The following is a 116,334-nucleotide window of genomic DNA, read 5'->3' as shown; positions in this document are numbered from 1 at the left end:
AAAGCCAGTATTTGCACGTGAGACCTCAGGGTTGCAGAGTCTGAAACAGGTTTAAATTTGAGTGAGTATCCAGAGAAATTTGCACTGATGCGTAGTTTCATCCACTGTGGTTTACATGCAGTAACAACAGAGCAGCATGACTCAGCACTACATGTGATTAAATGTTTTCTGTGCTACGAGTGAATTTATGTCGTTTTACAGCCATTTTTAAGCTACGAGGAGCTGCAGCTGCTTCCACCTGCTCGTTAAATAGATGCTGCATGTTCAGATGTGCCGAGATATATTATGCTTTTTATTTTTTAACATAGAAATGAATTTATTACCTGCATTTGTGTCTGGTTGGATTTGACTTTTGTGTTTTTGATACTTCACCTGTGTTTTGTTGTTTTTGCTTTAAAAGAATAAATTTGTGATTTAAAAAAAAAAAATGATGAGTCGTTTTAATTCGTCAGCCGGAAATGATAAGTGTGGAAATAGTTTTATTTTTCTCATAAGTTTTATGTCATAAAACACTTTTACTGTATTTTATTCTCCAATCCAAAAGGGAGGGAGTGTGTAGTCAGTATCTTAGCACTCTAGCATCCACAGTTTTCAAGATCTCATTTTCAGATTTTGTGTGATGGTAAACACCGATAATGGCTCAAGCTGCTTCCAGTTTGGTGAAAATCTGGTCTAGATCAAACGAAATGTTAAAAAAATTAGTAAAAATATATTTTTATTATATTACCAACAAATTTTGAATGGATCATCTTCAAACTGGCTTCAGCTTGTTCAGCAGCAGCGGCGTCTTTAAACATTGGAAGACAGTGAGGCAGTGAGGGGCTCAATGCTCTGGTACCTCTTGACAGAAGTGTGTGTGTGAGGGCTGCATGGGGTCCTCCACAATGCCAGTGGCTTTGCAGATGCAGCGGGTGCGATAGGTGTCCGTGATGGAGAGAAGAGAGGCTCCGATGATCTCAGCTGTTCTCACTATCCTTTGTAGGGTATTGCAATCTGATATGGTGCAGTGATGGTGTACCAGACAGTAATGTAGCTGCTTAGGAAGCTCTCTTTAGTCCCACTGTAGGAGGTGGTGAGAATGGATGATGGGAGATGGGCTTTTCTCAGCTTCTACAGGAACTAGAGATGCTGTTGGGCTTTCTTAGTTATGGAGCTGGTGTTGAGGGCCCAGAAGAGGTTCTTTAACAGAAAGCAAATATGAAGTTATATGATATATGATATGATAATATGTATAATATATTTATTAATATATGAACCAGTTCATTCTAAATTCTATAATTTCGTTTGATTACAGTTTTTTCTGAATGCTTAAACCCTAACTGTGATTCCTGTAGCACAATCTCTAAAACTATTCAGACTTATAGCAAAACCACTCACTGAGTTTGCAAAACTAAAAGCACAAAAACTGCTTTGCACTCAGTTTGCAATTTTGTAACACACACTTTGCAAAACTGTAGGCACAATTCACTGCACAACACTCAATTACCAAATTTCCAACACACTCCTAGCAAAAGTATACACATGTATGGCTATCATTAACACTAATTTGCCAACTGTCTGGCACACTTTCACATGTGAAAACTTTTTTAGATAATTAGTTCACTTTGCAATCAGCCTAAGCACTATAATACAGGTAAGCTGTGTGTGCGGAGTACAATGGAGGGAGCAGGAAGAGTGAGAAGTAGAGGAGGCCGAGGAAGAGGACGTGGAGGTGAAGAAGTAGGATGAAGAGGACGACAAGGACAAGGAGGAGCAAGAGGAAGACGAGGAGGGGGAGAGGAAGATGAGGAGGGGGGAGAGGAAGGGTAGGAAGAGTAAGAAATAGAATTGCTGATGACATCAGAGCTACAATAGTGGACCATGTAATCAACCGTGGAATGACCCTGAGGGTAGCTGGCCAACGGGTCCAGCCTAACTCGAGCCGCTACACTGTAGCAAGTACCATAAGGACATCTTGAAATGAGAATCGGTGAGTACAGTCACTTCGCACAAAGATTTGTAGCACTGCCATATGCCAATGAGAAACACACCAATACCATTGATGTAAAAATACTGAAATTGTTACTTTACAGAATTGCTAGATGACCAGATGCTGGGGGCAGAGGCAGCATGTTCACTGCAGACCAAGTAACCCATATAGTCATTATGGCGATTGCAAATAATCCTATACTTGGAAATAAACACTTGTGTTTGTTTTGATGTGTTTGAATAAACACCAGTGCTTGAAGTTTGGATCCCTCTATGCTTATGGATCTATGACAGAAGTATGAGCTCAAACTGACATAGCCTACCTTGTGCACAGAGAAAGCAAAAGCCAGATGTGTTTTGTATTCATACCATCAGTGTGCAGTTGGCGCATTGTGTGCTTAGTAGATGATGGCTTGTGTGTACTGTTTGATACGGAAACACCATTTTTACGAAGGTGTGAAGAGTTAATCTAGCTGTGTTTGCTTTTGCAAGAGAACTACAATGTTTTGATTATTGGGTGACAGGTTTTCTTATTTGTGTGAAGAGTTTTGCAAAATTAGCCAATAGTTACAAAAAATGTGCTTAGGCATTCAGAAAAAACTGTAAATCTGCTCTCATGCTTGACTGTGGGTACCTGACGCTCATGTAGGGGGCAGCAGCGCGCAGCATGAGCACAGTTAATGATAGCGAAGAAGATTTCAGTGGAAACGGAAGTAAAGGTTTCCTGTGCCCTTGTGACAGACAGCGGACTGTAGACGGACGATGAGCATGTACAGACAATTTTATGTAAGTTTATTTTCTATTTACAAGTTTCTCTTGGGTGTTGTTTTTTAAACTAGTGAGCTGGATAAATGCGATGGATGAGCCACCGGGGTAAAAACAGTCGGCTATATTTAGCTTAGAACGGTTAGCAGGGGTCAACACCGGGAAGAGTTTGCATTAGCTTTGCAGAGGAGTTGTATTTAGCGGTGGTGTCCGGCCTCTCGGTGTTTGTTTTCTGTGTATTCAAGACTGGGTTCTTATATTTTCATTAAATGAGTGTTTCTCCGTGTCCTTGCGCTGCTGTTTTCCAGGCGCTTCAGCAGGTGGCGCGGCGGAGCATCTCCAGCTCCGTCCGGCGGCAGGTTGAGAACAAAGTCCCCCAGAAACAGAAGGTGTTCCAGGTAAAGGTCACACAGACAGACCGCTGCACTTCCAACTGTTCCATAAAACCCTGTCATCATCGAAGGCCTCCTTTGTGTTTCTGTTGTCGGCCTTAAATTCAGAATACGACCGTTTCCTACTTCCTGTATACCTATAATATTAATTATTATTTGAACTGAGGCTCTGTCCTATGATCCAAACCTCATATCTTTGTATTGGGAGTGCGCTGGGAAATTTTAAAGGATACAGGAGCATTGAAAACATTCTAATATGTCAAAATAATAATTCCTGTGTGTGTGTGTGTGTGTGTGTGTGTGTGTGTGTGTGTCTGTCTGTCTGTCTCTATGTAGAAAGCTGAATTAATGATGATGGAATTGTTAATGTGTTCATTCTGTGTGATTAGTTCAAGGGATCCACACTGAATAATATAAGTTGGAGGTCCTTTAAGTTTTTAATGTAATTTTTTTTGGTGGCTATCTAAGGTCACTATGGTGTCACATCTGTTCATATTTGTAGATATTTATCACAGTTAAGCATATTTTCTTCACCTTGCTGACAACAGATCTGCTCTGTTCATTTTAAATTTAGCAACCAAAGGAAGGAGTCAGAGGACACCAAAGCCCCTCAACAATCACCCACCTAACTTGTGTCATTGACTTAAAACAACAAAAACCCAAAGTTCTGTTATCTCCCTTCAGTAGGTGTTTATTTTAAAGGAAATATGTTCTCATGGTCTCTTGTTTTGGTGTGTACTCAGTTATCTGAACGTCAACCTTCAGGCGCTCCTAACGTGATCTGGGATCAATCATTTTTAAAGCTTGGGGAAGCTAAGGTCCCCTCAGAGCTGCAGTCAATTATCTGGATCTTTTATTTTTGTTTTAACTTTGCATTCAGACCATGAAAACATGATTTGAACAGTATAACTGTTTCTTTTTAACCAATATCAGATTTGCTTTAGAGCCAGAAGTACAGTGAATAAGAAATAAATAAAACAAAAACCTTTAATATCTAAGTTTTCAGTCATGGTCTGAATTTAAGTTTAAATGGGCTCTTAAAAAAATAGCAATGACTTGATCCAGTGTTAAATGCAAGCTTGAATGGTGACCTCTGCTGGCCAAAATCTGGAGCTGCAATTGAATCAAGTTGAGACCTCTTAAGATGAGATTCTATAGCTTTTTTTTTCTTAAAAAAAATTAGCTAAACATACCACTTTAAAAACCTGTGACACCTCTCAGTGCTTACAAATCCTTAAGATGTTCTTAAAACGTCTTATTTTGGCTTAAATTAAAAAGTATTTAATATGAAGGCAATGCCTTTAATTACTTGTGGTTTGCTAATTTTTATTAGATTTGTTTTATATAAATATCATAGATATAAATGCCATAAATAAGGAGTAAGTTTAACTTTAAACATTATCGTAGAGTAAATTCTGCATGTCCAGTCAGCCTGCAGCAATGTTTTAAAGAAAGAACAAGCAGTTTTACTATAAACTAAAAGTTTTCCTACCAGCTTATTTATTCTTTAGCTATAAAATGAGACAGTGGAGGAAACCCTGAAGAAGTAGATGAGAAGAACAGGGAAAAATGCAGTTGCTGGAAATGTTTATGTCAGAACTGTTTTTAGTTGGTTGGTTTTGCTTTCACTTTTGGATGGCGTCCTTAAACTCAGTAAATACTTCAGTTTGAGCTTCAGAAATCCTCAGTGAATAAAATGTTCATTTAAGATTTGTGTAATTGCAAAAAACGTAGACGATAATTTTTTTTAAATTGCAGAGATCAGACATTAAAACCGTATTTGTAGTCTCTGAGCAGTGTGGAGACGAGCGTCCATCCGAGTTTCTTGGTTTTCTTTGTGTTTAATTTTGAAAGAGTTAGATTTTGGTGTCCGGTCTGTCTACACAAAGATGGATTATTATTTATGTGTTCCTCTTGCAGTTTTGTGGTCAATGGTGCTTTTTTTTTTTTTTTTCTTTCTTTAGCAGCGGTTCTTCTAATGAGGACACCTCAGTCAGTTTAGCTCCACAGATAAGTCTCCGAACTGAGTGGAGTACTAATTCTGCATGTTTAACCTGCAGTAAATCAGCCGCTAACAGCAGCACTAGCTGGGCTTCAGTAGTTTTTTAGCTTTCAGGAAAAGGACGAGCTGGTGCTGAAGCAGATCATCGGTGTGAAAATGAAGAACATGTAGATGATTTGAACAGCTTCCAGTGTGTGCTGCAGACTAAACTAGTTTCCAGCTGGTTTGTTCTCCTGCACTGCTGTTGGCTGCTCCAGTCTGCTACTTATGTGTTGTATGATTAAACAGCTGCAAACATAATTGCATACTTTAATACAAGAGGACAAAATTAGACCTGAACTTTCAAAAGGTCCGTTTTCAATCTGTAACTCAGACCAGTGATAAAAATGAATATCCTAAAACGTCCTCCTGTGTCTTAAGAATATATTTTTATTGCAGCACTTTTCGGATAGTAGATATATTTAATATTTTTTTAACACATCTTAAAGATTTACTGTAAAGAAAGTGGATCTATTTTTAAATGTTAGCTTTGATCTGAGTAACAGATTTTTTTTATTTATTTATTTTTTTTAAGCGTCAGGTAATTTTGTTGGCTTCATAACTTTTTTAAAAAAGATTATTTTTGCTTTGTGGATTTATTTATTGACACAAGGTTAAAAAAAGCGAGGGCTTTATTCCACCTTTTTCTTGATAAATTCATATTTTCTTGGAAAAAAGTATTCTTCTGTTATTTTTGGTTATTTTATAACAAAGATTGTTTGCTTTTTCTAAAAATTTTTTACATGAAATGCAGATTTCTAACTTACCCAGATTCCTGATGGACATGAACATTATGGTCATGTTATGTCACTTTGGTATGGTGATTTAGAAGTGGGGGGAAAAGATCAGTCAAATCCCCAAAATGTGTAAAACAAAAGTCTTTGTGCCATGTTGGAATAGAAGCAGATATCACTTTTATAGAATAAAACACCCTTATTGTGAAAAATTTTATTTATTTATATATAGAGATGTTGAAAAGTTGTTCTTTTGTTTTTGATGCTCACTCATCAGCAGGCTTTCTTGCAAACTGCTGCTGCTCTTCACTGTGTTTAATCTTTGTCGGTGTCTGGATGAGTTCTGGTTAAAGCAGGGCTTACAAACCTGATTGTTCCCCTCCATCTTCTGTTGCAGGAGGATAACGGTATGCCGGTTCATTTAAAGGGAGGCAGTGCCGACGCCCTGCTCTACAGGACAACGATGGCACTCACCGTCCTGGGTAAGTACACCTGTCTTTGTAACTGCTTTAAACTCTGAGCTACTTTATGAACCTCATGAGCTGCTGTAGTTTTTATTTAAATTGAAAAATCCAGCCTGATAATTTAGCCTCAGGTGGTACACAAGTTTAGTACCATGGTAGTTGATATTTGATACCTTTCAGATAAACAAATAGAAAGAATCTTGCTGGGATTAAGTAATGGTAACTCTTACTGCTATTAACAAATGGTGTTCTTTCCACAGACCACAGAACATGAAGTAGTATATATGAGGATACAGATCCATTGGAAAATAATGGGACCTTATCCTTAGTGAAGCACTTTGAAATCCATTTTAATCTTCGTCTTTTTGCTCTTCCTTCCAGGTGTTGGATATGTGCTGTTTGAGCTGGTGAAGGCAGCCTTCCCTCAGAAGAAATAACTTCTCTGCTTCAGCTGTTTACTTCCACTTTCCAAAAACCGGCCAGCTGTTCTATATTGTGTAAGAAGATGAAAATACTCCGTCTGTGCCGGACCGCGTTTCATGTCGTGGTGCGATTCTATTGTGGTGTTCATTGGATCACTATTTATTTCTTGTAGTCTCTGGTGCCCTGAGGATCAATAAAGAAATGCCTCTCATGACCAAGAACCTTCTCGTGCCTCTTCCTTTTTAGTTTTCTGATGGTGGTAAACTGTGAAAAGCTACTGAAGTAATGGAATTAAACTTTAAACTATTAGTAAAGCAACATGAGGCTCTGCAAGCGTAAACCTTTTTCCTCCAGTATGAGGATTTCCCATCGTCAGTCTCAGTTTTATAGAGTTTTAAACTTGCACAAGTAATGAAATCTCACTCTGTCACAATTTTGGCTTCTCACAGTTAATAAACATTATATAAAGCCTTCAGCCTCTAGCCTTTGTTTGCTATTTTGTAAAGCGTGCACTAGAGGGTACATTGGACAGTAAATTTATGTGTATGACAAGTAATCCATTTTTGTGTTTTTCATATGAAGGAAAAAAAAAATCCTAAATATTCTAAAACCATTCTTGGTCACCGCTACCACTTCTCCATAAATCCTGCCAAAAAACAAGCAATTTTTGTTGGCAGAGGTAATCAGAATCAGAATCAGAATGGGGTTTATTGCCAAATGTTGAGCAGGTTTACAACATTAGGAAATTGCTGCGGTGCTTCAGTGCAAACAGTGTCATAAATAGCACTTAAATAGACATGGAAAAAAAATAAAAGTAGGGATAAGAATTAAAAGTGCTACGTGGAAAGATATATACATGAGTGCAGGTGGTGATCAGTGCCAAACATGGAATGATGCAGTGACACAGCGTAGGGTCATGTGTTCGTGGCGGGTACAGTCATATGGTTATTGTTCATGTGTCCAACAGCAGAGGGGAAGAAACTGTTCTTATGGCGAGAGGTTCTGGTGCGAATGGACCGGAGCCTCCTGCCTGAGGGGAGCAGGTCAAACAGACTGTGTCCAGGGTGAGAAGGGTCAGCTGAGATCCGAGCTGCACGCCGCAATGTCCTGGAGGTGTACAGGTCCTGCAAAGATGGGAGTCTGCAGCCAATCACCTTCTCAGCAGAGCGCACAACACGCTGCAGTCTCTGTTTGTCCCTGATAGTGGCTCCAGCGTACCACACGGTGATGGAGGAGGTGAGGATGGACTCGATGATTGCAGTGTAGAACTGCATCATCGTCCGTGTTGGCAGGTTGAATTTCTTCAGCTGCCTCAGGAAGTACATCCTCTGCTGGGCTTTCTTGATGACGGAGGTGATGGTGGGCTCCCACTTCAGGTCCTGGGTGATGGTGGTACCCAGGAAGCGGAATGAGTCCACAGAGGTGATGGGGGTGTCAGTCAGGAATGTGTAATGTATGTAATGTAATGAATGTGTGCTCCTGTACTATCTATGAGGGCCACATTTTAGTGGCTGGCTCTGTTAAAGAGCAACATAGTAAATTTCACAAGAGAGTGAAAACAATGTTTCTGCAGTGTGTTAAAGATGCCTTAAAGTAGCTCTGGACCTGTCGAAAAAACTGAATCAAAGCCTGCTGTGTGAGAGCTGCAGGTTAGCGAGGAAGTCTGTCCCTGTGTGTGGTTCCTGCAAGTACGGGAACTTCTGCCAGGTTCAGCGTGTCATCTGAGTCTGATGGGAATCACAACACGAATCTTTTTCATAGGAAAAAAGTCTAAGTGTAAACAGCTCTGACACACCATAGAAATGGGAAATAGGTACTTTTTCATGACTAAATACATGTTTGGTCAACATACTCACAAATGACTCGTATACAGCCTGTTCTCCAAGAGCCTTTGCAAGACTAACCTCACCTGTTGACTGATTCCCTCCAACTTACAGGAATATTAAGAATGTAATTGGTGAAAAAGATGAAATTGTTAAGAAAATCATCCACTTGGCTTATGTGGAGTGGGTGATAGACCTTATGGAGATCCAGTTTGGAAAAATGTTGTAGTTTCAAAATTTGGAACTGACTACTTGTGCTAGATATATTTCCACAGTAATCTATAAAATGCCATAGTGTATTATTCATTTTTGCCACAAGGAAAAAAGCAGCAAGAGGAAAGGAAGATGGATGTATAACACCATTATACCATAAAAATTGTTGAAAATCGGTTCAGGTCTCTATTATGTAAATTACACATTCTTGACCCTTTTCAGTCTGGGCTTCAAAAGCAGCACTCTACAGAGACCGCTCTCTTAAAAGTCTATAATGATCTGTTAATGGCATCTGATGCAGGGAATTATTCTGTGATCATTTTGCTTGAACATTAAAATTAGTCTCTTTTGACTGCCACAAACAGTGTTATCCAGAAGCTACTGTTTGAATATACCTCCCTCTTGTGGCAGGACACCATCGACCACAAAATCCTACTTAACAGGCTCAAGGTTTTGGCTGGTGTATCTGGCTCTGCCCTAGACTGGTTTTCTTCCTATTTATCAGACAGGACCTTTTCTGTTAGGACTGACAGGTTCACCTCTGACATTGCTGCCCTGACCTGTGGGGTCCCACAGGATTCAGTTTTAGGTCCATTATTATTTTCTTTTTATATTTTTATATTCAAGCAACTACCTCGTTCTAAATACCAACAAGACCGAGACCATGATCATAGCTCCTCCTGAGCTACATTAGTCAGGTTCTTACCTCTTTCTGTCCATCTGTCAAGTCAAATATTCGAAATCTTGGAGTAATATTTGACTCTTCTCTGGGCCTTGACTCTCATGTAAAATCTTTGTCTCGTTCCTGTTTCTATCATTTAAGAAACATCTCTAAACTGCGACATATGGTCTCTTCAGTTGAACTGGAAAAACTGATTCATGCATTTGTGTCATCACGCTTAGATTACTGTAATTCCCTGTTTACTAGCTTGGATAAATCATCTCTCTCTCGCCTCCAGGCGATACAAAAGGCAGCAGCCAGGCTACTAACTCGTTCTACCAAGCGTGTTCACATTACTCCCATCTTATATTCTTTACATTGGCTCCCAATAGAGTTTAGAATTCGCTTTAAAATTCTTGTTTTAACATACAGAGCACTAAATAATGACTAGGCTCCAGATTATTTATCCAAGCTTCTTATAAAATACACTGCTGCTCTTCATCTCCGCTCATAGACTCAGAGTCTGTTGGTTGTATTGTTTATTTTAATATTTGTGTACAGCGCTTTGTGACTGTCTGTGAAAAGCGCTTAATAAATACATTTTACTTACTTACTTTACCTATAACCAGAAAATCCAAGCTAGATTTCTTCATAGCCTCTTGTTCCAGTAAGGATGGTTGCACAAACGGTTGAAGGGAAGGGGTACACCACATAAAAACAATCAGTAGCAGTCATACAGTCAGTGAGGTGAAAGATTTTATTCTTTTCTAAACACCTCTGCCAGACCTTGATGTAAACCTAGAGCCATGAATGTCCAAGAGTCAGAACAGCACAAGGATATTCAAACCCAAAGAATTCATGATTACCAGACAGGGACAAGTAAATGGGAATAGTTTGGTGGGTAACAAGGGCTGAAGCTTTCCCATAAACCGCAGTTACTTGTAGAAGTTCAACAAGTAACATGGTGGAAATACTAATGTATGTCTCATTTGAAGAGTTTCAGTCAGGTTTCAGAGCCCATCACAGCACAGAAACAGCTTTAGTGAAGGTTACAAATGATCTTCTTATGGCCTCTGACAGTGGACTCATCTCTGTGCTTGTCCTACTAGACTTCAGTGCAGCGTTCGATGCTGTCAACTATAATATCCTGAGCAATTAGAGCATGCTGTAGGTATTACAGGTACTGCGCTGCAGTGGTTTAAATTATATATGTAATAGACTCCAATTTGTTCATGACAATGGAGAGTCCTCTTCACACACTGAGGTTAATGATGGAGTTCCACAGGGTTCAGTGCTAGGACCTTAGTATCATCAGAAGGCATAGCAAACATTTTCACTGCTATGCAGATGACACCCAGCTCTATCTGTCCACGAAGCTAGATAACACACACCAATTGTCATGAACCGAAGCTCCAAAAGGGTCGAGACGGCGAGGCTGATAGTGCTTCCGAATCTCAGGCGGACAGGTGGACAGGCAGGTGGCTCGCAAAAACGCCGAGTTGTGATCTGAGTACACAGGGTAAAACAGAGTCAGTTCCAATAGACAATTTGTCATAAGGGTTTTTTTTCCCGCAGGTGTACGTTACCGCTGAGAGGCGACTACGGACTGGCGTGGAGCAGCAGGTAGGGCAGGATTAAATAGTCCACCTGGTGATCGCCTGGGATGGGATGCAGGTGTGGGGTTAGCAGCCACGCCCGTGGGCGTGGGCATCCCAACAGCACCCCGGACGCCGGGCCGCGGACCATGACACCAATTAGTTAAATTGCATGAATGTCTTAAAGACATAAAGACCTGGATGACCTCTACTTTTCTGCTTCTAAGTTCAGATAAAACTGAGGTTATTGTACTCGGCCCTGAAAATCTTATAAATATGGTATCTAACCAGATTCTTACTCTGGATGGCATTACCTTGGCCTCCAGTAACACTGCGAGGAACCTTGGAGTCATTTTTGACCAGGATATGTCCTCCAATTAAGATATTAAACAAATATGTAAGACTGCTTTCTTCCATTTGTATAATATCTCTAAAATGAGAAATATCCTGTCTCAGAGTGACGCTGAAAAACTAGTTCATTCATTTATTACTTCCAGGCTGGACTACTGTAATTCATTATTATCAGGATGTCCTAAAAACTCCCTGAAAAGTCTTCAGTTGATCTAAACTACTGTATAGCTCTGTGTAAATAATCATTCTGTACATTCGATAATCTTTAATGCTACAACTGTTTACAACTTGCATAGTTCCCATTTCTGTATAGCTGTATATCTCAGATTCTGTAAAGTTATTTATTTCATATTCTGTATAGTTTTTCATATTTATATCCTGTTCATAGCCTGTACATAGCTTGTACTCACTACAGCCTGTACATACTTATAGTTATAGAATATTCACAACATACTTCATACCGTGTACATTATAACATACCATAATAGACCCATTTCTGTAATATACTCACATATCTATATTATTGCTAATATATATTGTAATATATCTATATCACTAAAGCACTTCTGGATGGATGCAAACTGCATTTCGTTGCCCTGTACCTGTGCATGTGCAATGACAATAAAGTTGAATTCTATTCTATTCTATTCTATTCTATTCTATTCTAAAATGCTGCAGCAAGAGTACTGACAGGGACTAGAAAGAGAGAGCAGATTTCTCCTTTATTGGCTTCCCTTCACTCCTGTTAAATCCAGAATTGAATTCAAAATCCTGCTCCTCACATACAAGGTCTTAAATAATCAGGCCCCATCTTATCTTAATGACCTTGTAGTACCATATCACCCTATTAGAGCACTTCGCTCCCACACTGTAGGCTCGCTTGTGTTTCCTAAGAAACACAAGAGCCTTAGATCATATAGTTAGGGTTTTAAAGTTTTAGTTATTATCAATCTTTGACTCTCTTCCACAGCATGAGTTTTCCTGTTTTCCTCCCCTCATTGTGACAGAGGTTTCTTCCTGTTAAAAAGGAGTTTTTCCTTTCCACTGTTGCCAAAGCGCTTTTTCATAAGGGTTAATTGATTGTTCGGGTTTTTTCTGTTTCTTTTGTATTACTGTATTATTGTATTATTGAGTCTTGACCTTACAATATAAAGTGCCTTGAGGCAACTGTTGTGATTTGCCCTGTATAAGTAAAATCGAATTGAATTAAACTGAAAATTAATTCTTTGATCTTAATGTGATCAATCGATCTCCATGGCTTTTAAGGTGGCAGGAATTAAGCCACTGTTTAAAAAGCATTGTTTATTGACCCAGCCGTCTAACTATAGGCCAGTGTCCAGCCTTCATTAGATCACTTTTCACTGGATTTCACTTGTTGCCTGGATGGGACGGGTCCATCAGTATCTGCGCTGCTCTAGTCCGGCATCTCCTGGTGTAGGCCACTCAAGGCCAGATTTACTAGATGGGGTAAAACAGTGCGTGAGGACAATCCCTATTGCTATTCTTTAACCATAAACCCAGTCAGTTCATTTCAATATGATGAAAATAATCTAATACAGTGGGGCAAAAAAGTATTTAGTCAGCCACCGATTGTGCAAGTTCACCCACTCCTAAAATGATGACAGAGGTCAGTAATTTGCACCAGAGGTACACTTCAACTGTGAGAGACAGAATGTGAAAAAAAAAATATCCATGAATCCACATGGTAGGATTTGTAAAGAATTTATTCGTAAATCAGGGTGGAAAATAAGTATTTGGTCAATAACAAAAATACAACTCAATACTTTGTAACATAACCTTTGTTGGCAATAACAGAGGTCAAACGTTTACTATAGGTCTTTACCAGGTTTGCACACACAGTAGCTGGTATTTTGGCCCATTCCTCCATGCAGATCTTCTCGAGAGCAGTGATGTTTTGGGGCTGTCGCCGAGCAACACGGACTTTCAACTCCCGCCACAGATTTTCTATGGGGTTGAGGTCTGGAGACTGGCTAGGCCACTCCAGGACTTTCAAATGCTTCTTACGGAGCCACTCCTTTGTTGCCCGGGCGGTGTGTTGTGGATCATTGTCATGTTGGAAGACCCAGCCTCGTTTCATCTTCAAAGTTCTCACTGATGGAAGGAGGTTTTGGCTCAAAATCTCACGATACATGGCCCCATTCATTCTGTCCTTAACACAGATCAGTCGTCCTGTCCTCTTGGCAGAAAAACAGCCCCATAGCATGATGTTTCCACCCCCATGCTTCACAGTAGGTATGGTGTTCTTGGGATGCAACTCAGTATTCTTCTTCCTCCAAACACGACGAGTTGAGTTTATACCAAAAAGTTCTACTTTGGTTTCATCTGACCACATGACATTCTCCCAATCCTCTGCTGTATCATCCATGTGCTCTCTGGCAAACTTCAGACGGGCCTGGACATGCACTGGCTTCAGCAGCGGAACACGTCTGGCACTGCGGGATTTGATTCCCTGCCGTTGTAGTGTGTTACTGATGGTGACCTTTGTTACTTTGGTCCCAGCTCTCTGCAGGTCATTCACCAGGTCCCCCCGTGTGGTTCTGGGATCTTTGCTCACCGTTCTCATGATCATTTTGACCCCACGGGATGAGATCTTGCGTGGAGCCCCAGATCGAGGGAGATTATCAGTGGTCTTGTATGTCTTCCATTTTCTGATGATTGCTCCCACAGTTGATTTTTTTCACACCAAGCTGCTTGCCTATTGTAGATTCACTCTTCCCAGTCTGGTGCAGGTCTACAATACTTTTCCTGGTGTCCTTCGAAAGCTCTTTGGTCTTGGCCATGGCGGAGTTTGGAGTCTGACTGTTTGAGGCTGTGGACAGGTGTCTTTTATACAGATGATGAGTTCAAACAGGTGCCATTCATACAGGTAACGAGTGGGGGACAGAAAAGCTTCTTACAGAAGACGTTACAGGTCTGTGAGAGCCAGAGATTTTCCTTGTTTGAGGTGACCAAATACTTATTTTCCACCCTAATTTACGAATAAATTCTTTACAAATCCTACCATGTGGATTCATGGATTTTTTTTTCACATCCTGTCTCTCACAGTTGAAGTGTACCTCTGGTGCAAATTACTGACCTCTGTCATCATTTTAGGTGGGGGAACTTGCACAATCGGTGGCTGACTAAATACTTTTTTGCCCCACTGTAAGAGCAGTGAAATTTAGCACCTAATCACAAACTAAGACACGAGTTTTGGGTAATTTACTAACAGGACAGGCGCAGCTTGCTAATTGCAGGTGGAAAAATATATAAATATAGGTCAAGCGTGTGTACGTTAAATATGATATCTGGGATATCTCATTGTATTGTTATTTTTTTTGGACAAATTTTCCTCCACCATCAGTCCTTTCTCTGTTCCTGCCCACTTGTCAACCAATCAGCATTCGGCCGTGCTATCCATGTCCAAAAAGCTGCGGTTAGAACTCTGGAGACTGCACGGAAACAGGTTGGCACTGGCTTAAAGCTAATTTCTGTGGACAAACAGATACACAAACAGACACAATAGCGGTGCCATAAATGAAGCATCATGGCTGGATGTCGTAAGAGCTCACTGTGGCGGGGCCGGCAGAGCTGGGAGCAGCCCACCCCCTGTTAAGTAGCAGATTGTGTGGAGACTCTTCACACTTGGAAGAAGACTGCAGTCTACAGCGAAGACTTTTTGTTTAAGCAAACGACATTTGTGTCCGTCTCCTCTGAAGGTCAGCGCCTGAAGGTTTCTGTTTGGGTGCAATTTAAGGGGGATTGATTCACACGCCTTCATTTATCATCTGTTTAAAATCTGCGTGCTTTTTAAATTCTGAAATATTACTTTTTGTTGTTGTTGTCATTTTTTTATATGGATTATATCTCACCGTTGCTGTGCGTAATTGCGTACAGTGCCACGGCTTGATCCTCCATTACGCAAGACAGTGGGATGACTTTGTCCTCATGAGTGAATATTTCTCATCATGCAGAAATATTAAATGCATGTCTTTACTCTGAGAGGAAATAATCTGAGCCACAGAAATGACAGAAAAAGAATATATTGTAGAGACAGAAAAAAAGATTTTCTTAAATATTTTGTAGAATTTGGTGAATTTTAGTCTTTCATACAGAAGGTTGTCATGTGATCTTATTGCTGCTCATGTAATATTCATGTGAGTTATTTTTCTCTTCAAAGCTGAGTTGTTTTGTTGTTTTAAGCATAATGTAGATTTAAATGAAAATAAAGGTGCAATAATTAGCTCTGAGGTTCACGTTCAGGGAGGATTAACAGTTTTGTGAAGCCCCGAGGAAGCCTTACCGCCTCCTTGGTTCCTCTTGCAGCTTCCTTCATGCGCTGCTGAGACCAGTAGAGCTGAAGATGAAGAGCAGGCTCTCTCTGGCAACAGTTGTGGCCCTCGTGGCACTGCTGCTGTCCTCCTCTCAGGCCCAGGAGCAAGGTAAAGTCGCTCCTCCTCCCCCTCCTCTTCCTCTTTGATCCAACACATCTGACTTCCTCCACCTCCTCTCACCTCTGTCTGTCCTCTTCCTGCTGTGTGTAACTGCACTTTTTGTCTACATTAAAATAATAACTGAAGCAAACTACGCCTGTGAAGTGTTTTGCTTTAACTCATAGGCAAGAGTTTTGATGATCAGATAATCCATCAGAACTTAAATCTAGTTTGAATTTCCTGGGAGGAGCTTTTTATTTTTTAAAGTCGTTTAATCCACTAAATATAGCTTACCGAGAGCAGTAATGCAGCTTGAATGTGTAGTTAAATGTGGCTTCATGTTTATTAAGATTTACAATGCAAATTTTTCCTATGAAAAAGTCTCATGCAATGCTTCCCATCAGACTCAAAGGACATGCTGATCCTTAGCAGAAGTTCCTGTTGTAATTGGAAGCAGATACAGTGACTGATTTCCCAACTCCAAGATCTTGGATCCACAGCAGGATTTAATTTAGTGTTTTTTTACAGGTCCATGTGGTCAGGCAGAGATGCTGTAAGGCATATTTAACATGCTGCAGAACAATTACTCTGAAATGCTGCTCTATAAAGAAAGTTGAGGGGGTTTAGGACTGATCAACAGTCATTCAGAATGGATTTGGAATATTTGTCATTTGTTTTTACCACTGTGAGACATCAGGTTCGTTATTATGCATCACATCCTACTCTGAGACAAATTATTTGTGTTATGTAATGTAATCTGCTTTCTGATAGTGAGTTTTTGTGATGTACTCCTCTCTCCTCCTGATGTAGTTCCTGTCTGTCTTTCTCAATTTTCCCTCACACAATAAGACTTAACAGACATTTGTCGTGAGTATCTGTTGTGTACCAGATGTCACACACACACACACACCACTGTGCCTGTGCAGACACTCAGTGTAAGACCACAGCGAAGGCCGACATCGTGCTGCTGCTTGACGGCTCCTGGAGCATTGGGCGTATGAACTTCAAAACCATCCGCAGCTTCATCGCTCGCCTGGTCAGAGTGTTTGACATCGGCCCTGACAGAGTCCAGATCGGTAAAGCTTTCACTGCTGCTACTATTGTATACTGCATCATGTTATCATACAGTGGGGCAAAAAAGTATTTAGTCAGCCACCGATTGTGCAAGTTCCCCCACTTAAAATGATGACAGAGGTCAGTAATTTGCACCAGAGGTACACTTCAACTGTGAGAGACAGAATGTGAAAAAAAAAATCCATGAATCCACATGGTAGGATTTGTAAAGAATTTATTCGTAAATCAGGGTGGAAAATAAGTATTTGGTCAATAACAAAAATACAACTCAATACTTTGTAACATAACCTTTGTTGGCAATAACAGAGGTCAAACGTTTACTATAGGTCTTTACCAGGTTTGCACACACAGTAGCTGGTATTTTGGCCCATTCCTCCATGCAGATCTTCTCGAGAGCAGTGATGTTTTGGGGCTGTCGCCGAGCAACACGGACTTTCAACTCCCGCCACAGATTTTCTATGAGGTTGAGGTCTGGAGACTGGCTAGGCCACTCCAGGACTTTCAAATGCTTCTTACGGAGCCACTCCTTTGTTGCCCGGGCGGTGTGTTTTGGATCATTGTCATGTTGGAAGACCCAGCCTCGTTTCATCTTCAAAGTTCTCACTGATGGAAGGAGGTTTTGGCTCAAAATCTCACGATACATGGCCCCATTCATTCTGTCCTTAACACAGATCAGTCGTCCTGTCCCCTTGGCAGAAAAACAGCCCCATAGCATGATGTTTCCACCCCCATGCTTCACAGTAGGTATGGTGTTCTTGGGATGCAACTCAGTATTCTTCGTCCTCCAAACACGACGAGTTGAGTTTATACCAAAAAGTTCTACTTTGGTTTCATCTGACCACATGACATTCTCCCAATCCTCTGCTGTATCATCCATGTGCTCTCTGGCAAACTTCAGACGGGCCTGGACATGCACTGGCTTCAGCAGCGGAACACGTCTGGCACTGCGGGATTTGATTCCCTGCCGTTGTAGTGTGTTACTGATGGTGACCTTTGTTACTTTGGTCCCAGCTCTCTGCAGGTCATTCACCAGGTCCCCCCGTGTGGTTCTGGGATCTTTGCTCACCGTTCTCATGATCATTTTGACCCCACGGGATGAGATCTTGCGTGGAGCCCCAGATCGAGGGAGATTATCAGTGGTCTTGTATGTCTTCCATTTTCTGATGATTGCTCCCACAGTTGATTTTTTCACACCAAGCTGCTTGCCTATTGTAGATTCACTCTTCCCAGTCTGGTGCAGGTCTACAATACTTTTCCTGGTGTCCTTCGAAAGCTCTTTGGTCTTGGCCATGGCGGAGTTTGGAGTCTGACTGTTTGAGGCTGTGGACAGGTGTCTTTTATACAGATGATGAGTTCAAACAGGTGCCATTCATACAGGTAACGAGTGGGGGACAGAAAAGCTTCTTACAGAAGATGTTACAGGTCTGTGAGAGCCAGAGATTTTCCTTGTTTGAGGTGACCAAATACTTATTTTCCACCCTGATTTACGAATAAATTCTTTACAAATCCTACCATGTGAATTCATGGATTTTTTTTTCACATTCTGTCTCTCACAGTTGAAGTGTACCTCTGGTGCAAATTACTGACCTGTCACGGTCTGGCTAGGGCAGACCGTATGTTGCAGGGAAGGACTCAAGCGCAGACCCAAATGAGATATGAATAACAAAACAAGCCGTTTATTAAGGCAAGAAACGAGGGTACAAAATAATAGGGAATCGATGAAAACTAAACAATGACCTAAACTGGGTGAACTAAAACAAAACATAGAAAACTCTAAACATAACAAACTGACAGGGATACCTGGAGCGGAGACATAGGAAACAACGGACGAGTACAACGGGTGAATACAACGGACGACCTGACAAAGAATGGCTGAGAGCACACAGACTAAATGGACACAGGAGGATAATGAGGGAAGTGGCAGCACCTGGGGAACCCAGCTGACACATGAACATAATTACGTCACAGGGGGAGAGTAACTGAACATGATGAACACAGACACACCAGACCTCTTCACAATAAAACAGGAAACACAGTGAGATATAGACATGACAACCTGAACTGACAACATAAGCCACAGACATGAAATACATGAAAAGCAGGGGAGACTTAACATAGTGGAAACACGAGGGGAAAATAACTAGAAACACCTAGGCATGATTATGATGAACTTAGGAAACCTGAAGGCTACATAAACTAAACACAAAACGCTGGGTCAGCAGACCCAGGATCATGACATGACCTCTGTCATCATTTTAAGTGGGGGAACTTGCACAATTGGTGGCTGACTAAATACTTTTTTGCCCCACTGTATGCAGAGCCTTTGTTCTGCCCCCTCTTAAAAAAAAGCTGTTGTAGCTCCTCCTCCCTTAAAATTTCTTCTGATCATTTATTAAAGAATAAGCCATGTCAGTTTATTTATATGACTCATTTAAGAACAGAAGATCAAAGGGCACCGATGCAACTTTTCCAGTTCCGATTGATACAGATACTTTGGTACTTTGGGTACTCTGCTGATACTGAGTACAAATCTGATATCAGGACTTTTAATCTTCCACATCAATACTTGAGCTTAAAAGGTTGATTTGTAGGATATTATCCAGCAAATACATCCATCCAAGTATTTAAAATTACTGAGTTGTTTTTTATTAGTAAGATAATAAATGACAGCACAGCAATACAAAATTAAAAACAAATATTCACTATATCCAACTAATTTATTAGCACTGATCTAATTTCAGCTCCAAGATTTCCTTTACTTATCACATTTTTGATTATTTTAATTCTCATCACTTTGTATACAGGGAGTGCAGAATTATTAGGCAAGTTGTATTTTTGAGGAATAATTTTATTATTGAACAACCACCATGTTCTCAATGAACCCAAAAAACTCATTAATATCAAAGCTGAATGTTTTTGGAAGTAGTTTTTAGTTTGTTTTTAGTTTTAGCTATTTTAGGGGGATATCTGTGTGTGCAGGTGACTATTACTGTGCATAATTATTAGGCAACTTAACAAAAAACAAATATATACCCATTTCAATTATTTATTTTTACCAGTGACACCAATATAACATCTCCACATTCACAAATATACGTTTCTGACATTCAAAAACAAAACAAAAACAAATCAGCGACCAATATAGCCACCTTTCTTTGCAAGGACACTCAAAAGCCTGCCATCCATGGATTCTGTCAGTGTTTTGATCTGTTCACCATCAACATTGCGTGCAGCAGCAACCACAGCCTCCCAGACACTGTTCAGAGAGGTGTACTGTTTTCCCTCCTTGTAAATCTCACATTTGATGATGGACCACAGGTTCTCAATGGGGTTCAGATCAGATGAACAAGGAGGCCATGTCATTAGTTTTTCTTCTTTTATACCCTTTCTTGCCAGCCACGCTGTGGAGTACTTGGACGCGTGTGATGGAGCATTGTCCTGCATGAAAATCATGTTTTTCTTGAAGGATGCAGACTTCTTCCTGTACCACTGCTTGAAGAAGGTGTCTTCCAGAAACTGGCAGTAGGACTGGGAGTTGAGCTTGACTCCATCCTCAACCCGAAAAGGCCCCACAAGCTCATCTTTGATGATACCAGCCCAAACCAGTACTCCACCTCCACCTTGCTGGCGTCTGAGTCGGACTGGAGCTCTCTGCCCTTTACCAATCCAGCCACGGGCCCATCCATCTGGCCCATCAAGACTCACTCTCATTTCATCAGTCCATAAAACCTTAGAAAAACCAGTCTTGAGATATTTCTTGGCCCAGTCTTGACGTTTCAGCTTGTGTGTCTTGTTCAGTGGTGGTCGTCTTTCAGCCTTTCTTACCTTGGCCATGTCTCTGAGTATTGCACACCTTGTGCTTTTGGGCACTCCAGTGATGTTGCAGCTCTGAAATATGGCCAAACTGGTGGCAAGTGGCATCTTGGCAGCTGCACGCTTGACTTTTCTCAGTTCATGGGCAGTTATTTTGCGCCTTGGTTTTTCCACACGCTTCTTGCGACCCTGTTGACTATTTTGAATGAAACGCTTGATTGTTCGATGATCACGCTTCAGAAGCTTTGCAATTTTGAGACTGCTGCATCCCTCTGCAAGATATCTCACTATTTTTGACTTTTCTGAGCCTGTCAAGTCCTTCTTTTGACCCATTTTGCCAAAGGAAAGGACGTTGCCTAATAATTATGCACACCTGATATAGGGTGTTGATGTCATTAGACCACACCCTTTCTCATTACAGAGATGCACATCACCTAATATGCTTAATTGGTAGTAGGCTTTCGAGCCTATACAGCTTGGAGTAAGACAACATGCATGAAGAGGATGCTGTGGACAAAATACTCATTTGCCTAATAATTCTGCACTCCCTGTATTTTGTGAAGAAGCTGAAAGTCAGAGATGGGGTATCCTTGGTGTTTTGCTACATTGTTGGATGTATTTTCTGTAGGTCTGGTTCAGTACAGCGATGACCCAAGGACCGAATGGCACCTGAATGCCCACCCATCCAAAGCATCCCTACTGGAGGCCATCGCCAACCTGCCTTATAAAGGAGGAAGCACCATGACAGGTATTTTTTTAAATAGCACAACAGACCTGTCCTTCCTGCATTTAAACTGACCCGAATGCCAATGCCAGACCATCCTGAGTGTTCCCTGGGGCCTCGTCCTAGTTAGACGTGTCCAGCTAGTTGATGTCCAACTAGGACACTTACCACAATAGTGTATAGCAATAGCAATACAATTAGCGATATAGGATATGCATGACAGATGCTAGACCAACCATCCTTCACTGACTTACAAACAATAACCCCAAGATACTTGAATGTCTACATGTAGGACAGCTACTCAGTTACAGCCTGATTGGGCACTCCAAGTTTTTATGACTGAGAACCTGAGTCTTAGACTTTGACTGGCCAATTCTCGTCCAGCTGATTCAAACTTGACTGCAAGACATCTTGGTGACAACTGGATGTCATTGTTTGATGAAGTCAATAGAACCACAACGTCTGCAAAAGGAGAGACCACCAAACCCAACACCCTTGTCTCCTTGGCTGTGCCTAGAAATTCTTTCGATAAAAATGTGAACAGAATTGTGACAAATGTAATCCTGATGGAGTCCAGCCCGCAGGTGTATGACTTATTATTGGCAATGCAAAAGAAGCTCTCACTATAGTCTCCAAAAGGCCTATGACAATGGGCTATACTTGGCAGCTGTCTGTGGATTCATGGAGTGATCTCTGACTCAGTGTATCCAGCCTCCTTGGGATAGGTGGAAGTTGAAGATCTCCAGTACAGGGGCTTCTGCTAGACACTTGCAGTGCACCCACACTATATGTCTGGGCATGATGATTTTTATAACTCACCATCAAAAGTGATCAGTTCACAGCTCTCCTCCTGTCTTTACCTGAGTGTACAAGACATGCAGCTGCAGAGTTGAATCTCTTTTTCCCTAAGAAAAAAAAAGTGTAGTGACACCATATGGCAAGGGATACAACTCCTTTCCACCACCTCTCCAAGGAAGCTGGTTCCAGAAGTGGAGTGTTGAGGTGAGTCTGACTATATCTAGACAGGATCTTTCATCCTCATGCACAAGCTTAGGCTCTATCAACACTAGAGTGGTGATGTTCCATGTCCTTGTAGTCACTGGCAATTGGGGATTAGACCGCTAGAGCTTCTGCCGCTGCCTGCCAATCAATCCACAGTATTGCCTCCAAGTAGGGCCATGGAACCCTGTCCCAATCAGTGTAATGTGGTCTCTGGAGTTCCTGTTTATAGAGGCTTTCTAAATCCCCTCAATTTGATCCCTTACTTGGGATCTGTTTGTAGGGAGATCCTACCAGGAGTAAATTGCATGCCAAAAACAAAACAGCTCCTGGGACTATAAACCCCCATCACAGTAAGCTGACACCAAGAGAGAAACAAACAAACAAAAAACAAGTCTTTGTAATCTTCTCATATGACTGTACTGTTGTGGTTCCCGTGCCTTCTCGGCGTCACTCAAGGATCAAACACTCCATTGTTTGTTTTTGTTTTCCTCTGCTTTATCTCTCATCTGCCAAGGCAGAACTCATCAGAGGTTCTGGCCTTTGGCCAACACACCTGCAATCAACTCACCACATAACTGTAGCTGAACAGCACTGCCGCTTTACGTCTGGTGAGTGCTTGTGTTGCGGCTGTAAGGGCCACATTATCGCTGTTTGCCCCGCTAAGCCAAAAGGTCGCGCCCGCCAGTAAAGGAGGCTTAAGAAGCTTCTTTGTTAAGAAGCTGCTCCACAAGGTTGGCGGTAGGCTGAGGGCTGCCGTTTGAGCCTCCCCCTACAGTAGTGGAATCGGCCGCTGGGCCCACTCCGCTGTGACCACTGGCACGCCTCTGTCATTGCACGGAATGCCTCCAAAAAGACCTGGGCATCGTCACCGTCCCCCATCCAGTGCATCGTTACTGACAGAGGAGATAGTTTTGGTGGCGCCAGCGACTCCAGGACCTGGTCTGCCAGTCTGAGTGTTCCTGCAGCTTAATCAGGTGTTCCCGCTGGGCCACCGCCCAGTCTTGGCACATCATTGCCATCTCCGCCAGCATCTGTGCCAACAACTGTGTCAACAACTGTGTCAACAACTGCACAGGCTGGGCGGGTGGTTCATTGTTTGGGTCAGACACCCCACTCCTGGGTTTCGGCATCACTTGTAGACGTACATGACATACACGGTGATTGTGCTCACTATTATTGCTTTTTATTGACAGTTGGGCACTCAAGGAAAACAGTCTGTTCCAGTCCAGCTCTCTCCTCTCTCCACTCGACTCTGCCTTCACTATATAGAGAAACGGAAAGAAATACCATCATCAGTCAATCGCCACCACCTGTGGCTCACCTGCCTCCCGGTACCGCCCCTTTGAGCTCACTGCACCACTCCTCCCTTGCAGCTGAGCCAGGGACCACACCTCCACCACAAGATGATATCCTCATCTTTTCCAGATCGCTTGAAGAACACAAGAATCATGTAAAGCAGGTGCTCCAGTGTCTCCTGGAGAACCGACTTTTTGTCAGAGGTGAAGAATGGGAATTCCACATTGACACGGTCAGTTTCTTGGCCTACATCATCCAGCAGGGGAACCTGAAACCAGACCCTGTTAAGGTACAGGATGTGTTGGATTGGCCAGAACACGAAACCGAAAGCAATTACAATGGTTCCTTGTTTTTTCTTTCACTTTCTACCATAGATTTATCTGTGATTTCAGCAAAAAAGCCATATCTTTAACCCGCCCAACCTCTCCCAAGTGCTTCTTTCAGTGGGACCAGTTGGCTCAGGCAGCTTTCAGCCAGCTCAAGCAGTGGTTTGCTTGGGCTTCAAACAGACCTGCGCCTCTGACACTGGAATTGGGGCTGTCCTCTCCCAGTAAGCTCCGCCCATGTGCTTTTCTTTCTCGTCAGTTATCACCTGCAGAGCGAAACTATGATGTGGGAGACCATGAGCTACTGGTGATCAAGCTCGCCCTGGAGGAGTGGGGGCACCATTCATTGTTTGGATGGATCTCAAGAACCTGACCGATCTACAAACTGCAAAACATCTCAGTCATCTCATCTTTCCTGGCAGTTTACTTCATCTGAAGAGTCCTGTGAAGCTTCACCCATCCTACCTCCATCCTGCACAGTGGGAGCCATCACCTGGGAGATTGGGTCTCCCTCTTTGTCATCGGCCTTCCACCCTCGGCAGATAATACAGTCATCCTCACCATTGTTGATCATTTTTCTAAAGCTGCCCTTTTTCTCACACTACCCAAGCTTCCTACGGCCCTGGAAACAGCCCCACTCCTGACTACCCATGTTTTCCACCTTCATGGGATACCAGAGGATATCGTCTCCGACCAAGGGCCGTAGTTCACTTCAAGAGTCTGGAAGGTGTTCTGTTTTGCTAAGAGCTCTAGGGTTAGTTGATCCTCTGGTTTCCACCTGCAGAGCAATGGGCAAACCGAACGCATGAGCCAGGAACAGGAAGCAGCCCTCCGTTGTGTGGCATCAACCAACCAGTCCGTATGGAGTCACTGTCTTCCCTGGATAGAGTACGCTTAATCTACTTAGCCACCGGATTGTCTCCCTTCGAGGTACCCTTGGACCACCACCATCTCCCCAGGTGCCGTCATGCCTGGCGAGCTACGTAGTCTGTGCTGCTGCGCACCAAGGTATGTAACAAGGACCTGCTGCTCACTACCATGGCTCTCTGGCGACTATTTAAGATGGCAGGTCGGTGTTTCTCATCGCTGGATCGTTGCATGATTCTTGTCAGTGTTGCCCGGCTCTCTCATGCTAATCTCGTTCCTGATATATTTTCCTGGTTTGTGACTTCATTCTCTTTTTGTGCATAGATTTCCCTGGACGTGTCCCTGCCTGTTTTCCATTGGAGTTCTGACGTATGTATGTTGGTTATGACGAGTGTATCGAGTGGCGTGTGTGACTGAAGAGAACATTCTCGTGTGTGTGACTGAAGAGGATTGTTGTTGCCCTTCCCCGCCCTAGGATGTCTGGACCTCTTTTCCCCTGCACATTTTGTATATATCACTTGTGTGACTTTTGTAAATAAACTGTTCAACTTTTTTCTTGATCCAACGCTTGAGTCTGTTGCTGCATTGTGACATGTACCTGTTCTGGCTGAACTCTTTGTAAAACTTCTTTGTTGCTATTTTGTAGGCTGGGCTCTAAGATACATCTGTAACAACAACTTAAATCCCAGTGTGGGCATGCGAGAAGACTCCCGCAAAATCGGTGTCCTGATCACTGACGGAAAGTCCCAAGATGAAGTTTACTTTAAGTCAAAGAACCTGAGAGACAGAGGCATCAAGCTCTATGCTATTGGTGAGTGATCTTGATTGTTTAAATGGGAAAACAAAAGTAACACTAGCTAAGCAGTGATGAGCTACAACTTGTACCACTTGAAACAAAATGCACTTACTCTTAGGTTCGTGCTAGCTAGCTCAGCCACCATACAAGGAAACGCTTCCACCACCTGCACAGATTGTGGGCCTGGCATAATGTGCTGGGTAGTTGGGTGCCACTCTAACATGATTGTATAATGTTTCTTGCCCAGCAAACACGCACGCACGCATGATGCACGCACACACACCTACACACACACCTACACATAAAAAAAAAAACCACACACACACACGCGCACGCACATCCTGTTTTCGTATCCTAATGAGGACATCTAATTGACATAATGCTTTCCCTTGCCACTTACCCTAAACTTAACTATCAAAAATGAATGTTTGTGCCTAACCCTTAGCCCAAACCTAACCATAACCTAATTCTAACCCTGACAATAAAACAACCTTGGATGATGTGAGAGAGCGTGTGTGTGTGTGGTGGTGGGGAGGTGTTAGGGTCCGGATGGCTTGGGGATAGAAGCTCCTCTGGACTCTCTCTGTCCTTGCCCGGATGATGCGGAACCTTCTACCGGATTGCAGAAGTTGGAACAGTTTGTTGCCAGGATGGTAAATGGTAAATGCATTTGTATAGCGCATTTGTAGTCCATAGGACCCCAAAGCGCTTTACACTACATTCAGTCATTCACCCATTCACACACACATTCACACACTGGCGATAGCAAGCTACATTGTAGCCACAGCTGCCCTGGGGCGCACTGACAGAGGCGAGGCTGCCGGACACAGGCGCCACCTGTGTAGGCAAACATGGGGTCAGTATCTTGCCCAAGGATATTTGGCATGCAGCCAGGATGCAGCCTGGGATCGAACCACCAACCTTCTGATTAGTGGCTGACCTGCTCTGCCACCTGAGCTACAGCCACCCCGTGGGTGGGGCAGGTCCTTCAGTATATGCGCTCCTCTAGTCCTGGTGTAGATGTCCTGAAGTGGGGGAGAGCAATCCTGCAGCAGCGTTCTCTGAGGAGATTTTTGGTCCTTAACACAGCTGTTCCCAAACTAGAATGTGGTGTTCTGTGTGAGGATGTTCTCCACAGCGCCTGTATAGAAAATCCTGAGGATCTCTGGAGAGACCCTGAACTTCCTCAGTTGTCATAGGTGGTACAGGCGCTGCCTAGCCTTTTTCAAGGTTCAAGGTTCAAGTTCAAGGTTCAAGGTTCTTTATTTGTCACATGCATAGTTATACAAGTATAACACACAGTGAAATGTAGCCTGACTCCTCGACATGTGGAAGGGGGGGGGGGGGGGTGTAGAGGAAGAACATATATATATATATATATATATATATATATATATATATATATATAGTATATACATTGGGTGAATGTGCAGTAGTAGCAGCAAGCAGGTGAATTCTGTACATTAATATGAATAGACATCTGACTATTTTACAGGATAGACAATATAAACATATTTAAAATTAAAGGAATTGAAATGTACATTGTGCCTTGGTTTAGTGTCTGGAAGAGAGTCCTGTCTCAGTCAATTATAGATGATGTGAGAGGGCGGGTGTGTGTGTTTAGGGCACGGATGGCTTGGGGATAGAAGCTCCTCTTGAGTCTCTCTGTCCTTGCCCGGAAGATGCGGAACCTTCTACCAGATTGCAGAAGTTGGAACAGTTTGTTGCCAGGATGGGACGGGTCCTTCAGTATCTGCGCTGCTCTAGTCCGGCATCTCCTGGTGTAGGTGTCCTGAAGCGGGGGGAGAGCAACCCTGCAGCAGCGTTCTGCTGTATGGATCACTCTCTGGAGAGCTTTTTGGTCCTTCACACAGCTGTTCCCAAACCACGATGTCATGTTCTGTGTGAGGATGCTCTCCACAGCGCCTGTATAGAAAATCCTGAGGATCTTTGGAGAGACCCTGAACTTCCTCAGTTGTCGTAGGTGATACAGGCGCTGCCTAGCCTTTTTGGTCTGGACATGAATGTGGGCAGCCCATGTCAGGTCTGAGGAGATGTGGACACCAAGATACTTGAAGGACTGCACCCTCTCCACTGGAGCTCCATTGATGATAATGGGCTTGTAGTCTCTGTGCTGACCCCTTCTGAAGTCCACCACCAGCTCCTTGGTCTTGCTGACGTTCAGCTGGAGGTGATTGTCCTGGCACCACGATGCCAGATTCTTCACTTCATCCATGGAGGCCGTCTCATCGTTGTTGGAGATGGCACCCAACACCACTGTGTCGTCAGCAATCTTCACAATGGTGTTGGAGCCATGGGTGGCCACACAGTCTGAAGTGTAGAGGGAGTAGAGCAGTGGTGAGAGGACACATCCCTAAGGTGCTCCTGTGTTGATGGTGATGCTGTTGGAGAAGCACCTGCCCACCCTCACCACCTGAGATCTGCCAGTGAGGAAGTCCAACACCCATGCACACAGACTGCTGTTAAGTCCCAGATCCCTCAGCTTTGTGAACAGTCTGCAGGGCACTATTGTGTTAAACGCTGAACTGTAATCAACAAACAGCATTCGCACATAGTTACCCTGTTTCTTGTCCACATGGCTGAGAGTGGTGTGTAGGACGTGGGTGATGGCATCCTCTGTGGATCTGTTGGATCTGTAGGCGAACTGCAGCGGATCTTTGGTGTCTGGGATGGAGGAGGAGATGATGTTCTTCAACAGCCTCTCAAACACCTTCATTCAATCGTTCAGGGATGAGGGTTTGCTGTTCTTGGGCACAGGGATGATGGTGGATCTTTTGAAGCATGTGGGGACCACAGACTTCGCCAGGGACTCGTTGAAGATGTAAGTGAACACACCTGCTAGCTGGTTAGCACAGCAGCGCAGCAGACGGCTGGTGATGCCGTCTAGCCCCGCCGCTTTCCTTGTGTTCACTCTCCTCAGTGCCGCTCGGACGTCATGCTCCGCGATGCTGGTCACCGGTCTCTCGCTGATGACGTCACTGTCCTCGGTAGTCAGGCGGTAGATAGCATTAGCCGCCTGGCTAACCTCAAAACGGGCGTAGAACTGATTCAGCTCGTTGGTGAATGCAGAGTCGGCGTTGATCGGCGCAGTGTCCCTGGCTTTGTAGTCCGTAATGGTGCGTAGTCCGTGCCACATACTCCGTGTGTCGCCCTGGTGGAAGTGGGACTCCACACGTTCCCGGTACCGGCGTTTGACATCTCTCACCGCGCGCCGCACGCCGTATGAGGCCGCTTTGTAGGCGCTCATATCGCCAGTGGCGAGACCCGCGTTGTAGGAGGCGGTCCTGGCGTTTACTGCAGTGCGGATCGATCTGTCCATCCACGGTTTCTGGTTTGGGAATGTGGTGACTCTCGCAGTGGGGATAATCTCCTCCGCTAGCATATTGACGAAGCATACTGCTACTTCCGTAAACTCGTTGATGTCGACTGCGCATGCTCTGAACATGTCCCAGTCGACGTCGTTGAGTGCGTCCTGTAGCGTAGCTTCTGATTGGGCAGTCCACCGTTTTACCTCCCTCGTGGTCACGTCTTCCCTCCGTATGCTTTGTTTATACTGGGGGATGAGGAAGATGGCGTTGTGGTCAGACTTCCCAAAAGCCGGGTGTGAGACAGCTTTGTAGCCCTGCTTGTATGGCGTGTAGCAGTGATCCAAAATTCGATCCCCTCTCGTTGGACACGAGACATGCTGGTAAAAGTTTGGCATGACTTGTCTGAGGTTCGCTTTGTTAAAGTCTCCTGCTACAATGAGGGCTGCGCCCGGGTCCTTGTTTTGAAGCGAGCTCAGCACATCATGTAATTCGGACAAAGCCATACCTGTGTCCGCTTGGGGTGGGATGTAGACCGCCGTGGCGATGACCGAGGTGAACTCACGGGGCAGATAGAAAGGGCGGACAATTGGTCTGGACATGAATGTGGGCAGACCATGTCAGGTCTGAGGAGATGTGGACACCGAGATACTTGAAGGACTGCACCCTCTCCACTGGAGCTCCATTGATGATAATGGGCTTGTAGTCTCTGTGCTGACTCCTGATATAAATAAAGTTCACTTTGACTTCAGCACAGCAGCAAAAACCTGTCAACATGTCAGATGTCATCTGAGAAGATGTGACGTCAAGTAAGAGAATGGGGGAAAAGGGTAAACAGGTATAAATGTTAAGTGAAGAAGAGATACCGTGTTCTTCCCTTTGTCTTCTGTGAGATGAACAGTTCATAAGATGGTACCTAAGATGTTCACTGTTGAAAATTCCAGCAGAAGACGTTCCTCGCATTCCTGCAGACACTGATTCTCCAAGGTGAAAGCTGGATCACGTCTATGCACACAAAATCCAGACATTAATGTAATTTTCACTACTGAAACTACATTTCCCGTTCAACATGTTAATCAAACGTATGTTTTGATCATATCTTTGATCAAGAATAAAGATGGTTTACTGTTAGAAAATATGGAAAAGCCCTGTTATACCGTGCATCATTTTAAGCATAAAAGGCTGGATGATAAGACTTTTTACCCTCTCAGATGTGATAGGAAAGCCGGGGCAACTTCAATCTCTCCCTCAATCCCAGCTTTCTCAGCACCCAGCTGTCTAAGCTAAGGGTAGTTTTAAAACAGCTAAATTAGCACCTGCAGAGGAATGGTTTATTCCAGAGTTTCAGTCAGGTTTCAGAGCTCATCACAGATGTCTGTGCTTGTCCTGCTAGACCTCAGTGCAGTGTTTGATACTGTTGACCATAATAATGTATTATAGTGATTAGAGGATGCTGTAAGTATTACAAGTACTGTGCTGCAGTAGTTTGAATTATATATATCTAATGGGCTAGAAAGAGAGAGCATCTTTCTCCTATATTGGCTTCTCTTTAATGGCTCCCTCTTAAATCCAGATTTTAATTTTTATTAAGTGTACCTATTTAATGATGGTTTATTGATTTATTTAGCAGACACTGATATGCTATTTTTGTTTTGAAATCTCTATTTTGAAGTGAAATTCTCAACCTAATCATTTGTCCCTCAGGTATAGGAAGTTATGATGAGTACGAGCTGAAGTCCATTGCCTCTGATCCGGACGAGAGTCACATGTACCTAGTTAGCAACTTCCAGTTCCTACTGGACATCGTTGACAATGTCACAATCAACTTGTGCAACAGCATAAAGGCCTCAGGTTGGTAATGAGTAACTGGAGCATTAGACCAGCATCACAGTTAGCTTTAGATACATTGTTCAACACTTTACAAAGCTGAAAAGACTTCCCAATTTTAGTTTTTCTGACAAGAGGCTATAGCTAGTTATTTGAATCTGTTGTATAACTCTTTTAGGAAGTGTAGAGTGGCACATTTTTTAGTGATTTAATAAAGGCTATTGCCCTTTAATTGTTCAACATTGCAATCATGACTTTACTTTCATGGCTTGTACTATTATTTAGAGTTAGAAATAGCCATGTAGGGCACACCTTTCACCATCTTACAATGCTGTGATTACAGCTATTCCCCAACTCTCTGTAAATGGTACTCATGGCCACTGATCATTGGTTATTGATCAATGGTCTTTGACCAGTGGCTGTTGATCAATGGTCATGACAATTTGAATATTAATGATCAAGAAACTGGCCTCACAGCCCATTGTTCTTTAGTTGTGCTATTTTCAGTCATTGTGCATTGGAATGAGAATTTGCACCCCCAAATCTGGGGCCATGTTCTAAGCTGGAGAAGGGTGGAGTGGAGGACTTCAAGTATCTCTATCTTGCTCACAAGGGAGGACAAAGTGGAGTGAAAGATTTACACGTGGATTGGTGTGGTGTGGACACTGCTCTGATCTTTTGTGGTGAAGTGAGAAGTGAGCATAAAAGTGAAATTTTTAATTTACCAGCTGATTTACGTCCCTATCCTAACCTATGGTCATGAGGTTTGGGTAGTGACCAAAAGAATGAAAATGGTCGGGAATGAGAATTCCCAAACGCTGTTGTAGAGAGAGAAAATAAGAGCGGATAGAATGACCAACTCACCTCAATATGAAATAAATTTTACTTCACTTTATTAGTATCTATTTAAAATTTCAAATATTGTACTAAACTTGTATTTTTGAACAGTGGTTCTTTTTTATATGATCTGCTTTGCACCTTTTCTTGATCTCATTTGGATTTCCATTGACGTCAAGGAAAACTGATTAGGAAAACCAGATAGGAGGCTGCTTTTTAGACTACTGTGTTTATTACTGCAGTCCCTTAAAAGAGCTAAAACGTCTCCTAACTTGTTTTGAACAGCTGAGCAGCCTTTTCCTGGAGCAGGAACATGTAAATAATTTTGGGAGCAGGTGGCGCCATAGATCACAGTGTGGGAGAGGCTACTTCCTACTGAGAACACAGGGCCAGTTATCTGACGAGAAAAGAATCGACAGTCTTTTCTGTGCCTTTGTCTTCTTTCCTCCTTATGTATTTCATCTCACTCTTTCTCACTTTTCTCTCACATACAAACAGTTAAAATGGGACTCAATAGGTGAGGTGGGTATTTGTTGTGTACCAGGTGTCTCACTAACCTCCCCTCCTCCCAACAGCACCACCTCTCTCTGGAGATGCTCAGTGTAACACCACAGCGAAAGCCGACATCGTACTGCTGGTTGACGGATCCTGGAGTGTTGGACGCGTAAACTTCAAAACAGTCTGCAACTTCATTGCTCGTGTGGTCAGTGTGTTTGACATTGGCCCAGAAAGTGTCCAGATCGGTAAAGGTTGATTTGATTCATTTAAAAAGTGGGGCAAATGAGAAGAAGTTTCAGAATCACTACTTTAAGTCAGCTTTCCTCTGATTGGCTGTTCTTTACAGGCAGATGATTTAAACAGCAGGTGGGTGGGGCTTCTGTGCCTGAGATGACTGGATATCTGGTTTCTTTTACGTTATGCTGAACATGTACCAAACATTTCGAGTAGTCTGAAGCCTGGCTTTACAAGGATTACTTGTATGTACACTAATCTCATTATTCAAAACTTTGTTTACATTGAACATCCACCGTTGGAACAGTGTATAGATGGCAGAAAATAAGGAAAAGCAGAATAGGTTGCTTTGTTTGTCCCTCTTTATTTGTAGTTGTTATCATTTTGTCTATTTTGTGAAAAAGCTGAGGATCAGAGTTTGTGTATCTTTGGTGTTCTACATTATTGGATGTGTTTTCTGCAGGTCTGACTCAGTACAGTGGTGATCCAAGGACTGAATGGCACCTCAACGCCCACCCCACCAAAGCATCCCTGCTGCATGCCATTGCCAACCTGCCACATAAAGGAGGAAACACCATGACAGGTGACTTTTTAACAGCATTGCTAGGCTCCCCCCACCGCAATGTTTCCAACTGAAGTCTTGGTAAAACATCTTTGCTGCTGTGTTGTAGGCTTGGCTCTAAACTACATGCTTGAAAACAACTTCAAACCTAATGTGGGGATGCGTGGAGACTCCCGCAAAATTGGCATCCTGATCACTGATGGAAGGTCCCAGGACGAAGTCATCCGAGTCTCACAGAAACTCAGAGACAGTGGCATTGAGCTCTATGCTGTTGGTTAGTGAGCTTGGTTGTTTACACAGGGAAAAAATGCAAGGAAAGCAGCAATGAGCTACAGACTGTGATTTAAAAAAGAAAGAAAGAAAAAACACCAGCAACAATACTCATGCTTTGATATTTAAATGATGGTTCAGTTGGTACTAAGGGCCCCACTACCATTTCCACCACTACCATTAGCCTGAAGTGTTCTTACAAGGCAAAATGGGTCCACGCTTTTATGTTGTTTATGCAAATTCTAATCTCAGCATTTAAATGTTGCAGTAGAAAGAAAGATCTCAGGAGTTTCCAGTCTTGCACTGACCAATTTTAACGTCAGTTTCCTGTTCTTCGCTAACAGGAGTGAAGCTTGACTGATTCATTTGGAAGACACTGATATTATTTTTGTTCTTAGTCTCTGTTTAAATGTGTAATTCTCAATCTGATCGTGCATTTTTCTGGTAGGTATAGCTCATATTGATGAGAATGAGCTGAAGTCCATCGCCTCTGATCCAGATGAGAGTCACGTATACTCCGTCACTGACTTTGAGTTCCTGCCGGACATCGTTAATGACCTCACAATCAACTTGTACAACAGCTTAAAGGGCTCAGGTTGGAGACACTGGATAATTATAAGACCAGCATCTCAATAACTTTTATGAAATCTTGCACTGGTCAAGATTTCAAAAGGTCGGAAATTAGTTGGAGCCCAATTCCTTGTATGTGTACATATACTATGAAACTGATCAAGCTGATTCTTAAAAGAGTAACCAAACTGCATTGTTTATTAATGTTGTGTAGAAAACCTTTAATATAGCTTGAATAACTTAATCTCCTGAAATTTTGAAGTGATTTAATAAGTGTACATTTAGTAAAAATATATATCTATATCATTGTATCATTGTCACATCACCCACTGGCTTGTGAATTTTAAACCCTCAACTTTAGCTTAACGATTATCGCTCTGTTGGTTTTTGAGTCAGAGGTTTCCATATTTAGACAAGACGGTGGAGCAAAGCACTGATAAATCTACTAATTAATACTAACTAATAGACTAATACAGTTACTGTGCAAAAGTCTTGAGCCAACTCTTATACCTTTAGATTTCCTTCTGGGGAACCTGACTCTTATAATTTGTTAAAGTGGTTTTTAGCAATAGCTTTCCATGCGTTCTTCAGGACTTTCCAAGTTTTTCTTCATACATTGGCTGCTTTTCTCCGGCTGTCCAGTCCGATTCATCAGAGGCTTTAAAAAAAACTGTATTTTCAAAAGAAATGGAAAATTCTTACAATTATTTCATGGTTCAGGCTTTAAAGATTAAGCACTCATTGGCACAGCAGCGTTTACCCTGTTTCAGCAATGAAACTGACGACACATGACACACAGGAAATAGAAATTACTTTGTTTTTGTTATTCACAAATCAATTCTGCACTGAAAACAGAAGATTATCCTCTTAGCTTAGCTGAATGATAAAAGGATATGTGATATGTTGCATCGTTTGATGTCAACATGATGGATTCCATTCTCTGTGCTCTGTCTCTTATTCAGACGATGAGCCACTGGGGGCACCAACCAACCTGGTGACCTCAGAGGTGAAACAGAGCTCCTTCCGCACCACCTGGACTCCACCTGACGGCACCGTGGACCAGTTTCGCGTCACTTACTCGATAGCACCCGGAGGACCCCACAAGGAGGTGAGATGAGCTCTCCCCTTTATGTTATTTTGTAACCAGAGACCAGAGGCTTTTAGCTCCCACCATCAGAATACATGTAATTCATACTGATGGCAAAACTCTCATTTCATTTATTTGTGACAACCCAAATATAAAAATATACACCCATCAGAGCATAAACAGTGTATAAAAATGCTGCATAAGACTCATTGAGTCTAGAGTTTTACATTTCAGAAACTTATGAACAGAACCTGGCCCAGAAAGTGGCCAATGCCACACAATAAGAAACAGAAAATTAATGCAGAACTGAAAACCGTGTTGAAGACCCAGAACTGTGACACTCACAAAATCCCAAAAGTGAGTCCAACTGTTGGTTTGAAGTATTCTTTGGTTTTGATCAAATCCACCTGTCATTTACTCGTTCACTGGTCAACAGAATAAGAACCATTGCTTTATCGTTTCAGCTGCAAGTCGAGGGATCAGTGACCACTGTAGTGCTGGAAAATCTAAACCCTCTGACTGAGTACGTCCTCAATGTTTATGCTGTGGTGGGCGAGCGGAGCAGCGAGCCTCTCAGGGGCACCGAGACCACCCGTGAGTGTTTCCTCTTCTACAAAAATTAAAGAACAAAAAAAATTCATCATTTTATTTAGTGCATGGACACTATGTTTGATGTTCAGGTTACCATGTGCACGACAAACTAGTTCTATCTTCGTCTTTGAACTCTTCCTTTCAGGAGATGGATAGGTGTCATTTGAGCGGTGGGGGCATCATTCAGAAGAAAGTTTAACTCCTCTTCTTCAGTTGTTTCCACTCCCCCAAAACCAGTCAGCCACTTGAAAATACTCCATCTGTGTCGGTCTGCGTGTTCATATCTTTATTTCAGTGTTTTTAGGATCATTATGATCAGTGCTAACTGCTTCACCACCATGGTTAACACTTCTGTCTCACAGCAATAAGATTCCTGATTCCAGCTCCTGGTTTCATCCTTTGTGGAGTTTGCATGGTGCGAGCACTCAGACTCAAATTGTTTATAAATGTGACTACATTACAGTTACTTCATGTACTCTCTTTATGTTGATCCGAGGATCAATAAAAACAACATGGCTCCCATGATCAACAAACCAGTTTGTGGCTCTTTGTGTGTAGAATGGCTGACTGTTGGTGGATAAAGGTAAAATGTGTGAGTCCACAAAACTGAGCTGCTGTTTCCAACTAAATTAGTGTGTGAGTACAATCCGCACAATAGCGTTGATAGGTGTGGTTAGTTTTTCAGGTGTGTTTAAAAAGCGCAGTCAATTCATTTCAGTGTGATGAGCCTAATCTGACAAGTGCAATGCACGATCTCCGTGACATCTTATGTATTGTCGAAGTGTAGCTGAAACTGTGTAGTTCCACCTTTAAAAACAGTCATGTTGGAGATCACAGTGAAAACCATGTTCGCTGTCCATGGTCTTGAAATATAACAGTTTAATTTGAGTATATCCATCCATCCATCCATCCTCATCCGCTTTGTCCGGGGCCGGGTCGCGGGGGCAGCAGCCTAAGCAAAGAGGCCCAGACCTCCCTCTCCCCAGCCACCTCCTCCAGCTTATCTGGGGGAATACCAAGGCGTTCCCAGGCCAGCCGAGAGATATAATCTCTCCAGCGTGTCCTGGGTCTGCCCCGGGGCCTCCTCCCGGTGGGACATGCCTGGAACACCTCACCCAGGAGGCGCCCAGGGGGCATCCTTGTCAGATGCCCGAACCACCTCAGCTGGCTCCTTTCGATGTGGAGCAGCAGCTGCTCTACTCTGAGCCCCTCCCGGATGGCCGAACTTCTCACCCTATCTCTAAGGGAGAGGCCAGCCACCCTTCGGAGGAAGCTCATTTCTGCCGCTTGTATCCGCGATCTCGTTCTTTCGGTCACTACCCACAGCTCGTGGCCATAGGTGAGGGTAGGGACGTAGATCGACCGGTAAATTGAGAGCTTTGCTTTTACACTCAGCTCCCTCTTCACCACGACGGACCGGTGCAGCGTCCGCCTTACTGCAGCTGCAGCCCCAATCCGTCTGTCGATCTCCGGCTCCCTTCTCCCATCACTCGCGAACAAGACCCCGAGATACTTGAACTCCTCCACTTGGGGCAGGAACTCATCCCCGACCCGGAGTGGGCACTCCACCCTTTTCCGGCTGAGAACCATGGCCTCAGATTTGGAGGTGCTGATCCTCATTCCCGCTGCTTCACACTCGGCTGCGAACCGTTCCAGTGCGAGCTGGAGGCCCTCACCCGATGAAGCCAACAGAACCACATCATCTGCAAAAATCAGAGATGAGATTCTGAGGCCACCAAAGTGAAAGCCCTCCGCCACTTGGCTGCGCCTAGAAATCCTGTCCATAAAAATTATGAACAGAACCGGAGACAAAGGGCAGCCCTGGCGGAGCCCATCACCCACCGGGAACGAGTCCGACTTATTGCCGGCAATGCGAACCAAGCTCTTGCAACGGTTGTATAGGGATCAAATGGCCCGTAGCAATGGGCCAGACACCCCATATTCCCGCAACACCTCCCACAGGACACCCCGAGGGACACGGTCGAATGCCTTCTCCAAGTCCACAAAACACATGTAGACTGGTTGGGCAAACTCCCATGCACCCTCAAGTATCCTGGAGAGGATAAAGAGCTGGTCCAGTGTTCCGCGACCAGGACGAAAACCGCATTGTTCCTCCTGTATCCGAGGTTCGACTAACGGACGAACTCTCCTTTCCAGAACCCTGGCATAGACTTTCCCAGGGAGGCTGAGGAGTGTGATCCCCCTGTAGTTGGAACACACCCTCCGGTCCCCTTTCTTAAAGATGGGGACCACCACCCCGGTCTGCCAGTCCACAGGTACTGCCCCTGATCTCCACGCAACATTGCAGAGGCGTGTCAACCAGGACAGCCCTACAACGTCCAGAGCCTTCAGGAACTCGGGGCGGACCTCATCAACACCAGGGGCTCTGCCACCAAGGAGTTGTTTAACTGCCTCAGTGACCTCGCCCCCGGAAATTGGCGGGTCATTCCCCTCATCCCCAGACTCTGCTTCCTCCTCGGAAGACGTGTCAGTGGGATTAAGGAGGTCCTTGAAGTATTCCTTCCACCGCCTGACAATTTTCTCAGTCGACGTCAGCAGCGCTCCGCCAGCACTATACACAGTGCAGGTAGAGCACCGCTTTCCCCTCCTGAGACGTCTGACGGTTTGCCAGAATCTCTTCGAGGCAGTCCGAAAGTCTTTTTCCATGGCCTCTCCGAACTCCTCCCACACCCGAGTTTTTGCTTCAGCCACTGCCCGAGCCGCATTCCGCTTGGCCTGTCGATACCTGTCGGCTGCCTCCGGAGTCCCACGGGCTAACCAAGCCCGATAGGACTCCTTCTTCAGCCTAGTGGCTCCCTTCACCTCTGGTGTCCACCATTTGGTTCGGGGATTACCACCACGGCAGGCACCAACCACCTTGCGGCCGCAGCTCAATGCAGCAGCTTCGGCAATGGAGACGCTGAACATGGTCCATTCGGACTCAATGTCCCCAGTCTCCCTCGGAATGCTGTTGAAGCTCTGCCGGAGGTGTGCGTTGAAGATCTCGCGGACTGGGGCCTCTGCTAGACGTTCCCAGCACACCCTCACTACGCGTTTAGGTGCACCAGGTCTGTCCAGCGTCTTCCCCCGCCACCTGATCCAACTCACCACCAGGTGGTGATCAGTTGACAGCTCAGCCCCTCTCTTTACCCGAGTGTCCAGAACATATGGTCGCAGGTCTGCTGATACGATTACAAAATCGATCATCGACCTACGGCCTAGAGCGTCCTGGTGCCACGTGCACTTATGGACACTCTTATGTTTGAACAGGGTGTTCGTTATGGCCAAACTGTGATTAGCACAGAAGTCCAATAACAGAGCACCGCTCGGGTTCAGATCAGGGAGGCCGTTCCTCCCAATCACGCCCCTCCAGGTCTCGCTGTCGTTACCCACGTGAGCATTGAAGTCTCGTTTAGTTGTAGCTTCATTTAAAGGAAGAAGAGCTTGTGAATTGGAACCACCACAGGAAAAGAGAGTGAAGCCATATGTGTAGAAGAATGCGGTGACATATGATACTACCTCCTGTGTTAACAGACAAGCTAACGGTCTCTCTCTCCTTTTATGGGAATGTCTGAATTTCTATACATACCAAGCTACCTCCTGTTTCAGCAGACAAGTGAACAGTTTTCTCCTTTTATGGAAATGTTTTTGTATTCTGAACATGCCACTCCTACTTCCTTGAAAGCTCATTTGAAGTATAAATAAAGGATGCTCTGAAAGCCCTGGGCGGTTTCCCTGTGTCACATCTGTTGTGCACACTTGGTGCAGTGCAGATCGGACCGTGACCGCCCATGCGCATGTAAAAAATAGATATCTGAGTTGTGAGTTTCTTTATCTTCTAAACAATTTTCTCCTCACAGAGACATTATTTAGGAATGCATGGCTCGAGTTCCCTCACCTCTGTCTTCTCATTTGGAGTCATTTGGAGTGTCATGCAGAACATAGTAAAATGTTCTGAAGTGTCGATTAACGTCTAGAAATTGACCAACTGATTAACTCATGTGTCACATAATTACCCATTTGGAAGCAGCCACGCCAGCACTTAGCTTTACTGGTATCACCATAAATGCATCCCATATGGAAAACATATATATAAATCTCGTAAAGTTTGTATCTGTCTTGTGTGAAACTGTGAAAACTGCGAAAAGCATACAAGAGTGAAAACAGATGTAAGATCCCTTGAAAAATTATATAAATGAAACTTGCATGTTTTGGATACTTACTAAAACAATATATGAAAGTAATGAGAAAGTGGCCACTTTCATGAGTTAATCATATAAGCCTTATATGATTCACTATATGAAGTAGGCCACATCTTATGCAAGTCTTTAATAAGTTTTTACTATTTCTTTTCCATATGGGATATCTTGCTGGATGCTGGATAAAGGGGTCTTTAGTCATGCGAAAGTGGATATTTCCCTTTACTGTAGTGTGTCAAAGAGCTCTGTTTACACTTACACTTTTTCCTAGGAAAAAGTCTCATGTTATGCTTCTCATCAGACTCCTGATGACGCGGTGATCCTGGCAGATGTTCCTGTTTTAGTGGGAAGCAGATACAGTTACTGACTCCCCACCAATCAGGAAACAAGTGGAGGTTCCTACACAAAGATCCTTTCTTACTGAACCACAGCTCTCACACTTCCTGTGAGTGGGCGAGTTGTTGTGATGTACTCCTACTCCTCACTTGTCTCTCCTCCTGATGCATTTCCTTTCACTTTTTCTCACTTTTCTCACCCATAAACAGTCCAAATAAGACCAAACAGGCCCTCATGTCAGGTATCTGTTGTGCATCAGGTGTCTCGCTAACCTCGACTCCTTCCAACACCACTGTCTTCTTGCATGTGCTCAGTGTAATACAACAGCAAAAGCCAACATCGTGCTGCTGGTCAATGGCTCCTGGAGTGTTGGGCGCATCAGTGTGTTTGACATCAACCCTGACAGAGTCCAGATCGGTAAAGCTTTCACAGCTGTTACTATAACAACAAGAGTCACATGGAGACTTGGACAGCTGCTGATTTGGTCACAGCCATCTCTCAGTCCTATAGTTTCCAAATACAATGGTGTGAAAAGTGTTTGCTCCCTTCCTGATTTCCTATTCTATATATATATATACAGTATATATATGTGTGTGTGTGTGTGTGTGTGTGTGTGTGTGTGTGTGTGTGTGTGTGTGTGTGTGTGTGTGTGGCAGTGGTTTTTATCTTGAAGCTCTGCCATGCAGGCCATTTTATGGCCATGTTATGGTGGAGTCATGAACACTGACTTTCACTAAGTGAGGCCTGTAGTTGTAATGAATGTGAGCTCTTGTACTATCTTCATAAGGACCACAGCAGCCCTGCAAGATCACATGGCCGTGTCAAAAACTTAAAGTGTGAGAGCTGCAGTTCAGTAAGAAAGGATCTTTGTGTAGAAACCTCCACTTGTTCCCTTATTGGTGGGAATTCAGTCACTGTGTCTGATTCCCATTACAATTGGAATTTGTGCCAATGATCAGTGAATCATCCAAGTTTGATGGTAAGCAAAACATTAGACCTTTTCCTAGGGAAAACAGTTTTTTGTGACAACTGGCCAGTTTCTGTGAAAACATTTCACCTCTTAATCAAGAGTCTTCTCCAGTTCTGTCTGTTGTTCAAATTTCCTTCTTTTTCAGGATAAAGTGTTTGTTTTTGCACTGGGCAAACACTTTTTCACACCATTGTATTCCTTATTTATTTAGTCTGATCAGTAATTGAGAAACAAGCCAAGTCAGATCATTTGTATTTCTCATTTAAAAAGCAGATCAAAGTGCTACACAGCCATCAGCTGAGACTCAACAAGCTGCTTCAATGCAACTTTTTCCAGTTCTGACAGATATTCTGGCTTAAGATATCTGCTGATACCGAGTACTGATCTCATATCAGTGTTAAATTAATAAGAGTGCGATTAATTCCTTAATGTGTGTGACAACATCAGGCTTGATTTAAACCTTGCTTTAAGGTTACATCCAATAATTTAAAATGATATTAGTAAGATAATAAATGACAATCAAGAATTTTTAAGCAAAAAGGAAGTTTGGAGATTGTCTTATAATTACCTAAGAGTTCTGGATCAAGTGATGACTGTTTAAGTAACGGTTTAACTACTGCTAGCTTGAAGGCCTGTGGTACATAGCCAATTATTAGAGAGAGGTTGATCATATTTAAGATTGAAAGATTAATTAGTGGTAGGACTTATTACTGTAAGAAGTTATTACTGAACTTAACGCGGCTCAATTGGAGAAAAAGAGTAAAAAAAATGATAATGAAAGTAGCTGTACATAATGTTATGTCTGTGAGATGGTTATGAGTAATTTTTTTTCACGTGGTTAAAATTTGCACAAGTTAATCTCAGTACAAAGGAGAGCAAATGCATCCTTTTTCCTGCTTCTCATGTCTCTCCCCAGCTAAATGCAACACTGACAACAGTGACTGGAAACTGTTGGAAACTGGAGCTCAAAGAGCAGAAACGCTGGCTTGAGGGAGCCGAGGATCCATTAATAATTTGGTCAGAAACAAAAAACATAAACCTCGCTCAACTCAAAGCCACCAAATGACTGAACACTAGACACACCAGGTGGGCTTTCTTCTTCACCTGCTTTAACTTTGTGATCACTTACAGGTCTGGTTCCCAGAATGTAAAACCTGATGATCAGTTCTGCCAGTTTTTTCTGGAGAGGAGACGACAATCCTTCCTCCAGGTACAACTGTAGTGAACTAATTGTCCAATCATTGGTCTTGGGTTGACTCTGTTCAGATACTAGATGCCCCTGGTGATACAAAAATATATATACAGGAGAGGTATGCTGTACTACTGTTGCTGTCAATATTTGCCTGTTTATGTGTTTCTACTCTCATTATGACCTGAATCAGAGCACAAGAAATAAAAGCCTCCCAGTGGGATTCAGGTAAACCGATCCTGGTTCAATTCTTCAGGTGATATCGGATGATGATGATGATGAGAAGTAGGAGGTGGGTGTGGTTACTGTCTGCAGGTATGAAGGCAAAAACTGATATTACCTGCTTTCAGTACTGAGAGAAGCTCTCTGGAGTGAATTTCATTGATACAAATGGAGCGTCTCCAGGTGTGGGGCATTTTCAGCCTCATCGTTCTCACCGCCGCCCAGAAAACCACAAACGGGTAAGCACACAGGCTGAACTACAGGACTCACCTGGACAGTTTAAACTGCTTCTTCATGAGTGTTTTTCCTCTTCTGCTCATCTGTGTATCTACAGTTTTTAAATATATTTTCCTACATTTTAGAAAATAAAAAGTCAGTTCAAAACTGCAGGAGTGGTGTTAAAAATTCATTGAATCTAAGCTGATTTTTCATTATTTTTACAAACATGTTTTATTGCCTTACAGTCATTTTTGCACAAGTTGATTAAAAGATATAGATTTAAACTAATGTAAGTACATATTTTTATAATAAATTAGTTCCAATAAAATAATAAATGTTCACAGTGGGGAAGGTTTCTGTTTCCATTCGCCCTTTCAGGTTTTCTACACCAACTTGTTATTCTTAATGATGTTTTTTTTGGGTGTAAACAAATATATTTATATATTATGGGTTTTTTCCTCAGCCCCCACCCTCAGCCCTCCTACCTGCTCCTTGCTCCCAAAGCCCTCCAACATGGAATCCCAACATCTATATCAGTCACCATCCTGATCCCTTCACCGGTCACTGTATCTGCTCACATTGTTCGTGGAAACCTAACAATGGCCTCACAATCTGTTAAAGTTGAAGGGGGTAAGTATCTGCCACTAACAATTAATTTACAATTAATTAATTATAGCTCTAATCTCACTGTGAAATTCTCTTTCTAAAGGTTCAACCACACTGCTGACTTTGCCGCCTGTAAGTAAGAAATTCCTCTGTAACAAATACAAAGGTCAGTCTTTGTAAAGTCAGTCTGAGCTTTCTACAATTCAAGTCAGTTTTATTTTTTGTTTGCACTTACTGTACTTGTTTACTATGTCCCACTATGCTAATAAGTGCCTTATTTCTTTTTAAATATGACACACAATCATTAGAAAATAAACAATAACACTTTGGACTACTTTTTGAAAACAGGATATTTTACAGTTCAGCTTTAAAATCATAGCTGAAATTGTGGGTTTTGATGCCCCCTTGTGGCTCCTAAAAGCAACTTCCTGGTAAAAGTTCAGAGCCCAGAACAAAGGCCAGTTTTCTGTTCTGAGAGCAGGTCGGCGAGGAGAGGCTTAACTCTGATTCTGTAGAGCACAAACAGACACCATCAGGTAAAATTCAAATGGATGTTGAGCAGATTTTGGCTAATTCTCTCATCTGGACCACAGGCGAGCTCTCAGTCCTCCACAGTTCAGATTACACCCGAGAAACTTTAAACTTTAAACTTGGAGCGTTTTCAAAACCTGCTCTTTCTGTATGCCAGATTAAATTTGTTAAGATGATAATGTGACTGTTTGTCATTTAAGTGTTGATGAATTTCCTTCCATGTTGAATTCTTGCAGATTAGTGACAGCAAGCCCAATCACTGGGAGGCCTACATACTGGAGGTCAAAGGTCACAGAGGAGAAGTCCAGGTTTTCTCCAGCTTCACAAAGCTCCACTTGGATGTTGAAGATATCGCCACCTTCATTCAAACAGACAAAGTAATGTACTTACCTGGGCAGGCGGTGAAGATCAGAGTTGTTTCCATTCACTCTGATGGGAAGCCCTTCATCAGCCCCGTGGACATCATCATCAGGGTAAGAATGATGTTATTGTACCAAAACCATGGAAGAAAGAGAGGACAAGAGGGCAAGATCAGAGACTATTTTTAAAAGATCTCAGGGGAGTTTTACTTGGACAACTTCTGCGTCTGGTTGATTGGATTATGAGTTAATTCTATTACACATGCTTCATATTCATATCAGCATCATTTTAATTAATGAATTTCCAGCCATGAACTTTGCACTAGCATTCACTAGCATTCGTCAGCACTGGTGGCTAAATCAGTCACTTGCCTGTAAACTTGCTGGACGTTTTTCAAAGCACAAACTGAAATTCTGAAAATCGTCTGATCAGCATGTTTTTTCTTGGTCCAGGATCCGAGGGGAAACCTGCTCAGGCAGTGGCTGGCTGCAGACAGCGTCCTTGGCGTTGTGTCCAAAGAGTTTCAGCTGTCTGAAAACCCTCCTCTGGGTCAGTGGACCATCATCGCTACAGTCAAAGTAAGTCCTTTAGCAGGTGAACCTCTGCAGGGTAATTAAGCTGGACAGGCCTCTGATAATTCAATCTAATCCACCTGACCACTGATTGCTTCTGCCAAAGTCAGATCTTTTGTGCAAAGACATTCATGCGGTCAGTGGCACTAATCTGTTTGACAGGAAACCTATAATTAATGCACAGTATGAAAAATGTCTCACCTCCACATCTCCAGGTTTGCATTAAAATATAAGGCTGATTCCCTAACAAGATATATTAAGACATTTAAAAACATATGGAATCATTTCCTTTAACTTATTCATCTTTGCTTCAAAGAGTATGTCAGTGTTGCTCGTACCTGATTTACTCGTAGTTTTGATTTATACTAACCTTCTCATCACTGGTGACCCTAACCCTTTGTTTTGGAGACAAGCAAAAGTACAAAATCTAAATATTTTTTGGTTCTTGGATATTTTTATTTGATATTTGTGTGTGATTTCTGGTCAGAGAAATCACTGCTGCGTTTTTTAAATGTATTTGATCTTGCGTGATTAAAGACGAGAGTAATTGGACCTCTCTGCAGTGGATAACTCTGTAACAGGGCAGATTCCATCGGAACAATTGAATGGATAAATAGCAGCACAGGCAAGAGTCCCTTTCATAAAAAAAACTCTTAAGTTTCAGTAACTCACAACTCGTGCTGTGAATGTGAAGGGGACTTCTGTGGCTGTAACATTTATACACACCAGTTAAAGTCAGACTGAGTGAAAGAATGAAGGAATAGATTTTCCTTATAAAAAGAACAAAGAGAGATGATGTTATAAAGATCCTCTGTGTGTTGCAGGACATTTCAAATGTGAAGTACTTCACTGTGGCTCAATATGGTATGGATGTTTTCTCTATCCAGCATTACATGAACAGCTTCCTCCTTTTGAAGAATAAAAACACATATTAATTTTGTGTGTGTGAGTGTGTATTCATATCTTTGTGGGGACCAAAATAGGAAGTTTACTATACTTGTGGGGACCAACAGTCCTTATGGGGACCAAACTCCTGGTCCCCACAAGTTTGAAGGCATTTTTGAGACTCAAAATGTGGTTTTAGTAACAGGGTTACAATTGGGTTAGGGTTAGGCATTCGTATTTCATTAGGGTAAGCAGCTCGGGAAAGCATTATGTCAATTAGATGTCCCCACAAGATATGAATATCCAACATGTGTGTGTATCTTTTGGTTGCAGTGCTGCCAAAGTTTGAGGTTTTGATCGATGCTCCGGATGTCATTTACCGTGAGGACCCTCTGGAGGGCTCCATCACAGCAAAGTGAGACTTGGCTTTGATCCAGTTTGTGTGTGAATGAAGTTGCTCCTCAGGATTATTTATGATCTTTCCATCCACAGGTACACTTACGGGAAGTCCGTTCAGGGACACCTGAATATGACGTTCATTTATCACTTTCACGGTACTGTCGAGTTTTACTATGAGGACAGAGAGGTTCGTATGTCAGTGGAATCATTGTGTAATTATTCCTTTAATATTCAGCTGTACAGTTATCATTATAGGCTCTCCCACTATCTGAACTTGTTTATTTTCTTTATTTAAACTATTAAAATAAAATTACAGACTAAAAGCATTTTTAATTACATTTTTTCTAAATATTAAGTTTTCTACACAGTGAAAAATATCTCTAAATGTAGTATAAACATACATTTATACTGTCTCGTAAACTAATAATGCAACATGCATGATATATGTAATATATCACGCTTAAGATTACTAATTACCTTCTCTTTATATTGATTAAATCATTTTTGACTGAAGAACTCCTGTCCTGATTACAACATTTGAGAATATACAGTTTATTTAAACTTAACCATCATAGATTTAACACATTAACAGTGTTCCTTTTCATCAGATTGATGGTACTGAAAGCTTCACATTTGATGCTCCTGATTATTTCCAAATGAGAAATGATTCCAAAATGATGTACTATGAGGGAAACGCTGAGGACGTAACAGTTGTGGCTCATGTGACTGAATACCTCACAGGTAATTCAGATTTTATTTATAAATGTTAACTTGAAATACCAAAAGATTGGTTGTACAGATCAGAAGTGACAATTTACAGCTTATTTCTTTACTTTTTGTTATGTTATGTATGCATGTATTTCATATATTGTTTTAAGTAGTTCTAACTTCTGAGTTTCAGCATTTCCAGGTGTAGAGTTTTATTCGAGGCAGTGTCCAAGCTCATATTTTTGTGAAATTAGTGTGTATTACAATATTTACATTATTTACATACAATTAAAACATCATTTTCTCCCCCAAATTGTGCACAGAATATCCCGTAATGATAAAGTGAAAACATTTGCTTGAAAATTCTGCAAAGTTTTTTTATTCTTTATTAAAAATAAAGACAAAAATATGACATGTACATAAGTATTCATAGCCTTTGCTTAATACTTTGTTGAAGTGCATTGAGTCTTTTTGGCTATGGTGCCACATGCTTGGCTCACCTATTTCTGGGCAGTTTCTCCCATTCTTCTTTACAGAACCTCACAAGCACCATTAGGTTGGATGGGGGGAGTCGGTGTGCTCATTCGGACCTTCAATACTTTTTTTCCGTACCCTACCCCAGATTGTGCCTCTTTACAATTTTAGAGGTCTACAGACAATCTCTAGGACTTCGTGGCTTGGTTGGCCTGACATGCACACACAGCTATGTGATGCATAGTGTTAATGGGACCATTGCACGTTTTGAATATCACGACATACGATAAATTTGCCAGAATTTTAAGCAAACTTCTTTCACTTTGTCATTATGTGGTGTTGTGTGTACCTCATAATGACAAGGTGAAAAATGAATTTAATCTATTTTATGATAATAAGGCTATAACATGACAAAATGGGAAACAAGTGAAGCGCTGTGAGTATTTTTTTTCCCAGATGCATTGCATTTGCTCTCTACTGTGGGACTTTAAACTGCTATAGTTTTTTTTAATTACAAAGTCAGGGAGATAGTCTACATAATTTTTTGGAATCTAACCAGCTTTTGTTCTTGTTTGTGGTGCTGACTCCTGTGACTACGTCTCATTTTTCAGGCATTACATATAACAGTACGGCAACAGTAGGTTTGTCAAAAACCAGATATAAAGTCTCCTTTGAAGAATATCACAAATTATTGAGGCCCTCTTTAACCTTCAGCGCCAGGGTAAGAAGGCAGCATTTAAGTGAAATGCAGAGTCTGAGCTGTACAGATAACAGATATTCCAGTGTTAATGTAAAACAATTATGCTAATTTTTTTTTCTAATTTTGTAGCTGAAAATATCTACATACAACAATCAGCCACTGTCACTGGAGGATCGCCAAAGCTTTGTTGAAGTTTCAGTGATTCAGCAAAAGCAAAGATTTTGGGGTTGGATCGGAGACATGGTGATAGACACGGAGCCTAAAACATTGAACAGTTCAGGAACTCCAAAGGAGATGCTACCTAAAGAAATGAAGTTTCCTGTCCCTGCAGATGGACTCATACCTTTCAGCGTTGAAATCACGAGTGAAACAGACATGCTCAGTATTGATGTAAGTTATACAATAATACCCTCATTGACTAAATATTATAAGACAGATTATTTCAAAATTTGACTTTAAAATGTCTGGATGTGGGATTAAGTAACAAGGCCTTTAGTTCTGTTAAGAAATCTTGAAAATTATTATTGTTTTACTTTATCTGTTTAGCCTTTGCTTTCAGACACAGCTTATTTCTTAATTTAGGATCCAATTTTGGAAAAAAAAATTACAGAATTAGTACTTTCAATTAACTTTTAATTTTATATTTAAATTTTAATTAACAAATGAGTCACTGCACAGCTAAACATATGATTTCAAATGTACTGGTCAACATTAAATTGAACAAATATACTCTGTAGATAGATCATTGACATCTGCTGATATTTTTTCAATATTATGTATTTATATCGAAAGAAATGGCAAAATGCATTAAAGTCTTAGGACATATTGCACTACGCTGAAATATAAATTGGTGTCTCATCTGCATAGAAGAGGGACAAAATTATGTGTTTACCAATTCAGGGGCCAACTGAAAGCTAATTTAATTTCAATTCTAAGTTTAATTTAGAAAATAGGCTAAGTATAACTTGTGAAAAATTTGGAATATATGTCTTTATTATATCAGGGTGTTATGATAATTCTGAATATCAACTGAATTATGTGACTTTTAAAGATTTATTTTGCATTAACTATATTCATAACACAAAACAAAATTTTAAAGGTAACTGTATAATGAAAAATGATTTTATCATATTTAATATCTAACAAGAAAAAGCACAACATGTTTGTTTAATATTGTTTATCTTGTGTGGGTTTTTTTTGTGATATTATCATTTATTTGCTTAAATGTATTTTTATTTAGCAGCAGGATTTTACAACTCACATATTGTACCTAAAAAGCTAAAGGCTTATTTTATTCTGTAGTTGCTAGGTGGAGAGTGCTAATAGCTACAGGCAAGAATAAAGTAATCTACTGTGAAAAATCCACACCTGACAAGAAAATCACGTACAAAAGAAATTACACTTGAATAAATTAATATGAAAAATATTTACGTGTTAACTAAAACAGAAATTAAACCCAAAAGCATGATCATGATTTCAAATTACATTTAAAATCTTTGGTATCTCTTTTTCTTCTCAGGCTTCTTTTGAGGACAGCCACAGCAATCTATATATACAGCGAAGCTACACATCCCCCAGTGAGAGCTACCTGCAGATTCAGAAACCCTTCACACCTCCAGAGGTAAAGCTGAAGAATACAAGGAACTATTTAAAATTACCTTTGTGTCAGCATTGTAAACATGCAGGTAATATGCCAAAATAGTCTATGGTTACCTTAGATGTCCTTTCAACACACCTCAATCACATGCACTGAGTTCATTATAACAATTTGTTTCATTTACATTTGCTTAGTAATTATAAACATTCAGTTTTTATGTCCTGCCTATGATTCAAATTAAAGTTAACTTAGTTAATAATAATAATAATGGATTGCATTTTATATAGCGCTTTTCGGGGCCCTCAAAGCGCTGTACAATGCTTCCAAGTGACTGCTTGTGTGAAGATGGTGAGGCTTCTAGAATGACTCGTCCAGTGTAGATCTTCAAAAAACAGATTTACAGCCAATTACTGACTGTGGTTGTAGAACATTTATACTCATACGTAACGTCACCATTTGACCTTCTTTCAGGTTGGTTCGCCCTTTCTGCTGCACATTGAAAGTAATTTTCCATTGAATGAGGTTCACTACCTGGTATGAAAAAAAGCATCAAATATTATTACACTTTGTCAAATTTGTAGTTAATTTGATTAATATTTAAATAAAGCACATTTCCAACTGTTGAAAGTTGTTTGTTTTCCAGTAGTGGTGACAAGAAGTTTTAAGTATTCAGTTTATTGCTGTAAGCAAAGAAAGACGAATGTATGCTTCCAGCTTCTTATAAGACCTTCCGTCTGTATCTTGTGTGTAAAGGTGAAGTCAAGAGGACAGGCGATTTCTGCCGGGAAAGGCTCTCCTGATCTGACTCTGGTCCCAGAAGTCTCCTGGGCTCCTCTGGCCTGCATCATCGTTTACTGTGTGCACCCCAGCGGAGAGGTCATCAATGATGCAATCCAGCTGCCAATCAGGCAGTTTTTACAAAACCAGGTGATTTTTTCATTCTTCATTTTTTTCTTTGAAAAATAAACTAATTTGTCTCTTGAATTGTGTGAATATGAGGTTATGAAGTTGGAAAAAACGGTGAAGAAAAAACAATCCAAGTTACATGATAATAATTTCCCAGCAAACATTTCAGCAGTGAGTAACCGTCATCTTTTCTCAATGTCTAGTCTTAGTAAAAAAAAAAAAGAAGAAAAAGAAAAGAATAGTTGAATGAAAGTTGTGTCAGTGTTGGAGAAATACGTTTGCCCTCTGCCTGGTGTCCTTCTTTGACTATCTAGCAATTAGAAAAACAAGCAAAATATTGTATTTTGTGAAAAAGCCTAAAAGCTCATGAAAAGACAACAACCTGCAAAGGTAACATGAACTGGTGTCTTCTTGCTCTGGAGTCCATTTCTTATCCCAATGAGGTTTATATCTTCTGCTGCCCTGTGCCATAATGCTAGTGTGTGTCTCTGAACATCCTGTGACTATCTGTTCACAACCAGGAATAATATTTCTTTATTATATTATTGTGAATATATTTCTTATGTTAAAAGATGGTCTGACTGGACCTTTATACGTAACTCCTAAATATCCTAACTGACTTATTCCCTGACTTTATTAAAGTTCTAAATAATTATTATTATAATTATTTTTCTTAAACTGGTCTTGCTTTTAGCTTTTCAGGCTGACTTTGTCTAATTAGTAGGCAGGACGTTTGCGCCTAAGATGACCACATTTGGCACATTATTTTTCACTGATTTCATACACATCAAAGAGTTGAAAAAAAAAAAGCAAACAAAAAACAAACCTCAGAATTTTGAAATCTCACATTTTTGCTCACAGAGATGACTTATTTTTACATTATGGTTTAAAATTTTTGTGCATGTTTAATATGAACATCCACCATTAGAGCAGGACATATATAACAGGAAATAACGAGTAAAATGGTACTTTTGCAAATTTGTGACTAATCAACCTGTGATTGGCAGGTGTCGCTTAGTTGGAGCAGTGTTGTAAAGAGGCCAGCTGAGACTGTGACCCTGAATGTGAGTGTACTGGAGCCCAACTCAGTAGTCGGGATCCTGGTGGTTGACAAGGCGACGCAGTGGGCGGGATCAGACAATGACATCACCACGGAGACGGTATGTAAAATGTTAAGATAAGAACTGTATGTATACATTCATGTGAAAATAAAAGTTTTGACAGTAAAACTACGTTTCTTTTTCTAACTTCGCTCGGTGAATCGCCTCGGCGTGACCAACTACGGAAGCTCCAATGACACCACGTCTGTCTATGACAGACCTGTCGAGCCGTGCTCAGGGCTCCGCCCCCTCGTACTAACACGGCCGACCAGCTCCTCCTAACTCATTCTCGCTTTCTTCCCGTGAGAAACTACTTTGAGCTCCCTCAGCGCATCCAGGCTAACTTGATTAGCTGCTTAACAGTTCTCAGGCGTCCCGTGTAGGAGTACGTCGCCGAACGCAGTTTTTCCGGTTCCAGTTTGGATCGTGCTGAGTAAGTCCTTCGAAAGAAGTGTACTTAGAGTTGCACTGTGGAACAGCAACCGCGTCAGGCGAGCTGTCCCAGCGGTTCCTGGTTTTAGTTAGCGAGGTAGCCGACGTTGTGTGACTCGGGCTAACGCATTATGGCGAGCTGTTCGTTCAGTGTCCGGCTAGCATTAACTTGTTAGCAGGCCACGAACCACATTAGCGTCTCACTAGCATTAGCTTGTTGGTCGACCTAGGGTTCGGTTAGCATTAAGTTGCTAACGATATTGGCTAGCGGAGTGCAGCTAACGTGTCACGACGAGCTGACTCCCGCCACGACTAGATCGGATTTAACACCCGCTGCTAGTCCTAGCTACTTACGGGCTAACGTGTCGAGACGAGCCTGGTGTAGCCTAGTCTCACCCCTTTCCGCTAACCATGTCTACAGCTCCTACTCCCGCCAAAAGGTCAGAGCCGAAGGCTAAAGAGGCTGCATCCCGCCCGTGCCCCGCATCATGCGGTGCCACCATCTCGGGCAGGGACCCTCATCCAATGTGCATCGTCTGTATGGGTGCCAAGCATGCTCGGGCTTCACTGGCGGACCCTCAGGGATGCCCACACTGTGCTTTGATGCCAGAGAAAGTCCTGGAAAGGAGGCTGAGAGTAGCAGTAACGAACAGTCAGGACCCCTGCCTGTCGGCTGCTACTGCTACGAGCGATATCCGTCATCCGCGAGCCTCCACAAGCTGGGCGGACATGATGGAAGAAGAGTCCCCGCTCATGCCCCCATCGTTCGAGGACCTCCTCGATCAAAACGTGGGCGAGCCGGGTGGCGAGGACGCGGAGGGCGATGCCGACTCCGACCTCCTCGACCTGGAGGACATGGATGAGGAACAGGAGGATGACTCTACCTTTCCTCCCCAGCAGTCCAGGCCACCGAGTGGGGCTGAAGTTGCACCCCTGGTGGACAGCAATTTGTACGAGGTCTGCAAACGGGTTGCTGCCAAGCTAGGCATCCCATGGCCAGCCGCCCAGGATGCCGAAGGGGCAGAACGCGACCTGTATGACGGCAAGAGGCTCCCACCAGCCTTGCCGCCATCAAAGCAGCTTCTGCCAGCAGTCCCAGCCTGCATGAAAGAAATGAGTCGCTATTGGTCAAGCCCTTTTAAAAGCAAGCTTCCGACCAAGGGCTGCTCTAAGCTTGAGATCCAGGGGATGGGTGAACTGGGGCTGACCGAACCCCCAGCAGTGGAGCCTTCAGTGGCGTATCACCTTCACCCTAACCGCAGGGCAATCTCAGCTTCTTCTAGCATTTCTTTGCCCAACAAGATAGATCGCCTCACGGCATCTATTTATCAAAGGATGTACAAATATGCTGCACAGTCAGTATGCTCACTTAATGCAGTCACACTGCTATCAGCATATCAGGCAGAAATTCTGGAAGACATGGGCCGTCAGCTTGACTCGGGTTCCCCGAACCCAGCCCTCTGGGATGAAATCTGCGTGGTTAATGATCTCATTCTTCGCTCCTCCAGGGGAGCAGTCCAAGGGTGTGGTCGCGTTATGGGCCTTGCAGTCTCGGGTGAGAGAGCCTTGTGGCTAAACCTGTCAGGCCTAGGTGATGCTCAGAAGGCTGAGGTCATGGATGCAGCCTATGACCCAACCAAGGGTCTCTTTGGCCCAGCCCTGGAGAGAATGAGAGAAACAAGCACCCGCAGAAAGCAGGAGGGTGAAGCATTAAATCTCTGCTTACCCAGAAAACCTAACTCTCAGCCCCAGCAGGTGCCAAGAGCTGGCTTTGCAGCAACAGCAGCAGCTGCGAGAGGGAGACAGAGTGGGGTCAGAATGCAGAGAGGAGCAGGAGGCCAGCAGGGTGCCCACCAGGCCAAGGTAGAGAACCGAAGACCTTGGGGCAAGCATTCCTTTGCAGCAGTTGCTGCAAAGAACAAGCCGTTACACCCGGTCAGCCTAGCACACCTGCAGCATTCTGTGTCACCCCTCTTTTCTTCCCCAAATAGAAGGAAGGTGTTAGAAGGGGTAACCAAATCACTCCAAAGTTCAGGGTCTCCGGAAGTTTCCAGTTCACCAGGAGCACCCTCTCAGTCTCCTCCTCCAGTTCAGGGAGGACAGACTTGTGGACAAATGGCGCAGTGTCACCAAACACTTCTAAGCACTCTGTCTGTGTCACCAAGCACTGCCCAGAGTCATCAGACACTTCACTGTGGTTTGGGGGTAACAAAAGAAATAAAACGTGCATTTCTGCAGTCAGGCAGTTTGCCAAGGGCAGAATGTCCCCCCCAGTTTCAAAATAAAAACAAAAGAAAATCACTGCAATTTGTCTTTGTTCCCAGCGGGGTGAGCTCACGCTCTTCCCGAGGGGGAGAGCCCCAACTCCTTCCGGGAGACAGGGGTGACGTCACGCTACCGCTTCTTCAGAGGCCCGCTTGCAGCGCGGCTGGAGCAGTGGCGCGCATGCGCAGTTCATCCCTGGGTCTTGTCAACCATTTCCCATGGTTACAGACTACAGTTTGCGGCAAAACCACCGAGATTCGGCGGAGTGTTAGCTTCTGTGGCCAGTCGCAATTCAGCGAATGTGCTGGAGGAGGAAATATCCTCCCTGTTACACAAACAGGCGATCGGAGCGGTTCCGAGCGAAGAAGCTCAGCAGGGCTTTTACTCCCGCTATTTCCTCATCCCGAAAAAGGACGGAACGTCGCTCCGTCCTATTCTGGATCTGCGTGTGTTAAACAAGCATTTGAGAAAGTACACGTTCAGAATGCTCACACACAAGACGCTTTGTCGCTCAATTCACACAGGCGATTGGTTTGTTACAATCGACCTATCAGACGCATATTTTCACATCGCCATTTATCCTCCACACAGGAAATATCTCAGGTTCGCTTATCAGAGCGTAGCGTACGAGTTTCAAACTATCCCATTCGGGCTATCCTTAGCTCCGAGGGTGTTCAGCAAATGTGTGGAGGCAGCGCTGTCTCCGTTAAGGAACAGCGGCATCAGAATATTCTCTTACATAGACGATTATCTAATATGCTCACGATCGCGCGAGCAGGCGATCAAAGACTCCGAGGTGGTGGTGAATCACCTCACGGAGCTTGGGTTCACTATCAACCTGGAAAAGAGCCACTTGAAACCCGCACAGTTTACAGAGTATCTGGGGCTCAGAATAGACTCCATCTCTTATCGTATCGCACTTTCTGAGCGGAGGATCGCATCCTTCACTCACTGTCTTTCCCGTTTTCAGCTGGGGAAAGTCGTGCGGTTCCGACTCTGTCTCCGCCTCCTCGGCCTCATGGCTTCGGTGATATCGGTGGTACACTTGGGGCTGCTTATGATGAGAGATTTTCAGTGGTGGGTCGCTTCTCTGCAGCTGTGCCCTCGCCGACATCTCAGTCGTGGTGTAAAAATAACGCAGCCATGTATCGCGGCTCTCCGGCCCTGGAGGAGCCCGACAGCTCTCGCGGCGGCGGTACCGCTCGGGGCAGTATCATCCAGGGTGACGCTGACCACAGATGCATCCCTGTCAGGTTGGGGTGCAACTATGATGGGCAGAGCAGTGAATGGCGTTTGGTCACAGAGACTCACTCTGAATCACATAAATGTGCTGGAGCTCCGTGCGGTGCTCCTAGCCTTACGGCATTTTCTGCCGTATCTCCGGGGTCAACATGTTTTAGTGAAAACAGACAACTCCACTGTAGTTGCTTATATCAACCGCCAGGGCGGCACCCGTTCCCGGCAGCTACACAGGTTAGCCAGGGAAATAATTATGTGGAGCAGCACTCGGCTCCTCTCCCTTTGGGCAACTCACGTGCCAGGAATTCTGAACAGGGGGGCGGACCTCCTGTCCAGAGGAAATCCACTGTTCGGAGAATGGAGGCTTCACCCACAGGTGGTGGAGCAGATTTGGCAGAGATACGGCCGGGCTGCCGTAGATCTCTTCGCCTCGCGAGAAAACACACAGTGCCCCCTGTTTTTCTCCCTGTCAGACGCACACGCGCCACTGGGCGTGGATGCGCTGGCCCATCCATGGCCAAAAACTCTGCTGTATGCTTTCCCTCCCCTCAGCCTGATCTCCCCAACACTGATCAGAGTGAGGGATCAGGGGCTGTCTCTGATTTTAATAGCTCCACGGTGGCCATCCAAACACTGGATAGCAGAAATCATCCAGCTTCTGGTGGACGAGCCATGGCCACTCCCCATCTGCAGGGACCTTCTGTCTCAGGCGCGGGGGGAGATATACCATCCCCATCCAGACCAGGTTGCTCTCTGGGCCTGGCCCGTGAAAGGTGGAATTTGAAGGCAGCAGGCATGCCTCCGAAGGTTATTGAAACCATTCAGAATGCCAGAGCCTCCTCCACTCGTTCCATTTACAGCAGTAAATGGCGTGTTTTTGAAGAGTGGTGCCATGAAAAGCAGATTATCCCTTTTCAGTGTTCAGTGGTGGAGCTGTTGTGTTTTCTTCAAGACTTGCTGGACAAAAGGAAAGCTTTTTCCACTATAAAGGTCTATTTAGCAGCTATTTCAGCCTGCCACGTGGGGTTTGGTGATAAACCTGCTGGGCAGCACCCCCTTGTAGGTCGCTTCATGAGAGGGGCGCGTCGAACGCTCCCAGTTTCTAGACCACTGGTCCCTTTATGGGATCTGTCAGTCGTTTTAGACGCCCTCTCCCACCACCCCTTTGAGCCTATTGGGGCAGTGGGGTTGAAGTTTCTCTCTCTTAAAACCACTCTGCTGTTGGCTCTAACCATAGCCAAGCAAGTTAGTGAATTACAGGCTCTGTCTATTCACCCCTCTTGTCTACAGCTGGCCCCGGGACTCACTAAAGCACTCCTGAGGCCTAACCCAGCCTTTGTCCCTAAAGTGTTGGAAACATCATACAGGTGCTCTACAGTAGAGCTCCTAGCTTTTCACCCCCCTCCATTCTCTTCCGAGAGGGAGCAGAGGCTGAACACTTTGTGCCCTGTCCGGGCCTTGGGGACTTATGTTGACAGAACAGCTGGATTCAGGAAGTCGGATCAGCTGTTTGTTTCCTGGGCCTCCCCTCACAAGGGCAGGCCCGTATCACGCCAGAGACTAGCTCATTGGATTGTAGAGGCCTTGGCTCTGGCTTATAGCTGTAAGGGCTTGCAGGCCCCCCCGGGACTCCGAGCACACTCCACTAGGGGTGTGGCCACATCCTGGGCGTTGTTCAGAGGTGTATCAGTCCAGGATATTTGTGCGGCAGCAAGCTGGGCTACGCCGCACACGTTTGTCCGGTTTTATCGGCTGGATGTTGCACAGTCATCCCTGGCTCAGACGGTGCTGGATTCTGGTGCCTCAGGTTTGACCTGAGATCCTGGAGTAGCACTGGAGAGTAGCTTCGGGAGCTGGCGCAATCCGGGAGTGGGCCATATCTCCCATAGTGAAACACCGAGCGAAATTAGAAAAAGAACGTTGGGTTACTTAACGTAATCCCTGGTTCTTTGATAACAGAGTGAGGTGTTTCACCAACACTTCCCTCCTTGCTTAGGCACGGAAAGAAATCTGCTTGGAATGAGTTAGGAGGAGCTGGTCGGCCGTGTTAGTATGAGGGGGCGGAGCCCTGAGCATGGCTCGACAGGTCTGTCATAGACAGACGTGGTGTCATTGGAGCTTCCGTAGTTGGTCACGAGGCGATTCCCATAGTGAAACACCTCACTCTGTTATCAAAGAACCAGGGATTACGTTATCTCACGATTAAATTGCTTGATTCGGTTCTACTTTACAATTTTGCCTCATTTAATCGTAATTTTGCAGGTATGCATTTATGCACAGCTCTCTTAATGTCCCAACACAGCATTTCAATTAGGTTGAGGTCTGGATGCTAATTGGCCCATTGCAACACTTTGATTCTTTTCTTTTTCAGTCATTCTGTTGTTGCTGCTTTGCTTGGGACCATTCTCCTGTTTGTTTTTGTGCCAAACTTTAGCTGTCAGACTGATGGCCTGAAATTTGACTCTAGAATTGGTTAGCATACAGAGAAGTTCAGGTCACAAGCGCCTGGTCCTGTGATTACAAAACAAGTCCAAACCATTAACCCTCCACCACTGTGCTGACAGTTTTTATGAGTTGTTTGTGCTTATATTCTGCGTTTGGTTTTCCCCAAATGTGCTTTGTATTTTGACCAAAAAATCTCCACTTGGGTCTCATCTATCCAAAGGACATTGAAGTCTTGTGGTTTGTTCAGATGCACCTTTGCAAACCTAAGCTGTACTGGCATTTTCTATTTAAAGAGAAAACGATTTATCCTGGCAGCTCTTCCAAACAGCCCATTCAGTGGCTTGCAAAAGTATTCGGCCCCCTTGAACCTTCCCACCTTTTGTCACATTACAGCCACAAACATGAATCAATTTTATTGGAATTCCACGTGAAAGACCAATACAAAGTGGTGTACACGTGAGAAGTGGAACGAAAATCATACATGATTCCAAACATTTTTTACAAATAAATAACTGCAAAGTGGGGCGTGTGTAATTATTCAGCCCCCTTTGGTCTGAGTGCAGTCACTTGCACATAGACATTGCCTGATGAGTGCTAATGACTAAATAGAGTGCACCTGTGTGTAATCTAATGTCAGTACATACAGCTGCTCTGTGACGGCCTCAGAGGTTGTCTAAGAGAATATTGGGAGCAACAACACCATGAAGTCCAAAGAACACACCAGACCGGTCAGGGATAAAGTTATTGAGAAATTTAAAGCAGGCTTAGGTCTGCAAAAAGATTTCCCAAGCCTTGAACATCCCATGGAGCACTGTCCAAGCAATCATTCAGAAATGGAAGGAGTATGGCACAACTGTAAACCTACCAAGACAAGGCCGTCCACCTAAACTCACAGGCCGAACAAGGAGAGCGCTGATCAGAAATGCAGCCAAGAGGTGACTCTGGACGAGCTGCAGAGATCTACAGCTCAGGTGGGGAAATCTGTCCATACGCAAAGTTGGCCTTTATGGAAGAGTGGCAAGAAGAAAGCCATTGTTAACAGAAAACCATAAGAAGTCCCGTTTGCAGTTTGCCACAAGCCATGTGGGGGACACAGCAAACATGTGGAAGAAGGTGCTCTGGTCAGATGAGACCAAAATGGAACTTTTTGGCCAAAACCATATGTGTGGTGGAAAATTAACACTGTGCATCACTCTGAACACACCATCCCCACTGTCAAATATGGTGGTGGCAGCATCATGCTCTGGGGGTGCTTCTCTTCAGCAGGAACAGGGAAGCTGGTCAGAGATGATGGGAAGATGGATGGAGCCAAATACAGGGCAATCTTGGAAGAAAACCTGTTGAAGTCTGCAAAAGACTTGAGACTGGGGCAGAGGTTCACCTTCCAGCAGGACAACGACCCTAAACATAAAGCCAGGGCAACAATGGATGGTTTAAAAAAAAAATGGCCCAGTCAAAGTCTAGATCTAAATCTAGACTTTGACTGTGCAAAGCACTGTATTTTTCTAAGTGCGCTGTCATTAACTTTTGCATTTAACTTGCTAATCGATGCTTGCAGAGTCTCAGATGTAGCTATTGGATATCTTGCAGTTTCTCTGAGCATTGCACAGTCTGACCTTGGAAGGAATTTACTGGGTCGTGTACTCCTGGGATAACTTTGGCATTGTGTTAACACATACCCAGCACGCTGCTAAAATGTTTTCTTTTACAGAGGTGCTCACAACTGATGACTGATGAACTGATGGCAACTCATTGACTTTTGATAATCAGCACGTTGGCTGTTCCTTATCCTCCTAATTCGTATGGAGGCAATCAGGGTTTACTGAGTATTGTTCAGAAGACTGCATTGAATCCTATGAAAAATGTTTTTAAAGTGAATAGGTTAAGAGATATGTGAAGAAGATGAGATGTTTTCCTCGTACATGATAGGATAGTTTGTATAAATGTAATTCAGCTTCTCAAACTAAAACAATTATTGGTTTCTTAAAATGTTAATAATTAAATATCAGCATGTGAGGCAGCTTGCTTACTTCAATCTGATCCTTAATTTGAGAGATCAAACTTGGAGCCTTGACTCATCTGTTTTTCATTCGTACTGACTGTTGTTGATCACATAACATGCTTTATTGTTTACAACAGTGTAACCTGTGAATACTAGAAGCTTCCATATCTCCTTGGGGTCCTCTGTAGTTTATTGTTTTCCAGCTAAATGTTCTCTGCCTTTTATAATCATATGCTTCCTGGTATATGATCCCTTTCATGTTCACCTGGGAAAACAAACCTGCCTCCCCACCCAAGTATCAGTTTAACAAGGCTGAACTTTTTTATTAGACATGTTTCTGTCCCAGTTTCCTTTGTTCGGTTTTATGGGGTGTAACAGTAGCAGCTCTTATATTGCTGGTGATATTTTCAGGTGATGAAGCAGATGAAGGAGTTTGGCAATTCCATGGCTGACGGCAACAATGAAACGCCAAAAATGGGGGATCCACACTCTGTTTTCAAGGTTAGCCTCCACAGAGAGACATCGCTTCTGTTTATTTAGTGACTCTGCTCATTTTCAGCTATTCTTTGACTCAAGAAGCATTGTTTGAATCACAAAATAATCCTTACTTATCTTATAACAGGCTCTGACATGGGAGGGCCTTCCGTGATCATTGTGTGCCCTAGATGCTCATATTTACAGATATAATATCAAACAAATCCAAGAGTAGAAACAACTGTGACCCTGAGTGTTCAGAGCAGTCGGTGCCTGAGCTTTTAACTCACTTATACCTACACTAAAGCCATAATTCTAATATTTTGACATGTGTAATATTTCTGTAATTACTTATAACTCATAACATAGAGTTTTGGTTTGGTTTTCCTCTTTTTCACTGAGGGAAGATGGACAGTCTTCACTTTATTTCAAAATGAATAATATGTAATGATAGTTCTGTTTTTTTGTACAGTCATGTGATCTTGTGGTTTTCACTGATGCCAGTTTGAAAACGTATCAAATAATGCACGACTTCCGTAAGTGTTAAACAGTATCAAACATTTTAAACATTGTGGATCGGTAATGCTAATGTGACTGATACTTTTTTTTTTTTTAAACAGCAGGGGAGATAATGTTTTACACTACTGCGACAGAGCATTTACGTGGAGAGCAACAAAAGGAACGTGTGCGTTGGTACTTTCCAGAGACCTGGATCTGGATGGACACAAACACCAGGTGATATTTCAGTGTCAGACTGTAGAAACAGTTGCCTCCTGCTGTTTCATGTGACCTTTACTCTACATATTGAAAAATAGAGTTTAAACAAAAGTTTTCAAATTTTATGTAAATTGTAAGGCTGCAGCACACAGACACCAGAATTTCACACACGCAAAGCACAATTTTCTTGAACAGTTGATATAAGAACACAGGTCACATTATTTTGGAGACAGTTGCATTTAAAATACTGCAAAAGGCAATATCAAGGCAGTTTATTTTCTTCACACCGAGTGCCACTATGTACAGGTGAAGGAAAGGGATTTGGGGTCTCTAGGGGTCACGAGGGCAGTGAGGGGAAAACGCACACGGTTAATTCAGACACAGGACTTCTCCTCCCAGGGATTCCTTTTCGCGCTCACACCGCACCAACACACCACATTCACAACAGATCAGTAGCAGGTCCTCGGGTGGGGCATGCAGAGTCAGGCATGAAAAGAGGAGATTGGTATCAGAATAGCACTTCAAAGAGAAACTTGAAGAAAGCTGCTGAATACAGGAAACACTGACGAAGGTTACACAATAATCCAGCGACGAAGCATTCCCAGTGGCTGCCTTAAGTAGAGGTGGACCGATTCGATATTACGTATCGGTCCGATACTGACCTAAATTACTGGATCGGATATCGGAAAGAAATAAAAAATGTAATCCGTTCCATTAAATCACGAAAGCGCCTCACAAAACTTGCGACACGCTGTAACTCGCCTCATAACCTTAGCACATTGAAGCAGTATTCATCACGTGATAGAGCGGCTGTGGCGTGCGAGAGGTGTCGGTGGTCTGGTTCAGCATTTGGAGCCTCGCTACCAATCTATATAGTAACTGTTAAGTCTAATATACCCTAGTAAGCTATAGTACTTTTTCCTTTGGGAAGGCTGTGCAGTCTGCAATTCTGTTGAAGAAAGATGTTGAATCTATTTAATATTTCTTGAAAAAAAAAAAAGATTTCTGTGCATTTTTTCCCCCCCCACACTGCATCAAATTAAAGTTGATTACGTCAATTAAGCATCATGAGGTGGAGGGTTCCCTTTTTCTTTTTTTTCTTTTTTTCTTTGTTGCTGGGAGTTGAAACCCTATTAGTTAGGTACTCTAATAGGGTTTCAATAGGCACTTAAGTACTCTTTAAAATACCAGAATAGGGAGGATGGTGTAGGTTTAAGTTTATTAGATTGATCAGTATTGCTGAACTATGAAAACATTTTTTGCATACAGGTATAACAGAATAGCTTTAGTGTTGTTGTTTTTTTGTTTTGTTTTTTTAAACTTGAGTATGAACTTAGGCAAAATGCAGCAAGATATTTAAAAAACAGTTTTATTGATTAAAAAAACACTATATCGGATTGATATCCAAATTCATCATATCGGTATCGGACATAAAAAAGTGGTACGTGCCATCTCTAGCCTTAAGTAGGGAGCCTGTGAGAGTGTTGGTCAGATGATTGTTTGCAGGTGCGGGAGCCATGGGCGGGAGTCACAATGAACTCCGCCCCGGTAGTGCGCAGGGCGCGAGAGGGGAGGGAGAAGGGGCAAAATATACAGAAACACTTGTAGCCATACTGAGTCTGCCGAACAGGCACAGAGACCATGACAATAGCAGGAGTAAAACAGGTGGAGATGTTGAATTCAATCAGTCCACTTAGCAGAAGTGAGGCCAAGAGGCTGTCAAGAAATGCAGTTCCTCTAATGTCCAATAAATCCACAGACCCCAAAGTTAACAGCAGAAATAAACATGTTTATAGTTTGGGAAAAGCCTCTACTTTTGTTCTCTGTGAAGGTTCTCATTCATCCAGGTCAGGGGTCGGCAACCTGCGGCTCTTTAGTCCTTATAGTGCGGCTCCGCGTGGTTTGGGAAAATAGAAGTATTTAGTTGAAGTGTATTTTATTTATGTTAGTTCTTTTTTAACTTGTAGTTCTAAATTGGAAGATTATTGTGATATTGAAATATAAGAATACAATTATATTCTATTATTTTTTTCATCGCTCAAAATAAGCGTCACACTCGTGGAAGCTGGTATATCCGCTGAAACACCACGCATTTATCGAGACTTTCAGCCCCAGGTAGGCCAATTATTGACCTTTGGTAAACTATGTTAAAAACAAACACTGCTCATGCCTCACAGATGACAGCTTACAATCCTGCGTAAAGATGAAAGTGACTTCGTACAGCCCCGATTTGCAGACGCTGTGCGCAGACATTCAGGAGCAGAAGTCCCATTGTACCATGGCAAGCCTGACGATGTTTGCATGAACACGCTTTTCAGCATCTCTTTATTGACCACTTTTCACACACGGTTGCTATACACAGCCCGACACATACCAACACAACAGCATAGAGAGCACAGACGTTCAGGTGGCGAGGGGTGATTGCGGGTGCTGCTCAGGTGCGTCCGACTCCCCTGTAGTGGCGCTGCAGACCACGCCCCGCCACACACGTTAACCAGGTAAATTACATATTTAGGCAGAATTTTGCAAATATCTATTTTTCTTTTCTTTAGTAGTATAGTGCTTTTTTTTCCAATTATTTTTTTAAAAGCCAGGTCAAGGCTCCAAAAGCCCAAAGGCGAGTAGGGTGGCAGCTCACAACAGTATTTGTTTGCTACATGGATCATTTTAGTTCAGTTGGGCGTCTTTCCTTTTGTTATATTTCTTTAAGAGTGTTAATTACATAATTAAATGTCATTTTCTCTGTAGCACTTCATAGATTTCATAAGCAACACACCTTAGTTGTTCACACAAAGCATAAAAGTAAAAAACAATAATTACAGTGTTATCTTCATTTTAGATGTCAAAAAGCATTTGCGGCTCCCAGTGTTTTCTTTTGTGTGGAAACCGGGTCCAAATGGCTCTTTGGGTGTTAAAGGTTGCTGACCCCTGATCCAGGTAATTGTGGTCTAAGTTTGGAAAGAAAAGCGTCTGGGCGTCTTTAAGTTTTCTTGAAGATGCTTCACCTCTAATCCAAGAAGCTTTTCAGTTCCAAGAGTAATTGGTGGAGAGTCCCAGATTTTAAACCCCATGGGAGTGTCCCCAAGAGGGTCTTGGACCCCCTATTGTTCCTCTACCTAATCACACAGCCAAGGTGTGAAAACTGTTTTGGCTCACTGTGGTGGGACGTGGTCTGCGGTGCCGTGCAGGGAGGGTGGATGCCGTGCATCCTTAATCACGCCCACCGAGTTAAAACATGGGGACTCAGGGGTCGGTGTGTATTGTGGTGTGATGAGATGTAAATAAATGGCTCATAATTGCGATCTGTGGTCCCGTCGTGCCATATTCACACCACAGTCACAATCAGCCAAGGTTTTGGGTGAACCCATTGTGAATCCTAGCCTCACTCTATCATGTGATTTATTGAGGTTAAATGGCCCAGGATGTGAGTGGGTGTTATTTTTGCTGTTACCTTGGCATATAACCTTAGGAGATGATGTCCCATATACATTCATATTTATGAAATGATAAAAGATATTACCAAGCTAACGCTGAGTAAGCTGTGGTGCAAAACAAAGGCTCAAACAACACAAAGAAGGTGAAGCCACAAACAGTCAGAGATCTCATAGATAATGGTCAGGATCTAAGTTTTTAAGAACTTTTTTTTTTCTTCTCCAAATAACCATTCTCCAACCTGCAAAGACAAAAGACAACGCACCTCCAACACCTAACATTTTAAGTCAGTAAGCAAACATACTGTTTGTAAGAAAGCTGATGACCTGCACGGTATGATTCTTCAGAAACCGTTGGGTCAGATGCAGTTTTTTAAAATTTAAAGTTCTCTCTCTTCTTTTTTTTTTTTTTGCCGTTTGTTGCAGTAATTCAAACACAAAGGAAATGGCGCTAACTGTACCAGACAGCATCACAACCTGGATTGCCACTGCCTTTGTGATGTCTGAGAATCTGGGACTGGGAATTGTAGAGCAACCAGCAGAGGTATTAAGGTTTATATATTTAATTCATTTTAATTTTTAACCCTGTATTATTAAATTTATTCACAGTATGGCTTTTTGGCTTATTAATCTGAGCAGTAGCTGTTAGCATTAGCATCTCTTGTAACCAGGTTTTCTATGCAACCTTCCTGCAGCTGACAGTGTTCCAGGATTTCTTCCTGTCCTTAAATCTTCCGGCCTTCATCATCCGGGGAGAGGAGCTGCTGCTGGAGATCATTCTGTTCAACTACCTCCAAGAGGACCAGAAGGTGAATCTGCTTCTCCTCAGACACAGGCAGAGTGTACATTAATATAAGAGTCTGCCAGCATTAGACAAATGGGTCATTTTTAACCCTTGGTACGGTGCTAAATTAGCTTTATTATGGAGACTGCCAAAAATAAAATTAAACGAATAAGTTAGAAAAAAGAAAAGTACATGTTTAAAAATAAAAAATGTTCAACTGTGTGGTCTAAAGAATGTCCTATATTTTATATATAGGAATATAAATATGGACATCAAAGAATTACTTCTCAAAGTATACTGTAAGAGAAAACCTTTTCTTTAATAGTTAAACAGCTTTTGACCTTTGGAAAATTCTTTATTGTTTTTATTTATTTTATCGGTTGTTATTTTAAGAGTGTGTGCTTTCTTAAGTTTTGATCATGATAACTTTAATTTCATTTTGTAAAGTTTTTTAACTATTATTTATCTATTTGTGGGATTTGAGGCAATAAGAAAACAAATAAAGAATATTAAGTCAGAAATATACATTTATGTCAAATTTATAGATTAATTATTTCCCATATTTATTTTTTTAAATAAAATATTTATTTTTATTACATGTAATCATAATCTGTATGTATTTATGTAATAATAAATTTTGGGCATTTAATTAATTGTTGCATACTTATGGCAGCTTCTGCCTGCCATACATTATTAAATCACAATACAGTACAGCAGAGTTAGACTTTTGTAAGATGCTGCCACCTAGAGGAACCATAAGCAGACAGTATAATAGAAGGGTGGCTGCTTTTTAGTTCAGTGTCCAGGATCTTGGTGGTATCAGTGGTGAGTTTCTTTGTTTTCTTTGAACCGAGAGTGTTGAGAACACTTAAAATGTGACCTTTCCCACACATATCTGCGTCTTTTTAAATGCGAAATTCTGTTTAACCAATGTATATTGGGGGTTCTTTACGTGTCAAGTTGCCATAATCTAAGGTGGCATCAGTATTTCTGAAAATTGATATGTTCTTTAAACCCTTCATGAAAGAACAGGCCTCTTTGGTTTCCTCCGACTCCCTTTGTGCCACGTTAAATGTGATCACTCTGTGCCTTTGTCGTTAGGTCACCGTCACTGTTGCACAGAGTGAGACCTTCGAGTTCGTCTTCCCAGACAACGAGCAGCTCTCCACGCCCGGTGTTCATCCGGTGTTTGTGAAGAGTGAAAGCGGAGCCACCGTCCTCGTTCCCATCAGGCCGCTGGTCCTCGGGGAGATCCCCATCTCTGTGAAAGCCAACTCGGATGCAGTGTCCGACTCTGTCCACACAACAGTGTTAGTTAAGGTGCGCAGTGAAAAATTTCCACAGTCCTAAAACAGTTCAAATAATTAATTTGGCTTAAAAATACATTTATTTGTTGTTTTTGTAGAACTTTAACTCCCATGCTTAGATTTTATTATCAATATGAACTTCTGTTATTATCAAGCCTGTTATAAGACTACTACATTGTTAGTCTTTAGTCTGACTAGATCTTGTTATGGGGTTACTGATTGGTCTCTAGGCCTGAGGGGCACCAAATCTCTCTATTAGCTTTTACTGAGAAGGAGCATTTTCCAGGTTTTAACAGATAACAAAATAACTTGTGAAATTGTGACAGTGGAAGTTGAACGTGTATATCCTGTTTGTAAAGTGCCTGTCAGCCATCTAAAGCACAAACAGGCAGGGAACTCTGCTAACGTTACCAATCCTCGCCATCTACTCCACTGTAACTAAAGAAATGTTGACCTGGTTTCACAGCTCTGCGTTTCCCATTTCTTACTCACCATTTTTGTTTGCCTTCATCTTTTGCATGTCCATTCATCCTGCAGGCCGAAGGTCTTGAACAGTCATTTTCCACCTCCCTGCTGCTTGAGCTTTTACCAGCAGGGATGAGCCTGTCTAGAAACGTTACGTTTACCTTCCCACCAGATGTTGTGGAGGGCAGCGAGAGAGCTTCAGTTATGGCTGTCGGTATGTAAACACACCAGGGAGAAACCTTGAGTAACAGATTCAGATCACCTGAGATTGCAGGCTGATTCATGGTAAACAACAAAACAGAAGACAATAATTCCTAAAAATAAGGTTTACTGAAGTTGTTTTCACACACAAACTTTGGAAAGTTTGGAAATATTCCACAGATGTCCTTTGTCACGTGTAGGACTTAGCAGGAAATGGTTTATTTCAGACGGCTTTTCATCAGGTGAGGGAAGTACCTGGATAGAGCGTAGTGTATTATCGTAAGAAAGTACTATCCTGAACTTACAAAACTATGGAGGCGCCTTTTTGACTGAAATTTAGAAGATGAAAAAGACAGTGGAACAATCACCACTTTACCCATATCGTGGTGATATGCTCTTTTAAAATTTACCAATTTCTTTCCTTTTTTAAAGGGTTCTTCCAGTAAGTTATCAAAAAACAGACTAAGCATCCAGGGTACCAGTGATTGTTTTTGTTCCTCTTCCTCATAAATATTAAATTACTGCAGATTATTGTTATTATGATTTAGATTGTCAATCTTGGAATAAGTTACATTTGCATATGTTGGTTTTTGCAGTTTTTAACAGAGTTTGAATACATTTTTCAGCCCTAAAATTGTCATGTGGATATCTCCTGGACATATGATTTTCTAAGAGATTAAAAATGCTGAAAAAAATTTGAATTAAAAATGCATAAAACTCCAACCCTCAATAGTTTACTTCAAGGGCCTGTAAGCTCAGAAAATTACAAATAGAATCAAAGTAAAATGGCCTCATTTAATATGCTAATGTTCATTAAAAAAAAAAAATCTGCTGATTCTGATCAGGTAAGAGGCACCAATTTCCTTTGCAGCCTTTACAGCATGTACAGAGATAACATCTAAAACCTTTTACTGATCCCTAAGTAAAAAAAAAAAAAAAAAAAAACTAACTTCAAAATTTACCCCACACCTATACATACATAAAATTTTGAGATTTTTTTTGTTAAATGCTCCCTCCATGTCACGGGCTGCGATGGCAGACCGTGGAGTGACAGTGAAAGCAGGGCCCAAACGCGAGACTCTAAGTGAAGGACAGTGGATTTATTTACAGGAGGTGAAAAACACACAACTATATACAAAATCCCAGCACTGTGGTCCCGTGGTGATTCTCCCTGAATCCCACACAGTGCAGATGTCCGTGAGAAGTGAAAGGTGGCGACTCCAAAAAACTCCAATTCCCACACCGTGACTTTAGAGGCGTACTCCGCTCCCGATTCCTGGTAACACAAAAGGCAGAGGGTTAGCAGGGGATCTGTTTCCGCGGAGGTAACGTAAAAGCTCACGGCAGTACTGACGAGTTCTGACTCAAGGATCCAGCATCGGCCTCAGCTCAGCTGCAGTCCTAAATGCCGTTCCTAGACGAGCGTAATCTGCTGCAGCTGGCAGAGGACGACGAGCGGCAGGTGCGGCCGTCTCTCGAGTAGACCACTTCCGGGTTCGCAGTCTCCTCAGCGAACCCACACCTCCGGAAGCTCACACAGAGACACATGGAGAGATGGAGAGCAAACCAATACAACACACGGAAAACATAAACATAAACATACACTGAAAATGCCTGAGCCCTGGGCCCCTAGACCCAGGCCATGACAGTACCCCCCCCTCTAAGGGTCGGCTCCCGACGACCCAAAAACACAAACCAAAAACAACAGTACAACCAACCCAGGGCGGGCGGCGGGAGGTCCAGGACGGAGGGCCCCAAAACCACTCCGCTAAACAGCCACTACAAAGCAACAACAGAAAAACACAGTTCAACAGTCCAATCCACCGGTCCAGCGGCAGCAAACACAGTTCCGGCGGCCGACCCGCAGGATGGCAAAACAAGCGGGACCCGCCGCGGGTTAGACAGTGGCGGCAAAACAGTTCAGGTGGCCTACCTCTAACCCCTTGATGGAAACGCAGCAGCTCCGGCGAGCGGCCACGGGTCCGGCAGCCGCGGCGGAACGGTTCCGGTGGCCTGCCACGGGTCCGGTGGCGGCGGCGCTGCTCCTCCGGCGGCCTGCCACGGGTCCGGTGGCGGCGGAACGGTTCTGGTGGCCTGCCACGGGTCCGATGGCAACGTCGCTGCTCCAGTGAGTAACAGCGAGGCGTGGCACATGGTCTATGACGCGCCGGTCGCTGACGTGGACGCACTGGACGTGGATGGCGTGGAGGCCGCGCTAGACGTGGAGGTCCCTCCGGTTCGCTGACCTCCGGCTGAGCGGGTCCCTCCTCGGCTGGCAGCGAGAGCCCCTCCTCGGCTGGCAGTGAGAGCCCCTCCTCGGCTGGCAGCGCCGGTTGTTCCTTCCGCTCGCCGAGCTCCTCTGCTGGTGGTTCGCTGAGCTCCTCCGGCTCGCTGAGCTCCTCCGGCTCGCTGAGCTCCTCCTGCTCGGGCATGCTGAGCTCCTCCTGCTCGGGCATGCTGAGCTCCTCCTGCTCGGGCATGCTGAGCTCCTCCTCCTCCGGCATGCTGAGCTCCTCCTCCTCCGGCATGCTGAGCTCCTCCTCCTCCGGCTCGCTGAGCTGCTCCGGCTCGTTGAGCTGCTCGGGCATGCTGAGCTGCTTGGGCATGCTGAGCTCCTCCGGCTCGCTGAGCTGCTCCTGCTCGGGCATGCTGAGCTCCTCCGGCTCGCTGAGCTGCTCCGGCTCGCTGAGCTCCTCCGGCTCGCTGAGCTGCTCCTGCTCGCTGAGCTCCTCCGGCTCGCTGAGCTGCTCCTGCTCGCTGAGCTCCTCCGGCTCGCTGAGCTGCTCCTGCTCGCTGAGCTCCTCCGGCTCGCTGAGCTGCTCCTGCTCGGGCTCGCTGAGCTCCTCCGGCTCGCTGAGCTCCTCCGGCTCGCTGAGCTCCACAGCTGGCGACGCGGGCTCCTCCCGCTCGCTGAGCTCCTGCTCGGGCATGCTGAGCTCCTCAGCTGGCCGTGCGGGCACCTCCGGCTGCGCTCCAGTCACAGATGGATGATCCGGAGGCGAAGATGGTGATGCGGTGTACGCAGGCGGGGAAGGTGAAGGCAGAGCCGGTGAAGAAGATGGCAGAGGGGTGACTACATGCGGATGAGATGACGACGGCGCTACATCCACAGATGGTGAAGCCGCCAGCGGCATGGAGACTGCTGAATGAGGCGAGGCTAGTCGTACTGTAGGCCGGCTTGCAGCAGCGTCAGCGGCGTCACCATCCACTGAAAACAAAAAAGCAGATGGGGTGAGAAATGAAAAAGTGTCCTTATTACTCACCACAGCCGGTTCTTGAGATGTCCGGGAGGGCGGCTGCGGTGAGGAACGCCGGCGGCGCGAACGTCGTTTCCATGTAGACGTCGGGGCCGGCGTCTCAGACTGTGAATCCACCAGCTGTCCGGGCCGGTGTGCAGCCTGAGGAGGAGAGTGGAGGTGGAGGGTGGAAAGCAGGAAGTCCAGGACAACTGAATTAAGGGAGTCCACCAACCAGGGGAATTCAAACAGCATCCCCTGCAGCCGCCTCTCCACGGCGCGACGCAACCCCTCCGTGGGCTTCTCCCACCACAACTCACACATGCAGTAAACCTTGTCCATAACCTCCCCCCTGAGCCTCTCCTCAGAGACCGCTGGGTCCAGACGTGGCGCTGTAAACCGAGCTGAAGGTGGCCGCTGATCGGCTAACCGAACTGAAGATGGCTGCTGATCAGCTAACCGAACTGAAGGTGGCTGCTGATCAGCTGACTGAACAAACATAGCTCCAGAATAAAGAGTTCCAGACGAAACAGTCTTGATTCCTGGATTTGAAAGAACGTCAGGCGCACAGTCTTCTGAACCTATGGGAGAATAATCGCTCTTAAAACGAAAACTTCTATTTTCCCAAACCGGAGAAACACGAGCTGTAGTGTTCATGAAGCTGGCGGAATGTGACGAGGGCGGATTTTGATGTGGCTGCTCCTGCAGTGATGTGGGAGCGCTGGGTGTGTCGGGTGGCACGAGAATAATCCCTAGCATCTTATAGAATGCCTGAGCGGGCGTAAGCTGATTGCTGTCAGGCTCATAGTAATCCTCCCGGGACCGGCTAGGGCGTTCTCTGCGAGACCGAGGCGTCCGCGGAGAGGAAGCAGACGAGTGGGCCGAAGGGTAGGCTGCCAGCGAGGAACGGCAGCACGGAGGCCCTCCAAGCACTAGTCGGGTCCCGTCAAAACGGGAGCTGCGCTTCCGCGGTGAGTCCGCTGGGTCCATAGTGGCTGGATCCTTCTGTCACGGGCTGCGATGGCAGACCGTGGAGTGACAGTGAAAGCAGGGCCCAAACGCGAGACTCTAAGTGAAGGACAGTGGATTTATTTACAGGAGGTGAAAAACACACAACTATATACAAAATCCCAGCACTGTGGTCCCGTGGTGATTCTCCCTGAATCCCACACAGTGCAGATGTCCGTGAGAAGTGAAAGGTGGCGACTCCAAAAAACTCCAATTCCCACACCGTGACTTTAGAGGCGTACTCCGCTCCCGATTCCTGGTAACACAAAAGGCAGAGGGTTAGCAGGGGATCTGTTTCCGCGGAGGTTACGTAAAAGCTCACGGCAGTACTGACGAGTTCTGACTCAAGGATCCAGCGTCGGCCTCAGCTCAGCTGCAGTCCTAAATGCCGTTCCTAGATGAGCGTAATCTGCTGCAGCTGGCAGAGGACGACGAGCGGCAGGTGCGGCCGTCTCTCGAGTAGACCACTTCCGGGTTCGCAGTCTCCTCAGCGAACCCACACCTCCGGAAGCTCACACAGAGACACATGGAGAGATGGAGAGCAAACCAATACAACACACGGAAAACATAAACATAAACATACACTGAAAATGCCTGAGCCCTGGGCCCCTAGACCCAGGCCATGACACTCCAGGGTAAGCTGACTGTGGTAATTTTAATATTAATTAACGCCACTGTTCCAAAGTACTACAGAAATAATTATCCCACCTTTCCTCAAACTTCTAACATGCATCCTGCTATACTGATATGCACTATGCAGTTATATTTAGTAAGTAAAATTTATTTATAGCACATTTCACAGATAAAAACCACAAAGTGCTTTACAATAAGATCAGACATACAAGTTAAAATTAATTAAAAGCCTGTTTGTATAAAAATGTCTTCAGCTGCTTTTTAAAGGAGTCAGTAGAGTCTAGACAGCGTAAAGACAAAGGCAGAGTTCCACAGCCTAGGTGCCAGTGCCTGAAAAGCCCGATCCCCACGTGTTTTAGACCTAGTACGTGGGACCACCAGTAGCCTCTGACCTGAAGACCTAAGTGCTTGGGATGAAGCACGAGGTTTCAACAGGTCAGAGATATACTGGGGAGCTTCACCGTGCAGAGCTCTAAAAGTTACAACTAAAATTTTAAAATGAACCCTAAAATTTACAGGCAACCAATGAAGAGAAGCCAAAACTGGAGTAATGTGTGACCTCTTGTTTGCACCAGTTAAAAGTCTTGCCACTGCATTTTGTACAGACTGAAGGCGATCCAGAGCTGATTTGTTGAGACACGTAAAAAGACCGTTACAATAATCCAAACGAGAAGAGATAAAAGCATGAAGAATCATCTCAAGTTCTGCCTTTGACGCCAGTAGTCTGAGTTTAGAAATGTTTCTTAGATGATAAAAACAGTTCCGGACAAGTTGTTTAGAGTGTTTCTCAAGAGACATTGAACTGTTTAACTCCAGTTAAACGGGAGTATGTTTCTCTCGTTTAACTGTTGCTAAGTTGAGCCCACTAATATTGGTTTGATGTGGCAAATCTTTTTTTCTTCATGGCGGAAAATGTCTTATACTTATAAGTATCCATTATTGTCTTCTATTCTTTTTAAATGCAAGAAGTTTAACTGGAAATTTTGCTGCTGATATGAAAAGCATTTGTGGATTATACCATGTAACTCCTCAAACCAAAAGCTACTGTTTGAAAATTTTAATTAAAATGACTCACCTGTGCTCTGTTTTTCCATTAAATACATTTTTTTTTTCTTTTTCTTGTTTCCATCTCGATGAAGGTGATATCCTCGGTCCATCCATCAGTGGTCTGGACTCACTGATCCAAATGCCTTATGGCTGTGGGGAACAGAACATGATTAACTTTGCACCAAACATCTACGTTCTCCAGTATCTGGACGCCACAAGACAGGATAGCCAGAAAACCACAGACCAAGCCATAAACTACATGATGCAAGGTAGAGCAACAAGTCATGCACCATGTTACATTAACATGCCACAGAAGGATATCTGACAAACGTGTGGCTACTATTTCTATATTAGTTTTAGCTTTATGAGGATGTTTTCAAATCTGTTAATTAAAAAGGTCAAATTCAAGATCAAATACAGAAAATGTTCAGGTTGGAGATTCATAGTGGGACCCACACTCTTTTATTCCACTTAGTATCAACCCTCTTTAACTTTTATTTTTTAAGGTTTGTTTTTAATACATTTTTAAAGCTGGTTGTAAAAATGGGGGCTTGTCTGGGATATTCGAACCAAGGTTAGAACTTTAGCCTTTGTTAATCCCATCTTTGTTTGAAAATTCTGAACTAATTTTCTTGTCAGTAAAGCTGTTGGTGTTCCCTTTCAGTCGATTCTCTCGGCACAACACATACAGTGGCTTGCAAAAGTATTCTGCCCCCTTGAACTTTCCCACATTTTGGGACATCTCTTGCACATAGACATTGCCTGATGAGTGCTAATGACTAGATAGAGTGCACCTGTGTGTAATCTAATGTCAGTACAAATCAGGGGCGGAGCGTGGGGGTGGCTTACGGGGCTTAAGCCCGGGTTGTTTTGTCAGAAGCCCGGGGTATTTTGGAGTGTAATTTTTTCATAGTTAGATGTCTGGCTGACAACTGTATAAAACAAAAAGTACACACAATATTCGAAGCACATAGTGCACACTGTGGGAATTTACGACTGTGCGTGAATCCCCCCCTGATATTGGTATGATCCAAGCTCAGGCACTAAGCGACTGAGCGAGGGGGCGGGGGGAGCTGCTGCCCGTGAGTGCGCTGTTGGAGAGACGGAGCCAGCCATACTAAGGAGAGCTTAAGTTTGAGCAGGTACCAAAGCAAATCATTCGTACAGTACAAATAATGTAAATATGACGGTGCATCACGAAAGATTGATATGAAACTGATCACTTGACCAATATTATTTTACTTGCTCTTCAAGTGAATCAACAAATGGCGAAATGAAAAGCCGAACAAATGCTATTTTTTAGAGAGTCTTAGCTTACGTGTGTTTATTTCATATTTTCAGTTCTTACCCTCCCCGACTAATTCGGTTTCAGTTATGTACTGAAATATAAGAATGGACATTAGAGGGTTCTTTCAAAGAAAAAACTCAGGTAAATGTTATTTTATATATTATGCTTTGTATGTTGTTCAGTATATTTCTATGCAAAACAAGAGGGATTTCAGTACACAGCAGGATATTCACATTTGTAACCAGATATTTACATACACTTTAGGGAGAAAACATAAAACATTTTTACTGTACAACATCAATTTAGAGTAAACTTTTGTTTTAGATAAATATTGAAATATATTTTGAATTAGTTAAATGTCAGAATAAAGAGAGACAGAGCTGTCTATTTTTTATCACTTTCATTAAATTTAGGAGTACATTTGTATCCTCTACTGCTTCTCTTCAATGTGGGGTTCCACAGGGTTCAGTTTTAGGCCCGCTTCTTTTCTCTCTATATCTCCTACCCCTTGGGTCTATTTTCAGGAAACATGGGATTTCTTTCCACTGCTACGCCGATGACTCCCAGATTTATTTCCCACTTAAAAAGATAAATGGCTTCTCAGTAGACCCGCTGCTCAGATGCCTTGATGAAATAAGGACTTGGATGGCTTTGAACTTTTTACATTTTAATGAACAGAAAACAGAAGTGATGGTTTTTGGTGGCGCTTCTGAGGCCACTATTATAGATCTTGGTTCACTGGCACAGTATGTTAAACCAGTCATCACTAATCTGGGAGTTAAAATAGAGGCAAATCTTAAACTTGAAAGCCAGGTCAGAGCTGTTGTAAGATCTAGCTTTTTTCATTTGAGGGAATTAGCCAAAATAAAGCCTATCTTATCGAAAAAGCATTTTCAGACAGTAATCCATGCCTTTGTTACTTCTAGGCTGGATTATTGTAACGCACTTTATTTTGGGGTTAGTGATGCGTCCATTAGGCGCCTGCAGGTTGTGCAAAATGCTGCAGCACGTCTTTTAACTGGAACAAAAAAGTTTGAGCACATTACCCCTATTTTAATTTCACTCCACTGGCTACCTGTACATTTTAGGATTGTTTTTAAAATTCTCTTATTTGCTTTTAAATCTCTTAATGGCCTGGCCCCCCCCTACCTCTCGGAGCTACTGCAACCATATACACCTGCCCGTTCCCTTAGGTCCGCCAATCAGCAACTCCTTAAGGTACCGAAAACTAAGTATAAACTTAAAGGTGATCGTGCTTTTGCTGTAGCTGCTCCAAAGTTGTGGAATGATCTGCCCTTGCATGTTAGGCAGGCCTCTTCTCTCTCTGAATTTAAAAGTCTTCTTAAAACATATTTATTCGCTGAAGCCTTTGGCATTGATTAGAGGGGTTGACTCAATTTGTTTTAACATGTTTCAATTTATTGTATCTATTTATTTTATTGTATCTCATTTTAATTTTCTTTACGTATGCTATTAACATGTACAGCACTTTGTGAAACTCTGGTTTTATGTTAAAGTGCTTTAGAAATAAAGTTGGTATGGTATGGTATGGTACATGTACACTAAGTTTATTGTTAATTAATAAGAAAACTCCAGACGATTCCATTCTGAGCTGAAGAAGCTTCTGATAGGTTAGTAGAGTCCATGTGAGTAAATTGGTGGCACAGCTGTGGATGCATATAAGGCAAAACACAGAGCCTGTTTCTGTGACATGGGAAAATCAAGAGATGTCAACCAAAACACCAGGAAAAGAACTGTGGAGCTCCATAAGTGTGGCTCAATTTGAATACAATTTGGTGCCATTTGCAATTAAAAAACACAGACAGTTTCTCTCTTTACTCTTAAAGTTAACAAATATGTTTTTATATTTATCAATCTAAAAAAATAAACATTTAGTCTGATTTGATGTTACAATTAAAAAAGTGTTTGTGTTTTGATCTGAAGAGTTTGTAAATATCTGGTTTCAACTGTATATTTGATGATTGTCAGCACAAAGAGGGAGAGAGAGGAGCAGAGAGGGATGGAGAATGAGGACAGAACAGAGATGAACAAGAGCAGGTGAGACACACATGTTAGTCAAATGGTTGCTTACTAAAAGTATCACTGTATCATAGGTCCTCATGTATCTCGTACCTAGTGTTTCTTTTTAGGTTTGTTATTTTTCAAATTCTATATTTATTAAGTTCTGCAGGCTTGTTTGCACAACAAGGCTAAATAATTATATAAACTTTTCTCAATCTAAATATTGTACTTTGGTAGAATTAAATAAATAAGTGTAGTGCAGGTCTATGATGATTTTTAGTGCTACTATCATCTAGTTCTGATTGTGGTTATGTCTTGGTTAAGTCCTCAGTAATCCTGCTTTTGAACTCTTGTAGTCCTGTTTTAATTCTGGATCAGTTCTGGGTCTGGTTGAATTGGGGTTTAGTCCCTGTGTCTTGATACAGCCCCGACTTCGTTCTGTCTTGCTGCTCAATTAAAAAACTAGTTTAAGGTGTCCTGCATGTGTGATATATATATATGTTCTATATATTTCCCTATATGAAGTCATTCTTTTTTGAACAAAACTCAAAACAGAGCCTATTAATCTTTCAGTCATTTCTACACCCCCCCCCCCCCCCTCAAAAAAAAAAAAAATCCCACATGCATACTACCCTTTAGGGCTAAGCCCCGGGTGTTTCAAATGTCTGGCTCCTCCTCTGGTACAAATACAGCTGCTCTGTGACGGCCTCAGAGGTTGTTTAAGAGAATATTGGGAGCAACAACACCACGAAGTCCAAAGAACACACCAGACCGGTCAGGGATAAAATTGAGAAATTTAAAGCAGGCTTAGGCTGCAAAAAGATTTCCCAAGGCTTGATCATCCCACGGAGCACTGTTCAAGCGATCATCCAGAAATGGAAGGAGTATGGCACAACTGTAAACCTACCAAGACAAGGCCGTCCACCTAAACTCACAGGCCGAACAAGGAGAGCGCTGATCAGAAATGCAGCCAAGAGGTGACTCTGGACGAGCTGCAGAGATCTACAGCTCAGGTGGGGAAATCTGTCCATAGGACAACTATTAGTCGTGCACTACACAAAGTTGGCCTTTATGGAAGAGTGGCAAGAAGAAAGCCATTGTTAACAGAAAACCATAAGAAGTCCCGTTTGCAGTTTGCCACAAGCTATGTGGGGGACACAGCAAACATGTGGAAGAAGGTGCTCTGGTCAGATGAGACCAAAATGGAACTTTTTGGCCAAAATGCAAAACGATATGTGTGGCAGAAAACTAACACTGCACATCACTCTGAACACACCATCCCCACTGTCAAATATGGTGGTGGCAGCATCATGCTCTGGGGGTGCGTCTCTTCAGCAGGGACAGGGAAGCTGGTCAGAGTTGATGGATGGAGCCAAATACAGGGCAATCTTAGAAGAAAACCTGTTGGAGTCTGCAAAAGACTTGAGACTGGGGCGGAGGTTCACCTTCCAGCAGGACAACGACCCTAAACATAAAGCCAGGGCAACAATGGATGGTTTAAAACAAAACATATCCATGTGTTAGAATGGCCCAGTCAAAGTCCAGATCTAAATCCAATCGAGAATCTGTGGCAAGATCTGAAAACTGCTGTTCACAAACGCTGTCCATCAAATCTGACTGAGCTGGAGCTGTTTTGCAAAGAAGAATGGGCAAGAATTTCAGTCTCTGTGCAAAGCTGGTAGAGACATACCCTAAAAGACTGGCAGCTGTCATTGCAGCAAAACATGGTTCTACAAAGTATTTACTCAGGGGGCTGAATAATTACGCACACCCAACTTTGCAGTTATTTATTTGTAAAAAATGTTTGGAATCATGTATGATGTTTGTTCCACTTCTCATGTGTACACCACTTTGTGTTGGTCTTTTATGTGGAATTCTAATAAAATTGATTCTTTTTTTTTTTTTTTGGCTGTAATGTGACAAAATGTGGGAAAGTTCAAGGGGGCCGAATACTTTTGCAAGCCACTGTACAAGAGGCTTGTATGCTTACAAATGGCGAGCCTTCGAGCAATGGTGCCAGGACTGCCACACTCTCCCATTTCAGACCACTATTGTGGATGTTTTGACATTCCTGCAGGAGCTGCTGGATAAGGGCCTTTCATTTTCGACAATTAAGATTTATTTGGCAGCTATATCTGCTTGTCATATTGACTTTGACGGGGTGACACCAGGCGCACATCCCCTCGCCATACGTTTTCTGAAAGTGGTTTGCCGGCTGAGACCTGTGCTTAAGTCCAGTGTCCCTGCTTGGGACTTGTCTTTGGTGCTGGAGGTCCTTTGTAGCCCACCGTTTGAACCCATTGAGTCTGTGGATATGAAATTTCTTTCATATAAGACTACATTACTTCTCGCTTTGGCTTCGGCACCTGATGGCCACAAGGTCATATTGCGTCCAAATGCTGCCTATTTTCCCAAGCTCATGCCTGCATCTATTAGCTCAATGGAGTTTGAGTTGCTGAGCATTTGTTCCCCTCCTTTTGCATCTGAGGAGCAGAGGAGGATGCATTCTCTTTGTCTAGTGCGTGTGCTATGCACCTAAATTGAACGCACTCAGAATGTGCGTTTATGTGACCAGCTGTGTGTCTGCTTCGCTCTGTCTAAACAGAGGCTGTCTCACTGGCATATGGCACCAGAGGTCTTGCTTTGTCCCAGTGGGTGAGAGCTCATTCCACCAGGGGGATGGCAACCTCGTGGGCTCTTTTTAAAGTGGTGCCTGTAGCTGATATTTGTGTGGCAGCTAGTTGGGCATCACCACTCAAAATTTTGCAGTTTTATCGGTTGGACGTTACAGCCCCTTCAGTGGCTCATACCGTCCTTTCTGCTGGGTCTACCGCTCACTAAGGATGTGGTGGTCCGATTCCGGTTTGGTGGCTGCTCTGCAGGGCGTGTATATGGGCTGGGTTTCGTCACTGATTTCTAGAATCGATTTGATTCCGATTCACAAGGTCCCGAATCGATTCGATCCACGATTCGATTCAGTTCAATTAGATTTGAATCTGGGAAATTTTGCCTCAGACAGTCAGAAATATTATAATTCAGATCAGTACATTTACATATTTTTGTATCTATAAAAAAGGAGGCTGACACTCGCAAGACTTTATCAAAGGTGTAAGCATCACAGCAGATGCCTTTGTGTCAAAGTAGCTGAAGATAAAACGCAGAAAAACATGAAGGTGATTTTCCTGGCCTGGGATTTTATAAAAATATTCTGCAGTACATCAAAAACGAAAGAATCAACATACGAACATTACCTCTGAAGTTACAGAGGTTTTATTAGAGACACGGCTAAGCATGTTGCATAATTTAAAAAAGTTTACATTTGTTCAGAAGCCTATTGAACAGCAGAAATTAGGTTTTCTTTTCGGAAGTAAGGAAAAAAAACAGCAGCCAAAAACGGTAGACCTGTGCGTAACAAGCAAGCGAATAATGCAGAAAACAGATTTTTAGACAGGAAACTGTTCTTGAAGTACACAGAGAGCGAGAGCTGTGCATGAAGTGTGATTTTTATCATGTTGGAAGCAAAACAGCAAAAGTAAGAGGGAATTCATGACGATGTTTATGTGAAGTGTAGTTTGGATCTTCTTTTGCTGCTGGTTCAGTCAATATAGTTTGGAGAGAGATAAAACTAACAGCTTTAGAATCAGCGCAAAAAGGGCGTAAACACAAAGCGCGGACCCGCCGAAACATCAGAATCGGTGAGCTGTCGGCTTTCAGCCCCGACCATGTCCGTGCCATCGGGTGAGAAAGGCGACATCTCAACACAAGGTGGCCCCACTGAGCAGTTTGGCTCGGTGAAGAGCGGCTATCGAACTGAGGGATGACTATGATGACAGCGGCTATATGTGCAGGCGGGGCCGTGCGCATGTCATCACACGTCATCTGCCTTAAAGGCGTGAATAAAGGTTTCTTCAGCCAAGACACACGAGGGCATGATATCCCATACTTATGTGTTTCACCTCCTTCCTCTCCTTCAGGGAACAGAAGTTATAGACATAACTATTTGTTTTCTTTTAATCAGTTACTTTACAAGCATTGGGGTTTTCATGTGAGAAGTGATAACAACTGTAGTTCCTACTGTGTGTGGTTTCCAGACCCATTTCTTTGATGTTTTATTTGTCTTTGGTTACACCTAGTTACTCTTGTTTGCATATGTTGCTGTATTTCCCTTATGGTAGGTTCAGTTTTCTTTTCGTCAGGTTTGATTTTGCAGCATCTGATCTGAATAGGAGACCAGTGAGGTTCGTGTTTTCACTTTGGCATGACAGATTGTGGAGGTAGACACAATGTTTTGGGAACATTTGGAAACTTACCAGAGGATAGGTTTCAGTTGCTATACCAGTACTGATGTTTTTAGCCCTGTCCTCAGTACTGCAGCAACACAAAATTTCACGAAAAGGAAATTAAACACACTAAATTCTGCTAGTCATGGTAGTGCTACGAAGCCTTTTTGATTACACAAACCAGGTCTGAATTCTCATAGGAAAAAAATATGAAAAATCTTTTTTTTAAATCTCTATAGAATACAAAGTAGCTTGATCTTGGAGTCATTATATATTCTTTTCTTTCTTCCTACTTCCTTGATTCAATAATTCCCTCTAGGAGCTTCAGAGTAGTCCCCAGCACAAAGCCTTCCTACTCACCTTGTTCAGCCTCCAACTGTCACTGGCTGTGATGCTGCTTCTCCGAAAGATAGCTAGCCACAAAGAAAATGGTAACACTGTTAGTAAAAATGTGTTCTTGTTTGCACATTAAAGACCTTAGCTTCCTTAAAAAGTAGACTGTGCTCTGTCCTTTCATGCAGACAGCTTAATGTCTAGTGTTCAAGTCTAAATCCAGGTATTTATAGCTTGTGCTTGGTCCATAGTGTTAACATCTTTACATCTTTCACTAGATAGTAATGGTTTTTAATTTAAACCTGGCCCTGCTACATTTCTTTCTCCTTTATCTTCATCATCTACATCTAATTCAGTGGTTTCTTTTTTTGCTAGGTTCCCCCTTTGTTTTACAAGAAAATCTCCCCCAGCACAAACACGTCCTCCAACCACACACACACACATATATGTTTTCAAACTCCATTTCAGTTTATTTCGCACCTCAAACATTTAGTAATAAAAGTAAACTGCAATAAATTACAGGTAGCAATAAAATAAACTACTAACTCTTTTACGCTACATCCACACCTACATGGTGTTTTCATAAAGAGGCTGATAAAGCATGCGTTTGACCCGTCATCCACACATAATAACTCCTGTCAAGTTGGAGATTTTCGAAAACTCAGTTTTTGCGGAGTGCGCACTCCAATCTTTTCCGGATGAGGGGCTCAGAGTAGAGCTGCTGCTCCTCCACATCGAAAGGAGCCAGTTGAGGTGGTTCAGGCATCTGATAAGGATGCCCCCGGGCGCCTCCTGGGCGAGGTTTTCCCAGACATGTCCCACTGGGAGGAGGCCCCGGGGCAGACCCAGGACACGCTGGACAGATTATATCTCTCAGCTGGCCTGGGATCGCAGGGCTGGATAAGCTGGAGGAGGTGGCTGGGGAGAGGGAGGTCTGGGCTTCTCTGCTTGGGCTGCTGCCTCTGCGACCCGACCCTGGATAAGCGGAAGAAAATGGATGGATGTTAAATGTTCAATCTAAATATTATATTTAAATCTAAATGTTAAATCTAAATGTTACAGGAAACTAAATATTTAGCTAGCATGCAAATTTATTGTATGGCTCAACGGAAATACCAAAATAAAAGCTTTATGAAAAATTCCAGTGCAAAAGTGTGCCGGTAGTGGTCAGATTGTGTCTGCTTTCCAATGATGGTCACTTCTCACCGCCATGAGCTGCCTCACTTCTTGTCTACCAGGACATCCAGCGATTTAGCTGAAAACATCCAAAGATCCGTTTTGTCAGCCATCCAAAGGTTCAGCAGTAGTGGACTCTCGGCAGCTGCAGTCTCCACTTCACAATCACTGCAGCACATGTCCAGCCAAAATCGCTGGACATGTTCATGCTAAATGTTGTGAAAAATGACTCAAAAAACATGTTTTTGTAAGGTTTTGAGTTAAATGTGGAAAAATGTTGTCGTTGATTTCAGCATGTTTCACTTTACAAATGGCGCCCCACATACCTTGGCACTTGTGCAGGTGAAGCCAAAGGCAAGATATGTTTCATCAAATTTTCTAGTCTTTGACTTGGAAGAAAGTTGGTTTGGAAACATATTTGGCGATGCTTCATCTGCTTTGCGTTTGTGTGGAGCCCTGTCAAATACCGGTCCATTACGTGAACAGTGTCCATGAGTTTGGTTTTTTTTTCTTTTTTTTTAATTCATTCATACCCCAGGTGCCTCACACTTTAGGAACATCTGATCACACCCTGTTGAATAAACACATTTAAAATGCACATCTCATTTATTTCTCTAGGTTAAGAACCTCTAGATTTGTCATTTGTCTTTGCCTTTTTTCCCATCATCTGATGTCCTCTTCACCAGGTTATGAGCGGGAGCTCACCTTTCAGAGAGGAGATGGCTCCTTTAGCGCCTTTGGAGAGCAGGACTCATCTGGAAGCACCTGGTATGTGATAAATATACCAGGTCTGTCTAAAAGAAAACATCAGTAACATGCTCATATAACTGAAAAACTCAGGAAAACTAATAGCAGGTAGTCTCTTTGCACAGGCTCTCTGCTTTTGTGCTGAGGTGTTTCCTGCAGGCACGGCCCTTCATCAACATTGATTCCAACGTGCTGCACAGTGTGGCAGCTTGGATAGCCAGCCAGCAAGGGCATGATGGGAGTTTCTTGGAGCCCGGCAGGGTGATCCACACCGAGCTCCAGGGAGGCCTGGACGGGCCTGTTTCTCTCACGGCCTACGTCCTCATCGGCCTGCTGGAAGACGCTAGCGTCAAGGTGAGATGCCATTGTTTAGGCACACTTTCCAGGGACATTTTGAGAGATTAGTGTGGGTCCGCCTCTCAGACTGAAACATGGGGAGCAATTTTATATTCAGCTTTTCCTTTGCTGAGTTAGAAATATTTTTAATATTTAATACTTATTTTAGTTTTAGTTATTTGATTTTTGATTGGCTTTTAACTCTTTAAGATTATTTTTCTGTCATACCTATTTTATTGACCTATGTGTCTCCTTATTTAAGTTCCTTTTTATACATTTTCTGTTTATTATGGTAACTTTTAACTGTAGTTACAAAATAATTGCTGAACTTTAGGATAAACAAAATATTGTGTTAACTTGTGACACATGTTTGGGTGGTGACTCATATTTTGAAGTCAAAACTTTCCACCTGCAGTCATTTATATTTGGAAGCAGCAAGCACATAACAGAGCAGGCATAAATGGAGAATATATGCCACAGAAGTCTTAAAAGCATAAAAATAATGACCTGGGGTGGAGATGGGTTGCAAAGTGCCTTGCAGAGTGGCTTGCAGATGCAGTAGCAACAATGGACAGGCTGAAGAAGCTTAAACAGTGTTCACTTTATAAGAGTTACCAAGTAGACGTACAAAAAAACTTCTTGTGCATTTTAATTATCTAGGCTTCTGTAGTATTTTTAATGTAAAAATCAATTTAAAAACCAAAACTGACCATGCCTTATGGTTATTATCATTAACCAATCGATAAAGAGAAAGTCTCTGTTTTCCTCACATTCATGGGTAAGATCTAATTTGGCCTGACATTGTTACATGTGCCTGTACCAACCTGTCGTCTCACCTACTGCTGCCCTATTCCATATCTGTCAGGCTCTGTATGAGACCAAGGTGTCTGCAGCCGTGATGTACCTGGAGACCCATCTTGCTCTTGGTGTCTCCAGCAACTACAGCCTCAGTCTACTCACCTACGCTCTGGCTTTGGCAGGGAGCTCCAAAGCCCAATCAGCACTCAATAATCTGACTGGACGAGCTGAGATAAGAGGTACAACAGCAGCTGTGTCTTAAAAGCCAGTTTAACATTTGGGGGACATAAGCTTTCTCTGGGGGTTGTTATAACTTCATGCACCTCATTCTCATAGTTTCATGCAAATCTACATTGTTTGATTGTGAACAGAACTGTTACATTCAGTTAAAAACATTTTTGGATCATACAGTGGTTTTACTTGAAGAATGGTGTCCTTTAGTCTTTGTATGATTAATTAGTCTGTATAATAAAAATCACTATTATAAATAATTATTTCTTATTTTGAAAAGTTCATAGCTAGAAAACTCTGTTGTAATGGTAATGTGGCAGACAGCTAGACAGGACCAAGCTCCAACCTCCAGGTCAGTTTGGTGAGGCCTAGAAAACAAGCCTGTCCCTATGCCTCACCTCTGGTAATTTTAGTGACTGAATCGGATGTTGTTTCTTTTATTGGTGTCTTTCTCAGCATTTTAATTGAATTATCTGAGAGTTAGCATGGCTGGAAAAATAATCCACTTCTTGGCTTTGACTTTTAGCTATTTGTGGGAGTCTTTACCCCAGATATTTTTTGATCATCTTGCTTCTCTTTTTAAAAATAAATCATCTGAATTATGCCCTGTCTTTCTGTGAGCAGACGGTGTGCCGATGTGGTTCTCCCTGGATGACGGCCTGTCCTCATCGTGGCAACCTCGTTCATCTGACATTGAGATGGCGTCCTACGTGTTGCTGTCTCATTACAAGCTGAACTCAATCCCAGAGGGTCTGAACCTAATGAAGTGGCTCAGCCAGCAAAGAAACCACAGAGGAGGATTTGGAAGCACTCAGGTCAGATCTTAACTCCAAACAGAAGTACATGAATGTAATCTTCAAATTATTAAGATTGTACCAATCCTTAAAAAAAAATTTTTCACGTCATTATAGAAATAGGGGTGACATGGGTCGCGAGATTGAGACACAGGCATTAGAGTCTCTTCATGCGTGTTTTTTTTATTTTATTTTTTTATTTTTTTTATTGGTTTTTCATGTGGAATTACCAAAAATAGAGAGGGTATAGCCTAACATTTGAAACAGGAAAAGACCGCCGTGTAATCGATTTATTTCAACAAAGTAACTGTATTTTAAATATCACCTTTTTAAACGGTAACTGTAACGCAATACAGTTACTCATATTTTGTATTTTAAATACGTAACGCTGGTACATGTATTCCGTTACTATATATATATTCATTCCCCACTCACCTCTGTGGGCGGTTAATCCCTCAAGCTCGGGTCCTCTACCAGAGGCCTGGGAGCTGTCCTCCATGTCTGCAATGTTGCCCTCTGGTAGTTCGATCCCCTCAGTTCTGACTACCTTCCCTCTCTTTGTTATCATCTGACTACACTTGTCAAAAACTACATGTGTCAAAAAGCAGAGCTCATGCAGAACTTAATGCATTGTGTTTATCTGTGCCATGGAGCTCTATCATTATCCAAAAATGATTAAAAAGACATCAGTGGACAGGGCTGCCCTGTTCCTTTAACACCATAAACAGACTAATTGTAGTTTATTTAGATTCAATCCACCTTCCTGCTGGCCCGAATTGTCACTGGAGCCACAAATGTTGGCATACATCACTGACTGTGATTGTCTTCTTTCCAAATCTCTGCAGTGGAGTTTGGGAGAGTAAAGTTCACCTGAGCCACAGGGACACAATAACCACATGATAACTACAGACATGCGAGGATGAAATAAACCAGAACAAAGACGTCAGGGGGGAAAAAAAGCTACACAGGCTTTTGATTTCTGCATCATCTTCTTTTTAACACCAACAAAACATAAAACAGACTTGTTGGCCCTGTCAACTCTAAATAAAGGACTTTTTCTCTACTGATTAAACTGGATTCATGTTTAAAAAAAAAAAGTCCCCAACTGTGGTTATATGTCACATCAGAGGGCAACTGTGGCCGTCTGGGTATGTAGTGACTAAAGACTTATTAACCTCTTAGCACACATGGCCACTCGTACATGCAGAACATGCGAGGCAGATGGGGAAACTGCCAGTAGATCCGAATACAGCACAGTGAGTAAAGCCCAGTGAGGCGTTGTCTGGCAAAGATTTTCTCTAAAACAGATGCACAGACATGTGCTGAATAGCAGACTCCCATCCTCAGCTGTAAACAGGAAATCAGCAATGAATATCAAAGCAAAGGATCATCAGGGATTGAAATCCCCCACATCACAGACACACGTTTGCTTACGTGTACCATGTGACCGCGAGTCTCGTTTTTTCTTTCAGGACACAGTTGTGGCTCTCCAGGCTTTGTCTATGTTCGCGGCTCGCATTGGGTCGCACGACACTGACGTCACAATCAGGGTGGACATCGACCCTTCGACCACTGTCGCCTCCTTCCAAATCAACAACGAGAACTACCTGCTCCATCAGAGCCAACAGGTACACAGATGAGCCAGCGTTATCGGAAAACAGCGGCTGAAGTATTATCCAGCAATATTTGTGGGGATGAGTCAGATATCGGCTGGTTATTGAAGGCTGTCAGCAACTGATCAGAGCAGAGTTCATGGAACAGTGAAACAAATGATTACATCCAGCATGTAATATTATACAGATAATTCAGCTCTGTCATATTCCCTCATATTGAAAGGAAAAACGTGGAACTATATTATATTTCCTAAAAATGCCCTAAAAGATTTACTGCTTGGTGTGAGTCAGTCTTCTAAAAGGAGTTGCCTACTCCTTTTAGTCCAGTTAAGGACTTAATTTAGTTTTTAACAGTTGTTTAGTGCACAGCAATAAAAAAAACTGCAATAATCTGTCAATAAAAACATAGAGATTGTTTTTTATGCTTTAGATTACTCCAGAAGAAAGTTTAATCCTGCAGGTGACAGCAGAAGGTCGTGGACTCGCCTTGTTTCAGGTAACAGGACATGTCACTCGTGTAATAGCACCTCCTGCTGGTCTGTGTTCAGTCTGCTGAATGGTATAATAGTAAGAACAATAGTTGTTCAGATTATGTCAAAAACAAAGCCACTTAAATTGTGGTAGTTAAAAAGTTAAAGAACAGAAGCACATATGTCAGACTGCCCACTGGGTCAATGCTGCAGAAAGCTTTAGTGAAATTTTGCAGAAGCTACTTACAGCAAGTACTTTTAACTAAAGAAACAATAAAGAAGCTGCATTTTTCCTTTAAACCTCTGTGTGATTCTCATTCTTATTCTGTAAATTTGGTTCTTCTCTTCCTTCAGCTTAACGTTTTCTACAACGTCAGGAACAAGGAGATGAGGAGAAGGAGGCGAGAAGCTGGCGAACAGGAAGCGTTTGAGCTGTACGTCGAGCTGGTCGACAGCGAAGTAAACTCTGCACATCTGTACATCTGCACCAGGTGAGCGGGTCGGCATCTGTTTCTTCACATGCCAACAGCTTGATGCAACAGATTCATCAGCACAGCAAAGCAGGATGTGTGAGAAGCGTTTCCAGCGATCATCGTCTGTTTACAAACAATAAAACATAATCAGCCAAAAGCACCAGATGTCAGTTTGACAACAGACCCGAGAAAAACTGAAACATTTGTTAGAAATAACCTTTTTGAAACCAATACATCTCCAAATATATTTATTCACTTTTGGAAAGTGCCTAAAACAATACACAGATAACTTCTAATCACTGTGGTTATTTGGTCTTTGCTCTGACAAGTTTGCTGAAACATTTAAATTAATTTCTGTTCATCAAGAAATTATTTTTTATTGCTCCTTCTTTTTAAATAAATGTATCATTGTCGGTAAATTTCACCCTAATTATGTTTATACTCTTGAGAAAGTTCCATTTAAATGTTTTTTTTTCTTTTCCTTTGTGTGGTGTTGTGGTCCTCTGCAGGCTGGTGTATGGTCTGGGCCTGAGTGCAACGGGAATGGCCATCATGGAGGTGGGGCTGCTGAGTGGCTTCAGTCTGTCGCCGGTTGGCATCGAGACTAACGACGTTGTAAAGAAAGTGGAGACGCAGCTGGGAAAAGTCATCCTGTACCTGGACTCAGTGAGCGGCTCACAAACACTGATGTGTCTGAGTGTAAATACTGAAGCTTAAGTTATAAATTTATTTCCAGGTGACAACGCTGGAGATGTGTGTCCAGATTCCTCTGATTATTGAGTATAAAGTTGCCAAAGTCCAGGAAGCTACGGTCGTCATCTATGATTACTACGAACCAAGTAAGACTTCGCTCATATGCTTATATTAATGGATAATCATTTTACTCTCCCCTGCAAATACTGTGTTTTGCCCAATAAAATCAAAGAACTCTTATTTAAAATGATATATAATTATAACACAAAAGACAAAGTGTTGTTGTAACAACATGGTGGAAACTCTCTCAAACGTATTCATTCGTTGTATACATGTGACATTGTTTCAGACTGAGAATGAATTGAGGTGCAAACTATTTTAACTCTTTCCCTTATAAACCAGCTCTATTCTGATTAGTTGTCCGCCGTTAATGGAAACTGGGAGTGGGGGGCTTCTGTGCAACTAGCCAAAGCAGTGTGGCAGGGATGACTGTATTATCTTAACAACATCATAAATAGCAGAAAGTAGAAAAAATTGCCTGAAACAGAGCATTTAGAGCAGTCTGAAGGCTGAGCTGGATCCTATGGCTCACAGAGATCACTTCTGTGTGTACTCAGCTCATTATATGAAGCTTATATGAAGACCACATTCAAGTTCATGAACAAATAACAATTAAACAGTATACTGTTTGCACAGGGACACAGTTGTTATCATTTTTCCCTGAAAACGAGGGACTGTATAAAACAATTCCTAAACAGTTAATGCAATATTGTAATTAAGCTCATTAAAGTCAAAGTGAAAATCAGCACTTTAACCTCACTGAGGCTGTTTGATCCACTGTGGTAGTAAACGGAAGCAAAATGACACAATAAAATGCACGATTGTGTAGAAATATATGGACCTAAAGCAGAACATGTCCACTTTTATTTTTTTACTTTCAGTTTTGATGTTTTTATAATCTTGTATATGGGGAAAATGCATGCAGTATGATCCAAACCAGGACAGCCTGTCATGTCCATGTAAACACACCGAGGACCTCCACTGACGTTTTATGAGTTTTTTATGCTTTTGTTTAGCAAGAGTTTAGCACTGTGTGTTCACCCAATCACGCGAAAAACCTGTGATTAAACAAAATGTATTGGCCTGAATGATTGCTACAAGCCTTTTTCTCTAGAACAGGGGCGTCAAACATAAGGCCCCAGGGCCATAATGGGCCTGGCAAAGACTCCAATCCGGCTTGGATCAGGAAATCTGGAAAATTTGAAGGAGTGCACACATTTTTGAAGTTTTAATTGTATTTTAAAGCTTTTCCTATTGATGACCCCCCTCACTCCCATTGCCCATCACTCTACACTAGGGGTGTGCAAATCCAGGCCTCAACGGCTGGTGTCCTGCAAGTGTTAGATGTGTCCTTGATCCAACACAGCTGATTTAAATGGCTAAATTACCTCTTCAACATGTCTTGAAGTTCTCCAGAGGCCTGGTAATGAACTAATCATTTGATTTAGGTGTGTTGACCCTGGGTGATATCTAAAACTTGCAGGACACCGGCCCTTGAGGCCTGGAGTTGGACACCTGTGCTCTACACCAAAACAAATAAGTAATAGATGAACAATTAAATGACAGAAAGTTCTACATTTTTAATGTCTAAAAATGTACACTTTTATACAGTGGATTCAGAAAGAAAGAAGAAGAAATTTTCTTTGAATGAACCAAAAATGTGTATTTTATATAATTATAGGACAGTCTGGGCAATGAACCAACTTTCTCTGTAATTTCACACATTTATCATGTAGTTTTGCTGCTCCAGACAACTTGAGATAAAAGAGTTTTGAGTTTGACATTACTGCTTGTGAGGTAATGAAAAAACATTTACATTTTAATTTAATAATACATTTTTACATGCTTTGTGATAAAACAATAAATTGGGTATCAAAATAAGGTTTAAAAATATAAAAAGCAGAAGTATATAAGAATGATTTTCAGTTTAAAATATACTGCAAAACTGAAAATTCACTGATAGCCGCCAAATTTTACAGTTACAGTGGTCCCTCACTATCCGGTTGTTCAGTGATGACGTGACGAATCCTACTTCCGGGCCTAAAGTAGTCTGCGTTTAATATGGCTTTTGTGTTGTTAACATGTTTAATGTTTTTTATTTTATTCTATTTGATCTCAAAAAGCTCCTAAAACAGTCAGTGATCACTGTTGACCTCTCTCGGCTTTTATTACCGCTAATCATTTATTTAAGCTCAGTTTTTAAAACCTTAGTATGTAACTACAGCCCAGCCCATGCAGCAGTACATGAATGACTAACCTCGTATTGTGGATGGATTATCTCAGTTGTTCTCCTGGCTGAAGTTTGGTCCTTTTACAGCATCCTGCCATGCGATTACATTTGTTCCTGACCACCGAGAACACTCACATTAACTTTTATCGAGTGGAAAAAAAGTTAGCTTGTTTATATTATGCTAACATAGCTGTGTCACTAGCGGTCACGTAGCACATCATTATATACCAGCTAGCCCAACTTCAGTAACCCTACAAACGTCACTGCTGTTTAGTTTTCTGTCTTCATTTATGCTGGAAGTGATAACAGAGCTGTACGGTTTAATTTGTTTCCAAAACCCCGCAGTCAGGACATGCTATATTGCAGAGGTGGGACCAAGTCATTGTTTTGCAAGTCTCAAGTCTTTATCCTCAAGTCTCAAGTCAAGTCTCAAGTAATGTCAGGCAAGTCAGAGTCGAGTCTCAAGTCACTGGTGTAAAAGTCCAAGTAAAGTCACAAGTCTGAAATTTTGAATTTCAAGTCCTTTCGAGTCATTAAAAAAAACGAAAAAAAGAATGTTGCAGTTATATGATAAATGTAAATATTAGACCATGTAATTTTTAAATCTGTGTTTTTCTCAACACATGACAAAATAGTGAACTTAGAAAATATACACAAATTGTGAAATTGCACCTCTTTAAAATGCAGCTCAATTAAACCTAGCTCCAAGAATAATTTTCACCGACAGTTCTGAGATAAGCTGCATGTTATTCTTGGATGCGGTTGTAGGACCGGCTTTAAAATCGCATGACAAAAATATCATACACATTAAAAAAAAACTGCATCACCAACGTAGCCTGGAAAACATTTGCTAGTTAGATGAAGTCAGCTATCTCATCGTAGCATATTTATATGCATATTTATAATTATACGGATCTTGGAGTGAGTGCATACACTCGTGAAGTTTAGTAACTTCCGGTCACTGCAACAAGCCCAGGTACAGTTTACCGACGGATGGGTACAGGACCTTGAAATGCACCGTGTAGAAAGTAAAGACCATCGTACGTATCATAAGTTTACCAGTCTCACAAATCGTCGTCATAAATACACATTCATTAACCGTTTATTAATAGGACCTTTGAGCTCAACGATAATTAATTAGTAGTGGAAATAATTTCTGGTTCGCATTACAGAAATGTAGCAGTGACAATAATACTGTATGCTGTAATCGTACTGGGCAATTAGTGATACAAAAAACCTGTTTTATCCTGTGAATAAAAGTATATGTTTTTGTCAATGTACCATAATAACAGAAGCGAAACGCAATATTGTGTCAGGACAATTCACTATTTATGCACAATAAATAAAGGAGCATAGCGCGACAATTTCTGTTCAGCGCCAGACTTGCTTGTAACCTATATCACCAATTATGTTATGAAAATGACGTATTAACTACTACAAAACACTGACCTTTGTGTAAATGCTTGGAGCAGACTAACCTGTGAGCTGGAGTGTTCTGGGACGTTATATTTGATCTTGGCTGCAATCCAGGCCATCTGTCGCCTGTGTGTCACTTCGGAAACATGGCTCGAACAATTTCTCTTCAACGACGTAATCCGATAACAACCGATCTCTTTACCCGTCGGCTTCCCGTGGCTGTCATTCGACCGGCTATTGCAGTTAATAATACAACAGCTTCTTGCCATTTTTGTGTTTCTTTTTATCGCTGTATAACTGATTTCAATTGAAAGCCTGCGTGCGCTAGTACCTCTTGCCACGAGTTCCCAGAATCCTTTGCGGTTCTACCCGTGAATGACGTCACATTTTCAATCTCTATATAATATGCATGTTAAATTTTATATTTGGGGTAAAATATCAAGTCTTTTCAAGTAAATCGGTTCAAGTCCAATTCAAGTCCCAGGTCATTGGTGTAAAAGTCCAAGTCAAGTCACAAGTCTTAGAACATTTTTTCAAGTCAAGTCTAAAGTCATAAAATTAATGACTCGAGTCTGACTCGAGTCCAAGTCATGTGACTCGAGTCCACACTTCTGCTATATTGTATTTAGATAGAAGCTAGCGAGCTAACTCCCTGCTAACTTCTAACTCCAAATGTCATAAATTCCGTTTTCATGGATGCCTGGATGTTAAACTCAATTGTTACACGTGGTAGAGCAGAATGCTGATCATTTTATTAAAGATGAAAGACTTTAGACAGTTTTTCAACTCTCAGTAATGCCATAGTGGTGACATGTGGTGTGCCTCAAGGGTCGGTTCTAGGCCCTGTACTTTTTAATTTGTATATGTTGCCTCTCGGCAGTGTCATCAGGAGGCATGGAGTGAACTTCCACAGTTACGCTGATGACACGCAGCTGTACATCTCCGTGTCTCCTGATGACACCAGACCAATGGATGCCCTTTTTAACTGTATCTTGGATATAAGATCTTGGATGGCAGAAAACTTTTTACAGCTTAACCAGGACAAAACTGAAGTTTTAATTGTCGGTCCTGAGGCTCAGAGAGAGAAACTCTTGTCTAAATTAGAGGCATTTTCACTATGTCCTTCACTACAAGTGAAAAACCTGGGTGTTATTTTTGACTCTGAGCTTGGTTTTATCCCACATGTTAAACATGTAACCAAAATTGGATTTTATCATCTAAAAAATATAGCCAGAGTCCGCCCTATTCTCTCTCGGGCCAACACGGAGATGCTGATGCATGCTTTTATTACCAGTCGCATTGATTACTGTAATGCCCTGCTCTCTGGTCTTCCTAAGAAGAATATTTCAACTTTACAACTCTTGCAAAACTCGGCAGCTCGTGTGCTGACGAAGACCAGAGGGCGGGCCCACATTACACCGGTTTTAGAATCGCTGCACTGGCTCCCCGTGTGTTTCAGGATCGATTTTAAAGTTCTTTTATTGGTTTTTAAATGTCTTAATGGTCTTGGGCCTTCTTATCTCTCAGATCTGCTTTTACCATACGAACCCTCGCGGACCCTGAGGTCCTCTGGTACTGGCCTTTTGATTGTCCCTAAAGTCAGGACACATACTCACGGAGAGGCAGCTTTTCAGTGGTATGGTCCTCGTCTGTGGAACAGCCTGCCGGAGGAGCTCAGGGCCGCAGAGAACGTACATGTTTTTAAGAACAGGCTCAAGACCCACCTTTTTAATTTAGCTTTTACTTAGCGTTTATTTATTTTTTATGCTTATTTATTCTATCCTGTTATTCTATTATTAATTTAGGATTTACCTAATATTTTTTTGATTTTATTCTTATTCATTTTTTAATCTTCTTACTCTATTTATATTTATATTTATATTGTATCCTGTTCTTATTTATTTTATCATTTTACCCTGTATATATCGTATTGCGTCATATCTCCAGTGTTTCCTCGGAGGGCGCTCTCTGCACCGGGGCTGTTATTGACCGTGGCTGCTGGGTCTCTGGGGTCCTCTCAGCCTGGCTGGGGGGCTCCTTGGCCTCCCTCCTGCTGTGTGCCCAGCCCGGAGGCTGCGGTCTGTGACCGGCTCCCGGTGCAGACGGCTCCCTGTTATAATGTTTCCTCACTTGGCTCATGCGAGCCCAGCCCAATTTTTACTCTTTAAGTGTGCGCGTGTGTGTATGTGTGTGTGGGTGGGGGGATATATGTGTATTGAGAGTGTGGGGAGTGAGTTGGAGGGTGGGGTGGGCTGCTTTTAACTATGTAAAGCACTTTGTGCTACAATTTTTCTGTATGAAAAGTGCTTTATAAATAAAGATTGATTGATTGATTGATTGATTGATTGATAGTGATCGTTTGATATATGGACCTGCAGCGGAGTTTAGACCCAGACACGGCTAGTGACGTCAGACTGAACAACCGGATAACGTGGTTCACCTTTGCGGCCATGCTGTTTTGCAGATTTTTGGGGGGCAATTTTGCATGCTTTTATTTATTTGTTTATTTATTTTACAGTGCATTTTGTTCTGCGTCCTGATCGGTTGTAGACCGTTGTCAGTCAATCTTGTGCCGTGGTCCTGTACAGTACAGAATGCGTTCAGCTTGTCAAATTTACATAAATCTTCGATCGCTAGCAGACTCTGAAGTGCTGTACTGTATGTTTGTAAGTTTTCAAATCAACGAACACAACAATGTCGATGAAGTGTTTTGCACCGTCAAAGGAACCTGTGGTAGCACCCAAAAGGCAGGGGAAGATGCTACCATCGCATAAAAAGTTGGACTTCTGGACATGCTAAAGGAAGGTAGATGTTTTTCGGACCATAAGGCACACCGGTTAAGCAAAGCAAAATAGTCAGATAAGTCAAACTTGATTCAACTCATTCTTCTTGCTTCCCTTACTTTCGTACAATTGATCCATTAATGTTCAATTCTCTGGCAGCTGCTCTATTCCCATGTTCTGGACCTGAAAACAGGGTTTGATCTTTGGTTTCATTCCATAATACTGGACTTATTTTTCTATGAAGATTTGAACTTTGAGAGTTTTTAAACAAGAGAGAAACGTGTGAAAATGTTCATGCCTGTCTGAGAAAAGTGTATAAAGTGTGTAGTGAGGGGGTTTGCAGTCTTAAAACATCTATAATAATTGTAAAAAATAAAGTTGGCTTCTTTGCAGGTTTCACCTATCGCAGGTTATATTTAGAACGTAACTCCTGCGATAAACGAGGGACCACTGAAAATAAAAATCATTATTTTTATATATATATAGATATCTATATATCTATATATCTATATATAGATATATAGATATCTATATATCTAAAACTGGTGATTTTGTTTTCATCCTTCCCGTCTCAAACATCCTCCATCTTTAATCATTAAAAAGAAACAGCAGAAACACAAAGGCAGAAACTGAAACCGTTGATCTCTAAACCTTCACGTCCTCCTGCAGGGCGGAGGATGGCGAGGGCATACACGTCGCAGTGGAGGAGCAGCATATCTTCCTGCTCACTCTGCGGGGACAGCTGCAGTCAGTGCAACGTAAACGGCGACTTCATTCCCGACGAAGCCATCTTCAATGCATCAAACAGGAACAGTGTCCACTTCAGTCTGAGTGGTTTTCTGCCCATACTGCTCCTCCTCTTCATCATCTTTGAATTGTAAACATGTCTAAACAAAAAGCTGCACATATAAATCTGTCAGGCTCGGTTCAAGGTTGTGGGGTTCTTATTTTGTTTCTGACTAAAATAGAAAACTGTGTTAGAGATGCAGAAAGTCACAGGACTCTTCTTTGTACTGTCCAAAAATAAACGTGACTGATAAATTTTGATTTCTGTTGCAGGTTTTCTTCCCTTTGTGTCCTCATTTTAAACTCCCCTACACTCACCGACTTCAGCTGTGCTGAAGAAGCGTGCATGTACCTGTGAAAGAAAGCTGGTGCGTGTGACAGGATATGAAAAACACTTGGTTCACAATAATGTTAGCAGCTGGGCGTTTCTTTTGTCTGTAGAAGCAAACATTTAAATATGATTTTGAGGTGAAGTCCCCCATTAAAAGCTTATACAGGAACATGTTTTGGTCCAAACAGAGATCATTCAGGTTCAGAGGCGTGCTCAAAAAGTCAGAGTTTTCACTGTCACCAAGGTCGCGCTCTTTCAATTGAACTCCTATGAACTTACAAACTGCTCTGCAGGAGGCTAACTTCAGAGTTTGGTTTAAATCGGCTCCACATTTCACTGATTCTGTTACTTACAATCTGTAAGTGTGATATAAGTGCTCAGGGGTATTTTACTATCTGCAGCACAAACTGCATGTCCTGGCAATTTATTGAGTATGTATTTAGCTGGTGATGAAGATATTCTATAAATGTTTTCACACCTGGTCCTAATCTACTGCCAAGACTGTACACTGCTGGAACTGCAGTAATCGAGTACAGGTTACATGTATGGTATTTATCATGGAAAATATTCAGTGAGCGAATCAGTGAGGTTATTCCCACACCTCCTTTATGATTTATGTTATAAAGAAGCATCAATCGCTCAAATAAAAGTATAAACTCACGAATTCACAAGATGTGATTTTTCTCCTGCGTTGCTCTCTTGGCTTTGTGGCAACACCAGTGTTTCATTTTGCTTTTATACTTTATGTTATTTACCAGCTCAGATCTGATAATGTGTTTGACTGAAGTTGATGTGCTCAGCTGATTGTTTTGTGCAGAAGAAGAGTCAAAAGATTATTCATGTTTTAAAGAGTGAGCACAGAGCCTGAAGCACAAAGTGTGGGTTCATAGAAAACAAGCAGTGTGAAGGTAAAATATCCTTGACATTGTGCATATTGTGGATTTAATTAAAAGTGACCATAAACCGAAAGTAATGAGCGCTTTTATATCTGAGATCAGAAAAAACTGCAGTATTTGGGCTCTAACACCTGTATTCACCTTGATCTCTAATTTATTAGATGCTGCTGCCTCAACTCCACTCTCCTCTTGCGCTTCCCTCATTCCTCAGCTCATTGCTGGTGGATCAGACTGATACAGGGATGTGTATTTAGGGACATGAAAAGGCTATAGGATAAAGGATAGCAGCCTTTGAGAAATCTGACTGGACCCAGGAAACTAACGAGGGTGAGACCAATAATGAAAAGAGGGAAGAGAAAGGCAAAAATCCCTGAGACACAAAGAACGTGAAAGAAAAGAACAGAGAAGACAAGCAGCCAGGTGAACACTAATGACCAAGAGTAAGAATATTTAGTAAAAAAACACAAAAACTCAAATGCAAGGCAGGAATCCATGGGTGGGGGAGCTGGAGACTATCCCAGCTGTCATAGGTCACAAAAATGTGTTTGACTCCCTCCACCTGCATGAACTTAACTGCAGCAGAAACATGTTCTTATCGTCATCTAAGCAAAAACTTCATCCTCACAGTCTAAGCGTCTCTTTGATCACTTGAGTTTTTTGAGCGGCTTGCCGTTTCCCCACCACTAAAAGATTATAAATGACGGAAAATGAAACATTACATTTAAATTTATTCTGCGGGCATTAAACGTGTCTGCGATGAGACAAACTGAAGCAGGAGGTTGAGCAGCACTCTGAGGCCTTTCATAAATCTACACACTAAAGTAGGTACGATGCCACGGCAGCACCATAAATCTGTGCGACAATCAAAGTGACCGAGGCATAAACATTAACGACAAAGCCTCTATAAAGTTTAAAGCCCCGCCGATGATGAGCGCTCCGACAGCGAGGCAGGCTGGAAATATTTGACCCACGTGTGCACACGAGAAGCAGCTGGGATCGATAATATCTGCCTTTTCATGGCCTCATTACAGCTAACCTCCACTCAGGGTGCACCATAGCGGTCACTTGAGAGTTAGACGTGATCAGGGCATTTCTCAATCTTCAAAATTATAACATAAACTCTGAACACAAAGTAAACATTATTCAAAGTGACAAGTGAAAAAAGCCCCAGAAGGTCAAACTCATCGAGACACTGATCGGACCACACCGTGGGGTTATAATGCTGACGTCAGAGCGCAGAGAGGTTATGTTTACATCAGTCCAAGAAAACAAAGTTCACTATGAAAAAATGAATAAAATAAAATGATTTCTAAAGTGCTGTTTGAGAGTCAAAAATGGGGTCCAGTAATATTACGTGGACACTGCGTGGCCAAACTAGTGTATATTTCTCGCTTGGAGGAGACGTCTGATTGGGTGTCTATTGGACGTACAAACAAGGCCAACATCTGTGTGTTTACGGCTTTGCTTTTGCAGTCTATTTTCAGTTCAGTTCAGTTCAGTTCATTTTTATTTCAAACATTTCAAACATGTGCCTTCACAATCATTACAAAATATCATTCCATTATTTGTTTGAAAAGGAGTAGGCTGAAGTATTTACTTATTTTCACGTGGGAAGATACAGAGTCTGTTCCAACACCATGTTTACTAAGAGTGAACACCATGTTTACTAAGTGGGAGTGGAAAATGCTTAGAAAAGCTTTTATTATAAACACATATGAAATGGAAAAGATTTTTTTAATCTTCCAGGTGAGGATGACAGAAGTGCAACTGATGAAAGGCTTTGGTTGTCAGTGAGTCTGCATCTCTCTCTTAACTAACCGTGTAAGGAGTGTGAAAGGGTCTCTGAATGTCCTTCCAAAGTTTAGCAGCAGTCCAGCGATCTTTGAGATATTATAAAGTAAAGGGGAAGCCCAACGGAACGACTTGGTAATCCCTGCAAACAGCTGGCCTGAAAACAGGATGGCACATTCCTTGTATGTTCAAGCAGTATTCCCTGTCAGAATCTGTGCTGTCATGATAAAACAAAAATTTCCTAGTTGGAAAAGCAAGGTGTGAAAGTCACACTTTCTCTGTGGAAAGTAGAAAGTTTGAACCACAAACACAGATGAAAACTGTTCTGCTGGAACGGCCTGCATATTAATCAGCCATGACACGGTGTATCAGATCCTGTCGGGATATAAACACGACCACAGAGGGAACATGTTTCCTCCAAACACCGACCCCACCAGTGCATCATCTGCCTGCACAGCAAGAACACTACGTTCAATCAACACGTGCGCTGCAGAGCTCATTCTTAGTGTGGGAGCTTCACGATTGCACAGCACCAGCGCTACCATATTTTAGGACAAAGAAGAGACGAGTCAGTCCATCATTCTGACATTGGAGACATCTGGGTTCAATCAGTGGCGGAGGTTGGAGCAGAAAAGTTGTTTCTATTGGACAAAAATCTTACATTGCACTCGCATCCTCAGGGGAGCTTCAGTTCCTGAACAGAAATGTGGCGAGATTTCATTTGAGCTTGTTGAGTTTTGCATGATAAAAAGCAACAGATCTTTTGAGTTGACTCTCAAAATGCTTCAAATTACCCTGAAATTTGAAGTAAGTTCTCTTTAGCTCATACCAAAACCCATTAAATCAATCAAGGAGGACACTCAAACCCCCTCACTTGTTTATAACCTTTACCATCAGCGCAGTGGGGGGAAAAAACGTAGAATTTTTATTAAAATCCATCTCTGCTATAATCAGATGTTTTCACTTTCTGCCTAACTGAAGCTCTCCTCTGGACTCAGTGCACACTTCACTTGTTTTCTTCAGTGGCTTCTTATGTATCTCTACGCTGTGCCTGATTAGCTTCCTGACAGCGTTCATATACAAAAGAATGAGTGATTGTGCTGTGATTGTGTCTTTATTCTTTCAGTGCTTCATTACCAACAAATTCTCCTCAAAGCATCAACCTGTCATGGGCCATTGACCCAGTGGTTTGAGTTTTGTGGGTTTATAATTTATTTTTGGGTTCTAGTTTTATATTGTTTCTTTTTTTCAGTATGGTATTATTTCAGAGCACTTTGGAGTATTGCTTTTGTGTCCAGTTGGTCCCGGTCTCATCTCTGTATTTAGTCAGTCTTGTCTCTGTGTGTTTCCATTTCTGTTCTGGTCTTATGTTATTTTCTCTTTTATTTTAATCGTGTCTCATCTCGTGCGTGATGCTGAGGTTTGCTTTCCTCGGTTCATTACTTGGATTGTGTTCAGCTGTGTTTCTCAGGTGCTCTGCTTTGCCCTTACCTTGATATGTACTTTAGTCCTCAGTTTGCTTCTTTTCTCTGTCATGTAGTTCTTCGTTCTGCTGTGCTGTATGGTTTCCTGCTTTGTGTTCCCGTTTCTTTCGATGAGTGTACCCCTTGGTTTGTGTTTTCTCTGAATCACTGTGGACTCTTTAATTTTAGTTCAGCTAAAATAAAGACTCACTTTTCTGAGTCCAAGTTCAGAGTCATGCATATTGGGCCCAAGACCTCCCTATCACAGCCCTTCACATATAAGACTGTTCCCACACATACCCTCAGTCTTAATGTAAAAGTGATAAAAGCCATCTTTGAACCACCAGGGCAGTTACTGAGCAGTTATTTTGAGCAGGCTTTGGGTCAATAGAGAGTGAGAGCCGTAAATGTCATTTCAGTAGTCACATGGGACACAAAAACTACACAGAGACTAAACTTAAAAAATGCTTTAAACGTTTGTCCCTAAGTAATTAAGTCTCTTTTCCCCTTTTCTTCGAGCAGTCTTTAGGAACAGTTCCTGTGGTACATTCAAAGCTCTTTAACTGTCTTTTCTTTTGCCCTCTGTCAGGATGATCCTGCACTGCAGCAGATTCCAGGCACAAAATCAGAGGTCTCTGTCCAGAAGCGTGCACCATGAGGAACCATTAAGATCCACTATGCAGAACCCTCAAACGCCCACACCTCTGGTAGAGGACCCGAGTTTGAGGAGCACACACACCACCATCTGAGTGGTTGAAAGGGATTTTTTATTTTTTTTTATTTTTGAGCAGTGACTCAAGACTGTATTTCTGTATTTACACAAAACGTTCTATTAGCCTTGCAGCACTGGTGGAGCGGTTCATGTACAAAATGAGAAGCTCTGGCAGGACACAGACACATTCATGCTTTATAATGAAATCATATATGAAGAAGTGTAATGCATGGATAGTTTTGTACATATATAACTGTCAGTCAAAAATATGCACACAGAAAAAATGCTTCCATTGTTCCCATCTCCACCAGTAGGTGGCAGGATTGCCTTAGCTAAAAAACAACTCAACGCCCGCCCCCACCCCTCTCAAAATTTGCAACTTTCCATGACACAAAGGTATCAACGGGAAACTTTTTATAGAGGCTTTCACATGAGCTGCGTACACCGAGGCCGTTTGAGCACAGAGCCTCTCTGGCTGTCACCGTTAATGGGAGGCAGATGGACCTGGCTCGAAACGTTTCAGACTAATGAGGGAAATATGGAATCAGTGGAGGTTTCACACAAGCAGGCAGACGTGATGCTCATTGTATATTTTGCTTTGTAGCTGTCAAATTGTGTGTGTGTGGGGGGGGGGGGATCCAGTTATTCTGCTCAGATTAATGTAGCCCGACATTCTGAGAAAGATAAGTTACACCACAACCAACAACAACAACAACAAATCTTTGCATTCACCGAGATTTAAAAGGTGACAGTCTCACTTTCGAGCACATAAATGCACTCAAAGCCATTTTTATTATAACCCGTTATTGTTTCAAAGTGAAATTCCAAGCAAAATAGCCTTGGTGTATAATTATATGCTCATGTTGTCTGTAAATCCAGCTGCTTTTTTTCTCCCTTCTTCTTCTTTTTAAAGCTTGCTTTGCAGTGTGAATGCACATTCAACAGGCTGAGGTCCATGTAGTGGCCCCCCGAGAGGATGAGGTCAAAGCTAAGAAAGTTGTTATACATGTGTGAGCCTACAGTCTGGTGATGAGGACGCAGAGGACGACTCACACTTGTCATTTATCTTCGTGCAGCATTCCAAGCAGCAGCCTCTCCAAGAAATCTGTGCTTCAGTTATGCAGTGTGAAATTCTACAGTTTTATTTGCCTGATATTTAGCTCTAGTTAGCAGCTATCCAACCTTGTGTTTTGGAGAAGTACAGTTTCTGGATGTGGCTTGATGAGGGAGTAAGTACGTTTTACTTAAAAAGCCCCTTACAAGATAAAATCACAAGGGGCAAAAAATGGAGAAAAAGACTGAGTACAAAAAAATGCCTGTTTAAAAAGATGAGCTTCAGCTGAGGGCTGGTGTTTTCCACACAAAGAGGGCAACTATTATAAAGGCTCTACCACCTCTAGTGTTGTCTATATTTGGGGAAGGACAATAAACTCTGATCAGAAGACCTGACAATCCTACTGGCGACATATGGCTTCAGAGGGTCACTGGTGTCCTGGGCACCTCACGGTGAAACCAGAACTTAGAGCTCAACTAGCTAGCATTAGCTCAAAGCACCTCTGGCTCCAAACAAGCAACACTGCAGCAAGCAGAACACCGACATCTTGGGCGAGTCCTCAAAATGTGGTTTCTAGAAACCTTTTGGCCTCGCAGTGAAATGCTTTCTAAAGGTCGAGTAACTTTCAAGGTGGGGTTTGCAGAACTGATCAATTTCCCCTCATAGACTTGACCTTTGGAACATTTGCTCCTGAAAACAGGTTGTTCTGATTGTAGTTTGAGGCCAACAATGAGCCAGAAAGATTTTATGAGTAAAGGCTCAACAGGCTTTCAACATTTTTGCAAAAAGAATGTATAAGTATGATCAGCAGGATAATTGGCTTAATCTTCACAGGGCTTTGGTCCTGCTGCAGGAAATGTAAATCACAGTGCTACGGAGCTGTCACATTTGGCTTCATGCTTAGGGGTAAATTTGTAACCTCAGACACCCTCTTTGTTGTCAAGCTTGTGTTGTAGCCAGTGTCTGCTGGCTGCTGGAGTTGGCTAACAGAGCGCCGGGTAGTTCCTGCGTGACCTGGATCTGACCAACAGTCTGATGACTCTCTCAGTCTGATCTATGGTTTATTTTGTTTGGTCTAAATCAAAAGTGGTTTTCTGGGTTTCTTCAGCTTCACACTGACCAATTAGGAGTTGTAAATCAAAATGACATTTGGCTCACTATATCTGGCAACACATCATCCTGTCTGAATGGAGTTTTTGTTAGCTTGACATAAATCTGATTACTCTTCTTCTTAGCCATAGATCATAAACTGACTGGGGAAAAAAAATTCACCAATCAGTCCATCGGCAGCACCTCCCAGCATCCGTGAAAATAAAAATAAATAAGCTCTTTTCAATTTAAATGTAGAACTTGGATCTATAGTTTGGAAACCTTTCAGTGGTTCATTTATTAGTATTTGAAAAGGGATGACAATGCATCAATTTTCTGCTGCCAATATATGGGCAACATTCCTCTCCTACCTGGGAATCTCCAGATATTCTCAGGATAGATTTTCTTCTACCAAAAGGAAGTGAAGGAAAACTACCAAGAGTGATTCACTGACATCCAACTTAAACATTATCTTGAAATTAAAATGTAAAACTATATATTTTTAAATATATCAATAAACACATTTATTTGACCAATAAAGAGATGTACATTTGAAATCATCCACATACACACTGCGGTTTTTCTTATTTTATATATCCAGATTTGTGAAAGAGAAAAGGAAAAGAAACAGAAAGCCACATTTTAGACTAATCCTACAACATAATAGTGATGGGATTTCCGGCTCTTTTTAGAGAACCGGCTCTTTCGGTTCGGCTCACTAAAATGAGCCGGCTCTTTCGGCTCCGAACCGGCTCTTCAGGTTGTTTTGTTGCGTTAATTTATTATTAAAAATAATATAAAATTATGCACAAAATGAATTACTAATGTAAAAAAAAGTGGTTTTATTTATATATGTTTATATATAAATATATGTGGTGGCCCCTAGAGACAAAGCACATACAAACTCCAAAACACATTCCTAGAGTTAACTGAACTTCCAAAACAGAGCTACCTAGATCACTTAAATTACACAATTGAAAGCATATGTGTATGGTTTGTGTATTTATACACAAGCACTCATATATATTCAAATAATAAAAAAAAATGTTCATTTACACCAAATCATGTCGTTGGTACTTGCTGGCTTGTGTAGCTACTAGGTAACTAAAGCTCAACACTGCGCCTAGCATCCTGGAGCACTTCTGTTGTGTTTTGTACGTGTTTTGAGTTTTTACGTGTTTTGGAGTTTGTACGTGCTTTGTCTGTAGGGGCCACCGTAAATATACTTTTATTTAGTCACTCCACATAAAATGTAATAAATAAATCATATAATACAACAACCAACTAGTCACAGTTCAACTTTTAACTATTTAAATTTTCAGCTTTTTCCATTTAAACCAATTTAAAGTGAAACAACACAAAACACTGCAAACCACAACACAATTAAATATAAATTACAATATGAAAACAAAAAGAAGATGCATATTCTCTGTCATATGCGCCTGCATGAATAAACTTTCTGAATCCTTTAGCATCTGCAACTGAAAATAGTTGTGGATGATTACTATACCTTTCTAATGTGACGTTGTTGTCCCTGACTCTCTTTCTCTCTCTCTCCCTCCCGCTCTGTTCCCGTGCTAGTGCGAGTGTAACTACCGCCCCTCCCCCCTCTGCTCAGCGCAAAGCACAACGCTCGCATGCTGAGTGAAGCGGAAAAAAAAAAGTGCGAGAGAGGGTGAGAGAAAGAAAAAAAAAACCCACAGCTCGCGATAAGGAGCCGGCTCGCGTGGTTCACGTCAAAGACCCGCCTCTAAGAGCCATTTCGTTCGCGACTGACACATCACTATAACATAATAATAACACTGGAGCTCTTCAGGCGGTCAAAATAAATTAAAGATAAATGTTAAGTGTTACTTTAAATTAGTGGAAAATAGAAAACCTCAAATCTAAAGAGCTCACCACTCACTTAAAATATAATTTAGCATTTATTATTGGGGGAAAAAACAGTAAATGCAAAACGGCAAATAAAATCCTCCTAATGACTGATTAAAGAAGATGACTCATGTGTTCTGCAACGTCTTAATCAAACTCATAACGTGAAAATGTGCTGATGAATCAGATTAAAGTAGGACAAGCACAGACGTATTATTTGTTTTGGCAGCTCTTCAGTCACTAAAGAGCTGGGTATAGGGTTGCCAACTCCCTGAAAAATAAATAAGGGACACCTCGTGGCCAGGGCCGGGCGACCCAGTTGTCTTCACCCTTCCCAGTGTGGTGAATTTTCTAGCTCTTTTTTTGTGTGTGAAATTATTTTTTTAACCATTTGACTTGAAGTTGATTTAAGTAGATGCATATTCTATTCTTTGTGATATGAACACATGTAAAACAAATGATCATTTAGCCATTTATTTTTAGCTCAAAATGACAACATTAACACAGTAAAACAGGTCTCTTTCTTAAACAGAAGCCTGTCATGCTTAACTTTTGAGAATATAAGTAAATCTTTCTTTAAAAGCACTCTGTCCTGCTTAACTTAAAATAATAGAAAACAATAGAAAGAAAAATATTCTTGTAACAGTGCACATTTAGTGCATTTAGTACAATTGGCTTCAGTTGAGGTATTATTTCAGCTTTTCTAATGCTAATCAGCTGCTCCTGTTTGTAAACCCACTTGTTCCCATGATTACGCATCATAACTCATCATCATTATTCATCTATGTATTACTTTTATGTATTAGTCATCAATTTGTTGTAATCATCTATCCTTGCAGTTGTTTATTACACAAAATAAATTATATTATCACACTTCTGGCCACATAGCGCTGATATTCACTGCACATGCCCATATTAACTTTTTCCAGCCAGGTGTTTTCCTTTTCCCATTCTTCCCTTTCTCTGAGGGGAACAAACATTGCTGCTCTAATGCTGGGCTTACACTGTGCAGTTTTAGGCCCATTTTGAGCCGATTTTTGAGTGATCGGACCGATTTTGGCCTTCATCGTGCGTCGTGTAGTATACGTGGGGTAACGAGAAGTGATTAACACCTCACGACCAGCTCCCGATCATCAATCGCTCGTGAGGGTGTCACCACAGGCGCTCACACTGCTCACGCGCAAACGTAAACGTTGGTGAAAAAGACGGCGCAGCACGGCTGTGCAGCGTGTGATCTGGACACAAGCGATGGAGGCACAACTTGTAGAACTTTGGAAAGCTCATCCGAGCCTTTTCGATGTGGCATCACAAAATTATCACGACCACAACAACCGTGAAAATAGTTGGATTTACATTGCTGCTCAGTCACAGCTGCCTGATCAATGTTTTTCATTAGCAATTTAGCAAAGTTGATGGTAGTGGTGTGTCTGTGTGAGTGAAAGACAGAGAGAGCGAGCGACAGATTTTCTGTTATAACCTTCATGTTATGGAGGCACAGTGTGAGCACTCAGGTCGCATCAGAGCATCGGGCGGTATAGTGTGAGACCTGCATCGTGACCTACCAACTGCGAGTCAATCGTGCAGTTTGAGCAGGAGCTGAATAACGTGACTGAAAAAAATCGCACAGTGTCTGTCCAGCTTTAGGTGTACTGTCATCCGAGACTTGCACCGCAGAGTCGGCGTTTGTTCCCCTGTTGGCCATGCTTCTTGTTGTGGTCATCTGTTGTCTTCCGGTATTTTCTCCGCAAGCGACCTTTCCTCGACCAATGAGATGAGCGGTAATCTGAATTGTCATACTCGAATTGTTATAAGTGTGCTGTCAGCTCATTGGTCACAAAGCAGGAGAGGGGCTGGGAATTATGTTTTCAAACAAAGTGTTAATTCCATAAACATTTATAGACTACTTTTGATTCTCACTGTATTACGGGACAAAGTGCGTCCCTTATTAGCTCAATACGGGACGTGTACTTTTGTTTCGAAATACGGGACGATTCCGTATTTTAAGGGACGGTTGGCAACCCTAGCTGGGTATAATGTTTTCCAGCAAGTAAACCACTTTGCATTAAGTGTTGCACACATTAACACTTGGCTGACCCTTACGCAGTAACCACAGCAAAGTCTTATTACTTTATGTTTATGTCACAGTGATGCGAGGCGCTCTACGGCTGTCTTCGGCTTTGAGATCAAATGAAACATTTATGATTTCCTTATAAAATCAGAGCTTTCGTGTTTGCTGAGAACATTTGACCAAAGGGCACAATGAATTGGTTCGTCGAGATCTCCAAGAAAAGAAGCGTTCGGACGGAGAAGTGATTCATCGTGCGGCAGCTCAAACATGGTCTGAAAAGCTCAGTCTGGCTGGAAGGAGAGTAACTAATGATTTATGTGGTGAAGGTACTGAATTGGAAATGATTACTCTGCATTAAGTTACATAAGTCTGCAGGGGAAGAATTCGTTTTCAAGCTGCAGCGGTCGGAGGACAACAGCATGAACGTTTCATCTGCCAAGCTGGCTGCTAACAGCAAAATCACATGAAATCTGCTGAGAGTTCAAATATTCTTAAAAAAACATTTTCATTTCTGTATAAACATTCATTCATTCATGCAGTGTCTTTGTTGGCAGGTGTACTGGGGCTTTATTACTTACTTTATATGAGTAGATTTACATATAACAATACAGTTAGCTATTAAAAAATATGATGCACTCTTACAAAGTATACTGCCAGATAGATGTAGCTTGACTTCAAATTAGGCAGTTCATGCAAATTAGGCATTCGCTCATTCAAGCTTATGCTGCAGTCATATCTGAGAAAACAGAGGTTGGAGAAACCCAAATGTTTGTGAGCATGTGCAATGACCTTCCAGTCTTGTTGCCTCTGAAACGGTTGCTTCAAAGACAGGGTTTACAGTTACTCGCAGACAGGCGCTTTCTCCGTCACTTTTGCACGGCAACACAGCGATAAAGAGGCAGTAAGGCAGAATCAGGTTGGCAGTTACATGCAGTCGCTTTGTGATGTTCGTGTCACAGCAATTAACTGTGATGAACTGATGAAAATCACAAATCTGTTGTCTCCATACATAGACATTCACATTAGAGCCCACACAGAACCCAGAATCTGAAAGAGAATTTCAGACATTTCTCCATTGACAATACTGTGTTTGCTTACTTTATCCATGACATCCGTTAATTGCCATTGCCATTTTGAAAGTGAATACAATGAAAGACGGCTGGATCTGACAGAGGAACCAAAGGACACTGCAAGCTCAGACTTGCAATTCTCATGTTGTTAGCTAAGTTGCTATACCCTGGTTTATCCTCCGGACTTGTACAATACTCATATTTCACAAAATGAACTTCGTATTTTATTCATTAAAACTTGAAACAAAAACTGAGCTCATCAGGAAATGATGATGAGGTCACAAAGCGAGTGAGTCGAGGGCTGTTTCCCCACAGAGTGAAAGGACTGTAAATTTATTTTTATAACCATAGGAGTCACCCCCTGCTGACCATTAGAAGTCATGTTTAAGGCACCTGCTTGCTAGTGTGGTGGCGCGAAGGAGGGATAACCAGGGACGGTGACTAAGGGATGTTGACAACGCCACCTGGGGACAGAGTTACACCCCAGGAAAGATTTTTATAGCCAATGTAGATATTACACTAGCTACCAAAGCCCACAGGCTCATTATTAACAGCAGAGGTGAGGCAGAATTTATTAAGAAAAACTACTAAAAGCATAGAACTGTAAAATCAGAGATGTTCTTCAGGTAGCAGGGCTGAGTCTGCAAGACAGTTTATTAAAACACTTTATTAACAAACAATGATTAAAAGGAAAAGGCTCGCTGCCACCCGAGTAAAACACCAACTTGATAAAATAACTAAACAAAGCGGTGGAGACCGGCCCTACAGAGAGGAGTACCCAAGGGTGCCACCAATTACTCACCATGTAGTTCCACTGCAAACCTCACTGTCACTCACACTGAAATCTAAATGGTGCAAGCTACCTATGCCCGGTGTGTACACTGTCATGCATCGGGGAGGGGATTCCACCTCACGTGCCTAGCCCCTCAACAAGCGGCCGCACCTCCACTAAAGCAATAAAACAACAACCATAAAACGTTAAACAAATTAGTAAAAGAGATATACATAAAACAAATACACCCTAAGTTACAGTTCTTTATAAAACCATGAGTCAGTCAAGGCCAGTCCATAAACGTTTGTAAGATGACAACAGGCCACAACAAAACAAAACAAAAGAGCACAAGACATCTGGGGCCCGTTCTTTGTACGTCGCTAAGTAGGTTAGCTGGATTTGATTGTTGACGATTTCGCGTGATCCTGGATCGTTCGGTTCCCCGAAGCTCATCCGGGACTTGCTGTCATAGCAACAGAGCCGTAAGCGTAAACCTGCTTGGGAGCAGGCTTACTTTATGTAAACAGGATTAGATCGCGGCCACTCAGGTATGTCCGCCTCATGTATACGAAAGCAACAGCGATATCCGACCACTGTTTCACCAGAAATAGACATCATCAATGTAACTAAAGATAATGCAGCACTTGATACTGTTATTGATGTCACACAGGTCATTTCCTAAAAAAGGGAAATGCACTATTAATCACGCTATGTCATGTAGGTGATCACGCCAGATGCAACTCATATGTCAGAGTAGTAACAGCAAATTACATCGCGTAATCAAGATGGGAGACCACGGCTATAAAAGCGAAGGTGGAAGTGGGAAGTCTGTCGCAGCCATGTCCTGTCCGTTTGTACGCGAGCCACCCATTGCGGAAGGTGCAAGAGTGATAAGGAGAGTTTTCAGAATCCAACGTATATTGCGGGATAGACAGGATCCTTTAGCTCAGCACGACAGTGTGCTCATAGAGAGATACCGATTTTCCCGTGAGGGTATCATCTACCTAACCAACTTGCTGGATCCCCATGTTAAGAGTACCACTCACCGTAGTCGGGCATTAACAACTGCACAAACTGTGTGCATTGCCTTGCGGTACTTTGCGAGTGGCACGTTTCTGTACGCTGTTGGAGACGCAGAGAACGTTGGCAAAAGTGCTGTCTGCCGGGCCATTCGCAAAGTGTACCTGGCACTCAAGCATTTCCTGGGTGCGTTTGTGGTTTTTCCAAGCCACTTAAGACCACAGGTTGTCAAACAGGGCTTTTTTGCCATTGCAGGTACAGTAAATTCGATAGTGAATGTGATGCAATCATGACCTATGTCGGTAACTGTAGCTCGATTGTCCGCAGGCTTCCCGAATGTGATTGGTACCATAGACTGCACACACATTGCGATCAAGGCCCCCCCAGGCCCCAATGAAGGGGATTTTGTCAATTGAAAGGGGGTCCACAGTATAAATGTGCAGGTGAGTAATACTAACATTCCAGATGGTAATATATAATGGGAGGAGTGTGTTCACATATAATGTAATCTCCCAGATGGTGTGTGACTCTGTGCCATATCACAAATGTGGAAGCTAAATGGCCCGGATCAGTGCATGACTCAAGGATCTTCAGAGAGTCAGGATTATGCACATTATTCGAGCGTGGTAAGAAAAAGAGGCTTATTCTGATATTTCACACTCATTTCGGGCCTAACATAACAGCATTTCTCCATTACACAGGGGCCTACGATGGGATTCTCCTCGGAGACAGGGGTTATGCATGCAGGCAGTACTTCATGACACCGTTCCCTGACCCCAACCCTGGGCCACAAACCCACTACAATGCAGCTCTAGCCAGGACAAGGGCACGCATTGAAATGACCTTTGGGCAAATGAAGGAACGATTTCAGTGTCTGAAACGCCTGAGGGTTGCACCTGACAGGGCATGTGACATTATTGTTGCATGTGCCGTACTGCACAACATTGCCACCATCAGAAAAGAGAGGACTCCCATGGTGGAGGTGCAGCCTGATGATGACCTCCAGCCAGTGCACTTGGACCAACCTAGTGGCAGAGCTGCACGGGACAGAATTGTGCAACACTATTTTGAATAATTAAATCATGACATAACATATTTTCTATTGACGTTTATTTGAGCATCTTTGTCTGTCTCATCACACACAAGCCAGTCATCAGTTGCCTGGAAAAACAAATCATATATACTGTGTCACGCAAGGTCACCAATAGTGCTCCGTATGAAAGTGTATTCTTACTTACTCTGAAGTTCCTTTTGAAGCAACTCGATTTCCAGTTGAAGTTTCTGCCTCATTAGAGCTTGAAGTTCGAGTTCACCTAGGAGCTTTTGTTTCTTCAGCTCAGTATACTCCATTTTTTGCTGGAGACTTCTCTTGTAGAGCAGACGAATGTCACCCTGTTTCAATTGTAGTGACAACATTTAACGGGAAAATACATGTCATATAGGCAGTAAAATTAATCACAACACTGCCCACCTCTGTATCAGCAGGCCTCTCTGCCGGCCTCTTGGCCTGCAAATCATACTGCAGTCAGACACACATGGCAGTGCACAAGTAGATGGCAATTCAGGCCAATTCATGCATGTACTCACAGGGTCTTCCTCCAAACCACAGTCATCTGACAGGGTTGCGTCACTGTCCTGTGCAATGGAAACACAATGGTGTTACAAAGGGATGTGGTACAGCCTATTGGTCTGTACAATTGGGTGGGGACAGATCTATCTATCGATCGATCGATCGATCGATAGATAGATATCTATCTCTCTCTCTCTCTATCTATATATAAAAATAATCGCCCAACTTACTATGCATGCTCCAGTCACCCCTTCCATGGGAACAGGTAAAAGTGATGGAGTGTCATGTAACACTGCACACAAAGAAAACCCACAATGCCAATGAATGTCAAAGTACGAATAGCATTTTCATTAAGGCAACAATCAAATTTTTTGAATCATGAGCCCATTCACCAGTTATGTAGGTGCTGCTGCTACTGCACCCCGGCTTCTGGTCTGTGGAAGAGCTGCCCCCAGGGATGCCCTCAACAATGGGTCTGGTGGCATTCAACCTTAGGGCCAGCTCCTCTGCCGGGGTGTGACGAGGGGGTGCAGGACCACCACCTGTCTTTTGTTGCTCTGCCCTTTTCTTGGTTGCTGTTATACACAAACACAGGGATTGTTTCAGGGTGTCTTTTCAAGAGACTGACAGCAATATGAGTGATAGATATTACCATTCTGTAGAATGTTCTTGTATTTCACTTTTACTTGTTCCCATGTTCTGGTGGGTCCTGTTGTGGCTCTAATGTGTAGGAGGATATGATTTGATATGATATAATATGATATGGTGTCATGTAATATGTTTAATTACTTACGCGTTTAATTTGTCAGTAACTTTCTGCCAGCCCTCTCTCCTTGCTTTTGCAGCCTTTGCAGTGTTCCCTCGCGTTCTGATTAAACTCTGGAACTCCTGAAATCCCTCACTCAAGAGTTCTTGCTCTGCTGCCGAAAATTACCGAGCGCGCTCCTTCGACATTTTCGCCGACCAATCAGAGGGTTGCCGATCAATGTTTCTACTATCAATGCGTAGCCCCTTTTACGACACCCAGTGATCTCACATTACTTCATCCAGCTGTACTAATCGTCAACAGCAGGTGTGTTCGGAGAACCGGATTAGTGAGCTCACGGTTAGCGCGATGATTTGGTCTTGGATGTGTCATTTGATCTTGGATGTAGTAAGCGACGTACGAAGAACGGGCCCCAGCAGTACAGCACAATCCACTATCTAAAGGGCAATACTAAAATGAGCAGCTTTCCTGAGGAGATCTGCAGTGCTTAGCTGCCTAACGCTCTCAGCCACCTTGGATGGGAAAAGACTGCCAAATGCCTCTGTGTGGTAGTGACGCGCAGCTGTTTCTTATAAGGTTGCTAATTATCAGCTGGGAAGGTGTGGATGTTAGTGCTGCATTCGCAGACATTATGTAAAATCCTACCCCAAAATCTACTTCACAACACTAGCTTTATGTATCATACCAGCGCATTGAGGAGATGAGGGATGTCTTTGAAGCAGCCCACCTGTTCCTCCCTGGCACACCTGCATCTCATCGTGTCATTACCTCTGCTTACCAACTTTACATGTATTTAGCGTGTGACTGAAGTCTGATTATTTCCTCAAGTTTCTTGTCTTCTTGTGTCAGATCCCACTCAGTGCTCCTACTAACAACGAGCCACCGACCAACAAAATCCCCTCTTTGCTCAAACCCTAAGCCACTTGCATTCACAATCACCTAGGTCTTACCCTGGTCAGTTTCCTCCCCATCTCTCCCCAGGAGAGGTACACTGACTTCATAACAAAATCTGTCAGTTTCCAGACTCAAAAGTCATGTTTGTCTTTGATAGATATGGCATGATTGATACAGCATTGATATGCTGCTGTGTGGTTTCTGGAAAGGTTTCTTAATGTCCACATTGAAATCTCAGTCATCTGAGAGCGATTATTTCTGAAGCATTCAAATATTTGGTGGCTGGGACACGGGCTACGGCATTTTTAAAAACTTAGCTTAAAGATGTTCTACAAATGAACAACAAGTGCAAACATTTAAAAGATCGCGCTGTTGCTTGAAATCAGTATTTCGATTAGTCAGTAATACCGAGAGAAGTTGATGAGTTCCTATTTGTTTAGTGGCTTTGTTTTGTAACCATGAATGTTAATTAGAAGGTTTTTGTCAGGCTATGTGAGTCATCTAATGTCCAAAGAATTATAAATGAAACACTACAACACAACATTACTGTAAATTACAGCTATGTCATAATAAACACAGAATTTCTCCTGGAAGGAATTCACACACACATGTAAACTGTTTGGAGATCTAATGATTAACACATGTTTGCAGTTTGCAAATTTACAATTTTACAGTCCAGTGCAAAAGAAAAGAAGACTTTCTTTAACCAAAATGTTGTAATACGTGAGCAAAGCCATTTAGCAGGCAGCTGTACCTATAGTCCCAAAGTCATCCCAGGACATTCAATGCTGGGTAACATGATGGGTTTTAAATTTCCAGCTGTTATTTATATGCAAACTAAACTTGCAGAGCTTTTTCTGGGAAATAGTATTCATACAATCAGTTGACAGCAAAACAATTATGCAGATACTGTTGAGATGGAAGGGCTACAACATCAGAAGACCATCAACATAAACACCAAATCTAGACAGATGGCATTATGAATTTGGTATTAACCGAATGAAATCATGGACAAATATGTCCACGCTGCTTGACTGCGTAATTGGGTGTTTGTTGGCACACTTTAAGACTTTTAACATGGACTTTTCCAGGATTTTGTTTTGAACTCAGGTGGCATGATGGGGACGAAGAACAAAGCAGTATCTCTCCGGGAATCACAGTTCAGTCATTTTCAGTCAGTGATTTTTTATGGGCAGCACTGCGGCCTCATAATGAATACTGAACAGCAAGCGTTTAACTCTTTACTTAAGCTGGAGTGTCAGTGCCTCACAGACTATATAATTGGTCAGATAACCAAATAAAAGTGAGGTTCTTTAGATGTTGTTCTGGGTTCTTCTGTGAGCTCCTGGTTGAGTCGTCGACGCTATCTTGGAATAATTTTTGTAGGCTGGCCGCTCCTGGAAAAGGTTCGGCACCGTTCCGAGTTGTCTCCATGTTTCTTCATAATGGCTCTCAACGTGGTTCACTGGAGCCCCAAAGCCTGAGAAATGGCTCTGTAACCCAGACTGATAGATGTCAATGACTTTGTTTCTCAGCTGTTTTTTTACATCTTGGTGTGATGTACTGCTCTCGAGATCTTTCAGCCTGCTTCACTTTGCAAGACAGCTTCTATTTAAGCGATTTTCTGGATTCAGCAGGTCTGGCAGTAATTAGGCCCAGGTGCGGCAATGAAATAGTTTCAGCTGTCCAAAAAATGTGGGCAATCGCTGTTAATTCATGATTTAACAAGAGGGGCAATTACTTTTTCAAACTTGGCCTGGTCAGATTGGCCAGCTTTTCTCCCTCAATAAGTAAAATCATTGTTTAAAAACTGCATTTTGTAATTACTCAGGATATCTTTAAATATTATTAAACTTCGTTCAATGATCTGAAACATGTACATGTGACAAATATGCACAAAACTAAGAAATCAGGAAGTGAGCACATCATTTTTCATAGCAATGTATGTCCTGTTCCAATGTCACATGTGGGCAAAGCATCAAAGATCTGCAGACGTACAAGTAATCCATGTGAGCCAAAATCTTCCTGCATTAAACACTGTACTTTTTTATCATCCTTGGTTTTGTCTGATGTCATAGAGACTGTGAAACCTTCTGTTTGACATGAGGGCAGCCATATGGTGCTATAACCGCTTGTTTCAGAAGTGAGGGCCAGTAGAAGATAAGGATTATTTTGAACTGTGAGTCATTCAAAGCTACTCTAGTAGATTTCAATAATTAAAAAATGGAGTTTGAAATGAGCAGAGTAGGTCCTCTTAAACACAAATGATTCTTATTTTTAATACAGGAGTTCAAAAATGGTGATGATGTGTTACTGCTAATTTCCCTGTAGTATTCTATTTGAGTGAAAATAACTAACCCTCTAACGTCCACCTTTTAAACAGGACAAAGGACAGATGCAGCTGTACACGCTGAACTGTGTGTTTATGACATTACTTCAGGACAGATTATCTCTCCTATTCGTCAGAGCCTCAGTCACTGCCAGACGACGGAAACTGCTGGAGAGCCCCTGCTAAAGCCAAATACCTATTAGCAGAAGAGCTGGCGTTTATATTCAGCTCGAGCCCAGCATGGGTTTATATGTAGTCAGCTGCCATAGACTTACTAAATCACCAGTTAGAGTAATGAGAAGCAGGCTGCAATGCTTAGTTTCAGAGTCACGTGTCTCCAGTTTCCATGCGAGTGTGAAAACGGATGGAAAAAGTGAACGCTGCTGAATGAAGCTCCTCGCAGACAGCTCGCTGTCATTCAGAGTGAGAATGTGTAGAAAGTACAGGGGAAAATAAAGCTGTACAGCTTCACAGAGAGGCCTCGATCAGTAATAGCAGGGAACATAATTAAGTAGGATTTTGACAACATTAGCTCCATGTTTCCCAAAACTGCTGTTAAAGAATTAACGATTCCATTTATTCAGCTGTTTGCCCAGAAAAGTGTTTAAAAGCGAAATGAAACTGAGAGAGCTCGGTGTGGTTCTCTCGGTAGCTATAACTTATAGTGTGAAAGCAATAATTCAAATCTTATTGTTGTTTAATCTTGCTGGACAAAACAGAAAAATAAGAGCGTAGAAATGCAGTGAAACAGGTGGACGTTTCAGTCACCCAGACCCACGTCACTCCGGTGAAACAAGCCTGCTGCAACCGAGCAGAGACGAGGAGAAAGAGGCTGAACGCACGGTTTATGAACTTAGGTGTGGCCAAGAAGGCTCAGTAGAAACAG

General features: G+C 42.5%; 6 protein-coding genes and 1 long non-coding RNA gene across 12 annotated transcripts; 4 read left to right on the top strand and 3 right to left on the bottom strand.

The window, feature by feature from the left end:
• Positions 1–2,640: 2,640 nt before the first annotated feature.
• On the top strand, positions 2,641–7,008 carry LOC309689496 (cytochrome c oxidase subunit 7A2, mitochondrial-like). The gene is made up of 4 exons (XM_082505971.1): positions 2,641–2,754; positions 3,042–3,131; positions 6,298–6,382; positions 6,746–7,008. The coding sequence occupies exons 1-4, from the start codon at positions 2,731–2,733 to the stop codon at positions 6,799–6,801; spliced, it is 255 nt and encodes an 84-aa protein (XP_082362097.1). The 5' UTR covers positions 2,641–2,730; the 3' UTR covers positions 6,802–7,008.
• An 8,010-nt stretch (positions 7,009–15,018) lies between these two features.
• On the top strand, positions 15,019–36,096 carry LOC309689490 (collagen alpha-1(XII) chain-like). Its single transcript, XM_082505957.1, has 13 exons — positions 15,019–15,149; positions 15,757–15,872; positions 16,790–16,939; positions 21,379–21,498; positions 25,612–25,776; positions 30,792–30,938; positions 32,327–32,494; positions 32,947–33,066; positions 33,155–33,319; positions 33,764–33,910; positions 34,848–34,993; positions 35,437–35,566; positions 35,709–36,096. Exons 2-13 carry the CDS (start codon positions 15,794–15,796, stop codon positions 35,717–35,719), a joined length of 1,548 nt encoding a protein of 515 aa, XP_082362083.1. The 5' UTR covers positions 15,019–15,149; positions 15,757–15,793; the 3' UTR covers positions 35,720–36,096.
• A 90-nt stretch (positions 36,097–36,186) lies between these two features.
• Positions 36,187–112,977, bottom strand: LOC309689835 (uncharacterized protein; the record flags this gene model as incomplete). Its single annotated transcript, XM_082506498.1, has 9 exons — positions 36,187–36,664; positions 111,128–111,281; positions 111,361–111,396; positions 111,477–111,524; positions 111,690–111,751; positions 111,852–112,034; positions 112,112–112,179; positions 112,253–112,376; positions 112,953–112,977. The coding sequence occupies 9 exons, from the start codon at positions 112,975–112,977 to the stop codon at positions 36,564–36,566; spliced, it is 801 nt and encodes a 266-aa protein (XP_082362624.1). The 3' UTR covers positions 36,187–36,563.
• Positions 41,772–96,012, top strand: cd109 (CD109 molecule). Of its 5 annotated transcripts, none has more exons than XM_082505927.1 (34): positions 41,772–42,278; positions 42,451–42,718; positions 43,162–43,328; positions 43,408–43,436; positions 44,072–44,308; positions 44,648–44,773; positions 45,592–45,631; positions 45,986–46,067; positions 46,145–46,238; positions 46,660–46,792; positions 47,845–47,954; positions 48,063–48,323; positions 49,453–49,554; positions 50,002–50,064; positions 50,284–50,457; positions 51,444–51,596; positions 60,331–60,420; positions 60,866–60,929; positions 61,017–61,128; positions 64,968–65,085; positions 65,237–65,350; positions 66,427–66,645; positions 67,170–67,311; positions 73,315–73,491; positions 83,008–83,089; positions 83,194–83,422; positions 84,270–84,441; positions 85,058–85,248; positions 86,700–86,855; positions 87,271–87,336; positions 87,665–87,801; positions 88,293–88,449; positions 88,520–88,622; positions 95,635–96,012. In XM_082505927.1, the coding sequence occupies exons 2-34, from the start codon at positions 42,648–42,650 to the stop codon at positions 95,844–95,846; spliced, it is 4,383 nt and encodes a 1,460-aa protein (XP_082362053.1). In that variant the 5' UTR covers positions 41,772–42,278; positions 42,451–42,647; the 3' UTR covers positions 95,847–96,012. The 5 variants fall into 5 exon arrangements, with proteins under 5 accessions (XP_082362053.1, XP_082362051.1, XP_082362052.1 ...); XM_082505925.1 differs by having other exon boundaries at positions 41,773–42,278; positions 61,014–61,128; XM_082505926.1 differs by lacking the exon at positions 41,772–42,278 and having other exon boundaries at positions 42,406–42,718; positions 61,014–61,128.
• Positions 68,380–69,733, bottom strand: LOC309689495 (uncharacterized protein). 2 transcript variants are annotated; one of them, XR_014271409.1, is made up of 2 exons: positions 68,653–69,733; positions 68,380–68,574 (listed from the first exon to the last, which is right to left on the bottom strand). XR_014271409.1 is itself a non-coding variant. In XM_082505970.1 (2 exons), exons 1-2 carry the CDS (start codon positions 69,728–69,730, stop codon positions 68,549–68,551), a joined length of 525 nt encoding a protein of 174 aa, XP_082362096.1. In that variant the 5' UTR covers positions 69,731–69,733; the 3' UTR covers positions 68,380–68,548. The 2 variants fall into 2 exon arrangements, 1 of the variants encoding a protein (XP_082362096.1); XM_082505970.1 differs by having other exon boundaries at positions 69,232–69,733.
• LOC309689499 lies at positions 71,604–72,135 on the bottom strand. The gene is made up of 2 exons (XR_014271416.1): positions 71,877–72,135; positions 71,604–71,798 (listed from the first exon to the last, which is right to left on the bottom strand). It is a non-coding gene; the product is annotated as an uncharacterized lncRNA (long non-coding RNA).
• Positions 107,018–110,964, top strand: LOC309689734 (putative nuclease HARBI1; the record flags this gene model as incomplete). Its single annotated transcript, XM_082506356.1, has 2 exons — positions 107,018–110,172; positions 110,406–110,964. The coding sequence occupies exons 1-2, from the start codon at positions 109,604–109,606 to the stop codon at positions 110,962–110,964; spliced, it is 1,128 nt and encodes a 375-aa protein (XP_082362482.1). The 5' UTR covers positions 107,018–109,603.
• Positions 112,978–116,334: the final 3,357 nt, after the last annotated feature.

Source organism: Aulonocara stuartgranti, assembly GCF_965226115.1.
Source record: "Aulonocara stuartgranti genome assembly, chromosome: 15".
Taxonomy (NCBI): domain Eukaryota; kingdom Metazoa; phylum Chordata; class Actinopteri; order Cichliformes; family Cichlidae; genus Aulonocara; species Aulonocara stuartgranti.
This window is presented reverse-complemented; position numbering and strand designations above follow the sequence as displayed.

Bases quoted from the DNA above. Each gene is read 5' to 3' on its own strand.
- cd109 (XM_082505925.1), top strand. From the start codon at position 42,648: ATGGAGCGTCTCCAGGTGTGGGGCATTTTCAGCCTCATCGTTCTCACC. The intron at 83,423-84,269 runs GTGAGATGCCAT...CATATCTGTCAG, and splicing joins TGGAAGACGCTAGCGTCAAG to GCTCTGTATGAGACCAAGGT. The intron at 86,856-87,270 runs GTACACAGATGA...TTTATGCTTTAG, and splicing joins TGCTCCATCAGAGCCAACAG to ATTACTCCAGAAGAAAGTTT.
- LOC309689490 (XM_082505957.1), top strand. From the start codon at position 15,794: ATGAAGAGCAGGCTCTCTCTGGCAACAGTTGTGGCCCTCGTGGCACTG. The intron at 25,777-30,791 runs GTGAGTGATCTT...TTTGTCCCTCAG, and splicing joins CATCAAGCTCTATGCTATTG to GTATAGGAAGTTATGATGAG. The intron at 32,495-32,946 runs GTAAAGGTTGAT...TGTTTTCTGCAG, and splicing joins CCCAGAAAGTGTCCAGATCG to GTCTGACTCAGTACAGTGGT.
- LOC309689496 (XM_082505971.1), top strand. From the start codon at position 2,731: ATGAGCATGTACAGACAATTTTAT. The intron at 2,755-3,041 runs GTAAGTTTATTT...GCTGTTTTCCAG, and splicing joins GCATGTACAGACAATTTTAT to GCGCTTCAGCAGGTGGCGCG. The intron at 3,132-6,297 runs GTAAAGGTCACA...CTTCTGTTGCAG, and splicing joins AGAAACAGAAGGTGTTCCAG to GAGGATAACGGTATGCCGGT.
- LOC309689495 (XM_082505970.1), bottom strand. From the start codon at position 69,730: ATGCCCGAGCAGGAGGAGCTCAGCGAGCCGGAGGAGCTCAGCGAGCCG. The intron at 68,575-69,231 runs GTAGGCCACCTG...TTGTGTTACCAG, and splicing joins TTTCCATCAAGGGGTTAGAG to GAATCGGGAGCGGAGTACGC.